Genomic DNA, 123,494 nt, shown 5'->3' on the forward strand with positions numbered 1-123,494 from the left:
GCTGAAAAGATGAGCTTGCTACAGGCCAATGGCAATGAACAATTAATCATAACATTACATATAACATTCACTGCTCAACTGTCTGGAAGGTGTTGCCATGGTTCCTGAATGAAACAGTGTATGCTTCTGTGTCTACACACATTTCAAGAGAAATAGATAATAAAGTGGAACATTAAAGGATCGTTTTGGAGTTTGACACATCTACAGACTTCTGCCGCTTTGTTTTCATGGATCACGCTAACATGCCCCTCAGTGTAAGCAGACTATTGTGAGGAGGAATAGATTTGATCCGGAGACACTGACAGACCCATGGAATTTACAGCCGTGGCGTCTCTCCCTCCAGAGTCTGATTTTCATTTCCATAACCGTCACAGTCTGGGAACCCTCAAACCATCAAAAGCATGATGTGTATGTGACCTTGAATCTGGTGGAGTTGAAGTGGACAGCTGCACTAAAATGATCAAGTACAGTACAATTACTTGAAAATTGCCCGGATACAGTAGTTTCATGTTAAGTACTGAGTGGCAATTGACAAGCCTCTAAATCTGAACTTTACACAACACCACAAGTACAGTATATGAAGACCAGCGTGTGTGCAATAATTGACGAATGACACAGAGAAATTATCTACTTTATGCTGATTGCGTTGAGAGTGAACTGAAGCCGTCTTCATAGCTGCTCAGCACACAGGCTCTGATGGCTTTCAACAGCGATAAATTCCAGATGAGCCTGAGATCCTGCAGAGTTTCCCATAAAGGGTCATTTTTCATATGTGGCAGGAGACAGGGCTCTGCTTCCTAGGCCTTATATGTTCCCTGTGATAGCCTCATGTGCGCTCTATGATTACGAAGAAGGTGAGATGCTGAGATGAGACTACAATGGAAAGTTGAAGTACCCTTTAAGTTTGAAGGCAAAAGAGCGAGGGCTGTTTCATAACTGGGCTTTTACGTCGGCGCGTCTCTGAGGGCTCTCACCACACCTTCTACTTAGCGGCACTGCAGAGGCATAAATCTTTGAAGAACTGCAACCTACGTCACACGTGCACATCCAGTGCTGTGGCTGTCCCACCCAGCTGGTGGGCAAGAAGAGATGGGCTAATCAGGGAGCGTCTGCTGAGAGCCAAGGACTGGAGGTCTGCGACTCTGTGTGTATATAAGTGTGAGGAGCAGGAAAGGGACTACAAAGGTTAATTCCCAGTACAGTCGCAGGCAATCTATCATGTCTCCCCTAACACACATCTGGACTGTGGCCATGAGAAGCAAAACTAATCTCAAGGCACGAGGCCAAGGTGACATTGCTCACAGGTCTATTTTGGTCGAAAGCAATGCTTGCTTTAAGATAAATCAAAGCAATAAACACATTAAATCATTTTTTCCAGCCTGAAAACCACATTGATGTGTATTAATGCTGTATTTAGGTTTGAACTGCACGTCATAGTCATACCCTATTACAAACATCTTGACTCTCGCCCGCTCTCAGGGATCATCAAGCATTTGTAACAAGCCACAGCTAAATCATTTTATCAGCCTGGATTATGTGAGACGTGAGAGTTCCTCCCCAAAATGGCTGCACATTATGTCGCATGAGCAGAGAGAAGAGGAACGAGGCAAAAGAGAAACCAAGAGACACACACTGTCAACACACACCCTATCTATAACAAATTTAAAATAGGTTACACTTTCTACCATTTATTTTATTAGACAGTTGATAACTTTGTGATTAAAGCCAATGTAATATTTGTTTTGAATGGATAACGGACATAAATATGTGTGAAGAGACTTGATCGACTTGATTGATAAGTTCTGGGCCTTGCCTCTGTAGTTATATTTCTTTCAACAAAAATCTACTTCCAACTCATCACATTCTGCCAAACAACGCTGAAGGGATTTCTCCCCCCCATTCATTTCATTCGATTGTTCATCTTGTACAACTCACAGACCTTTGTGTATCCCTGGATATTGTCAATTGTAATCACTTTGCTCAAATGAATGCAGTTCAATTCTATTCCTCAGACGCACATATTTACAGCGTTTGCTCTCTTCCTCATGTTGTGGGCTCACTACTTATCAGTCAACCCTTGTAGGAGCTGTTGAATGGATTTGTCCAAAAAGTCCTGTTCTCTAATATAACACTATGGTTGTTGTAAGCTTTACACAAACAAACGAAAGAAAATTTTAAAGTAAATTACCAGTTTAAATCACATTTATAGCACAAATGGCATAAATCAACTACACACAAAGTGGAGCACAATAAATAAACAGAGTGAGCCTTGATGTGTCGAGTCTTTATTGGTATGGTGTCATACAGCAATACATACATACATAGTAATAAGAGTAAGGAGAATAGTATGTCAACTACATTCGATCCCTATACTTTAGTTATCATGTTAGCGCTAATTAACACTAATCAAGAGATAAGAATGACAAAGCACTGCATTAACAGAACCATACACATCACACCTATGGCCAGAACAAAGCTGCTGGTGTTTTAAGGCATTTAACATCGTATAATATGTGTGCAGTGGGGAATCGGGGGTTGTTGATTTTGGATTTGTACAGTGCTTTGTGGGTTTTTAATGGCTGTTTCTATATATGATGTGATCTTGTATGTGCACCTGAACCAGTAAACGTTTGGCAGTGTAGAAGGGTTTTTTTTCTGCGTCAGACGTGTGTATTTATGCTATGGAGACGTCCTCTTTGGGTTGTAAAAGGCTTGGCTTGACACAGGCAAAAATGAACAGTACTTTAACTTGCCATTCAACTACTCAAGAAGCTCAGGAACGCAATCATTTCTGGATTTATTTTCCCTCATTCATTTCCAGTTGTGATAGGCCACTGTGTATACTTACAAACACACTAACTACACCACTAAGATACTTTTCAAACACATCAAGTCAAATTTATCGAAGCCCAATTTCATTCTTCACATACAATCTGCATGTTTGCCTTTTTAATATTGCGTGAGCTTGTCAGGGCACAAGGGCCACGACGTGACATGATACCATAGCTGTGTTTAAACTGGCAGTGCACAAGCGGAAAAACAAGCTACAAGTCTCCCATACTGAATGATAGTTAGTGATGAGGTCATACTACAACAGACATTTTATCCAGTCATGGCCACAGTTAAAGTCAGAGGTTCAGGTTGTTGCAAACACGTTGTGGTCTGGCAGGTTCAGACTGAACTCGTCTACTAGGATTTTTGTTGTTGTGGTCATCTTAAGGCTGGGTGACTGAAGAGTATAGATTTGGGGTTCATATGTGCTTCAGGCATCCCCAGTGACATTACACTGTGGGGAAGGATGATTTATATGCATGCAATTCATCGCACCCCAACGACTGATTCAGAATCTCATGCCTGTGTGCTAAAACATCATTTACAATTCAGCCTCTAGCAGACTGGGATGGTTCTCTCTTAGCCTCTCCTAGTGTCTCAGCTGTTTTGTTGTGTTTGCCTTCACTGTGTTCCCTGTATCTTTTTCAGAGCATATTGTGCAAATTGTTAATCACTAACCAATCAGGTTTGGATTCGTACATAAGCGCCTATAGTGATCGCAGCATCAGCAGCAGAGATGTGTTGCATATCTAAGTCACATTATAAGAACAATAACAGTTGACTCTAACAAGCGCCTGTCTATTTAGGTCAATAATTGGGATGCTCAACATGGTCAGTGGAGAAATAGAAGGCACGGGCCTTTTGAATTAACAATGGGCGGATGGATTCCATGCAAGCATGAGATACATATACTCCATGCAAATGATGCTTGATTAATACATTTATTTTTATTTGCTCCAAGTCCAAATGGAAAAAAAGCTATAGTGATCAGGCAACTTTTGATAGTGAAACTTCATCGGGAAGCCCAGAGATTGGTACTTATTTAAGGACATTAAACCCTTTCATATTTTATCATGCTTGGGTACAGTCGAACAACTATAGCTCAGAGAAGACAGATGGATTTAAGCAACACCATCAGGATTATGACAAATGGCTCAGTGAGTTTTACAAAATCTAGGCTGTGTGCTCTTTAGTGAACTGTTGTTATTATATCAAGAAATGTTCATGTGGTGTTAAGTGAAGCTGTCTGATATGTCTCTATTCATTTGTCCTTTACATACATGATAAAGTTTGCACACACACACACACACACCCTTTGTATGGAATGTGTTGAATTCATCTCAGGTAGTGACCAGAGTTTATTATCCACTGTGATATGTTATAACATAGAGGATTAACACCGACTGAAACTGTGCAAGATCTGTGGAATATAGTACTTTTAAAGACCACACGTCTATAAGAAATGCTAAAGAAGTGCTTGCCATTAACTCTGAGTGTGTGAAGAGAGAGAGAGCGAGTAGACAAACTGGGGTTTAGAATGGAGTGATGGAAGAGTTAATGTATGGATTGACTGTTGGGACAAAGGGGACAAATACAGTGAAGCAACAAAAAGCAAACCTCTAATCCCTGCACTCTACTCACTTGTGGACATCCAACACACATTTCACACGTTACCAATCATGACAATCTTACTATGCTTGTAATAAGTTAAAGCTGAGCTACTATCATAGATCCCTACTAATGCTTAAAGAGTAAAGACTTTGGGGTTGTTTAAGATGGGAAATGAAGACAATCGGGAGTTTGGAGGATGCTGTGGTGCTTTAGGGGGCTAAAGTGGGCTCACAGTAGGTTGTTAATTTTTCTGATTGGTGGCAGCATCGCTGGGCTCTGGCTGCTTCTCTATCTTCTTGGTGGAGACCACTGCCTCCTCATAAACCTCACGTTGGATGGTCTTGCTCGCAGTCTTGCTCTGCTGCTGGTCCTCATCCTTCTTGGAGCTCTTGCCAGAGCTGGTGTAAATGCGGGTCTGATAGTTGTAGCTCTGCCCACCAACAGAGCTCATAGTGGGGCTAGAGTAGCTGATGCCTGAACCAATGCGGGTTTCCTCCCCCTCTAGCAGTTTCCTGGAGAGATAAAGATGGGTTATTAAGCAAAAGAAGACGATGAAGTGGAAAAGAGGAAGAGGAGATAATAAAGGAGATTTTAAAGGGGGAGACTAAAAGAGATAAATTTCACCTGTAAGCTGCAATTTCAATATCCAGTGCCATCTTTACGTTCAGCAGATCCTGGTACTCCCTCAGGTGACGAGCCATCTCGTTCTTAGTGGTCCTCAGCTCATTCTCCAGCTCTGCCATGCCGTCCTGTACGACAGGCATACAACAATACAATCAAAGTTGGATCTGACTAAAATTAAAATACACACTTATCAGATTTTAAGAATATATTTCAAAATTAATTGATGCGTACTAAACAAAGGGAGGTCCTTCAGTCCAGCCTACTCAGCGAGGAGTCATTTCATAACAGTCACAAAGAGGATACTGCTGATCCCATTGTTAGGCTGTGCCCCATGTGGACGCACGTTCTCGTCATGGTCAAAAATGGATCAAATTTTGACACTCCCAGTTAAATAAACAAACAAAAACCAAACCCATACATGTAAAAATGTATTGTTATATGATATTATGTACTTAAGGGCCGTACTTATATACATAATACAGTCCTATAGTAAGTGGGCGTTGTCAGCTGCTGGCTGCTGTCCCAGAGGAATGAGCTTCAGCACCATGGACAGAGTCCGATGGAACAATACAAACAAAAGCAGCTTCCTCCTGTCTTTATCTCTGATCTGAAACCTTTTACATGCTTGGAAATCAGCGGTGTTTTTACTTTCCCAACTTTTAATTCTGACAATGAGGTTAAGAAGTCGTTAACAATAACACATAACACTTACCTGGTAGCTTCCGATCTCGCCATTGTGCCTGTCCTCCATCTCTTGCATTTGCCTTTCCAAAGACTCGTTGGTACCCCTCAGACTTTCTATCTCGATGGTCTTGGACTGCAGTTGCCTCCTGAACTCGTTCACCTCCTCCCTGCTGCTGCGGACGGCGTCGTTAGTCCGGGTAGCCTGATCGGACAGGTCGGCGAACTTGGTCTTGTACCATTCCTCGGCGGACTGCATGTTCTTGGACGCCATGGATTCGTACTGCCCGCGGATCTCCTTGAGGGCGGAGGTCAGATCCGGCTTGGACACCTCCATCTCTACGGACACCTGGGCAGCATGGATCATGTCGGTCAGCTCGGCCACCTCCTCGTCGTGGACCTTCCTCAGGAAGTTGATCTCATCTAGCAGAGATTCCACCTTCTTCTCGAGGTCCAGGCGCACCATGGTGGCATCATCCACGTCTTTCTTAAACGCTTTGAGGAGGGCCTCCGCCTCTTCCCTGGCGCGGAACTCATCTTCGAATTTCCCCCTGACTTTCTGCAGGTCGTCGTCAGTATTGTCCCGCTCGATCATCAGTTGGGACTTCTCCCCGTTCAGTTCTTCAAGCTGGGAGCGGAGTTCGCGGATCTCCTGCTGGTAGAGCTCAGCCAGACGGGACGGCTCGGTTTGGCGCTGACGCAGAGCCACCAGCTCCGTCTCCAACACTTTGTTCTGCTGTTCCAAGGTGCGCACTTTATCGATGAAATTTGCAAAGCGATCGTTGAGCCCCTGCATTTGTTCCTTCTCATTAATGCGGATGATTTTGTATTCATTGTTGACAGCGGTGCTTTGAGACAGGTCGAAGTTATCCAGCGGCATTGACGAGTGGGTGCGCCCGGTCTTCCTGTTGTACGAACCCAGAGCCGAGGCGCTGCTCCGGGATACGGAGGAGGACCGGTAAGCCCCTCGTGAAGATCCGGTCATCATGGGCCGGGATGGAGAGGAAGAATAACGAGGAGATTCCCCGAAAACCCTTCGGTAGGAGGAAGAGGAGAAGACATCAGATCCGTAGCTCATCTTGGCTTGAATGTAGACAGAGGAGAGCAGTGGGCGCGTCTCCTTTTTATAGCGGGACCACCCCAATCACTAATGAATGCCCCCTGGTAAGATCCGCACTGAGTCGCTCCAGAGGCGTCAGGTAGATCCGTGTTTTACTGACTCCGTGTCAAATTTTGTCAAATCTTATACTGTGGACGATTTTCTGTTAGTTCGTGCTGGAAGCTTAAGAGGTGCGCAGTTGGTGACCCGCTGCTCTTTGTGTGCAGCTCGTGACGCTTAGATGGAACTGTCCATTTTGGTGCAGTGGTGATGCGTCAGTAAAAGTCGTTAATCGCATGTTGCACAGTTCCACAGCAGAGAATGAAGAGTGAAGTTCATCTCTGTCACACACACACTCGTTTTACAGCGTTCCACGGTCAACTCCAGTGTATCTGGATATTGAGAGGTGACGCTTGAGTAAGAGTTAGAGATCAAATCAAATTAAACTCTCACTCCCAAATTCGCATTTCTAGTCAAAAAGTGATGTTGAGACTCTGTTGTTGTTCACTTCTTCACTTTTTCTGCAACTGGTTGTTGTGTATTTCCCAAATCGCTGCCTTTGCCTCATTGACGTCCGTTCAGATTAGACGTGTGGTTTAAAGAATGGTTACAAGAAAATCATCATTAGAAGCTTTATGCATAAGAAGGCAAAGTGGAGGAGTGATAACCGCTTATAGAGTTCACTTGACTAAACTCACCAGAATACTGAGGATGATTGTAAAAATTGATATGTTTATGCAGGGGTAAGATGCAATTTAAGTATAGAAACTATAATGAGAAACTTTTATGAATAAATTTGTATTAATGGATTTAAACCCATGAACAGAGAATGGCTCTAAAAATCTTGGATTAGATTTAAAGTCATTCTGAGTTCTGTTAGACAAAGAACCATTATGGTAGACCTGTGCTGCCCTCTGTTGTCTTTGCAGTACACTGCAAGCGAATATGAGCCTTTGAAACAGACTTTAGGTTATATAAACTTCTTTATACTGATGATATGTGTACTTGTATTGAGCTTGTGCATATTTGGGTGAATGTGGGAATATGCTCCTGTATTTACATCGATTTATAGATGACTGGACGAAAGCAGGATTCAAATGTAAAGAATAAGAGACAAACAACTGACCATTGTTACTTATGTAAAGTCTAAAGTTAAATGGTTTTTGTAACCACTCTGAATAACGTTGTATGCCATATTTGTTCTATGCATAGAAGACTTAATAGGCAGAAGTGAGGTGTGGAGATGAGCCAGGTGAAGCAGGAGCACAGGGATCTGGGTGGTTGATGCTGTAGGAGGAGTTCAGTCCAATATGAGGAACGGTGATATGCTATGCAACTTTCTTCTTCTTTCCGGTAAACAAATGAGTCTGACTTGTATTCATAGGTTGAAGGAGTTTTTATTGTTTTCTATAACATAAATGTGGAAAATGAAACTGTACAGACAATAAATTATACAACAAACAATAAACTCCACAGGCCATACAGCCATTATCTATTATAATGACTCTTCTTGTGCATTGCAGCCACATAAATCCTTCCTTATTGCATTGTAAAACCTCACAAACACCAAAGCTAGACATTATCACGTCTATCAGGGGATCCATGGCTCTACTACCCATTCTCTTATACACTTGTACATGTTTCAGATAGATTGGTCTTCCTATTGCCTCTATTGCCTATTGCCTTGTTTTCTGACTTCACTCATCATTCCTGCATCATCACTGTAGTTCCGTTTTTGTTCACAGGGTCTCCCTCTAGGTTTACAATCATGTTGAACCTTTATCTGTATCTTCCCCACATGCCTTCTCTTTGACTTTTACACTTTTGTCACTCAAAATCGATGCCAAGAAAAAGTTTGTTTACATTCTTTCATGACTCTTATTTTATCAGTGACTGTCTCCTTCATAACCTTCTGTGTCGCAAGTCATCAAACCATATTAACATGATCACTTTCTCATTTTGTGTTTCCCTTGTGTAAACACAATGATGAGCTGGATTTAATGACTTTTCATCTTGTAACCCTTTGGTTGCATGTAGGGAGGAAGTTTTGACATCATGTTTTTCTGCATTCCTTTTCTGCATCAACACTCTGAAACAGGTCAGGTTAGCAGTAGGAAAACATCTCCACACCCATCTTAACATTTGTCAGATCCATCAACATTTTCTCAGTTGCCCCCCACTGCAATTGCATTTCTTCATCCATCCCATTAACCCATTCCTTTGAGTAGGGCGTTGTTACAGCTTTCCTGAATGTTAGGGGTACATTACACATTAATCTGTATCAATGGTCCATGCCTATTGTCCGACCTGATTTGGTAATCTATCGTTATGGGCCTGTATGAGAAAGCACACAAACCTATAACCACTTCTGGACTCTAGGTCTATCAGCAGCACTATGGACTGTACTTATATAGCTTACCCAAACCTCACATTCATCCATTCATACACTGATGGCAGAGGCAAACCATACAAAGGGCCAACCTGCAACAGGTAGGAGTTCAGTGTCTTGCTTGACAACACTTCAACAGGCTCTCTAAGAGGAGCCCGGAGTAGAACCAGGACCCTTCTAATCCCTAGATGATCGTAAGAACCTTGTGCCATGTTTGCATATCTTCACACCCCTTACATTGGTCATCATCATTTACAGTGTGTAAATACTAAAGTCTGTCACACTCATGAATATGGAATGTTGAACCATCTCTGTGTTGTGAGACGTCTTTCCCATGCTTTCAGTTCATTGTTGCTCTGCTGGAACTTGCTGCCTTTAAAGAAAAGATGACCTGCGGATAAGAAGGACAAAGAGCAAAGCACCCTTTGGGCCATTCAAATAAATTCCCCTAGTTTTGCCCCCTGAAAAAAACAGTGTATGCTTGTGCTTCTACACACATTTCAAGGAAATAAACATTAAAATGGAGCATTAAAGGATCAGTTTGGGGTGCAAGTGATCTACAAACTACCTCTGCCCCTTTGTTTTCATGGATCCTGTAAGATCCCAAAGGAGAACAAAGAAAAATTAAGTGAGCATGCATGTGTGCAGGGAGGATTTTAATGATGTAATTAATAAATGATAATTTTGAGCTGGTTTAATCCACAGCAAAAACAAGCTGGAGAAGGAAGAACAAAATGAGGAGCAGCAGGAAGGAGGGGAAAGACTGAGGATGCACATTTCCCCTTCTTTTTCTAACATGATGACATAACAAAGAGAATGTGGTTATAGAACATTAGTGAGATTGTTTTTGATACATGGAAATAGAGGGGTCATTCAGGTGATGACTGCACCCTCTCTGCTAGTTTTGCTTCCTGGTTTGTTTCCTCGTATGTAAGAGATGAGTCAGCAGAGTGGTGGTGGTCGTTGCCTTGAGGAAAAAACTAACCAAGTATCCATGGGGAAGTAAAGAGTGAGAGAGAGAGTCTGTGTCGGAGCAGACCAGCTGAAATAGTCTCCCATTCAAATCAAGCCCCTTGGTGATCCTCCTCTAGGCAAACCTAGTGAAGAAGTCCCATCCTCATTCTTTCACTTCATTCCTTCACCTTTATCAGTTTACCACCATCAAGTTGCTGTAGTTTTCCACAGTGGCTCTCTAAAGAGGATGTCCCCTGTCTGGGCAATCAATGCAACTCTTAATGTGTTCTGTCATCAATTATTTTGCTGATATTTGCATGGGAGCCAATTTTCCCATTAGGGTGTGTTACCAATGCTTTGACAGGGTGAGGAGCTCAGAGATCTGGAGCTCAGAGTGGCACACTCATGCTGATTGTGGATTATTGTTCTGACAATTTGTCCAACACTCAAGAGTCCACGCTCTCTCTCTCTCTCTTTCTCTCTCTCTCTCTCTCTCTCTCTCTCTCTCTCACACACACACACACACACACACACGCACACACACACACACACACACACACACACACACTCACACACTCACACACATTCAGATAGATGATGTGGGGGCTGGACTGATTCAGACAGGTTTCTCTACTATCATGCTCGCAGGAGGAAACAAGAACTAACAAGGAAACAAAACCAAGGGGAATTTGCATGCTCAGATTTGATGTTGTTTCCTGCTCCTCACACTTACATACACAATGTCTTCCTTCTTCTGTGTGTTTTGTTCGATTAAAGCAGCTCAAAAATAATGTCCACATTGTGTTTGACATCATAAAAATCCCCCCTGCACACATGCATGCCCCACTGATTTTCCCTTGTTCTCTTTTGGGATCCTGCAGGATGAAGCAGACTGTTTGCCTGGTGTTGAGTGTCTGTGTGGGACTGTGACCGTGTGGAAATGAAAATCAGGCTGTGGAGGGAGAGAGGACACGGCTGTAAATTCCATAGGTCTGTCAGTGTCTCGGGATCAAATCTATTCCTCCTCACAATAGTCTGCTGACACTGAGGGCCATGTTAGCGTGATCCATGAAAACAAAGCGGCAGAAGTCTGTAGATGCTTTGAACTCGACAAAGATCCTTTGATGCTCTACTTTATTGTTTATTTCCTTGAAATGTGGGTGGAAGCATTCAGACACCATGACAACACATTCCAGAGGGTTGGCATGTCTGTTGTACAGTTGACTGCACCTGCACACAGTAATGTTGCATATCAACATTACTAATTCCCTGCCCTCAAAAGCAATGTTTACTTTAACGATAAACCGAAGAAATAAACACATTAAAAACATCATGACTCTCACCAGCTCTCAAGGATCATCAAGCAATTGTGAAAAGCGATGGTTAAATCATTTTATCAGCCTGGATTACGTGAGATTAAGTTCCTCCCCAAAACAGTTAGATATGTTGCATGAGCAGAGAGAAGAGGAACGAGGCAAAAGGGAAACCAAGAGGCACACACTGTCAACACACACACTCTCCATAACAACCTAAAAATAGGTTACACTTTTACCTTTTCAGTTCTTCAATAGTTCATAACTTTGTAATTCAAGCCATTGTAATAATTGTTTTTAATCAGCGGGGAGCTCCAGGTTGACCCCGATGGCATACATAAATATATTTGAAAAGATTTTGACTTGATTGATAAGTTCTGAGCCTTCTGTTAAAAAAAGGTGTTGCTGCAGTTATATGTTACCTTACAACTATGTACTGACAACTCATTACATTCGGTCAACAATTGTGTACCCATAGATCTTGTCGGTTGTGATCACTTTGCTCAAAGCAATGCAGTTCAATTCTATTCCTCAGACGCACATATTTACAGTGTTTGCTCTCTTCCTCATGTTGTGGGCTCAGAATTTATCAGTCGACCCTCGTAGGAGCTGTTGAATGGTTCTATCTTCAAATTTTTCAATATTTGTTCTCTTATAAAACACAATCTTAAGGCTTATGTTCTAAATTTAAATGACCTGTTTGAATAACACTTACAGCACAAATGGCAAAAATCTATTACACACAGAGTGGAGCACAGTAAATACACAGGGTGAGCCTTGATAAGTCAAGTCTTTATTGGTATGGTGTCATACAGCAATACACACAAACATAGGAATAAGAGTAAGGAGAATAGTATGTGAACTACATTCAATCACACGCATCTTTAAAATGAACTGAAGCCCAATCCCAAAACATTCTGACAAACAATCTACATGTTTGTTTGTGTAAAATTTCCTGAGCTTGTCCGGACAGGAGAAGACATGATACACAAGTATATGACAGGATCGGATTATGACAAATGGCTGAGTGAGTTTTTGAAATCTAGGCTGTGTGGTCTTTAGTAAACTGTGGTGGAGACAGGAGGAGTAACTGATTCCAGCTGTCTGATATGTCTCTAGTCATTTGTCCTCATTTGTAAACTGAAAGATCTGTGGGGTGAGTTCTGTATGAAGTGATGGAAGAGTAAGTGTATGTATTTCCTGTGGGGACAAATGGAAAGAAATACAGTGAAGCAACAAAAAGCAAACGTGTAATCCCTGCGCTCTACTCACTTGTGGACATCCAACACACACTTCACACGTTACCAATTATGACAATCTTACTGAGTTTACTTAAACTTGGGGGTTGTTAAAGATAGGAAATGAAGACAATCAGGAGTTTGCAGGAGGTTGTTGTGCTTTGAATGGGTTCATCCAAGACCCCCAAACATCCTGCGTCACAGTAATCCACTTAAAGAAACCCCTTCCCTGACGGACCTCTTCGGTGGTTTCGTTTGCAGTATAGCCAATGCGGGTCTCCTCCGCCTCCAGTAGATTCCTGGAGAGATGAAGACGGGTTAAGTAAGAAAAGACAATGACATGGAAGAAGAGGAAGATGAGATTACGAACAACAATTCTTTCAAAGGCAAAGAATAAAAGAGAAAAGCAAGCACCTGTAAGCTTCAATCTCAAGATCCAGGGTCATCTTTACGTTCAGCAGATCCTTGTAATCACTCAGGTGACGAACCATTTCATCGTTAGCCTTCCTCAGCTCATCGTCCAGCTTTGTCTTGCTGTTCTATACGTCAATATTCAACAATACAATCAAGGAATGAGAGGAATGAGCTTCAGCACCATGGACAGGGTCCGATGGAACAATATAAACAAAAGTATGTCAGCTCTGTCTCTGATCTCAAACCTTTTACATGCGGTTAAGAAGTCGTTATAACACTTACCTTGAAGCATTCGATCTCGGACTTCATCTCTCGGATTTGCGTTTCCAAAGACTCATAGGTCATCTTCAGACTTTCTATATCGGTGGTCTTGGAGTACAGCTGGCTCTTCATTTCTTCCACTTCCTCCTGGCTGATGCGGATGGCCTCTTTACCTCTGGCCTCCGGCTTGTTCTTGTACCAGTCATCGTACTGGTCGCGGATCTCTCTGAGGGCTTTGTTGAGATCCGTCTGGGGCGAATCTACCGCCACGGGCACTGTGGAAGAACTGATCCTGGCCATCAGCGTGATTATCTTCTCTGTCTGTGTCGTCTTCAAGACTTCCAACTCACTCGCTAGTACTCTCACTCCCTCCTCCCTTTTCAGTTTCTCCGTGTCGGCATTGTTCTTAAAATCTTTGAGTTTGGCCTCCACCTCCACCCTAGCACGGCACTCATAATCGTATTTACTCGTGATTTCCCGCAGTTCGTCTTGAATTTCTTCCTGTTCGATGAACATCATGAACTTCTCCTCGTTAAGGGCATCCAGCTGTGACTTAAGTTCACTGAACCTTTCCCTGTAGATTTCATCCGAACGGGATATCTCGGTTGTGTGCTGTTGTATATCAATCGACTTCGTCTCCAACACTTTGTTATGCTGTTCCAAGTTGCGCACTCTCTTGATGAACGTTGCAAAGCGCTCATTGAGTTTCTGCATTTCTTTCTTCTCATAGATGCGGGGTTTTTTGCTATCATCGAAGTCAGCGGTGTTCGGCTTGATGCCTGCATTCTCCATTTTTGAGGTTGAATCGCAAGAAGGTTCCTCTCAAAGTCTTGTGGGGGAGGAAGACGGAATGACTTTAGATCCGTCGCTCTTCTTGGTTTGAATGGAGACAGAAGAGATCAGTAGGCGCGTCTCCTTTTATAGACTGCGGCCAAGCCCGCCGTCATTTGAATCTCTGTGTTCCAATTAGCCGCACCTACATTTCAATGCGTTGAAAACCGAACTTAGTAAAAAAAAGGAGGAGATCAAATCAAACTCTCACTCTTTATCTTCTTTTCCAGATGAAACTCACCCAACACCAAATTCGTATTTCTGGTCAAAAAGGGATATTGCGACTCACTGCTGATCTTCACTTCTTCACCTTTTCTGTAACTGGTTGTCGTGTATTTCCCAAATCGGTTTTCTCTACATGTTATTGGGCTTCCTATGGCCTCTCTGTGTTTTCTGACGTCACTCATCATTCCTGCATCACCAGTCTAGTTCCGTTTTTGTTCACAGGGTGTCACTCTAGGTTTAGAATCTTGCAGGGGTTCAGTGTCTTGCTAGATAACGCTTCAACAGGCTCTCCAGGAGAAGCCCGGAGTCGAACCAGGACCCTTCTAATCCCTAGATGATCGTAAGGACCTTGTGCCATGTTTGCATATCTTCACACCCCTTACATTAGTCATCATCATTTACAGTGTGTAAATACTAAAGTCTGTCACACTCATGAACATGAAATGTTGAACCATCTCTGTGTTGTGAGACGTCTTTCCCATGCTTTCAGTTCATTGTTGCTGCGCTGGAACTTGCTGCCTTTAAAGAAAAGATGACCTGCGGATAAGAAGGACAAAGAGCAAAGCACCCTTTGGGCCATTCAAATAAATTCCCCTAGTTTTGCCCCCTGAAAAAAACAGTGTATGCTTGTGCTTCTACACACATTTCAAGGAAATAAACATTAAAATGGAGCATTAAAGGATCAGTTTGGGGTGCAAGTGATCTACAATCTACCTCTGCCCCTTTGTTTTCATGGATCCTGCAAGATCCCAAAGGAGAACAAAGAAAAATTAAGTGAGCATGCATGTGTGCAGGGAGGATTTTAATGATGTAATTAATAAATGATAATTTTGAGCTGGTTTAATCCACAGCAAAAACAAGCTGGAGAAGGAAGAACAAAATGAGGAGCAGCAGGAAGGAGGGGAAAGACTGAGGATGCACATTTCCCCTTCTTTTTCTAACATGATGACATAACAAAGAGAATGTGGTTATAGAACATTAGTGAGATTGTTTTTGATACATGGAAATAGAGGGGTCATTCAGGTGATGACTGCACCCTCTCTGCTAGTTTTGCTTCCTGGTTTGTTTCCTCGTATGTAAGAGATGAGTCAGCAGAGTGGTGGTGGTCGTTGCCTTGAGGAAAAAACTAACCAAGTATCCATGGGGAAGTAAAGAGTGAGAGAGAGAGTCTGTGTCGGAGCAGACCAGCTGAAATAGTCTCCCATTCAAATCAAGCCCCTTGGTGATCCTCCTCTAGGCAAACCTAGTGAAGAAGTCCCATCCTCATTCTTTCACTTCATTCCTTCACCTTTATCAGTTTACCACCATCAAGTTGCTGTAGTTTTCCACAGTGGCTCTCTAAAGAGGATGTCCCCTGTCTGGGCAATCAATGCAACTCTTAATGTGTTCTGTCATCAATTATTTTGCTGATATTTGCATGGGAGCCAATTTTCCCATTAGGGTGTGTTACCAATGCTATGACAGGGTGAGGAGCTCAGAGATCTGGAGCTCAGAGTGGCACACTCATGCTGATTGTGGATTATTGTTCTGACAATTTGTCCAACACTCAAGAGTCCACGCTCTCTCTCTCTCTCTTTCTCTCTCTCTCTCTCTCTCTCTCTCTCTCTCTCTCTCACACACACACACACACACACGCACACACACACACACACACACACACACACACACACACACACACACTCACACACATTCAGATAGATGATGTGGGGGCTGGACTGATTCAGACAGGTTTCTCTACTATCATGCTCGCAGGAGTAAACAAGAACTAACAAGGAAACAAAACCAAGGGGAATTTGCATGCTCAGATTTGATGTTGTTTCCTGCTCCTCACACTTACATACACAATGTCTTCCTTCTTCTGTGTGTTTTGTTCGATTAAAGCAGCTCAAAAATAATGTCCACATTGTGTTTGACATCATAAAAATCCCCCCTGCACACATGCATGCCCCACTGATTTTCCCTTGTTCTCTTTTGGGATCCTGCAGGATGAAGCAGACTGTTTGCCTGGTGTTGAGTGTCTGTGTGGGACTGTGACCGTGTGGAAATGAAAATCAGGCTGTGGAGGGAGAGAGGACACGGCTGTAAATTCCATAGGTCTGTCAGTGTCTCGGGATCAAATCTATTCCTCCTCACAATAGTCTGCTGACACTGAGGGCCATGTTAGCGTGATCCATGAAAACAAAGCGGCAGAAGTCTGTAGATGCTTTGAACTCGACAAAGATCCTTTGATGCTCTACTTTATTGTTTATTTCCTTGAAATGTGGGTGGAAGCATTCAGACACCATGACAACACATTCCAGAGGGTTGGCATGTCTGTTGTACAGTTGACTGCACCTGCACACAGTAATGTTGCATATCAACATTACTAATTCCCTGCCCTCAAAAGCAATGTTTACTTTAACGATAAACCGAAGAAATAAACACATTAAAAACATCATGACTCTCACCAGCTCTCAAGGATCATCAAGCAATTGTGAAAAGCGATGGTTAAATCATTTTATCAGCCTGGATTACGTGAGATTAAGTTCCTCCCCAAAACAGTTAGATATGTTGCATGAGCAGAGAGAAGAGGAACGAGGCAAAAGGGAAACCAAGAGGCACACACTGTCAACACACACACTCTCCATAACAACCTAAAAATAGGTTACACTTTTACCTTTTCAGTTCTTCAATAGTTCATAACTTTGTAATTCAAGCCATTGTAATAATTGTTTTTAATCAGCGGGGAGCTCCAGGTTGACCCCGATGGCATACATAAATATATTTGAAAAGATTTTGACTTGATTGATAAGTTCTGAGCCTTCTGTTAAAAAAAGGTGTTGCTGCAGTTATATGTTACCTTACAACTATGTACTGACAACTCATTACATTCGGTCAACAATTGTGTACCCATAGATCTTGTCGGTTGTGATCACTTTGCTCAAAGCAATGCAGTTCAATTCTATTCCTCAGACGCACATATTTACAGTGTTTGCTCTCTTCCTCATGTTGTGGGCTCAGAATTTATCAGTCGACCCTCGTAGGAGCTGTTGAATGGTTCTATCTTCAAATTTTTCAATATTTGTTCTCTTATAAAACACAATCTTAAGGCTTATGTTCTAAATTTAAATGACCTGTTTGAATAACACTTACAGCACAAATGGCAAAAATCTATTACACACAGAGTGGAGCACAGTAAATACACAGGGTGAGCCTTGATAAGTCAAGTCTTTATTGGTATGGTGTCATACAGCAATACACACAAACATAGGAATAAGAGTAAGGAGAATAGTATGTGAACTACATTCAATCACACGCATCTTTAAAATGAACTGAAGCCCAATCCCAAAACATTCTGACAAACAATCTACATGTTTGTTTGTGTAAAATTTCCTGAGCTTGTCCGGACAGGAGAAGACATGATACACAAGTATATGACAGGATCGGATTATGACAAATGGCTGAGTGAGTTTTTGAAATCTAGGCTGTGTGGTCTTTAGTAAACTGTGGTGGAGACAGGAGGAGTAACTGATTCCAGCTGTCTGATATGTCTCTAGTCATTTGTCCTCATTTGTAAACTGAAAGATCTGTGGGGTGAGTTCTGTATGAAGTGATGGAAGAGTAAGTGTATGTATTTCCTGTGGGGACAAATGGAAAGAAATACAGTGAAGCAACAAAAAGCAAACGTGTAATCCCTGCGCTCTACTCACTTGTGGACATCCAACACACACTTCACACGTTACCAATTATGACAATCTTACTTAGCTTACTTAGATTTGGGGGTTGTTAAAGATTGGAAATGAAGACAATCAGGAGTTTGCAGGATGTTGTTGTGCTTTGAGTGGCTTCATCCATCTCCAAGCATTGCGGGCGAACTCTGACTGTATCTCAATACTCCGCAGAAAGAAACCCCTTTCCTGACGGACCTTGTCGGTGGTCTCGTTCGCAGTATAGCCAATGCGGGTCTCCTCCCCCTCCAGTAGATTCCTGGTGAGATGAAGACGGGTTAAGCAAGAAAAGACAATGACATGGAAGAAGAGAAGATTATGAACAACATTTTTTGAACAGCAAAGAATAAAAGAGAAAGGCAAGCACCTGTAAGCTTCAATTTCAAGATCCAGTTCCATCTTTACGTTCAGCAGATCCTTGTAATCGCTCAGGTGACGAACCACTTCATCGTTAGCCTTCCTCAGCTCATCGTCCAGCTGTGTCGTGCTGTTCTATACAGCAAGATTCAACAATACAAGGAATGAGAGGAATGAGCTTCAGCACCATGGACAGGGTCCGATGGAACAATGTAAATAAAGGCATGTCAGCAGCAGCTTCCTCCTGTTCTTATCTCTGGTCTCAAACCTTTTACATGCGGTTAAGAAGTCGTTATAACACTTACCTTGAAGCTTTCGATCTCGGACTTCATCTCTCGGATTTGCGTTTCCAAAGACTCATTGGTCATCTTCAGACTTTTTATATCGGTGGTCTTGGAGTACAGCTGGCTCTTCATTTCTTCCACTTCCTCCTGGCTGATGCGGATGGCCTCTTTTCCTCGGGCCTCCAGCTTGTTCTTGTACCAGTCTTCGTACTGGTCGCGGATCTCTTTGAGGGCATTGTTGAGATCCGCCTCAGGCGAATCCACCTCCACGGTCACCGTGGTAGAACTGATCCTGGTCGTCAGCGTGGTTATTTCCTCTGTGTATGTCTTCCTCACGAATTCCATCTCACTCATCAGTTGTGTCACTTCCATCTCCCTTTTCAGTTTCTCGATGTTGAAATTTTTCTTAAAATCTTTGAGTTCGGCCTCCGCCTCCACCCTAGCACGGCACTCATAATCATATTTACTCCTGACTTCCTTCAGTTTGACTTGAATTTCTTGCTGCTCGATCAACCTCTTGGACTTCTCCTCGCTAAGGGCATCCAGCTGTGACTTAAGTTCACTGAACCTTTCCCTGTACATTTCATCCAAACGGGATATCTCGGTAGTGCGCTGTTGAAAATAAATCGACTTCGTCTCCAACACTTTGTTATGCTGTTCCAAGTTGCGCACTCTCTTTATGAACGTTGCAAAGCGCTCATTGAGTTTCTGCATTTCTTTCTTCTCATAGATGCGGGATTTTTTGCACTCATCAATGACAGCGGTGTCCGGCTTGATGTCTTCATTCTCCATTTTTGAAGTTGAATTCCAAGAAGGTTCCTCTCGAGGTCTTGCGGGGGAGGAGGAGGGAATGACTTAAGATCCGTCGCTCTTCTTGGCTTGAACGGAGACAGAAGAGATCAGTAGGCGCGTCTCCTTTTATAAGACTGCGCTCAAGCCCTCCGTCATTTGAATCTCTGTGTCCCAATTAGCCGCACCTACATTTCAATGCGTTGAAAACCGAATTTAGATACCTAAATAGTGATTTAATTTAATATTTGAAAGGCTATGAAACAATATTTCCTCATAGTTCGTGACAATGAATGGCATGGTTGTGTTCAGGGCAACTTATACTGCCTACGATTTTCTGTTAGTGCTGGAAGCTTGAGAGGGGCGCAGTTGGTGACCCGCTGCTCTTTGTGTGCAGCTGGTGACGCTTAGATGGATCTGTCCATTTTGGTGCAGTGGTGATGCGTCAGGAAAAGTCGTTAATCGCATGAGTGAAGTTCATATCTATCACCTACACGCTCATTTTACAGCGTTCCACGGTCAACTTCAGTGTATCTGGATATTGAGAAGCGACGCTTGAGTAAAAGTAAGAGATCAAAATGTGATGTTGAGCCCCCCACACCTTTTCACCTTTTCTTGAACTGGTTGTCGTGTATTTCCCAAATCGTTTTACTAAACTTACATGTTATTGGGCTTCCTATTGCCTCTCCGTGTTTTCTGACGTCACTCGTCATTCACGCATCATCAGTGTAGTTCCGATTTTGTTCACAGGGTGTCACTCTAGGTTTACAATCTTGCATGTAGAACCTTTATCTGTAACTTCTCCACATGCCTGCTCTGTGACTTTTACACCTTTGTCACTCTCGTCAAAATCTTCACTCCTTCACAACTTTCAGTACATTTTCATCACTGGAAAATGATCAAGGACTTTTCTAGCTTATACACCAAGTTGTTTCATGTAAATCTTGCAATCCGTTAGTGCATGTAGGGAGGCACTTCAGGCATCAGGTTTTCATGCATTGATTTTTGAAACAGGTTAGGTTAACAGTAGGAGAAAAAGTCCACACACATCTTTTACTTTGGCTACATTTGTCAGATCTATCAACATTGTTATGTTTGCCTATTTTACCTTTGATTGTCATACCATCAGTAGGCAATTAGAGGTTCAGTGTCTTGCTCAATAAAACTTCCACAGGGTCTCTAGGAGGAGCCCGGAATAGAACCAGGAACCTTCCGATCCCTAGACAACCGCCCTACCATCCTGAGGCATGGCTCAGGATCTCATGCAATGTCTGCATATCATAACAACCCTTACATTGCCATCACATTCATCATCGTGTGTAAGTATGTATAGTTTGTCATACTCTCTGTGCTGTAGGACGCCATTCACTTTCTTAAAGTTTACATTGCTCCTTTGGCAGTAGCTGTCGTTACAGAAAAGATGTCCTGCTGATATTAGAGGACTATGTCAAAGCACCCTTTAGGCCATTTGGTTGCTTTCCCTTAGTTTCACCCGTGTTACCCCAGCCCTACCCATCACCTCTACTGATCTACGACGTGTTCACAAAGTAGTGTGTGTCAACTGTGACATCATTCACAGGTCAGTCCCATCAGTTTTGTCCATACAAGGACACTGGAAGCACAATGTTCACCTATATCAACTGTATTCTCAGTTGTTGAGCATTCATACTGGGTTCATTCAATGTCAATATATCACAGGGCCAATGAATGCATATTTGTGTGTCTGTTCATCATCTGTTTTCAGAGTCAACTCTTCTTTGTTTGGAACGGGACATGTCTCTGTGTGGTTCTCTTTTCACGCCTGCTTTTGTTTTTCCTGTCTGAGCTGAGGGACTCACACAATTGATCAAGGAGCAGCAGTGGAAGGACCCGAGCAGCTGTACTGAGCTGTCCTATCAGGGCCTGTCCAAAAATCTCACCAAACTATCACTATCACTAATATTTTAATAGAAGGTTTGGGTTCTGGATAAAAGAATTTTGCGGATTTGAACCACAGTCCACCTGACCCCTTCTCTATATGCATGTTCTCATGAAAGTTTCTGAGCAATAACATTATGATACTTAACATTAACCTTGTACGTTACCTTGTATTTTACCACACGCGGTACATCATCTGCCAGCTTGCTTGGGTTAGCTGCTTGTGATCTGTCAGGCGAGGATCAGGGGAGTGCTGGATGGGAGGGGCCTCGCCATCACCACTAACACGCACACACACACACAGCTATCAAGCAGGAACTCGTGAAAAGTTTTCAACCCCTGACTATCCAAGGAAAGTTGATTTTAGGAAACTGTACTTGCTAGTAAAGACTGTCTGAACTGAAAAAGCCTTTTGGATGAGAGGTCTACATTGATATTGATATTAATATTAATATTAATATTAATATTAATATTAATATTAATATTAATAATATAGCAATACTACTACTACTACTACAACTAAGTTTCTGTAAAGGGTTACATTTTGGAAATAACCCTCCTTCCCATAAGGGGTAGTAGTTAAACGTGACGCTCTGTCATGTGATCCGCAGGTTGGTATCAAACTTCATGTGTTCACAAAGAGTTAACAACACAAAAGTGCTTGAGCCAATCAGAACATGGGTCTGCAGGACCATGGGTAGGCCAGATGTTAGTCACACACTGCGCTGACCCCTCTGTAATGCATGTGTGTGTGTGTTGTGTGATATGTTAGAGGGGCACACAAGACATATTTCAGATGACGTGTTTGCATGTGATTTGACCCAATGAAGTTTCTTCTTCTTCTTCACTGGGTGACACTGTAGGGAGAGAACCTGTTGCTGAATGGTAAAGGTGAGACTCATTATATTGTGACAAACACAATATAATGTTGAGAACCTCTATAAGGGTGCACCCAGTCAGACGGAAAATAATTGACAATCAATATGAGGTTTATAATCAACCAAAGTAATAATTTATTGCTATATTAAAAATGTATACTGAACCTATGTCTTTCATTTGATTTCAGAAACAGCTGAGTCTTGAACGTTCAACCCTTCATACTCATATGTCTGTCTGACTCTCTTCACCCCCAACACACTCTTGACATACTTTTCTATCAGGATTACTCTTGAGGTAAATTATACGATGGAAAATTGTATTGCTGAGCCCTCTTGCTCTGCCGGGTCATCCCCCTGTCTGCTGGTTAAGAAGCTTGATTCCACATGTAAGCCTTGCTCTGACTTTCACATGCTGTTACAAAGCCAGATGCATATCCTCTTCCCAGAATGGAGGATTGTGTTGATCAGGTGGGGGCAGCAAAGTTTGTTTATAAGTTTGACCTTCTGAAAGGGTATTGGCAGGTTCCTCTTTCTATTTCGTTCTATTATTATTCCTTCAGGCCTGTATTCATATACTGTCATGCCATGTGGTCTTCAAAATGCATTAGCCACATTTCAGAGATTAATGATTACAGTTGTGGTGAAGTGGTGGGGCAAGGACAGGTGCAGCCTTTTGAAGCCAAGGTTGCAACTATTCAGGTTTATCCAGTGCCTTCTTTTAAAGCAGAGAGGTTCCACAGTCTAATTTCTCTTCAGGAGTTGCACCATTGATACCCTTGCTCAAGGCTGAGGTAGAAGTACTTCTCCCACAGGCGAGAACTTCAAGTTCCGCTGCAACAGTCTATCTTCTGGACAGGCAACACCCCAGTGCTTCGATACACCAATAATACAACTGTTTGTTTCAAAACCTTTGCTGTGAACACAATCACACTGATCCGGAAGGCTGTCAAACCAACTCAATGGAGGTATGTTAAAGCAACAGAATGTCCTGCAGCTCAATCATGCCAAGAAGGCTGAAGGCCAAGAAATTGGTGCAACGTGGAACAAGGACAATGAATGTGATTTGCCGAAACAAACCTATTCGAATGAGAGGCTCATGGAGTCTTTGAAATGTTGCCAGCATAGAAGAGGGATGAAGAAGATTTCAGAATAAAACAAATGAAAGCATGAAGGAGGATTTGGAAAAAAAAAGAAGAATCGCAGGAACAAGTTTAATAGTTCATGGATGTTAAAAGCAGTAGGTAATGTAAGAGCCATAGATTAACAAGATTAAGCGATGTATAAGTGTGACATCATTGATGTAACTTTGTTAGTTTGGTTGACATCAATATTGTGGCTTTGCTACTTTGATGACATCGCATTTGTTTATTTAAGTAGCTTTAGAGTCTTAGACTGTTCTAAGCAACACAGGAAGCAACACAGTTTTTTGACCGTACGTTTCACTTTGCAATTTTGTGTTTTCTACTTAAACACTTAAGTTACTTAATCTCACCCCCAAGAAGTGACACATTTAGCTAAAGGGAAAGCAGGACAAAGTGTCACTGCAAGTACATTGTGGTACTTATCTTAGTTCTTGTATTGTCTAATACATTATCAACAAGACATTAACTACAATTTAGCTAAGACACTCAATTAATACAACATATAAAAGTGGTCCCCTCTCCCTGGAATTTTGCATTTATTTATTTTAATGTTTATTTTTACAGGGATAGCACACAATTAATTAAGTTACTTCCAGATTTAGCAACCAGCTATTTTGCTTTTGTTTTGCCTAGGCAGATAGACAAGAGACAATTGCAAAAAAATTAAAGGACAACAAAAAAAGAACCTGTTCAATCCCTAAAGTCTAACAGTATAAAATATGACTGAAGAGTTAACAGAAGGGAGTAATTGGTGGTCAGACAGTGGACGGAGATTTGAGGCTGGTTTTAGACATTGCCAAAATTGGGGGTATGAGGGTATGTATGGGGGTCCAGACTGTCCAAACGCTGTCTTTCTGAATGGTATTGCCCAGTCACTTCTGCCTGATGCTCCAGACCTCGGCCACTGCCAGGACAGGTCAAGCATCCTTAAAGAGGAGGGGGTGCAAGGTTGTTAAAGGTTAGGTTAAAATATGAAGTTATCATATTTTCATTTGAAATTTTGCAATAATAGTTCAAAATGTTACATCCATTGTGATTTTCCTGCCAGTGACCAGATTATTATGCATTTTTTTTTTCAAATTAAACTTAACTAGCTTTTTTTTTTTCCTTTTTTGCGAGATTTCACTTTTAGACACTTTTTTAATGTCTATCGAAGACATGATTCTTTGAGGAGCAAAATACATTATGCATTTCTATGGCAAGACTTCTGAGAATAGTTACAGTACAGACCAATATAAGTTGTAGTGTGATAGAAAAGGTTTTGTAAATCTCTTAGCATATGAAGTGACCTGTGTTTGGTATGTGGGCTTATCAGAGGCGTACCAGAAAGCCCCGCCCACTTATGATGGTACAGGATCAAACTCCGCCCACTGGATGTCTCATAACAACAGCTGGCTGCAAAGAAAGAAGAGAGAGACAACAGTCAGAGTGAGCACACACACACACTCACTTATACACACTCTCAGACACACTCACACACTGAGCCGCTCGAGCGCATTACACACCGCTGCCTGTACACATCACTGTTCCGATTTTGTCCCACTTTGATCACGCTCAGTGCGCATGCTCAGAATAACTGACGGTGCAGTTGTTTTCACAGAGGAACTCGGAGGTGAGTACAGAAATGTCAGCCTGAGTCGACGCAGGGTAAAGCTGCCTGACACTGGCTTTTGTTTCTTCGCTGCGGAGTGAAGCTTACGGGTTTAACTGCCGTTGTCCGCTCCCTGTTGTTGTGAACAAACGAAAGCAGGACAGTCTTCTTCTCAGCTGAGCGTTAGCTAGGTTAGCTTTGCACGCAAGGAAACAACAGGATGGTAGCCTGGATGGTAGTTGGGTTTCTCCTTTTGCCGTTGAAGCTAGTAAAGATCACTGCTACTTTGATTACTCACTATCCTCTCATGTTTACGTTTTCCAAGACAATAGCTGTATATCACCGACATTCCAAACACGGGTGATACGTTAGTGTGGTGTTGTTGCAACGACCCTCTCTGTCTCCGAGGAGAAAGCAGCCTGTTCGAACTTCGGTTCGGCTGTTTAAGTTGCAGTTGGTCGTCACTGCAGTGCAGGTGTGTTGTCTTTTGACTCTTCCTCAGCCAGAGAACCCTTCGGACCCCACTGGACCAACTTGCAGCAAAAATGAATAGACTCTTAAGCAACCAAAACACTTTTTTTCTCTCTTTCTTTGGGCCTTGCTTGCAGCTTTGATGGCACTGAAAAAAAGAAAGCTGACCTCTGGCTTTCCTTCCTGGAGTTCAGCCTCTCACAGAGACGATAGATTGTTAGGAGTAGAGTTCCACAATATCTCCAGACATTAACATGACAAGGGGACACATTCCACATAAGCAGATAATTGTGATTCCCCGACCCCATCTTGGACAGATGTCTGCATCCCCTTTTCTTATGTGTTTGCCTGTTCTGGGGCCTGATTTGACTAGATCTGTTTCGTTAAGCAAACAAGGAGCCTCCTTGTATCTATTTCTTTTGTAATTAAAGCAAACAGACATGACCAAGTTTAAATGTCTTCACAGGCACATGATTACTTTATCTTGTGGTTTTGTCTTTGGACTTTGACTTGTGATTAGCTGTTTTTTTGCATGCCGCTAAACAAGCGTAACACTTGATTAGACAGCCTGGATTAGATCACTTTAAGGCCTGACTTCTGAAGAATCCCCTGTTTTCCATCGTCTGCTTACAGGATAAAACACAGCTTAGACATCATTCAGCTCTTACAGGTTGTGTGGATCAGTGCACGTGTTTCTCTGTGTTGAGCCGATCCGTGTGTACATTTAATGTAACTCACATTGAGCGTCAACAACACCTGTATGGGTCTAGTACAATACAACAGCTCTCTGTCTCTGATCTGTTGTATTCATGTGTGTGTTCTGGTATTGGCCTTCCTTTTTGTGTAAATTGTGTTTTTCAAACCCTTCTTCTCCACGTCTGCTCTTTCCTGCTTATCCAGAACGGTTTTAAAAATGACTACTTCATGGAGCGACAGACTGCAGAACTATGCAGACATGCCTGCCAACATGGACGGCCTGACAATGAAAAAGTACAGGAGAGAGGCATACCACAGGTAAGAATCACACAACAGCCACTTTGTACGACAGGAACCTTATGAGAAAAGCAGGAACTTTGACTGTGTTTGCACCAAAGAATCAGGAACCATCATGGATCAGGAGCTAGTTCCTGAAACATTTTAATCTTTGAATGCTCAGCAACTTATGTGTGGTGCTTATAAAAACAAACGGAAAGCAATCTCTTTACCAAGTATGGAAGTCAGAATTACAACACACAAAGCTAGGGTTAGGGTGAGAAAACCAGCGATGATTGCCATGGTAATCAATATACATATGCAACACAGTCTCTGTAAAGCCTTCATCAAGGTGGACTATCTGCTTTAAAGACTTAGACACGAAGCTAAGACACAAAACAGAAGTAGAAAGGTACTTGGAGAGACGGAGACATTTTTTCATGCTTTCAAATATCCATGTAGTCCATCAGTCCATTGCATCTGCTGCCAGCTGTTCATAGTCCTAACCCTCTCACTGGGATCGTTAGTTTTAAATCAATGATCTTTTTATTAATATGTCAATAATGTGACTATAACCAGGCTTTAGATATGGACACCAACAAAAAAGACACTCAGTGAAATGACTGAGAATTATCACTTGTAACTGTAATGTAATGACCACGGAAAGACATTTTGATTGAATCATTTTTAAACATACAATCTTTGATCTGAATGTAAACAAGAGTCACCACACCTCAAAACATGAAGTCGCAAGGTTTTTTGACAATAGCAAGTAACATTAGAGAACATCTATGTTGAAGTTGTTGATGATGAGATAGGTTTTTTTTTTTGCCACTATGCAAGTAAAACTTATATTATATTGTATTGTACACGTCCACAATTTAAGGAGATTCCAACGTTTTGTCTTTAGGGTGTTTTATCCTCCATCCAAAATGGGAGAATAGGAGTCCAATAGAAAGTTTGTTGTCTCTACATGATGTTGGGAGTCGCCCTGCGGTCAAAGTTCCTAAACAGCAGGACAACAAGGAATTAGTGGATGTGGAGGTGATAGAACGTGTGATGTTGCTCAATGTATAACGGAGACATGTAGGCGTGCTGCACGTGTCCACTGGGAACGACCGTTTCTCCATACCGTTATGTAACAGGCACTGTATGTTAACAAGGCTATGAAGCTGTCACTCATCTCTTGACTTTGTCATTGTGCTGAAACCTAAGAGGGCATCAAAGGTGACCTTTAGTTTATCTCGGAGATACCGTTCCTTCAAGCCCAACTCAAACAATTCACCCGAATAGTAAGAGCTGCGTGTCGCATACCAGAGCATTGGTGGCTCTGCCCAGCCCTGATAAACACTGTGTCACAGGGACTCCAATGGCTGTCTACGTAAGATTAGAGACCAGCGGAAAAAACCTGCCAGATTGCTTTACAGCTGCTCGCAGACAGAGTTGTTAAGGGATTCTCTCACAGGCGTGGTCCGCCCTTTGTGGGCTATTTGAGGCAGTACTGTTGTCAGCGTGGCCAAAGTCAAAGCTGACTCTGGAGATTAAGCCACCCACCCTCAACCTTTGTCAGTGCTGATGAATCTGGGAGAGGTGGGAGCTTACTTGAGTAACATTTATGGCTGCCCTCTTATCATAGCTGCCTCCATGCACAGAACAGAGAGGTGAAGTCTGGAATATGAACAGCACAACAAAACAGAAGAGGCTCTTTTGTTTAGAAATGTTGACATTTATTTGTAAGAAGTGATAGATTTGTTTTCATCAGTCAGGATTAGAATTATTGTGTAATTTTGTACAATTCATACAGCTACTTCATGTGTAATGAATGAGAAAATCAGATGTCCAAAATTCTCCTCAGAGAAAGAAGTAATGTTCTAGTTGGCGTGCCTGTTTTAACAATTCTTAGTAAGATAACCGGCTGTGGCGTCGGGACAATCGGCTCGTTTGATTCTATCTGACTTGTGATTGTTCTGGATGTCTTTGGGAGCCCACAAACATCATGCTGCACAACAACACAACAACAACCCTGACTGACGGCACGCAACAACAGAGAACGGCGCAGAATGGCCACAATCGTTTTTGCAACAAGTCAGAAAAATTTTGAATGGCAAGAAAGCAAAGAGAGAGAGGGGGTGTGTGTATTGTTTTGGGGCTAGAGTTGCCGAGCACCAGTCCCAACGGCAAATCAAACGGAGGTTTGATTTTGTACAGAATGCATCGCCGGTCCTCAGCTGGACAAAGATCTAAATGGCAACTTGTTCACTATGGATCTGCAGCAAGGTATGTTAGCACTGATACAGAGATTATCACAGATTAATGATCAGATTACTCACCCTGGAGAAGCACAGACATTTTAGAAAGGGACTCTTGTAGCGTCTTGTGTCTCTTGGATTGTAAAGCTGGTAAATGATGGAACTTTTTTTTAAATTCTGCGTGACATTTGTATTTGTTTTTACCTGATGTATGTCGTAATCCTAATCCACCAAATATTGATTTATGTGCAAATATTCTCGGGTACAGTTAAGAGTTTTTCTTTCCTTAATCACGCGTACTGAAGACACGTACTGTTGGTCTTCTATACTAAGACAGCCGTACGTGTGTGTGTGTGTGTGTGTGTGTGTGTGTGTGTGTGTGTGTGTGTGTGTCGTGTCAGGCAGACTATGTAAACACCATCTATCACTGTGGCCATTCTGACCCTCCAGCCTCCTGACTGATTCATGAGGCAGGACAGTTGAGCTGTTTCCTGGAACACTGTCAAACTCAGGCTTAGTCTAGGACACCCTGCCTGTACTATAAGCTGCCTTGGGTAAGGTTTTGTTTTTAAACGTCGTATCGCTTTACCAACCACCAGGCTGAAGACATGTTTGAATTGATCAGAGTCTCATTACGGCCACTAACTGATCACCCAGTATTATTAACAGTCAGTCAGTTGATGATGTAAGTGGATGACGATGAAACATTCTATTTGTTTGGTGTATTGGTGCAACCTAACAATTTAATGCAATTCAAAACTGCTTTGTGCTACAGGCAACAGTGCTAAACTCTGTGACAAAGAGCCCAAACTGCAGGAGTGAATATATAACTTAACTGCCTTATTTGACATAAGAAACAGATTTAAAAATGTATCTTTATAGGTCTATAATAGAATAAATGGCAGAATAAAACAGAGATTGCAAGTCTTAGAAATGTAAGTCAGTCATTTTGACCTAAATCTAATTGCTTCTTGCTCCGGCATGCCCCAAACGTCAACGCCTGCAGCCTCCAGCCTCAAGCAACATTCACACCCAAAGTTATTTCATTACGATTCCACCCAATGATGATGCCAAGATCGTTAAACTGGCCGATCCTGTTTAAACTGCAATGGTGCCTCTCTCCATCCAAATCAGACATGTTTGCAGGAAGTTTAGCACATGGAATGAAATGGCAGATTTGGTGTTCTAGTCCCGTTTTAGAATGTGGGTAAGTATAGTGTATAGTACATCACATTAGCTATTTGAAAACAAGACAACCGCATGTAGACACATCAAGGAAACAACAGTTCCTTCCTTGTGTTTGTCAAAGTAAATGACGACCCTGCTCTGACTAGAATATTTACTCAAACCTCAAATTCTTTGTCTTCTTTTTCTGTCTTTTCGTTAGAGTGTTTGTCAACCGGAGCTTGGCAATGGAGAAGATTAAGTGCTTTGGCTTTGATATGGATTACACTTTAGCAGGTAAGTCAAATGCACATTACCCCCAGATCCTAATTTGATTAAATGTTGTTATTGAGTAACTGTTGTTTAACAGACAGTTGGTCATTGACAGTTGTGTTAGCCTGAACTTTTAATCATTTATGATGGAAAAGATACTAAATATTTGCTGGTTACACTTTCTACCGTGAAGACTTGCTTGACTGTAGTGTTTCTTATCGTTGTTATTCGTATAGTTACTGCGGAAAGTCTTCGTGGTTATTAAGAAGAAGAGTGTGATGGAAATCCCTTTTGCGGTGGAATTCAAGACGCTCCTCTTTCTTCATCACATCAAAACAAGTGCCTAAGTCCTCCATCAAACTATTCAGTGAGGCTCGCTTGTGTTGTAGTCAGCTGAGCCTGATTTGTTTACGGCATGTGACTGCGAGGCCGTGTCTGATTGGCGCTCGCATTCAAACCTTTTCGTGGGGGGGCGGAGGAATGTATTTATATTTTCTTACGTCTCGATAATTCAGACTCGGTGTGAACAGGCCTGAGTCATCCCCGTTCAGGTTGCAGGCCAAGTTGCCGAGAGGTTTAGCATAGCAGCTCCTCGGCCTTTTAGCTTTGGTTAATAATGCAGAACACTCAAGGTCTGACTTCACGCTGACTTGACTGTTTATTCTCTGACCTCATGTGTATGCATGGAACAATATCTATACCATCCATACTCCATGTCCCCAAAAATGACTCAGTAAATTCAGTCGAACAGGCCGTACTTGGAGAGGAAAGGCAAATGCAACGTTCCCCTTCCTACTGAGCACTACCGCGACTAAAATTAAACTATTTTCATGTTACTTTTTCCCTCTTGTGTGTCCCTCTGCGACTCAGCTTCAGTTTATGTCCCCGTCTCTAAAAATACAGCCTCCCTGACTTTGAGAAGCGGGTCATGTTTGTTTGTTGAGCTGGGCGCTGATGTGCTCCCTGGAGAAAGGCGATCACTCGTAGTCCCTCTCCCGACTCCGCCGCCGTCCATGTGCAGAGAGCGGGAGATATTACGGACACTCAGCTGTTGACATGACTCTCTTTATGGCCGCTCATAACCAAGTGTTAATGTTTGCTAGGAGTGTGGCTATCGTATATCTTTGCAGCGTGTCCGGTTTTCGATAACGGCAACTACCCAGTGAGCTGGCAGCTTCACAGAATGACCACGATGCCGCAGGATTTAGTTGTAGGCCTCAGTGGGTGTTAAAAGATGTGAGTTACTTGTTAATGTTTGTATTTAGACTACGGCTTAAGGTTACTTTCCATACAGAACCTTTTGTCATTAGAGAATGTGGACAGGTTAGGAAGCTTTGAAATGCGTTTGGAAACAGGATCGTCAAGCTTCAACCAATCTCATCTGATCCCAGGTTATCGGTTAAATCAACATTTTTTTCATTCCAAGTTCACCTAAATAGGTTTAGTTGAAGTGGAACATCCTGTGCAAATTCTCGGTCAGTGCAGATAAGTTTGGTAGAGCAGTGCTCAACGGCACGCACCTTTGACTGGAATTGATTTCCGTTTATACTCTTTATGATTACAGTGTGGACATAACCCGGAGTTGTGTTCTCAGGCTTATTAACTACTCTCATAACTGACTAGAGGTTGTGTGTGTTTCACTAGATTAGGTGCTTCTGCTCTTTTTCGCGACACTTAGAATGTCTGCGTCGACGGAGCTTACACGACGACAACAAAACAACAAATGAGTACGGTTTATTAACGACAAGACACTCAACCCTGTTTAAGTGGAAGGTTAGGCCCCTAAAGTCGGTGTGTGTAGAGCTCACAGCTGTGTAACCATTACCACTGTATGAGGAAATGTTGCTTCATCTGTTTCTTGTTCTCTGGAAGGGAGCACATAATAGCCTGCAGAAAGTGTTGCTCAAACATGTATTTAGTTCCAGGTTGCAGTGAGCGATACACACACACACACACACACACACACACACACACACACACACACACACACACACACACACACACACACACACACACACACACACACACACACAGTGTTGCCCTAGTTTTCCAGCTCATTTTTGGTTAGAACGTCGGCCCCTCAGGCTGTTCTTCATTTTCTTTCCGAACTCTCCTTAATATGCTTGATAGTTCCGTGCAAATCTGTGACAAAGGCCCATATTTGCGCATTGGAAGCTACAGATAAATGAAGATAATTAAGACCATTACGCCTTTTGGCTTTTTATAGTGACATGGTTTCGATACATTGAATGTGGGACGCCTCATTTGGTTTGGATGTGGTTGTCCATTAGTAGGTTAGGTTGTTTACCTGGTGTCAGGGGGGTGTACATTACATTTAGGACCGAGGTGACCCAGGCTGTGAAGTCTCGTCTAACTTTCAGTCACCACACACCACAGCAATTGGGCCAGTGGGAGTATAATCATCTGGCAACAAACTCATCAGTCAAAAGCAAAGGAGGTAACAGATCCTTGAAGCTAAAACGACTTTTCCGGTCTTTCCGCTCAAAGGTGTGCATGTGTGTGTGTGTGTGTGTGTGTGTGAGAGAGAGAGACAGAAATGTGAGATGGGCCTCCTGGTAGGGTACCAAGGACCCCCATAAGACAGGCACAAGACGGTCAAGGACATCAAATCAACACTAACCTAACTTCCGTTCCACATAAACACTGTACACTGAGGTTTTTAGCAATGTAATGCCAGCTTTGTCTTAAATTCCTCATTTTGCTTCCTCCTCCGTCATTGTGGCTTTAGTGTTAAGACAGACATCTGGAAACTGTTCCAAACACTACCAAGGAGTCCTAACAGCTGAAGCATGTACGAAGGGAGTGTGTAGTATTACTTCTGAAGACACCGGCCATGTGTTGTCTTTGATAGTTTTTTTATTCTTTTTAGGACAGGTTGACCAATAGAGCCCCAAGAAGAAATAGGCTGTGTGTGTGTGTGTGTGTGTGTGTGTGTGTGTGTGTGTGTGTGTGTGTGTGTGTGTGTGTGTGTGTGTGTGTGTGTGTGTGTGTGTGTGTGTGTGTGTGTGTGTGTGTGTGTGTGTGTGTGTGTGTGTGTGTGTGTGTGTGTGTGTGTGAGACGGGATACCACACTCCCACAGTAATTGATTACACACACATTAAAACCTTTGAGATCCAGATCAAACTTGGCTTAAACCATTTTGGCTTGTGATTGGTGTAATCGTCAAACCGAATCTTGTGAAATCCTTTGCCTTAATTGAAAAGAGCAGGAGATCAGAGTAAAGGGCTGGCTGACTCAAGGTGAGACTTAAAGGAGATGCTCCCAGTCAACTAAAGGAAGGAGAGAGTGATGATAGGAAAGATGCCAAAGGGGAAACAACTCTTAAAATAGCTTCCTTTGCAGTGCCTTGGAGCTTTGGGAGGAGCTTGACAAAGAGGAAGATGTAAGAGTGGGTACATGGAGGAATTTGGTCAGTGCATGCTAGTGCTCTGGGCAAAGGGCCCCCACCCTCTGTTTGCTGAGCGGCCATGGCAAGGGGGCTGAACTGCAAGAAGCTACGTGATTATAATGCAGAAACTGGCTCCGGCTAAGAGAGGCTTACAGAGCAGAGGAGGACATGTCAACAGCAAGACAGAGCTCCAACGGATCCTAGATATCTGTGGAGTCCAGTACATACTCATTATGCATCTGTGTAGAACCTAACATTAGGCATAAATGCATATTCACACATCAAGCACCACTCGAAACAGAGAAGGACGCAGATGTTTTCCTGTTTACCCCACAGTGCTGCTCGCCCCATCCACTGTCCTCCATCCATGAATCATCACCCAATATCTCTTCCCCCCCAGGGGCCTCCCAACGGTGTCAAACAGACAACACAACCAGTACATTCTCCATCTCATATTAATAACATCTGACGTTCTTCTCCCAGTGGCAGATAGCATTTTAATCCTCTGCCAGCCATCCTGAGCTTTGCATCAGCCTCTATTTTTATTTTCAGAGGGGCTTGGTTTTGGCCTCGGGTGGAATATCTGGCTTCAGACGTGATAACGTACTGAGTTTTTGTTAGTGAAGTGAAGTTAAGTGTCATTGCTCTCAGCTGGGTTCATTAGAACTGCTGCTCAAAGTTGACTGATGTCTCTTCTTCACGCCTGATCCAGTTTCTCTCGATTGCTCACTAAACATCCAGGCTCTTGTTGCCACCAAGGGCGCCTTGGCTGACGAAGGCAAAGGGTAATGGGTGTGTGAGCGTGGTGTTATCAAAATACTGAGACACCATTACAATCTCAAGTGGATGAGGTAGCGGTGGAAACGTCATACGTATATGTGTTGTGTAGCTTCGTTAGAACAAAGTCTTTGGTCTGCATGTTACTGGTAACAAACCTTTGTTTGCTGTGTAAGCTTACACCCACAGGTCATGTGGCTGGAAGGACTCTCAAACAGGCGCACGGGTCTGACAGTGCAGTTAACGTGTCAGGGCTGTCTTGTATGCATATGCATTAAAGGGAGGATCACGCAAATCACAAGCAGAGATATTATATGTGCAATTAATTGAGTATTCTGTTGAATTTACTTAAGTGTCACAATTTGCAGGGGGCAATTCTGTGTGAAGACAGAGAGCAGGTGCAAAGTGAAGGTGTTTTAAAGCCGCTGGTACATCACAGTCTGCATTTTGTTACGCTGTCCCTGCCGCTGAACACACTGTTATGGCGCACAACCATATGCATCTGTATTCAATGCACTAAATCAGGGATTTTAGTGACATTTCCCAAAGTTATTGCAGCCGTAGACTGTACTCATGTACCGCTTCCGTCAGCAAACTTGACGGAAGTGATGATGAAGTATTGATGATGATTGATGATGAAGTATTATGGATCACTGAATTTAGATTTTCCGTTATTTCCGATGTTGAGGGCTCCATGTTGGACAGATCCCACTGTTTAGCTGTAGCTTTTAAACTTTAATTTACATACTAAATGCACTTATTAGGCGGGCACATTCGCTGATTGCGTATTTAGCTACAATCTTACAAAATTAGACGTTCAATTCACGCTCACTGCAAACACACAATCCGGCCAAATAAGTGCCGAAGATAGATTTTCATCGACAAAATGAAAAAATTTTCCCAAATGTTTGGTCTTACCTTGATAAATGACATCAGTGCTTAATTACTTAACTCTGAACAAACGGATCTTTGTTCTATCAGGACAAGATAGAGACAAAGAAAAAAGATGATTTCAAACCTTGCCCATGAATTTCCACAGTTGTTGTAAATGCTGACATTCCTGTGTTTTGTGTTTCAGTGTACAAGTCACCGGAGTATGAATCGTTAGGCTTTGAGCTCACTGTGGAACGCCTGGTTTCCATTGGTTACCCTCAGGAGCTGCTCAGCTTTGTCTACGACCCGACCTTTCCTACCAGGTCAGAACCTGTCAATGTCAACTCATTTTTTTTTATCAATCATTAAAATGTAGAACAGAGCAAAACGTGACCAAATGTTCCTGTTTTGCTTCATCTCTTATCATTTAACCCCTTTGACCTTTCAGCTCTCTGTGCATATAGCCACGACATTTAGCACGGCCAAAGGTCTCTACATGAACACAAACCGCTGTGCATATCCTGCACGGCCGCCGTGATATCCTAGTAGATAGCAGCTTAACTCTCAAACATTCAGATCAAGATGAAGATGTATTAGTCAAGGTAATGAGATGATGCCTAAAATGTCTCTCCTTTTACTTTCAGGGGCCTTGTGTTTGATACTATGTATGGAAACCTTTTGAAGGTTGACGCGTACGGTAATATCCTGGTCTGCGTACACGGATTCAACTTCCTCCGGGGGTGAATATTTTCAACATTGATCATCATATCACTTCTGTGTGTCAACGTAGGCGTTAACAAAATAAGCTCTCTGGTAGAAGCTCACGTGTTATTGCGCATCAAAACAACCAGATGATAATTATGTTCTGGTTTCTCTCTTCCAAGGCCTGAGATTCGTGAGCGATATCCAAACAAGTTCATCCAGCGAGACGACACAGAGCGCTTTTATATCCTCAATACTCTCTTCAACCTGCCAGGTGAAATGACGTGAAACCTTTCCCTTTTGTGGAAGAAAAGCATGAGACGACACAGTGTTGTTGATGGCACGATTCCGTTTATCTTCTATCTCCAGAGACCTACCTATTTGCCTGCCTAGTGGATTTCTTCTCCAACTGTGACAGATATACAAGGTAGGGAAATGTTTTTGACAATAGTTGTCATGGAATACATTTTTTTGGACAAAGCATGGTGACTGAAAAACGCGACAATTCAAGCCCAACAGGGTCAAGAACAACCCTACAGCATGGGAGGGTCCAGCTGTCTCAACTGCTAATCACAGCTAATTATCCTGAAAATGAAACCAAATGTCATTTCAGTTCTATAACGGTGGTTAATTAAACTCTTTTACTAATTGTTGGAAAGCATGGATTCTTATCAGAATATGATCGGAATACACATACGTTTCACTAACTATTTTCAGAGAATTAACCCTAATATACGGATTACAGAATTTACCAAAAAAAAGAAAAAAAAGAATCAAAGCGATATAAGAGCCTGTAAATTTGTTGAGAATGTAATCTGGAATGGCTGCATGTCCTTTGTCCTCTGAAACCTGGTTGTTGGTCTTTTAGGGGGAGAATGCTTTCCTGTTTGGCTGGGGACCCCTCCAACAAGGGAAGGCTATCCCATTTAAAAGCAAACAAAAAACAAATGTCATGTTTTGAAAATGGTTAACGTTCTGTAAAGATGCGGCCTGTTCGACGGCTTTGTACGTGTGTGTCTGTCCTCCTGTCCCTCAGCTGTGAAAGTGGCTTCAAGAATGGCGACCTCTTCATGTCCTATAAGAGCATGTTCCAGGATGTCCGCGATGCTGTGGATTGGGTCCACTTCAAGGTAGAACGCTGTGATTGCGTAAATGTGTTATTAACATTTGAAGAAGTATCTCTGCTGGCACAATGATGGTTAAATATGTTGCATAATTGTGAGGTCTATGTCCAGTACTAAGCTAGCAGGGCACTCATCCAAGGTCCAACTGTAATTAACTAGAGTAAACATCATCATTTTCAGGATCTACTATTTACACGCTACAGAATCGGCATCATTTCAACTACACTCGAGTGATTGTTGCACGTCTCTGCCCTATTTGTTACTGAACAGTAATCCCATTAATGTGCACCCTGTCCAAGTAGATGTGTTAGTTGAGTTGTTGACCGGACCTCATCCAGATCTGGATTAAATTGTACCTATTGATAGCACCAATTAGTTCATAGTTATTCTAACACGCAAATAAACTATCCGGCAAACTAGCCAACAGAGACGGAAGAAAACACAACGCCTGATGGAAAACCAATCCTAGTTTTATTCTAGTCTTGAGATGACCTCATCTACATTTACAGTATTAAGAGCATATAATGAATCCAGGTCTTGTCTATGTTTCATATTTCAGGGCACTTTGAAGGTGAAGACAGTTGAGAACCTGGAGAAGTATGTAGTAAGAGATGTAAGTATTTGCATTTATTTAGGGTTCTATAAGGGTCCTGCTGTGTGTCTTTGAGTGTCTGACTCCAATGATTCTTCTGTCGTATCCCCACAGGGAAAGCTCCCTCTTCTCCTCAGCCGAATGAATGAAGTCGCCAAGGTTTTCTTGGCTACCAACAGTGACTACAAATACACAGATGTGAGTGTTAAGTACACTCGGTACAGTGTGTGTAGTAAACAGGAGAAGATTCAACGCTTTGGGATTTAGGCTTGCAAGAGAATTTTGACTAAGCTTTAGCAGCACAGTTGTATTTGATTTGACCGTTGGTCTCTGTGTTGATTTTTCACAGAAAATCATGAACTACTTGTTTGACTTCCCCCACGGCCCCAAGGTAAGATACACCATTGCTTTTCTCCCCCCTCCACACAGTTTTCTATTTTAAAACGTTTTGAATTTGTCAGTGTAAGCAGCCTTTGTGTTTGTTAACACCTGTGTGTGTTTCTGTCGATCACAGCCTGGAACCTCCCACCGGCCATGGCAGTCCTACTTTGATCTGATTTTGGTGGATGCCAGGAAGCCTCTGTTCTTTGGTGAGGGTACGGTGCTCAGACAGGTCGACACGGTGAGCAGACAAATTACACTCCTCTTCTTCCCCTTCTTCACAATACTCACATTTACTTTGAGGTAGAAAAAAAGGAGCCAATTGTTCTTCCATGGTTTTGTTCCATGGTTTCCCACTTCACTAACATCCTGCGTCTCCTCCTCATTTCAGACAACAGGGCGTCTGAAGATAGGAACCTACACAGGACCTCTGCAGCACGGCATCGTCTACTCTGGAGGTCTGCCGATTTTCCTTAAGTCCTACTTTCTTTGAGCCGATGTTTAGTTGTCCATAGATTTACACATTATAGTCAAACAGTACATAGGGGCAAAGGAGGGGGAGAGAGAGAGAGAGCCTGGAGACTGGTTTAGATGGAGACAGATACATTTAAAACAAAACAAAAATAGGTAGACATGAAGTATGAAGGTGTTTGCAAAAGAACAGGTTCTCTTGTTTTCTAAAGACAGAGAGGGCCTCGGGATCGAATGGAGTTTAGTAGCTCATTCCACTACCTTGGGACTACAAAGAAGAAGAGTCTGGCTAGAGATTTAGGGCCTCGTTGTTGTGGCGCCAGCTGCAGATCACTGGTAGAGCAGATATAGCGTGAGGGTCTGATATTCATTGATGTTGTACAGAGCAAATCTGCAAGCAACGTGTTCTACTTAGGTTAGTTCTTTATCAATCGTAACACCAAAGTTCCTGGCAGACTTGTGGGATAGACTTGAGAGGGGTCAAGCTTAATTACACCAAGTGAGTTTGTGTTTATTGAAAAGAGAAGGAATCTAAGCAATGAACCTTGAGGTACCCCACTGGGAACTCTGAGAAGGAGGAGTCAAACCAGCATAGAGCAGATCCTCAGAGGCCAACCTCAGACAGTGAGGAGAGGAGGATTTGATGGTTGACTGACCAGAGCTTGTTCTGATTTGAGCCCAATCCAGTCTCTCTTTATAGAGTCTTAGTAAAAAATGCTGCCGTTTTCGGATCTCCACAACAAAGAAAGAGATAAGACGCTGTGACCCGCATCACATGACCCAACTATGGAAATATAGAAACCAGCAAGTGCTCAGCTCAACCAAAACAAGTAGATCAACTGTCTTGTCCTGTATGTCTTTGTCCCTCAGGTTCTTCAGACATTGTGTGTGATCTGTTGGGAGCCAAGGGGAAGGACATAGTTTACATCGGAGACCACATCTTTGGAGACATCCTCAAGTCCAAGAAACGACAAGGCTGGCGGACCTTCCTGGTTATACCAGAACTGGCTCAGGAGCTGCACGTCTGGACGGACAAGAGCTGTGAGGCTGGAGACCGACACACACACACACACACACACACACACACACACACACACACACACACACACACACACACACACACATACAGAGACACACCACAGCCTCACTTTTACGACTCCACCAAGGGGTTTCTTTTTATTGCACTAGTGTTTGGTCATCAGTAAGGAATGCTGTATTTAAAAGAGAGGATGTAAGATAGCGTATTGATTTAACATTTTCGCTCTCTGCACAGTTCTCCTATCTTTGTCTCGCAAATTCAGAAACATGGAGGATTGTGCAGCTTTGTTCGAGACAAATAAGTCTGAAAGTCTTTGTGTATACGTGTGTATAGTATATGTACACACCCAAGCATAGAATCATAATGTATCCCAATGGTGGTAAAGCTGAATCACTACAGCCCAGCAGCAGCAGCTTGCTCATGGGCTGAGAGAAGAAAGACATCCATCATCTCCTGCTTTTGTTTTCCAGCGTTATTCGAGGAACTGCAGGGCCTGGACATTTTCTTGGCGGAGCTTTACAAGTAAGGATTGTGTGACCTTTGGCCTCTTGTTTCCTCCTCCCTCCTCCCTCCTAATCCTCCTAGGTCCTCCTGCTCTTTGCTCTCTGTAGTAACGCCATCTGGCCCTGTGTTTGCCTGCATGTGAGCGCATGTTTGAGAGACAACAGCAGGGTCAACAGTGTAAAGTCTAAAGGGTCCTCTCCTGCACGCTGCCAGATAAACGGCACCACACACTGTATTTATAGCCCGGCAGAAGTCCATGTTGCACCACCTCCGACACTTGTTGATACATTAGCTTTCAGCAGTCTGATATCAATCTCCTCCCTCTCCTCCCCTCCCTCCCCTCCCCTCCCCCGTTCCCTCCTCCTCCCATTCTCACCATTTTTTCCTCTTGTCCTTCCCCAGACATCTGGACAGCAGCAGTAACGAGAGGCCAGACATCAGCACTATACAGAGAAGAGTCAAGGTACGGCCATAGTCGCCTCTGCTGCTGACGAGCGTTAACACAGTACAATACATTTCACTTTCAGACTTGGAGAGGTTCTGAAATCTGATACCATTGTCAATAAATACCGAGGGTGAGGTGTGACTGCATCATATTATGTTCTTTTCCCGGCTCAGATTAGTTTCTTTCTTCTTAATGAAAAATTAAAGAAACCCCCCCACCCGCGCCCCGTCGTTTCATCAGCATTCAGCAGGCTTACGGGTGTCCTCTCTTCTTGCCCATCAGAAAGTGACACACGACATGGACATGTGCTACGGCATGATGGGAAGCCTTTTCCGCAGCGGCTCCAGACAGACTCTGTTTGCCTCCCAAGTGATGCGTTACGCCGACTTGTATGCAGCCTCCTTCATCAACCTGCTCTACTACCCCTTCAGCTACCTGTTCAGAGCGGCACATGTACTGGTGAGTGTGTGTGTGTGTGTGTGTGTGTGTGTGTGTGTGTGTGTGTGTGTGTGTGTGTGTGTGTGTGTGTGTGTGTGTGTGTGTGTGTGTGTGTGTGTGTGTGTGTGTGTGTGTGTGTGTGTGTGTGTGTGTGTGTGTGTGTGTGTGTGTGTGTGTGTGTGTGTGTTACACGTTGTGAAAAGAATAATTGCTCTTATCTGCCATAGTCACAATCTTCCTTCTTCTGATATCTCACCAATCTCTCCCGCCCTTCTTCCACTACTCTCTTCTCCTCAGATGCCCCATGAGTCAACGGTGGAACACGCCCATGTGGACATTGACACAGAGTCGCCGTTGGCCACGCGCAACCGCACCCACTGCAGCGACTGCAAGGACCGGGAGTGCAAACGCAGCCAGCTGACGCGCTCCTTCAGCGAGATCAAACCTCCCAATCTGTTTCCCCAAACTCCACAGGAGATCACTCATTGCCACGATGAAGATGATGACGAGGAGGAGGAGGAAGAGGAGGAGGAGGAGGAGTAGAAAGGTGAACATGGAATGGAGAATCATGCCTTCTTAGGTCTCACAGTGAAGTTGAGGCCATTTCCAGTGTGCATGAGTGTATATTCTGAATATATCCGCGCACACGCACATAAACACACACACTCACACACACACACACACACACACACACACACACACACACACACACACACACACACACACAGGAGATTTGTGAAGCGGGGAATAAAGGACCAGTAGCTAAAGAGATCATATGCCTCTCATCAGACTGAATGCATGCTTGGTCCTCTCAGCTCCATGTATCCATATTTAAAAATTTAAAAAGTGTTTTTTAATCAAGTTTTGAGGAGGAATTTTAGTGGACCCTACAAAGAAAGGTGAGAAGGAATATTGTCCTAGATTGACACGATTTATCCCGTCAGATAGACAGACCACACACACACACACACAGTTAAATATGACGCCCTGTCTTTCATTTCCTTTCATAAGCTGAATTCTCCATAGTAAACATTTCCACTGTAAGCCGTCAGACGTTCACTCTGTTGCATTTTTCTGATTAATTAGGAAGTAGATTAGCCTCGCCAAGACAGAACGCACACGTAGACGATACTGTTGCTGTCGATGAGGCACACTTCAGGTGTGGTGCCAAAAAAATGTGCAATTATATTTTTATGCAACCCGGGAACAACAGTCCAGCGTTTGGTTCATTCGTTAAGTTTGAGTTTATTATGTCTCTTTGTTTAGTTTTTACATGCAGGAGTGACAATGTGCAGGTGTGTAAGAGTGTGTGTTTCTGTGTGTCATTAGGATGAGGACTCATTGTACTAACTGAAGCACAGGATGTTGTGTACTGTTGGGTCACACAAAGCACAAGTGTGATGATGGATGTGAGTGTAAACAGATGACGTGTTGTGGTACATGAGCGGCTGTTAAAGTGGTATTTTGAAATGTGAGTGTTACCGAGCAACTACTAGGATTGAGAACTGTAACAATTTTGTATGCCCATAGTCTCCATGACAACCCCCGATCTTCAGCAGCGCTACTGTAAATAGCATCACAGGCCGTCTGCTCAATGCTTTTTGTTTTTGTTTGCGGTGTTTACCCGACATGTTCTTACCCACAAAGGTTCAAACTTCAGTATTGCATCCGACGAAATTCGAAGGGTTTTTGTTTTTTAGAAGATAATTAGCCGAGGCTAAAGCAGTGTGAGGTGGTTTTTGTCCGTACGAGTGTGTGTTTGCGGCAGTAAGTGGCAATTTTAAGAGAGGAAGTGGCTTTTTAATTAAAGATCTAACATCTTAAAGACTCTTTAGGCTTCACATGTAACCGTGCTGGACTTCTTTTAGATTATCTCAACCTCTCCAAAGGGGATAAAGAGCCCTGAGTTTGATTTTTGAAAAGACAGGATGCAAGTATCTTTGCTTTAACGCGCGCGGGTCGGAATAAGTCGGTGCACAACATTCTAAGTAGGACATTCACATTTTAGTTTAACTTGCAAAAAACATGACGGAACTGACAACCAAAACGTAACACACAGTTGTATCGATGTTGTATTGTAATTCCTCCCACGGAAGAATGTGAAATTTGACTGAGGATATCCGTACTGGTCCCCCTTGTGGTGAGTGGTGGTATTTCCTGGGCCCAGCAGGTTGATCAGTAGGAGGAGCTACAGAGAGAGATTATTCACGTAGCACTCGATTCATAGAGTCCAGTTTAGAAAAGAAAACCACAACTTCCAAAAATCAACAAAAGAGCATATTTATGTGTTCTTGTAAGTGAACTCGTTGCGTTTCCTGCTTTCAGCGTCTCGTAGGTCAACTTAGCTCGGCTGATGTTTAGCCGGTTAGACGTCGTTTTAGTTTTGTTTGTGTTGTTTTGGTGGTTGTTTGCTTTTTCTTTTTTTCTGTGTGTGTGTGTGTGCATCATTTAGGTTTGGCTGGGTGGGAAATGGACAAAGGTGCTCCAGCCACGTCACCAATCACCTCACTGACCCGTTTGAGTGTGAGAAACATTTTAGAGCTGTACACTCACGTTTTTGTTTTGTTTTTTACACAAATGGAAGAAATATTTGTATCATGGATTTTGACTTTGTGAGAATAACTGGAGGCTGCTTCATTACTCATAAACATACTTGGCTGTCTTTTCTTCCTGCATATTTTGCATACGCATATGAGTTTAGGAGTAACGGTGATCAATTATGCTAAGGTGGTGGTTCTGGTTCAGGTTCTGATTCTGTTTGTTCTGTATCTTCACTTTTTTTTCTATTTTTTGCAAAATCTTTTTGACATTGTAGTTTACATAAAAAAAGATGTTAACCTGTAAAAAAAAACACATAAAAATGAAGGGAAAAGCATGTTAAATACTGTAACTAAGAAATGTTACTTGTAATTAACACCATGGGGTTTTTTTTTCATTTTTTAATCTAATGTTTTAAATGGTCTTGGTTTACCTGATTGTAAATAGGCCTTTCCTTTCCTTTCTTTTCCTTACGTTGCTTTTTTTTCCAATTTTGTTATTTGACAAATTTTAAATTTTTTACCACAGAAGTTGTAATGCTTTCAAAGATTTGTATCCATTTTTTGTGATGTGCAGAATGCGTCCACATCATCAAACCGGTTTCCATTCATTTGTTTTTGAGTAATCTTTGCTTCTGTGCATGTCGATTCATGAAGAAGTTTTGTTTCTTTATTTCCACAATTATCCCACAAACTGTACATTTAGGTAAATTACATAAAAAAATGTAGAATAAAGATAGTTTTTCATACTTTGTGTGTGTGTGTGTTTGTTAATTTCATGCTGGTGTTGAATAAACGACCTTCAGGAACTTTGGCGATGTGCTGACCGCATGTAGACTCCACAGAAACAGGGTTAGAGGCACTGAGTTCGTCTGCGGGGAGAAGGTGATGTTTGCTTTGTCCCGAGGCTTATGTAACGTCTAATGACAGAACACATGGTTGTCACATGCAGCGATCAACAACGCTGATGAGTAAACACAACAACTTGACAGACGCTACCCCATATGACACATTGTGGTGGTACATGGCAACAGAACCATATGAGTGAGCTTGTGTGTGTGTGTTTGTGTCAGATTGATACATTATGAGAGAACCCCTATCACCATGAAGCAGAGGGATTCACATTTGAAACTAGTCTGTTATATTTGTCAGAATGTGTAAAATAAATTCATGTCTGGCTGAAACCTTCCATGTAGAAGAGGCAGGACTCAGGAGTAGAAACTCTAAAGCTCTCGTTCAGCAGCAGGCCGAGTGCATTCAGCCTCCCACACCTCTGTTAATCATTTGCTTTTTTTAAATATTGTAGGTGTGTGTGTGTGTGTGTGCGTGCGCGCGTGGTGTCCGCAGGTAGGTGCATTATGGACAGTAGGAGCACTGCAGGAAGAACGGATGACGGAGGAAATACATGAAACACAGCAGATCCCAAGAGAGCAATACAACATTCATAGAGAGAACGGGGTGTGTGTGTGTGTGTGTGTGAATGCGTGTGCGTGTGTTTGTTTAACGAGGAGCTACTATTTAGATGCTTTGCCACGTAGTTTCTAACTGTGCACAGGATTTATTAAACTGTTGGGTGTCACCTAGGGAAACAGCGACATCTAGCGGTAACAGATTGCAGTCGAATTTGAACAACGCCACAGCTTCATCTTGATGCCAGTGATTGTTTACCTTTAAATGACATGGGTCTGTGAAGTTAGATCCATTGGGAAAACAGAACATGCAGTCTCTAAAATCTGGGTATTGAATATTTGGAAGGAAACTAGAAAGGCACAGAGAGAAATGACTGGAATAGACACCATATTTCCCTAATTGTTTGCTGTACTTCATTCCATTAATGTGCTCCATGCTTATCCTCATCTGTTCCACCGTACTTATGTCTGATATTTCAAAACCCAATCTCAGTGTAAACTCAACACAAACTAAACACACACACACACGTAAACTACATGAAAAACAATAGAAGCGTCTCTCTTTAATGGCGATCTGTGCAGGCGGTGACCCTGTGTCACTACTCACACTCACACAAGCACTGAAACCAAGACACGTACACACACAAACGGCTGGTGAGCGTTGCTGCGTATCATTCATGGACATGTTTAATGTCGAGGTTGCTTTTTGTGAAGTTGATGATGCTCAACATGTTAGATGAGGTCATTAATACTGTGCAATCAAGTTTGATTATGTGTAAAATTGGCAAAAAAAAAAATATATATATAAGACACATTTCCTTCACGTGCATAGGTGCCACGTCAGCACATTCATTTCCTACATCCCCGACCCCCGACCCCCCGCCCCCCGCCCAACCATCAGCCCCCCCCACCCCAAAAACAAAAACACCAAAACGATTCTACGTTGCGTTCAGGTGTCATGACTCCCACAGGAATGTGTAATCGAATGTTTGAGGTCAAATGATGTAATGATACATAAAACTGAGAGAGAGAGAGACAGACAGTGTGTGTGTGTGAGAGAGAGGGAGAGGGAGAGAGACACAGACAGACAGAGAATGTGTGTGAGAGAGAGAGAGAGAGAGAGAGAGAGGGAGAGACAGACACAGAAAGAGAAATGGTGAGAGGGAGAGAGAGATAGAAAGTGAGAGAAAACGACAGACAGTGTGTGAGAGAGGGAGAGTGTGAGAGAGAGACAGAGAGAGAGAGAGGGAGAGATAGAAAGTGAGAGAAAGTGAGAGGAAATGGCAGAGTGTGTGAGAGAGAGGAACAGAGAGAGAGAGAGAGACTTTTGCTTGTGAATGGCTGCAGTTTAGCACTTTTTTCCAAAAACAAATATACATATACATACATACAGTACATACATACAAATATATCTGTCAATTTATAATACAGTGATTTCTTTTTTATTCATAATCATCTCTTAAATAAACTGTGGTTCATTGCACTTTTGTTAAAATAATTAATTATATGATTTATCTTAAAGGCAATAGTGTGATTTTTTTTTTTAAAGGTGAAAAAGATACTGTTCCATAAGCCTGATTTAGAATAATAGTAAAAATAACAAGATCTGGAATATACATACTGTATCTGTAAAACACCCTCACCTACTCATATACATATTCATCCGTGTATGTTTCTCTCTAGATATGTAGCGTGTCCGTTAGATATGACAACACGCAAGCCTCTGTCTACATGCTCATGCAAACTCGGATGCCGGTTTTATGTCATATCCGTTCCCCACGCATACATATGTACATACAATATTATAAAATAAATAAATACAGGAAAACATTCTTGGTTCATGGTTTGATGGTTTCAAAGCGGTATTTGGTTACAGTCTTTGACCAACCACTGCTCTGTCTGCGTGTCCGGGTGCCTGGTTTGAGTCCTCGCCAATGGGGATCAACAGTCAACTGAGCCTCCCTGAAGAATGCACAGGTGGGAAGTTGCGTGTGTGTGTGTGTGTGTTTGTGTGTGTGTTTTGTGGAATAATGTGCCTGTGTTGTGTTTGCTTGACTGCGTGTGTGCAAATGCAGTCTGTGCCCAGCGTAATGAGGAGGAGGAGGAGGAGGAGGAGGGGGGACCAAAGTCTTTGGTCTGAGGAGAAAGTACAGTGACCTACATCGTGTGTTACTGTGTGTGTGTGTGTGTGTGTGTGTGAGACATGGATGGGGTCTGCATGCACTGTTCTCCACTCCACCACCTCACCTTGATGAATCGATCAGATTGTCCCGAAGAAGAAGCTCAGTCAGATTTGTCCAAGCGTAATCGCACAGGAGGAGTTCAGACAATGTCCAGGTGGGGGCGCTGGGGTGGGGTTGTGGGCTTGGAGTACCCGTCTTCCCCACGGCTTCTCCATGAAAGGGTCTCAATGACTTGTGGGGGGCTTTCCGGTTGACCCCACCCTCTGCATCCCGGCTTTCCCTCGTCTCCATCGACCGCGCCCCTCCATGTTTGTCCTGGAGGGAGGGGTGGAGGCTCTGGGCGGCGGGTGTGGGGGTGGGGGTGGGGGTGGGGGGGGTGGGGGTGGGTGGGTGTGGGTTGTGAGGCTAGAGGTCATAGCTACCGGCCCCTCCGTCCTCCAGTCCGCCCTGTCTCCACCGTCTAGGCAGGGGGGCTAGATGGGACCCTCGTTGTGGGCGCTGTGGTTGCTCCGGCTCAGGCCCACACAGTTCTGCTGCTGGTTCAGCAGGTGGGACGTCTCGTTGGACACCGCCACCGTTACCGCCACCGCGGCCGAGCTGGAGCCGGTGCCGGTGCCTGTGCCGGTGGTGGTGATGGTGGGGGTGGGGGTGGCGGCCACGGCGGGTGTCTCCACGCTGTCGTGGATCTCTGTCAGCGTCAGCTCGATCTTGGTGAACTCGCTGTCTGTGGATTGGGGCGTCTTGTCCATGCGCGACGCCATCAGCGCGTTCTGATACTGCTGGCGTGTTACCTGAGGACCAGACGGGGTCAGAGTGTCAGGGAGCGACATAGTTTCATTAAGTAATAACGCAAAATCAATTACCAAAGTCATCCATCAGTCCATCAACAACAAATAGATTACAGTACAAAGTTATTCATTGAAGCAGTGGCTGTTAGTAGAGGCCGTTTGTTGACTGCCAACAGTTATAGGCATGGACCTTTGTGTGGCTGTTACCATAGCTACAGCTACACTGGAACTGTGGAAGACTCCTGTGAAATGAGATGAAGAGCATTTATGCACACTTTCACAGTGTTTGCATTGCAGCTGGACGCTCAGAAAGAGTCGAGGAACACGAACCGAGTGTAAACATTATTTAAAAAAAAAGAATATGTATCTCCTCCTACAAATTGGAGTCGGTTGTAACAGGATTGCTTATGTGAAATCTCTGCAGTTTAGTTTCGCTCTAAATGGCTGACAAAGTTGTGTGGGCGTGGCTTATTCTTCTATATCTCATGAAAGAATGAATCTACTGTAACTAAACTTGGCGTACACGTGCGCTCACTACTTCACTTCACCACATCAATCGAAACTGATGGTGGCGCTATAACAACAAGTTGAGTATCTGTTGTGGTTTGCGTCTTCACCTTGATGAACTGCAGGTCTGAGCGCGCTCGGACAGAGTAGTCTGGGACGTAGATCTGCAGGAAAGAGTTGAGCTGGTTGTTGCTGCTGCCCAGCGTGGGAGTGATGGCGTCTATACGGTCGCCCCTGTTCACAGAGTCTGAGTGGTTGAGTCCAAACGGCCGCGGAGGAGATTTATTCTCTGGAAGGAGGTGAAACAGAAGAAGAAGGAGAAGAAGGAGAAGAAGAAGAAGGAGGGAAAAACAAGAACGAGTTACGCCAAATTAGTTATGCAAGGATTTGAAAGCAGTCACTCACATTTCCTGTAAACTGTTCTCAGTTCTCAGAATGTGTGTGTGTGTGTGTGTGTGTGTGTGAGAATGTGTGTGTGTGTGTGTGTGTGTGTGTGTGTGCTGGTGACATTTCTCATAGTCTTGGATATTAAACACGGGTGCTTGCTGTGATGTATGGAAATCTCATTTCTATAAGTCTTTAGGTGAGGGGCGTTTCATGCAGCAGCTCCTGAGTCGGTGGTCTCCAGTGATGCTGCTGCTGCTGCTGCCACACACACAAGACGTGTTTTTACAAATTTAATTAAAGGCAGATTATGTTTTCCACTTCTTAAAGAAGCCTAGAGAAAATCACACACAACAAAGTGGAAAAGGCTTGGCCACACTAATGCTACTACGCTGACTGGAATGTATGTAATCCCATGTTGGAATATGTGTGTGTGTGTGTACGTGTGCGTGAGAGGGTAAGAGAGTGTGTGTGTGTGTGTATGTGTGTGTGTGTGGACCAGGCACAGTAGGCCAAAGACCTGGCATGTGAACTCTTGAGGATTAGTACTCTACTTTCTAGGGGATGCAGAGGCCAGGTCAGTAAAAAAAAATGTGTGTGTGGATGTGTGTGGAGAATACACACGTAATGCATTTTTGTACACACAGACACACACTCAAACATGTGCACAAACTGGGTCAAAAACACAACAAGAAGAGCACTGGAGGTCAATGTTGAAGAGAACGAGGGAGACAGAGGGAGTATTTGTTCAAGTGTGTCACTGCATTTCCGGCCACGTGTGTGTGTGGGTTTCCATAGTTATGTGTGTGTGTTCTATATACATGTGTGTATCCATTGGCGTGACTATGGACATAAGTGAATGTGTGTGTCTTTGTATGTGCGCGCAGTGCTGGCCAGCAGGGGGCTGTAACTGTAGGTCTTGTTTATGTAGTCGGGAGGTTAAAGGTTAAAGGGGGCGGAGCCTGGGTCCATTCTGGGGCCTCCAGTACTCCAACGCCATTCACCCACTTGACTAATGGCCCCAGGACCGAGTGTGTTAAGTCTAAACCTGTGCTTTTCTCTCACGCTCTCTCTTTCTTGCACACACCAATACTGTTACGTGTGTGTATGTTGCATTCAAGGACCAGGCCAGTGATTTTACAAGATTACTACAGATCTTGTGTACAAAAAAAGGTAATTACAGGTAAACCACTGGATTTGGACTTTTGGGGGGTTTATATTTTATATTCTATCCCCCGTTGATCTCCTCCATTGCTGTCCAATGATGAAATTAGGAAAGGGAATTATCCTATCTTATCTTATCTTAACAAAGCCAATACAGCTTCCATCCATCAATCACAGCTTCAACAAACAAAAACAACAAAACAAAATACATTAATATGCAGTTCTACATGTTCCCACATAAGCATGCAGGTTAAACTGAGGTGAGATGATGTTAGTGTGAGATTAAAGGTCAAAATGAAAATGGATGTGGAGAAGGAGAGACGAGCGTTTTGGGAGTCAAAGTAAAGAGATTACTGTACCTGGAGATCCTGCTAATGACTCAGCCCGACTGACCACGAACGTACGAGACAGGGACAGAGGGACTGAGGGGGGAGTGGGGGGGAAGAGAAAGAAAGGGAGGGAGGGAGGGCAGAAGGAGGAGAAAAGGCTGTGATCAAACACGTGAATTGTTCAAGACAGACGCAGTTCTACCTGACATTTCAACTCTACGGGATCAATTCAGTTTTGCAGACAAACTCCCCTTGACTTAAGTGCGTCATTAAATCAGAACACACACACACACACACACACACACACACACACACAGCTCCTCATGTCATCATGTTCCAGCTTCAATATCAATCATAAACACTCTTTTCTGACAGTTCACACCCCGTCATAGACAGTCGGCAAAGCAGAGGCTATTCTAAGGTTTCACCAGTAGGGGGCTCTCAGCTCCTACAGCCAGTCACAATCAGCTGAGAGAGGCAGAGGGAGTAGTTTATGAATGAGCTGAATGGACTGAGTGGACACTAGGTGACACTTGATCTTGATGTCCAGGTCACTAAAGGGCAGGCGTCACTCTTCCTTTATCAAAATATCAGTCTGGACAACTTTCACACTGATCCAGTTCAGTCAGCGTTCAATGATGACAGTGGACATGTTTGATAGCAGAGTTGGTATTGATGTTGATGTTTTTTGACTTTTACGCCCATGTGTGTAACTAGGTCTTCCGCCATTTTGAATCATTGAAAAGTAACTCCTACAAGTTTAATCTTAGTTTTTTTTAATATTCCTTACTGTTTTGATATAATTGGCTGCCAAATGTAAATGGGTGTGGCCCATTCTTCCAAAAGTGCTTTATCTCATGAATGAATTTGTTTACCGAGACCAAAATTAACAGAGAACAATCGGTTTGCTACTGTTGCTATAACAACAGTTTAAATTTGGCAAAGACTTTGGTACTGGTAGAATCAAACCAAGCATGATTGTGGCTTTAAGGAGTTAAACTCATCCGATGGGAACATTTGCATGAAAACAGTTTTATGTGGAACCTGTTTTGCCTCCTCTGGTTATGACATAGCAGCCAAGAAAATGTCCTCAACGAATCTGAGATCAAACTCTCAGAGGAAGAGGAAGGTTACATTGTAAAATAAAAAGCGCAACATCTCTGATTTTATTCTTTCTATGTTAGGCCATAACATATTAATCAATCCTTTCATTTGTGGTTGAAAGGTGGACCTCACCAGTGTTACACACCAAATTTATTTAATTGCTGTAGGGGGTTGCTATTCAGCATGTGAAAAACCTGTCTGACAGCTTTTGTGACTGTAGAGGGCGCTGTGCTAAGTCATGGAATACAACCTGAAAATGAAGTCACTTCTTGAACCTGTCAGCACATTCAACCCCCAACTTCCAGATGTGGCTTTAGTTTTTTCTTCTTCTGGGTTAATAACGTGTGTGAGGTCATTAGGGTCAGTTTGAGACTTTGAGTCGCAACCTTACAGCCTCACACGGGTGCTTTCACACTACGACCAATAAAGTGGATTTGACTTGTGAGGTTGGTGGAGTCCTCCTTTAATGAAATGAATATGATGGGATTTATCTGACTTAAAAATTATCAAGAGTGTAAACAGCTTAGAACCTACAACCTGCAAATGTACAAGCTGGGAAACAATGCTTTGATCTAACACTGGGTCTATGATGGTCAAGATAAGGGCCAAGCTTGGAAACACTTTGACACTCTCACTGTGTGTGTGTGTGTGTGTGTGTATGTGTGTGTGTGTGTGTGTGTGTGTGTGTGTGTGTGTGTGTGTGTGTGTGTGTGTGTTATCAGAGCTCTTACCTGGCGAGGCCGTCAGAGCCATCATCCCATAGAAGGAAAACGGTCCCGCTTCAAATTTCATCCCTTCTTTTCCTGCTTCCACTTCCACTTTTCCCTGTGAAGATAAAGAGTGAAAATCAATCAATCATCATCAACTCCTACAGCAGATACATGTTTGTACAAAGAATATTAAAAATGGCATCAAATGAATATTTTACAATCTATTTGGTGTGTGTTCAAATTTAAAACTGTCAATTATGTTCTGTAGGATGACCTATGATGTTGTTTGTTATAAGTCAGTTAAAAGGTCCAAGTTTACTTTGAAGATTTGTGACTTTTTATTCCAGAAAGCCTCAGTGATGGTGATTCTTTTAGGTGGTAGTGTGGGTTGCTTTGTAGAGCCTTGCAGTACAATCATACCATGCATACCTCTTTAGTATGCATGGCCCCTGTGGGAAACAAACCCCTAAACCCTGCAGTGCAACTCCCTTGGATAAAAGATCCAAACTGCAAATACGTAAGGACAGATTAACTTGATTAACTGCTTTGATGACAGAATTAGAATATACTCTGAAACTCAGCGTGAGTATAACTCTTACATTTATGCAAATAAAGTAAAAATCCTACTTTTTCCTAATTGATATTAGCTTTTTTAGTAACTACTATCTATATGAAGAGCTTTAGTCGTGATATCCCACATCTCCTTTTCAAGAAAAAAGGAAAGAAACTCCAGATGTATCAGTAATTGGTTTGTACTTTCTCAATTACTGATCTATAGTATTGGTTATTTTTTTAATAAATCTGATGATCTTATTTCATTCAGAAGTCCATTTTGAACAGTTTGCGATGCTTTGGCATGCAAAAAAACCCAACCTCACTTCTGTCTGTTCTGACTGCAGCGGTACTGTGCACAGTGAGTGAAAACTGACTGACTTTGCCCCCACTGAAAAAGCCTTTTGACTGGTTTGCTGTGTCAGGCCTCAGCTGACAACACACACAGACTGTGAGAAACGTGTGCCGACAAAGCGCTTGCTCACTGACCTCTTACTTCGTCTAGCCGGGTCAATTTAAAGCGGTTTGTTGTTAACGCAAACATGTTACTGAAGAAACGGAGTCATTACAAACTAAAGCTTTCTCTGCAGTTTTCATTTCTATAGGCTGAACGTGAAGATTTACAGTTTTGACAATGTTCAGCAGAAAAGTCTATGACACCTCCTGTCACTACAGAAAAGCCTTATTTGGATGTAGTCGGCTCAGTAGTTGGAGCAGGAGTTTTGATGAGAAATGGAAAACTAAATCTTGTGTTTGTTGAGATTATTTTGAGTCTGTGTATATTTCATTTAGCCCTGGCAGAGGATGAACCTGGTGGTCTGAAATAATCATCAGAATAAACATAAAAACCAATGACAACATTCGCTGATGCTCACTAATGAACAGTGAATCAGTGTCTCAACCAGGCCATCACACACTCGCCCAAGTGACACAATGAAGGCGTCACATCTCCCATGAATGGCTTTTGTGTGCATAGAGCCGCTCTGGAGGTTATTTCATATCACTTAATCCACCCAACCAGTGTCAATTTAGCAAGTGGACTTCTGAGGTTTGCATTAGAGTTCCCTTTCTGTCACTCCTGACGTCTCATTCATGTTTACACCCCAGCCTGTCAAACACAAACCTGGAGGATGAGGATGAAATAGTCCACGGGCTTGTTCCTGTGGAAGAGGTAGTGCTCTGTGGCTCGCTTGTTCTTGTCGTCATATTTCAGCTCCTGGATGACGTTTGGGTGCTTCAGCAAGCGAAGGAGAATCTTCTCTGACATCTGTACCGGCGCGAAGGGCTCCACCTCTGCAGAGATGAGAGGAGGATGGAAGGGAAGGAGACTGTGAGCAGGCCAAAGTGTATGAAATTATAAATCAACAACAGCGTCACTCTAAGTTGACCAAAACTTCTACTCTAACTTTTGATTTGACTGGGGTTTTTTTTATTACGCTTGTTGTTGGCTCCAGAATCTAAACTCCTTAAAAGCCTTAATCAAAGCTTAGTAGCGAGGTCAAAGTTCTAAAGCAAATCCAACTGCAACAAACACAGTCAACTGCCCCCTCTGTAGTAGTACTTGGACATTCTGCTGCCTGCTTTGGAAATCCATTTCCCCAGGGAAAGCGGGGTGAAATATTTCACATTTTACACCAAGTATGCCGACTTCTGTGAGAACCGCCATCATAGGCCAAAAATGCTGGAAGTGATGTCATTGAGGAAGGAGTGTAAGCAAACAGGGTGGTGTTTTTAAAGCTGTGAGCTAAGATCACAACATGTAACCCTTAGTTCATGACACGCAAGCAAATAGACGCCTGTGCTTTCTGGATCTGCATGCAGTCGGCACAGACATCCCGTGCCGCGCTCCCGAGAGCCCCGCACCTCTTCACACACACGCGCACGCATACTGTATACACACACACACACGCATACCAACACGCTTAGTTGTGAGCCCTCACACACTCTCAGATACACATACTATTCTACACACATACTCGCTCCTCCCCGCACCCGGACGCCCCCCACCCCCTAAACACAAAGTACATACAAGCACATACACACAAACAGATGGTACACAAAAAACAAAAACAGCTCTCTCACACACACACACACTCACACAAACACGCACTCTTTCCCCACAGTGAGGGGCTGAGGGCACACTGGGGGAAGTCAAGCAGCAATGCAGCCCACTTGCCTGTTGCTAGGAAACGCAGGGTAGCCAGCAGAAGCTGAGGTGATATTTTAACCTTCATTTCATTGTCGGTAGGCTTGAAGGCAGAGAAATCCTGCTTCCTTTCCCGATGGGTGATTTTCTTCTTGGTCTTGTTGTCAGCTGAGGAGGGAAAATGAAATTCTGTTGTGAGACAGAACACAAAACTTTTTTTCACCCCCACCCCTAACAGAAGAAGGTGGATCGAATCCCCTCCACACACACACACACACACACACACGCTGAGGTGGTAGTCTGGGGTTACGGGGTGACTAAACTGAAGTTACCCCAAGATGACGGCTGTTTCCGGAAACGTAACCCCGGTGTCTTTCTCAGAACTACGTAAAAGAGAGCGAGGGGGCTACATTGTTAGCTTTCCGCATTCTTAGCATGACTTCAAGCTATACGTTTTATAGCAATAAAGACTGTCGCTAGTGTGTGTGTGTCTGTAGGCTGTACCGACACTGGAACACTTCTTTAAATGGCCACAAGTTTAAAGTAAGTGCTCACAGTGATATTTAAGTGATGGCGCCCACATTATGTCTTTTAAGTGTCAATTTGCTGCTTGTTTTCCCGCCTGAATTTCATGCGCTGTTTCGCTAACTAGCTAAGCTACAGTATAAAAGGGTTGCCAGCGCTACTCTCTAACACGGCGGATTCTGCTGCATTTGGTGCAACTTTGACCCTACTAGACCTTCAGTAAGAGGTTGATGATAATGAAGACTAGTGTTCCAGTCTATTGTTTCCGTTTAACCAGAACGTTTGGAACAGGAAAGAGCCCCAGGGAAGTGTGTGCTGTAGAGTTGGTCCAAGAAGCATCTGTGAACAGTTTTAGCTTTAAAGTGAGCCGAAAATGGACTCCACCGTAAAATAGATGAATAAAGCGTCATGCTGAGGATGAAAGTTTAAAAATGTGGAAAACCTACTGTACAAATCGGTCTCATCCAGGATCTCTGACTTGATGATTTCTTCGATAACATCCTCCAGGGTGACGATCCCCAGCACCTCATAGAAAGGGTCACCCTCACCCTCATTGTTCACCCTCTGAACTATGGCCAAGTGGGATTTTCCTAACAAAACACACACACAGACACAGAAATACACAAACACACAGGGTATAACGTTAGAGTAATTTGAGGATCTACCTCAGTGTTTTTGAGATAGAGGTCGACCAGTATTACAACAACATTCAGGGGATGACAACTGTCTCCTGTGAAAGAAGGACGATGAATCAACGGCGTGTTATGACTCATGACAGTGTTGTGACTTGTCACAGGTCTGACAGGAAGAAGGTGTCAGTGCAGATCTCACATACAGCAGATGTGACAAAGTGATCACACGGTGATATTGTTTTTTATTTATATTCTCTGTATCAAATTGAGAGCCGAGGATGCAGAGTCCAGTGTTAGCAAATAGAGAGCCTGGAGGACATGGAGACAGTAAAACATTTCTTCTCCTCAATTTCATCATCCCACCCCCGGCATCTTTGTTCCCAGGACCCTCCTATGCGCTGCGCCATCTAAAAACCAAAAAGAAGCAAACCGCTGTGTATGCAGAGAATACTGTCGGGCAAAATGCTAAACAAATTCTTTGCCTTTTCTCAGCTTGTGATCATTTAAAAGGAATTTTCCAGAGGCCCAGGCTAATATTAGCCCCTGCAAAATGAAGTTTCCATTCCACCCCAGCGATATTCTCACCAAGCGAAGGAGCAGACCGGCCGAAACCTCCGCTGTGTGATCAGATTGTCTTGGAATGGGTCGTTTGCATGCAGATCGACCTGGGTGTAAATAATGGAGTGCATCAGTGTGTTTGCGTGCATGCACGTGGGCGCAGGTGCACGGGAACACGGCCGGGCGAGCACGTGTGTGTTTATGTGAGGAGAGCACAGGTGTATTGCTCTTCAGCTGCTGTTTCAGCCAACGTGGAGTGACTGGACGTGTGTCCGGCACTCAGAGGCTAAGTATGAGTGTGAATGTGCAAATGTGTCTGTGCTACAGATACAAATAGGCCGGTAGAGTAAGCGATTAATAATGCAAACAGCAGAAATCCCACAGATACTTACAGTCTGTTGCCTGACTGGACAGACATTTTCCCTGTAAGTGTCCGAAAACAGCAAAGGCCCCCTATTTTTGTGAAGATGTCAACGATATTTATAGCATGTTGCTTATTACTGCAGGCTGGTTTTAACCAGGATAAAGATAAATCCAGCTTCGGTTGGTTGGTGCAATCAGGCTTCAGAAGTCCTTGAGCAAGCAATTACTGTAAACTGCTGGTGTGTGTGTGTGTGTGTGTGTGTGTGTGTGTGTGTGTGTGTGTGTGTGTGTGTGTGTGTGTGTGTGTGTGTGTGTGTGTGTGTGTGTGTGTGTGCGCAAATGGAGCACAGCATAGTGAAACAGATCAATGCTTGTGAAAGTAGGTCCAGTCTCTCAGCCTCCCTCCACCTAAAGACGTCCACTCACATCAGGACCGTTAGTCCAGTTTTCAACAAAGCCTCATTGATGCTGCAGGAAGATGGTTTCATTTGCTTTTCTATGTAAATCAATTTATTTTGAGAATGATACTTAAAGATGTGGCCTTTATCTAAATCCATCCTTTTCGTGTGTAAGGAAAACGAGCTGTTAATAGGAAACAATGGTCAATTTTTTTTCACGTGGAAGCAGTTCTTTCGACAAGCTTGTGAACTGACTCATGAAGACAAATGAGTTTGGGTTATTTCCCGCGTTTTACTTGGAATTAAAAGGAATTAAAACTAAATGAATTTGTGTCACTTTTCTCACTGTAGTGCTGCTTCATCATCCAGTGAATTGGAACGGCCCGGGCTTGATGAGGTTTATCAGTGAAAGAGCTACAACCAATCAGAAAGTGTGTCAACACCACCTCACCTTCCTGACACACAACTAGGCCTGACCTCTGACCTCTGTGTAAACTGACTGATAAGAAGTGGAGGACAGCATGAAGATCACACAGCTCTGCTTGGCTCTTCAAGCACGAGCGTGGGTGTGTGTGTGCATATACAGATAAACCCTCAGAAGTAACAGCACAGGTCACCGGTTCGACAAGTTAAACTAATCCGGTCCGGATGCTCGTCTACATCCAGAACCCTTTTCCCTCGCCTTCTCTTCCTCAAGGGGTTGACTGGGGGTTAAACATTAGAGATGACCCCTCCTTAGAGTTTGAGAGGGGTTCAGAGGAAATGAATGTGAGGTTATTTTGTAGGAATGATCAGGAAAAACATGTTTACGCTGGGCTTAATATTGTTGACTGCAGTCTGTCCCATGGGACACCATGTATGAGTACAAGTATGACAAATTCCAATGCGAAAGGAAAAAGGAGAGTCATGCAAACATCATCTCCCTTTAAACTAGTCTGCATGTTTTCTGTGAAAATCATTACACTGCATGTTGGACTTGGCACATTTTGGGCCAATATCAGCTAATATTTCATTTCAGAATTCCTTTTATGTGTTTATGTTTAGGTTCCTCTAATTGTTTTTAGCATGCTGGGAACTAGTTGAACTGGGAACAAGGACATACTAGTGTGTAGAAACTAGATATGTAGCTGATTGTACCCAGGTAACCTCCCTCTACCTTATCAGCTTGTGATGTTTTTAGCCTACAGTCTATTTCTGTCACTTTTTTATTACACACACACACACACACACACACACACACACACACACACACACAAACGCGCGCACACACACACACTGTCTCTCGGTCTCTTTCACACAGTAGCGCCACTCCACATCTCTTTGTCTCTCCGTCTCAGCAGATGAGTACATACTTTCCACTTTCCCACAAACAGAAAAAAAATTAGCTTCTGTCCTCCATAAATACACGACGAGACGCGGCGGCGTGTTTATTCATAGCTCCTTGGCTGCCATCATAGCAGTGATGGGGGACTGGAGGTAGTAACCCTATGAACTGCTGAAGCCTGGAACTTGGCAACGGGCCTCGTGGAAAGCGTGTCCCCTTGAAGACCAGTCGTCTGGGGTCCTATAAGCCACGACTGCTGCCTGACATCTGGGTCTGAATGCATGCTGGGTCGTCCAGCACATAGAGACATAGCAAACATCAGGGTCAGGGGTCAATTCACTTTCAATTTCACTATTTAGAAAGTGTGCGTTTGTCAGTCAGGCACAAGTATCACTTTCAGTTTGCGCGCAAGGGGGGATCATTTAGTTGCCATTGACAACAAATCACAGGAGGATGCAAAAGGTGGGAGAAATCTCAGAGACTGTCTTTCATTTTATGTGAATTTATACACTGGTTGCGTATACGCACACCAAACCACCTGCCAGTGTGACAGAACAGTGTGATGGAGCGAGGAGGAATGAAAGCAGGAGTGATAAGATCGAAAGATAGAGTGTAATACAGATTTACAGAATACTCCTGCTGGAAAAAAGGAACAAGGGATGACAAATTGAACGAGCTACAATATCTGTCACGGCACAGATGAAACTATTCAGCGGCAGACACGGGAATTTAAGAAGCACTACATCAGCTCTAAATCTAACTGCAATGTACCGATACACCAACCATCTATCTATCATCTCTCCATCCATCCATCCATCCATGCCCCCAAGGCCAAGCCTGAGAACCTCTGCAGGCCTTCAGAGACTAAGCCGTGTGCTCTTTTCCACCATTCCCAGCTTATTTATGGAATGCAGCTTTGTCATAATTTTCCATAGCGCAATTTTCCCCTATAAATAGGCACGTAAGGCTCAGAGAGTTGGGTGTGGGAGTATGAGGGTCAGTATCTGTTGGGGACACTCATCATAGCCCCCCCCCCCCCCACCCCCCACCGTCCTGCTCTCCCCCGTTTTTCCAAATATTTGAGCACTGACAAATATAGGGCAATCTCAGGGTGATGGGAACCCATTGAATGCTCTTTCTTCTACATGTACCTCCAATGAAAGAGGAGGAGTTTCCTCCCCGTGTCAAGCCATTCTGACCCATTTTTCCGTTTACACAGCCCAGCAAATTACTGTGTTAACTATTTTGAGCATCTCTACTCGCAAAGATGAGCACACACACTCACATACACACACACACCAGAGGCACGTGCACAGAAGGCATTCTAAATTGAGAAATGAGGGGAAAATGGATGGATGGATGGATGGATGGATGGATGGATGGATGGATGGATGGATGGATGGATGGATGGATGGATGGATGGATGGATGGATGGATGGATGGATGGATGGATGGATAGATGGTGACAGGAGGCAGGCAGACGTTGTTGGACACAAACCTTCATGCCTGGACACAGATTGACATTTCTATCATGACTTCTGTTCATTTTGTCCGAAAAACAAGGAAACAAAGTCGTGTGAAAGCGCTTCTATGACTGATGACCACGCTGGGTGCAAGGATGCAGCATGGAAACGGAAAATCCTGTCTGACTCTTGTTTACTGTGCTGCGTGAATTATGCCGCACATTGTCATGTTTCACAGGAATCTGGCTGGAACGCTTCCCGCCGTACAACACAGATCACTCCCAAAAACATCAGTTTGACGTCTTCCTACGTGATGCTCACACCTCCGGTTTTCTGGTGATGTTCGTGTTTTTACTCTGATGCTTCAGTCTTTGTGTTTTGGTCATTCGAGGCCAAGCAATAGTTAGTATGACGTGGACTAATTGGGGTAATGCAGAGAAGTTAAGTCTGCTCACAGCTCCTAACCATCATTAAGGGGCCTTGGTCACAAGATCACTCTGCTGCTACTAGCCAGTGGTGTTTCACTACACACACACACACACACACATGCAAAGGCTAACCCACACACACACACACATACACACACACGCATGCTGCTGGAATGACATTGTTGTTCATTCAGAGAAGCAGCTTGCTGTCGTAGCTGGCTGCGTTTGTTGTTGAAAGGTCCCCTGGGTGGAGATTCCTTTGAGCCTCAGTCATAAGGAGAGGCATCAATGGGAAACCAGTGGGGATAGATGAATGGGCCCGCGGTCAGGTGCTGCTCTGCTATGTGAGTGCTGCAACCGCTGAATCACAGGAGGATGACAGCAAGCCCGAGTGTTTTAAAGAGGCAAAACACATGAAAGGAGAATTGTCACCAATCTTCTTTGTGGGGCTTTGGCTTTGGTCCAGCAGCATTATGAAAACAGAGGTATTCAGCCATGTTCAATGAAAAGTACAGTGGACAAGCCTCCACACAAAGCCAGTGACTCATCTGAGCTCTAAATGTGATTTATGCCGCTTTCATATGGTTCACTTGAGAGGTTCTCAGTTGACAGTACAGTAACAGATTGGCTGCAGAATGGCCCTCATGCGTACTACACATAGCAGGCTACGTTAGAAAGACTGAAGCTACAGACGGAGGAGAGGTTTTCCAGAGTTTTATTTCCTGTTAAATGTAGAATACTTTCTCTTTTTGGGGTGATATTGTAAAAATTGGCATGAGCTGTATTGTAAACCTGGATGGAAACATAGACAGAGCCTTGTATCGGACCTTGACTAGGCCGGGTCATTCACGATAATACGACAACAATTTGGGGAATTTTTTGGTATTGGCGATATTGACTGATGACTCGTTGGAGCATTTTCATAGCACCATGCAAGGAGAAGAGCCAAAAAGCCGATTCGTGGCCCAGAAACAAGCAGGCGAGTGACGCTGACTCAGCAACTGCTCCAGCATCCTCGCAGCTCTACATGGTGAAGTCATGACTTTGCGCCTCGCCCCAACATAACAACATTCCAACAAAGATCTATTTTCAAACACGATAAACGATAGAAAATGAATGATGAATGGCAAATGTTGGAAAAATAACATATTTCATACAATACTGTGATGAAATACTATTATTATCATGAAAGTACACGCATTTTTCCTCACACTGTTGGCTGCCTTCAAAGCCGAATAGCCAATGAGGTTCTGTTCTATCAATCTTCATTTTGTACTGTATGTCGCCAAGTTTTTAAAACTTCTTTGGAATTTATATCAGCAACTTACTTTGGCTGAACATCTATTTAAATGCATTTCTTCAAACTACAATATTATTGTTTTATGAGGTGTAAAGTGAAAAGACTTTGAACTTTGTCTCTTTGCAGTCAAATACACAGTATTGTGTTCATCACAGTTATCAGTCAGTGAATCCTTCTTAAACACATTTTCGGCTTTATAAATGTTGATTAGTATATTAATAATAATGGCAGTAATATCAGGCGATACTTCTCAATCTAAGATGAACCTTTACAGGCACATTCACATCCTTATGTACAAAGACCCAATCATATCCCTGTTTTAACATCATATAAAACTATAAAACTTACTTTTTACTTCATTCTGATTGTTTTCTTGTGAAGTACTGGACACTTTTATGTTTAGGTGACACATTTAGGTACATCTCTGCTTGGTTGAAGTTCTCCTCCACTCAAACTCAAATGCAGCCTGTGACAAATGGTCGGCAAGCTCAAAGTGTTTCACTGTGGTGAGGCGCGACTCGCACCATCGTCAGGATGTGTGTAGGACAGGAGCCACCGCAGAGAGGGAAAGGTGCAACTACATGACCTTACAGCTTCTATTGTGTGAAATGAGACTGAATCCATAATCTGGGTTCATATCTGATCCGTCACACAGGCCTGTGACAGGCCTTAAAGTCTGTCGTGGGTCACATGATGTAAACACAGTCTATCTGACCTGAGCGGGTACAGTTACAGTTATTGTTTATATTTTTGAGAGTTCTTATATTTCTTTTTGTATTATACTTGTGTTCTATATTTATTTGTATATTTTCAGTAGTCAGTTAGCAGTATTATTGCTTGAATCCTATTCCTGTGTTATGTTTTACATTCTATAATCATAACTCATGTTTTTTCATATTTTCCGCTTTATATCGATAAAACTTTGCTCTCTTTCTGAAGTTTTTGCTTTAATTGATGTGTTGTATGTGACCTACGGTACCAAAAATCATCCGTCCATTAATCATTTATTTTCTTTGCTGTAATTTATTAATTTATTTATTGTTTATATGAAAAATAGCTAAAGGAAAAGTAGTGTTGTGAGCTCTTTGGGCTCTGTTAAGGCAAAGCTACTCAATTTTCAAGATTCCTTTTTAGGTTGGAATTTCCCTTCCTTAATGATCTTTAATTATAATTGTACTTTCATACTGTGTACGTGTATAAAATAGTACATATGCCCACTTGAGAATGACACTTCAGGGCCCATTGGCCTTTTCTTGCGAGTCTTTACGGGTGGCTGGTGCCAAATTCTCTGAGAGAAAAACAGCGGCGTGAGATTTTTCCAAAAGGGAAGCTTGATTAGTGCTTCGCAAAGAAGCATGTAAGAGTACAGACAATATCTCAATCCTTTACCAAGTTTACTTTATGTTGTTCATTATCGACGCGTCTTCCACTGCCGACCGAAATGAAACACAAACACTGCCGAGCTCTCTGAGAATTCTCGGAGAGTAGGTTCCATCAGCTGATTGTAAAAAAGCGCTGGTGTCTTTCGGGCCTGTGAAGGGCCTGTCTTGGGCTTTTCCTCCTGCCAGTAAATGGAGAGACGGACAGTGTGCCCGGTGTTATCAATGAAGCCAGCCTCTTGGCTCTCCAAAAAGTGCAGCTTGGAAGGCGTCCATGGCAGGGCATTAGGCCTGGAGGTTTGTGTCGTTTGTAATTTATAACACTGAGGGAAATGGGCAAGAGGACAATATGGAGAGAAGAGGGAGAGAGAGAATGTGGAAGGAGGGGGATGGGACTTACTGCACAAGCAAGTGGCTCTGCTTCCCTGAGTGTGCTGCACAGAGCCTGGTTACTAGGCTGACCAAGCTGGAGAGGTTTCTGTCCCTCTCCAAGGCCCAGCCTGAATGGGCCTTATTTTTCTTCTCGCTTCACTCAAAGTTAGACACAAACTAGATAAAGATAAAGTTGTGTATATAAACAGAAGGTTTAAGAGCAAATGCAGAGAAAACTAACAGGAGAAAAAAGATTGTTAGGTTTAAATAATGAGCTACATCACTGTACAGAGCTAGATTTGGTGTGTGTGTGTGAACATGTCAAGAAATATGAGTAAGGTCAAGGTTTCAAAACATCAAAGATAAGAATCTCCATTGGGGCAAAGTTCACAACATCCTACACTTGGTGCTGCTATTTCAATAACTCTACCACTCAGACAAACAGATCCTGTCTGATGTGTGATGGGCTCATCACCTCTGCAGGCTTTACTGTCACTTTCATAATGAGACCAAATGTCATCACATCATGATGATCAACAGCCTCCTCCTCCTCCAAATCATCATACAGCAGCTCTAATCGCAGCAATTTCCTTTCATTTCATGAGTATGACATAATGCACAACACCCACATTACAACGATCATATCTTAAAAACATAATCACATTCAAAACAAACATGTCTGTGACTGTGATTTCCTCCAGCCCGAGACTAAATGAACGTGGCGTTTCTAGGGCTCATTATGACGTTCAACTGAGATGTTTAAGACCTGAATTATCAATCATGATCTTATTTATGTTCCCTACAGACAGGTTAGCTCTGGCATTAACAGCAAAAGGAGCAAACCCAGCAAACCGTGACGACATCACAGATCAGGTTCTTGATTTTGTGTTCACTTTCCTCACTTAAAGAGAAAACAATGTTTAAAAGTAAACAACACACAAAAGAAAGAAGACTAATACAAAGTAAGAAATGGAAAAAGGTTTACAAAAAAAACCTAAACTGAATACTTTTCAGTCCTAATTGTGAGCATGTTATTCTCAGTCCCCTCTCCCATCTTGTCAGACTACATAACCTGCCAATCCTTTGGCCGCAGTCCAGTACGATTGCTGTTTTGGGAGAATGTTAATTAAATAGAGAGTGGGGGCTGGTTGCATTCTGGATTGCATAATAGAAATTTCCCTCAGTAGTACATGGAAACAGATCCTAGGCAACTTGGGCTGGAAGCAGACTCAGCTCCTTACCAACATCCACAACACAAAGCCACCAAAGCCATTAGTCACCAATGAACCTCAGATAATTATTAAGAAGCAAATGCATAACTGAAACAAACTTTAAAGAAACAGATACGGTCACATTTTCAGACAATATACTTCACTGAGTGTCGCGCTCTTGACAAAACTTGAGATTTCAAACGATTGCTACTCTGTTCTGTTTTCCATGGAGGAAGAAATCAGGCTTTACCTTTCTGAGCACACTGACTAAAGCTTGTTGTGAAGTTGTGAAACCCTGGTATGAAGTAGTATTAGATGATACCACTAAAGGGCTCATGCTGGGATTTATATCAAAACAAGTATTTAGTAATACAGTAACGCCACTATCCCTGCCTCAGACTTTTATCCTACTCACTCCCGTGGGACAATATGGGACTTCATAAAACATTCATAATAGCCCCTTGTCACTCCACAATAAGCACCCTTTATGTATAAATCAAGCCCGCACACACGCATCTGTGCAGGGGAGAGGAGGCAGGTCGCAGAGGTTTACATCAAAAGACACACACACACACACACACCATGTCAAATCTGGCAGAATACGTCATCCTCAGAGCAGCAGGGCCCGAGTTGTGACTGGCACGTCCCATTCTTCTATTGCACCTTTCTTGGCTGCGAACAGGTTTACTAAGTGGGGTAAATTTAGAGGCTAATGCATTTTCCGACCATCGCTAAATGCAGCAGGCTGGCACACACACACACAGTTGTATGTACGGCTGGAGGTATTGGGCATCTTTTGACTTAACGGATGGCACGGTTGCATAAAGAGCAGCTGAACACGGTTACATGGGTGGGAGAAAAATGTAAATGTAAAGAAAAGTCATAATGCCAGATCAGACAGGCTTTGCTGCTGCTCCGTGCCCAGATTCACACTCCACAATTGTGGTACTAATCGGGTCTTAAAAGCCAACTCCATGTTGTACCAGAATTTGAAGAATGTAGGCCAATTCAAAAGCTACTCTTCTAACACAACAAACACGGTCAAGGAGGACCAAGAGTTCAACCTACACAATATCAGAATCACCGCAAAATGTGTTGATTTTGTGAGGGTGAGGCTTTGAAATTGTGATTATTCACAAAATGAATGAATTCCATGAGGAAAGAGTCTTACGGTGGTGAAATCCAACTGCTGTTATACAGTATGTGTACCATAAATATACAGCTGTGTCTTCACTCGTAGGCACAAAGCAAACTCTGCGTTAATATGGTTCCAGTTCTGTAGCAGTGGACTTCATATATGACCTCATTACCTCAAAAGTCTGGCACACTTAACACTGCTGCTACATATTCCCTGACACATAGCACAAGTATTAGATTGGTTCTCCACCCTGGAGGCAAACCGTCCACCAAAATCAACCTGGAATGAGTTTGACCCATTTATACACAGTGAACATTTAGTTTGACTTCATAAAAATTAAAAAATAATAAATAAATATATAGAAATAAGTTTGATGAAGACGTTAGAATGACTTTCGACGAACCACGGTCGGGTTCTGTCTCTGCCTGCTGTCCTATGAAACTGAAATCACAGCATCTATAGGAATCGCCAGACAAGCTTGGACTCTAGGTAAGGACGTGTTGCCGAGCTTAAGGGACTGTCCCTCATCAGGAAACATTAAGTGTTCTTACCAACACGATGCCATTCAATCCCAACACTTATTCCAGCGTTAGCACCAAGGGTTACCAGGCAAACACTCTAGTGTGCTCCTTAGACATTTGCTATGATACACTCCTAACAAACGCCCACAACGAAGAAAAGCATTGGGGGCGAACCACAAAAAGTGCTGTCGTTAACTTGAACAAGGCCAATATGGGACAAAAAGAGTTTCATTCAAGACAAAGTATTTAACGAGGAGACTGTGAAGGCTGCCGTTGCTTCTGAATTAAGCATAGATTGGCCTATATTGCCGCAAAGGGGGAAGTAGTTCAAGACGGGCAAAGGCCTCCACTGGGGACCTCGCTCTCAAAATGTGGAGCCTCTCTTAGTAGGGTAGGAAACAACATGTCAGACCCGCAAACTCAAGGTATGAAGAACATGATAGTGCTGTGTGTTCTGGGGCATTCCGAGAGGGGAATACGCCGAAAACACATGTTCACGCAATTCAGTCACCATGCCAACTTATACCTTCATGTCCTTTCTATGAAAATTCATTACAGTTATAGACAACAGACTATGGAATTCCAGGAACAACCGTTCTTCCCAATCACACCGGCGGCAACTAAAACTACAAAACTTTACGTCACTTTCTTTTGCCATGGATACCTAGATACTCACAGTGAAACACACACTCTAGTTCGGCTACTCCAACAGTGGTGATGTGAAGCTAACAGTAATGTGATCACACTATTGCGTTCTCAGATATTCGTGGACATTTGACAGTTCTTGGAGAAGCAACTGGAGAACGCAATTTTGGCCTATTTAATTTTCACAACAATGAAACAATGAAATTCGCCGAACGGGGAAACGTTTGTTGGTATGCTATGTATATCACAAATGCAGCAAATCGATTAATACACACACCAAATGCAAAGATTCAGGTAAAGAAAACTGCAGGCCAACCACATGCATCAGTCTGTGTGTTGGTGGAAAGTGAGGCAGGGCATCGGGGGGGGGAAGTTTCCTTTCGCTTCTACTGGGTCAGTCCCACTTCTTTGTATTCAAGTTAAGCAAATGGCCAGCCAGCCCTCCCTCGGGACAGAGAGCAGTGAGCGGTGGGGAGGAAGATCCGTGTATAACCTGATTTAAGCAGTAGCCTCTCTCCACTCTGTCTGATCCGCACGGCAGATCCCTGCTTCCTGTCCTAACACTACACCTGCATTATACAGGGGATGACTTTCATTTCCCTGAGACTTCCCTGAGATCGTTGGAAAAAGCTTGATACGAATAGAAAACTCCTCCAGAAGGCATCTCCACACCTTGTCTCTTTTATTGTAGAGAGCAGATGTGAGAACAATTAGTTAATTAGTTCTTTGGATGTTTACAAATAAGACAATTTACGTTGAGTCCTATTTAAGTCTTAATTCGCTTAACACTAATGGAAAGTGCTCAAAGGTGGAACAAAGTACAGTCAAGCTGTGACCTAATATTATTTTCTACACTGGCCACTGACTACAACCTCTTTAGCCCAAACTTACCGGCCTGTGGGCACCTTCAAACGCTGGAATTGGATATTGCCGTGACTGTTTCTGCGACTCCAAAACACAAAAATATTTCTATGATGTTTGGTGTCATAGCTACCACGTCTGAATGTCAGTGTGTCCTGCTGTGTTAGGGCCTCAAACAGCACAGAAACCACTCACTCAAGGGTTAAACTCGCAGATTAACAAGCAGCCCCAGGATGACATACAGAGAACGACAGAGTCAGAAGTTTCCGGTGGGGTGTCTGTCCCAATTAAAGGCTCCTAAATGAATTTGGCTGATTTGACCTTTTAGGCAGAGCCCTAAGTCCTTATAGATCTTATATGTAGAGTTCTTATGACTTTGTGATCACCTTGCTGTAATATTCTGAAACATTGACATCACCCAGATTCCTCCCAGCCACTTTTGATATTTGATCATCTAGCTTTGTCATATTAAACTAGTTTTATTTCTTACATTATACATTTAATTTGTTCAGTCTTACTGGGTAAAGGAATGAGTCAAATAAAGAAAACTAAGTGTCAAAGTGTCCTCTCACGCTGCCCGGAGCAATAACCTTGGCAGAAAGTTCAGATCCAGAGCAAAGCAATGCTGTAAGCAACCCAGCTGCTCCCACACTAAGTCGCACATGAACATGACGTGGGGCTTTTTTTTTTTACCAGACTTCAGACGACTATGCAGCTCCACAAGCGGCATCAAATTAATTAACAATGACTTACAATACAAAGCACTTTGAACCGAGTGTGTGCTGTGAACAGAGCCAGATTGACAGGAAACCTGGGCCCGTCAGCACCTCCCTACAACTGTTGCTTATGACTTCCATGAGAGGCTGACGGCGAATTCCCTCTGGCTTTGGGCCAGAGGCAGGAACCCGGAGACCGCAGTGACACCCCATTCACAACTCACACAGGGCCTCGGCCACTCCACGTCACAACTGGAACTGTATAACAAAGCACACTGGCTAGATTCACTGGTTAAAGTGTGGTGGTGTAGGACGGTGCAGTGCAGCCACACCACTAACACCAGCCTCAGGATCGTAGCACATTTCTGAAACAGCGCCAACAAAAATGAGCACTAAAAGCCGCACAAATGTGTGGATTACTCCAGAGATTAGGTTTGACTGAACAAGTGTACCTAATAAACCAGCAATGGTGTTCACAAAGTCTCCATTTATTGTCTTAACACACATTTGAAACTGTTTCTAAGATAGTTGCTGTGATTGAACTCTAAAAACTAACAAGCTTTGTTTAGAAATGCTCACTCCAATCGAGAAATGACTGTTACGATGACATCATCCTGTTCAGTGTCCCAAATCAAAGTCTGCACGGCATGAAGTTATAGTTACAGAGAATATAGTTGTTGAATTTGCCTCTCGTTTCATTTAGCGATTAACATTTATTATCATTATTCATTTAGAATTGTGTGTCCCAATAGCAAGGTGTCAGGACTAGAAACAAGAGCAAGTGTTGCTCTTTAAGGCCAAAAACAAATAAAGCAGGTGAGGTGGGTCATGGCTGCTTATGGAGTCTGCAGCAGGTGAATGTTCTGTGCCGACTGGAGCTTCTCCTCGCATCAGCTCAACATACGAGTTGCATGTTTTGATGGTGCTTCCTAAGATTGCTCCAGCTCAAACTCTTGGACGAACACTCTGCTTTCCCTTTACTGTTTGGATCCACTTCAGTGCACACACACACACACACACACACACACAGATGGGCACAAGAGAGAGAGAGCGAGAGATGCAGGCAAGCAGTTTAGAGAATGTCTCAACACAAAACACACATAGTCACACTCAACTTTGACAAAAACAGGTTCAACAGTACCAAGTAAAGTGGGGTAGGTGAGACACGCCGGTGGGTGATGTGGTAATGTGTGTGTGTGTGTGTGTGTGTGTGTGTGTGTGTGGGTCACTGCAATCATGTGGCAGCACATGAGGGAAAGCTACACACCTGTGGCTCATCTGTTGCACCTGTTGCTCATCCATCATTCCAAAAAGAAAAGCTCAAAAGAAATTGAAGTTTATTTCCTGCAAATGCTTTAAAATCTGTATATAGTGACTGTAAAACGCCCCCAACTACTCCATTACGTAATCCTTCTTTGGCATACAAGCTAGATCCAACTTCTGGTAAAGGGGGGGATGTGTCATTTGTTTCTAATCCACCAGGGTTATAGTAAATAGTGTAACGAACACAGAATGTATTAATCATTTCAGATTTCCAGTATTACTTAAGCGGTTACTGAACAAATGTGGCTCCTCGCTGCTTATTTCAGCAAAACACTGCGATACGTCCAACAAAGCTGCAAACACTGCCAGTAACAACTTAGTCAGAGTGTGTGTGTGGGCGTGTATGTGGAGGGGGTAGCTATGCAAAACATCAGGTAAACAGTGGGTGAGGTAAACATCTTTATCAAATGCCATGCGCATACACACACACACACACACACACACACAGCACATGGGGGGCTTGAGGGTGTTAGAGGTTGTTATTCATTATCCACACGACTGCATTCCAGGGGCTGGACAAAAGGAGTTATCGCCACCATCACTCAGAGACAAGCACAAGAGAGGTAAAGAGGGATTTAAGCAGGTTCTCAAACAAGATGCCCCCACCTGATAACCTTAGCACCGCCGTTGCACCATTCCCACATGTCCTGATGCATTTACAAATCAGAGAGAGGGAGAGAGAGAGAGAGAGGGAGAGAGAGATGGAGGGAGAGAGGGGGAAGAATAAAAAAGTTGAATGGAGCGAGAGAAAGAACCGTGTGAACATTAACACTGAATGGAAGTGATGGAGAGAGAGATAACGACGCCTCCTCCTCCTCCTCCTCCCCCCGCTGCCCCCTGTTACAGGAAGTGACCAGGTGACCAGAGAGGTAAGTGCCCGTCACTACTGATGTGGCTGCTTCAGTGATTAGTGAGGAAGGCCAGATAAGAATACCTAGGGACAGAACAACTCCTCCTCCTCCTCCTCCTCTGTTTTTTCCTTCTCTACCTGAAATCTGGGCGAGACTTCTCCTCCTTTTGTTCATTACTGGAAATCTGGTTTTAAATCGCTCTGATGTCACTTACAATGTGACAGTTGGTTGGTCAGCAGAAGCTTTGACAAAGAGCTTCAGCATTGTTTCCATGTTCAGGACCAGTGACCCCTGCAGGTCCGTGAACTGCTGTTTGGAAACTACTATTATACACTTATAAACATAAATAGTCTCTATGGAACTCTTCTAAACTTTGTCACTTAGTTTATATTGTGTATTTTATTGTGTCTTGTGAGGTTCTGGTAGACATTTATAATCAGCAAGTGTCAAGTTGGTGTCAGAGGTCAATTTGAGTGCGGTAATCAAACAAGAGGCCTGAGCTCCTACAGGTTAGAGACGCCTTCACGGTCCATTCATTGTAACCGGCAGCCACGCGGTCACTCACGCGTGGGTACAGCTGACTGTGAACAAACTCACCTTTCTTAAACTCCTCCAGCATCGCGTCAAGCTTGGTGTCATTGAACACAAAATGCAGCGGGTGGCTGTAGAATTTTGTAATCGTTTTAAGCGGAGTGCAATCATCCGGGTCCACGAAGGCCAGATCCTTGACGAAGAGCAGATCCACTATGTTGGACCTTTCGCCCTCGAACACCGGGATCCGCGTGTAGCCACTCTTCATGAGATCAGACATGGTGTTGAAATCAAGGGTGGCATCTCCGGGGATCATGAAACAATCTCTGAGCGGCGTCATCACGTCCTCCACGGTCTTAGTCCTGAGCTCCAGCGCGCCCTGGATGATGTTCAGCTCCTCTTTCACCAGGTCGTTGTACGGGTCCGTCACTCGCAGCATCTCCAGAAGTTTCTCCCGGTTGTACACGGTTCCGATTTCCTGCCCCAAAAGGTAATCGAGCAGCTTGCTCACGGGGTAGGAAGCGGGGAAGGTGAGCAGCATGAAGAACTTAGTGAGGAAGATGGTGTTCGCGCCCACAGCGAGGCCGTGTCTGGAGCAGATGGCCTGAGGGACGATTTCTCCAAAAATAACTATTCCAATGGTGGACATCACCACCGCGATCAAGCCCGACCCTGCGATATCATCCAGGAGGATAGTGAGCGTGGTGTTGACCAACACGTTCCCCAGCAGAAGCGAACAAAGTAAGTAATTCCCTTGACTCCTGACGGGCTCGATCTTTTTCGCGTAGTTCTTCTCCCTCTCCGTGCCGCAGTTCTGGACTATCTGCAGCTCCATAGGGTCCAGAGCCATGAGTCCCAGGTTCAACCCGCTGAACATACCCGACAGACACAACAACATGGAGATGAAGATGACCTGGAGCCAGAACGGCAGCAGAAACTTTTTCTCCTCCACCACAATCACTTTGGTGTCATCCCCGTCGTGGTAGATCCAGGTGTTCTCCGTCCACGGGTCGTGCATCCCGACCACGGCCGGACTCGAGGTGGCGATGCAAAGGTAATAAGATTTACTCCTCTCCGTCTTCCGCAGAGGTTTGACTTCAATCTCAACTATTCCTGACGTCTTTCGGCTCAGGATGATGTTGGGCAATATAATTATATCCGAAGTCCTGATACCGCAGGGATGCAAGCCGGAGGAGTCCTCCTGGCTCTGGTTATCCCCCGAGGAGCTGTCAAGGCTGCCTATCGCCCGGGTCCGTTCGTGTTCCGTAAAAGAAATTTTGGACCAGGTCTCGTTGTTGATGTTCTGCCCGTACACTCTTAATTTCACCCGAGACCGTTCACTCACCCGCAGGAAGCCCTTATCCATGAAGGAAATGTCGTCCGTGTCCTCCAGTCGGAGCCCGATGATGACGGTCTCCTCGGACCCTTCCTTGCCACTTGTCGGTGTGACACAACAACCAGTGACAGTTAAGAAAATGATCGCCAAAGCTCGGACCCGGCTAAGTGACGCCATTTTTGCAGCGGTGGGTGCTAGTGATAACGCCTCTGCCATATTGATAACCACTGGCAACCGACCTCCTGAATGAAAAAGGCTTTTAAAAATCAGAGCCAGTCGGAGTCCGCCGTCATCTCCGCCGAGGGTTGCCGTGACTTGTGCATCGGGACCTGCTCGTTCTCACTACGTGTCCGACACTGAGGAGTCCCAAGCGCAGGCTTACGGGCCAACTCGTGCCTTCACTGATGTCCCCGAGACAGGCGACGGCGGCGGCCAATCAGGGGCGGCTGCTGGTGAATGGGCGGGGCGATCGCAGCCTCCTTGGCGAATCAAATTCCAAAACAATGGTACCTCATGTTAAGAGGCAGACAGGACTCTACTCGTGACTTTTCAAAGATATTGTAATACTACAGGAGAATATCAGAGTACATCATAATAACTGATTTGAATCTGATACGTACACGGGGTCGGACACAGTAATATGAGCCCTAAGCATATAATTATATTGTGCTTAGTGCAATGAAATAAATATAGCTAGTTTTGTCAAATTTAGTTGAAATTGTACTATTGTAGCATAAAGCACCACAGTTAGTGTCTCATCATTGCTGCTTAGTTCTGTAGGTTTATTAAATTGCTAAAAGTATTTGATGCAATTGAAGTTATCCATAAAAAATTTGTAATTCATTGGCAAAATGTATTTACCTGTCAGATCAATTCACACTTCAAATAAGTATTTCTAAAATATGCTCATACTATACAGAAGTCATGGTATTACAATAGAAATACAATTTTGCCCAAGATGGTGAATGATGGAGTAATATAACTATTCAACCACTTTACAGTTTCATATATTGTTGGGGATTATTTAGACATTTGGAAACTGCACAATACAACGGAATTTGGAACTTGCATTATTATAAAGTTGTCATTTTATTTCTACCACATACAGTGATTTTTTTTTCTTCCTGTTTCTCAATTGAATCTGATTTACTAGGAAGTATACGCAACAAACAATATGACATATTTATCTATGCATAACCATACAGAAGCCTTCATATTTACTCATTATGAACTCACATTTGAATGGCTATTATTTTGCCTACACAGCATGGTACTTAATATCTCTGCTCTCATCTCAATTATCATTTGCAGCAGGAGGCAGACTGTGTGCTGCAGCACCCCCCAGTGGCCGGAGCTGGACTTTTTGCTCCCATCTTTAGGACCAGCTCAAAGGGATCCACAATGAGTGCCTGTATGAACAATCAAACATTGATATTATTTTGGGCCCACGACCCAAACCCAGATTCACAAAATGATTTAATGATGACTATTACACCCTAAACCAATCACAGATGCAGTAAAGAGATTTTAAATGGAATTAATATTTCTAAGAATCCCAGATGTGCTCTCTTTCTTCTTTTTCAGTGCTGACCGTCGTGTGTAACATTTTATCATATAACAGATTTGCCTTAAGCCTTTGAACTTATGTCTTCCCATGGTGTATGCCTCTTTTATCAGACTTTGGTTCTTCATTATCAGTATTTCACAGTAGCTTGTACACGAAGGACCAAAGGCTTTTTATAGCTGTTTTCACCAGTTAGCTGTGTAGATGAAGTTGATTAGATTAGAAACTTGATTTCACCTCAAAGTCCAACAGTTAAAGCGTGAGAGATTTGGAAAAATCCCTAATAACTGTGATTTACTTCTGCGCAATAATAAATTTAAATGGAAATCCCTAAACAGCAGAATTAAAATAATTGTTAATGATTAAAGGATCAGGGTTCAGGTTGAAGATGTAGTGTGTTTGTGAACGTGTGTCTGTGTACATAGAATGACCATGAGCACTGATAAGATGGCATTGCATTAGCTGAAAGAACATTCCTTCCTGTTCAAGGTTCCCCAGCATGAGTCCACAGTCTGGTTATGACTTCAAGACAGCTGCTTGACCTTGTGAATGTGAATGTGTGTGCATGTATGTTTGAGTGTGTGTGTGTGTGTGTGTGTGAACATGCAGTATTCATCATAGTGGACTCACGCAGAGTGGACGCAAGCATGTGTGGCTACATGCACAATATGGACATTTGGGATCTTTGTGTCTCCTTCACTCCTCACAGCATTTAACTGAAGATGACGCTATACTGCACATACTGTGTTTGACATACTGACATCTAGTGCTTAAAGAAAAGTAAGGGAGACATTTTAACATCTGGGAAATTGAAGTTGTGAGGATTGTTGTGCACTGACCTTAGGTTTGACTCCACAGGGCTTAGAGGAACCACTTGTTGGCTGGAAAGTGAACTCGTCAGCAAATCTGGAATGGGTCAGGATGTTGGCCATCTCTCCATCCACCTCCACCACTTCATTGATCTGGATAATACACCAACATCGTTTACTTCAAGTGCATTTGAAAAAGACATTTGACAGCTTGAGCAGCCAGTGTTGAAGACCTTAAAAGTGTACTGAGAGTCAAACTGGAAGCTGTCCTCTGCTCCTGTAATGTTCCCATTGTATATGATCTGACAGGACTCTGTGTTGCGTTTAGGAACCTTGAACATTCGGTATGTGGCAGACACGAACTTGAGGTCTCCTACATCACAAAAACAGGCAAGACAGAATTAATAAATAATTCACAATCAACCTGCAATACTATATGAATTATTCTCTGTAATACCTCAGTGATACATTTACAAAACAATGAACCACAGGACTGAAGACAGGTGGCGTGTTTAGTAAGTCAAACACATACAACACATTTCAGGTCAAAACTTTAGATGAGTTCAAGGATTGGGTGTTTGAAGTTTTAGCAAACACACAGTAAACTTAAGATCTTTTCCAGGAGAGAAGAATGAAAGAATATTAAACCCAGAATGTCCTGAAGTTCGGTGTTCTGGACAGTGATGATATTGGCCGTGACCAAACGTGGGAGGCTGAAGCCGACTTCCTCAGCCAATCGCAGCAGATCCTCCCACCAGAGCGCTCCGCCCAGACACTCACCTGCCAAGATCAACAGCATTCTGATTAGCTCATATACTGTTATTGTTACTGTTATTGTGTACTCTGGCAGGCTTTACTGGCCTTTTATCATGATTATTATGGTTAAATATCAATCTGACATACCCCACAGGACTTTGTGTTTTTTGATTTCCTCTGATATTCTTCCATTGCTGTAGACATCACTGAAGTACAGCTCACCACCATCCTAATCATCACCAGCGGGACAGTGTGAGTAAACCACACACAGCTTAGTCTACCCTTTTGTCAAAGCATTTCATAATCGTCATTTTGATCAGAAATAATGGATAATGGTAAGACATCATAGTGTACCTTGAGCACTTTGTACGCTTCCTTCAGTACTTGCTTCTTGTCTGGTGAGAGATTTACCACACAGTTGGAACTAAGTGAATGGAAAAAAAAAAATCCATTCATAGATAGATCGATAGGTCGATAGATAGATGCATCTAAGTCTGTTCTGATCATCTTACATGATGGTATCAAATGAGTCCTGTTCAAGCCCCGCCTCTGTTAAGGCCTCAATGTAGCCCTGAACAAAGCTGACGTTGGGCTTCTTGTAGCCAAACTCTTGCATGTGATAGTCCAAATACATCCTGGCCACATCGAGCTGGAATAGAACAAAGAATTGAGTGAAGCCTCTCTACTGACTTATAATTAATAATTAACTTTGTGGCTTCAATCTGGTGCAGCGGCTTGTTCAGCTTTGTTTACTGACAAATACATAAATAAAATAAAATAATTTCATCTTTGACAATGACTGATTGTTATTACCTATGAGTCACAATCTTGGTAACAAAACCATACACTCTTGGTTTTTCATTGAGTCCATTACGTAATGAGAGGGACTTATTGATCAGCCCTCTGATGTACAGCACCTGGTCCTCAGTCATGTCAATGCCAGTGACATGGCCTCCCTCAGACACCAGCTGACTCAGCATGTAGCAGTCCCTCCCACTTCCACTGCCCAGGTCGAGTATCCTGCATCCCTCCAAGCACTCTGGCACCACCAGACCACAGCCATAGTACCTGAGGGGGAAGAAGTGCATTACAAACGTGTTGTCTGGAAGGCTTTAGTAGGGCTCTGGCATTTATAGGAGATGCAGCTCTGTTTATTTTTGGCAAAAAAAAACAAATTAAGAAACATAAACCATCCAAGTTAAGTGACCACCAATACCTCTCCCAAAGGGGAACACAGTAAAAAAAAAAAAAAAAAGGAGATAAACTAATTCAAGCATATTACATAACACCCACATAAAAAAAACAGCAAAACCAAACCTTAAACCATGAAAAAACGTAAAAAATACAAAGAAACATAAACCTTCCACGTAAAGTGACCAATAAAACAAAATAAAGTCAAATTAATGTGGCTAATCATACAGCCATGCCAGGCACTGAGTCGCACAAAATCAGCCTTTATGATATGTCATTACTCATAAATGAACTTACAACAAGGCATGGCCATGCAATAGAAAATTACACATTGAAAAATTGTGCACCTTGGCCATTTAGAAATGCAACATGAAAAAAGATCTGAAAGAATAATTCATAGATTCATAGATATTTTACCCACTTCTCCCACAGGGCAACTCGGGGCAAAGGTCAGGCAGGACCAGAAGCAAACAAGACCCAAAAACAAAATGTTGCAGGGTGTGGAGCTTCAACACAACACTATAGGAAGTGTGTGTAGTGTGTAAAGTATGCATATATGCACAGTAATGACTTGGTTACACGTGTTTCAGTGCATGTTTTACAGGTGAAACATTAATCAGACAGTCACCTGGCTGTGACTTCTGGGTGTACTTTCTTCAGAGCCTGGCGTATGAAGCCAGGGATTGGCTGTGCTGGAGCCACACAGGCATTGGTCTTCAGGTCTGAGGTTTTCTTTAGCACCTTGCCATAGTAATCCTGCATGCGCACAGAAACATTGGGCAATAATATCACCTCATCATACACCAGACTGTCACAAATACGACACACAGCGATGAGATTAGAGATTATTAGGAGAACACACATAAATTATAGTAGCAAAGGGTCCTGACCCGCTAGGTTAAAAACCACTGCTTGTGCATAAATCAAGAATCGTCTCCCTAACACTTGTTACTTTTTAAACAGTGGTTTGTGCATGTAAATAAATGTATAATTTTCATAAAAAAGTCGACGAATCAGATCAGTTATTCACAAAATAGTCGTCAGTGACACACGCAAATTTACCTTGACGTCCACATGAACGTCACTGTCCATGAAGGCATCTGTAAATGCGCACAGAAGTCATTATTACATTTAATGACAGTTCACAGCCATTAACGTGTGCTACAGCTTCTTATATAGCGTCATGTTTGTATTTAATAAATACACACCTAAGTAGCAAATGTTAGCTCTTAGACGCTAGCGACAATAGTTGACGGTTCAAAATTATCGACTCTGGTGACTTACAATGAAAATGATTATATAAGTCTATGTCGGCTCACCCTTGTTTTCACTCATTGCTGCTGGTATCGCTGGCGTCCAAACTCTGTACAAACAGTTACAGTACCTGAAAACCCGCGTTATGTTATTTCCCACCCGAGATTCGACAACAGGGCAGGCACTTCTGTGGTCGACGGCCAATACGGAAGTAGTTGTAGTAAGCGGAAGTGAACGCATTTCACAAACGTTCAAAGGTTGCGGTGTTCGAAACTCGGGTGGGTAACAAAAGTAACGTTGTAGAAATCATAAACGTACGAGACTGTACTTTTACTTCCGGCTGCGTAGCGCCCCCTGTCTCTCACTGCCGGACAGCACAGCTCTCCCCTGCAACCGTTGCTATAAACTTGTCTGTATTTTCTTATTTAACCTTTTCACACTGGAATCGAGCAAATTTCGAGCGGCTTTACAGAAACACACGAATAACTAAACCATATATGAACTCTGTGCCAGGGCCCGAAGGCAGTTTTGACCTGGAATACGTATATATTCTATATAAATTGTATTGAAATAAGTTCTACATGCTCACTTTACTATATTGCCCAATTTCTCTGTATGACACTGAAATCTCACATGCATTTCTTAACTTGTATTTATTTATCTCCAAATTAAAGTGTATAAAACGTATCCACCTTAAAAACGAGCAGAAAGACTCAAATCCCCTGTAAACAGTATTGTGGATGTGACCTGTGTACTTAATAAAGCAACACCAGTCAGGTTGGTTTTAAAAGTGTATGTTTATTGGACATACATTCACCTTGGCTGCTGTTATAAATGGCTTATTATGTGAACATTCATATGTGTGCAAACCCACTGTACACACCTTGGTGAAGAAATAAAAGTGTCTTTGGCAGGATGCCCCTGATCAAGTTGCCTGTATGTCAAATGCATCATTCATGTACCCTTCAAACACTGAACTTCAGTCTTTTAACATTTCAAATAACCACAATGATTAAACCGCCTTTGAACTGATATTCAAAGGCTAATGATTCCACGTTTGATATGTTAATACAATTCAAAGCTATTTGTTTCACAAACACGTCACAGAATAATGTACACAATTTGAAAATATAAAGTGGTTTCAATGTTTCTACAGTCCGGATGATTTTAAAGGATTTAGCTGATATGAAAAAATAGTTCATCTTTGTATCACCCTATTATTTTCTACCTCAGAAATCTATAAAGCACTTGAGAGTGTGGGCAGGCTTTGATGGCAAAACTCAACATAAATGTTTCTAGTTAAGCTTCAAATTGTGCATGGAAGTTTCTATTTTTATATCGTGGGTCGGCATGATTAATATTTGCCCTTGGCTGAAATATATGTGCTTTCTATACATTGTAATGTGTGCAGGTTACAAAATATGCTTCTAATATGACATTGGCATGACGCAATGACACATGTAGCATCTTTGTCAGTCTAGATCCAGTTCATTTCAGCCAAACAATCGAAGCATTATAAGTTTTTGCAATGACCCAAAGGTGCAGTAACTCACCGCTCAGTCATTGCATGTTCCATTGGTTCAGTCATTACCAATTAAACTTGATTACCAAGTCCTCTAATACTTGTAATATTAATAACAATATGACTATAGCTTCCTTCCTGCAGTGGATAGATGTTCCAACATTCACCCTGTCTGCCAGACGGCAAAGCTCTGTTAAGATGCAGATGCATTAACACAACTGTTTCACTTTCATTATGTCAACGCTTTCAGTCCTGCAGTCTCAATGTGGTTTCTACTTGCAGTTCAGTATTCTACATACAGCTTGTTAACTTGTACTTTGTCCTAAAAAATGGTTTGTCTATGTTAAAAAAGTACACAATCTGCACTTTGTACCCCACCTACAAATTAAGACTTCATTTGAGTTGTTTGATTTAGTTTTTCTCTGTAATCTCCTTCAGTTATTTTGGTTTATTTAAATCTTAACTTAATTCAATCTTTTCTCAACCCTCTATTCCCTGTGAGGTATGTTTACTCTCCTGAGGTTGCACTGTTAGTTGCATTTTTAAAATAACTTGCCCTCTTGAATAACATACCAGTCATCTTAAAACAATTTGTCCACAAACTCTGGACAATTGCAACACAATCAAGATCACTATATGCTTAAACACTAATTGTTAACTCTCTCTGTCATTTTACTTTTCATTGAATTAAATCTTTGATTTTTCCACCAAAAATCTGCACTCTAAAAAAATACTTCCCCAAACAAATCTTTGCTTGTGAAAATTCTATCAAACACGTCCACTACACATTGTAGGCCACAAAAGCTGATCGACATGTAAGACATGTATATAAAAACATCCTTTAAGAGGAGAGTTTAGCTCTTATGACTGATCCGCATTAATGCAGAAGACTGGTGGTGTCATCCTTAGTTAAAATGTTAACAAAGCTTTATGTTAACAGTGGACAATAATGTAATCAGTATATAGATACAGGAGAACCACCAGGAAGCTGCTCTGAATGAAGGTCAAGTGTGCTACTATGAAGGTCCTGTACAAAGAGCACTACTGCTACTGCTTGGAGAAGTGGTTTTAATACTAAACAGCTGGTGAAGGCAATGAGGTTCCCCCATTACTTTGGGGCTCAGATCATCTGAACCATGAGATCTTTTTTCTTGGTCTCTTCTCTTTACCTGTATTCAGTTCCACTGATGCCCGTCGTTGTTGAAATGCATTTTTGCATGGGCGCATACATTACAATCATTCATTCATTCATTAAAGAGAACAGAATATACACAGCAACTCAAATCTATCTGACTCACAGATGTGCTGTCACATGTATCAAAAGAGAAGAAGAAAAATAACCCTAAAGGCAAACCATGTTCTGAGAACTAAGACCAAACTCCTCCATCTCTGGAACAAAGCAAATTTCTATTTAGATTTTTCTTAAAGCTGATTTTTTTTAAAACATAAATACATTTTGTGCAAAACATGAATTTCTCACACAGATCTGTTAATGCACTTTTAGGCCTCGATCGCTAGTTACACAAAAATGGACACAAGGCAGAGCGGCTTTCAATCACTACACAACACTTGAGAAGCACGAGTGTAATGGGACGTGTCACACACTCTTATTCTGGTGTCCCCGCACAGTATCAGTTTGCATAAACACACACTCTGGTTCAGTCCACGTTGTGCTTATACAAAATGTTCCTGTAGCATTATTTCACTCTGTGGTTTCCTGCCTACAGAGAAGAGAGCTGCCCGACTGAGTGCTGCTGCATACAGGGCATCCTAGGCAGTGAACATTCTGTCCTCGCCACAGCTTCACCTCTGGCAAGTCTGACACTCCGCCGAGTGTGTGCAGTGCGAGAAGTGACGTCCCATCTTTCGACGGCTGTCTAAGGAGTTTGAAATGCCGAAATATAACCCCGAACGCATACAGTAGGTTAAGGCCACTGATCCAGAATTGGGAGGGGCTTCCTCAACATCATCATTAGTTGAGACTGGACTCCCTCCTCCCATCATCCACACGTACTGTAGCTATGATGCACACATTCACAAAAGTTGCCTCTGAGAGAACATTTAGCCATGAAACAGATCCTGAAAAAACACAAGCACAAGGTTCTCGACTCAACCTTCAGATCTTTCTCAAGCGCGCGCTCGCTCTCTCTCTCTCTCTCTCTCTCTCCTTGCCCCAGGTGGGGTTTCAGCCCTGGGGCTCAGTGCTGGTGCTGTGGTGTGGTCCCTCGTGCTCGCTGATGGTGTGGAGGAGGAGGCACACTGGAGGGTGGAGCGACACGCTGCCTGTCTGCTGAGCTGGTTGCGGGGCACCTGGTGACCCGTGTGTGGCCCGCCTCTCCGCCCCCCCCAGCGCCTGCTCATCCTCCGCGCTGAACGAGGCGGGATGACTGCAGCTGTCACAGAAGTCACCGGTGTCGTCGTCGTCCCCCTCATCTTCCTCGCCGTCCAGCAGACTCTGTAGCTCTCTCAGCTCCTTGCCTTCCTGGCCCGTCCCTCCTGCTCCGCTACAAACAGTGCTCGCACGCGTGCCACACACACACACTTCAATCCCAGAGTCACCTGTGAACCGCCTCCTCCTTCCCTTGGGGAGTCGATCTTTTTCCTCAGTGCATCCGTCTGACAGCCCGAGGTCCTTCAGCAGGGGGTCCTTGCAGGAGTCCTCTTCCTCTTCGCACCCTTTCTCCTGACTGCTGAGCCCGTCCATAGCGGGTCCATCCTGGAGTATATCAGACATAAGTATCATGGTGGAATCTTGTGCTGTCTGCGCAGGCTTATTGTCCGGCTCCTCCAAACTGGGTCTGGAGCACAGACTCTCAGAGGCAGGGGGCACTGGAGTGGGCTGGATGGTGGGACAGTGCCCCTCCTGCTGCTCAGGGGCCAGTGGACTGGAGGCCACCGAGGACGGGTCAGTATGTAAGGCACTGTAAGGAGGAGGGGGCGTCGGTGGCCTGTTCACCACCTCTTCATAATCAGGCAGGAGGTAGTTTGGCAGAAACCCTGGAATGGAAAGAGGAGAGAGAGAGAAAACCAGCAGAGATTACTGTGTATGCGTCTACAACACGACACCGCCACAATCCGCACATTTCACAAGCAACCAATAGGGAACATGAGGCAGCGGTTAGATATTACAACAAGCTCATTTCTAGGTCAGTCGTTTGCCGCGGGCTGGAGCAGCACTATGAGAGATGGTGTCGCAACGCTGGCAAGTCACCAAAGAGGCAATGCTGTCCGTTTCCTGAAAACTGGGGCATGTAAACACTAAACAGGGAACGTTCTGCTGCTCAGTCCAAAGCAGGGGCGTCACTCAGCACATCTGAGTCACTTTCAACCGCTTTGCATTGTTATTTGATTTTGAGATTGTTTTCTAAGAGGCCGCAAAGTTTTCTGCTCAAGACACACTGCAACTGCTTAGGGTTTGAAATGCGTTGAAAGGTTCATTTCTTTGGTTGGGTAAAGAATAAAGGGTCAGAGGTCACAATTATCATCACTATTATCATGTTCTTCTTTCATTTGAATGATGATGACGTGGGGCTTTCAAACGAACATGCAAACCTCCCTCCAAAGCTCATCAAAGGCACACAACAGTGGACAGGTGTCACGGTGACATTAAGGGTGTGACGCGGTCATGGCGTAGGCTTACTGAAGTAGAAGGGCACAGAGGGGTAGTTGTGCGCCTCACGGTACGCGATGAGGTTGATCTCATGCTGGCGTTGTTGCTGCTGCAGTCGGTGTTTGGTGCGGCGATGGTGACACACACAGCAGCAGCTCAAAATAAAGATGATGGCCCACACCAGCCAGAACCCTGAAACAAACAGGATAAAACAGAACAAATGATGATTGATGTGATTACTAAGTGAAAATCCTAATTATAGATCTCACTTACACAGTAGTCTGCACTTCACTTTATTATGCTCTACAATATCCATAATATTTTCAGTAATAGCTTGCGGTGATGTAATATAAAGTCTTGTGATGACAAAAACATACTGTGTTATGCCTTTCCAACTACAGAATCCTTCTACAGAATCCTTCTACAGAATCCTTCTACAGAATCCTTCTACAGAATCTTTCTACAGAATCCTTCTACAGAATCCTTCTACAGAATCTTTCTACAGAATCTTTCTACAGAATCCTTCTACAGAATCCTTCTACAGAATCCTTCTACAGAATCTTTCTACAGAATCCTTCTATAGAATCCTTCTACAGAATCCTTCTACAGAATCTTTCTACAGAATCCTTCTACAGAATCTTTCTACAGAATCCTTCTACAGAATCCTTCTACAGAATCCTTCTACAGAATCCTTCTACAGAATCCTTCTACAGAATCCTTCTTACAGCACCTTGATGCGCAGAGCATCAAGGTGCTTCAGAGATTCCGTCTCTGAAGCCGCAGCTGTATCAAGTCTCGCCTCTCTGGTTTCTCGTATTTAAAGCTTATGGTAGATGTGGGTGATGTTTGTTGTCCTTTGGCACGCGCAGTATTATGGTTAGTCGGGAATGTGCTGTGCTGACTCCATACGGGATGCTGTCATACTTATCCACAGAGGAATTATTTGTGGAAATGTGCTATCTCACCTCCAGTCTAAACAGCGGACAGGGAACAAAACTTTGTGAGCCTTCGAAAAACTAATAACAAAACCAAAAAAAAGAAAGAGGCAACTCTGTGACCCAGTTTGTGTTAGCGGGACCGCGGCTACATCAGCACAAAGAAATGCAGAGAACACGGAGGAGTTCGGGCTGAGGGAGGAGGCTGTGTTTCTGACTCTGGCCACCTGTGTTTCACTCTCAACTTCATGTCTTACGCGCCTCATTGATAGTTCCCCTTTCATACGTGCTGTAAATCAACGGTGCTCAGCAGAGGCCAGCTTAAGTCAGAGTGTGACTGATGCTGGGGAGAGAGTGCGCAGATATGAAATAAAAAATGGAGACGCACACACCTAGTTAATGTTACCTGCCGGCCATGTTTGCATTCTATGGATGAATTCACTTAAATGTCAGAGCGTTCCTTGCTTTGTTTCAGCTGTGATCTGTCAACTGAATTCAAAGAACAGTTTTTATCCGCATACATAAACTAAAAACAACTAAAAAAAACCTGGCCTGACCTGGAATGCAGAATAATAACATGACTTTACAGCAATTTGTCTGCTTTCCTAATATGGGTTAACAAGCCCCATATTTGGTCGATGGAGGCGATAACATTTGAGTGCCTCAGAGGGGGGAGAGAGTCTTTTAAAAACACCATAATGGATCATTCTGACACGATGAGAGTAACAGAGAAAACACATGAGAACAACACTTACACCAGAGTTCGTAATAGTAGCTGCAGCACTGGGACTCTCCGCAGCAGTGTCCGGACTCACAGAAGTAGCTCTGATTGTTAACGCCTTCACAGTGCAGGAGGCTCTGGGAGATCAAGAGCAAAGAGACGTTGTCGGGTTAAAAAAGGAACAACTCAACTCCACATTCGGATCACATTGCAAAGGTGCATTTCGGTGCTGTTCAAATTAGAATAAGGACAACGGCGGGTGTGAATGGAGAGACCAAATAAAGGACGTACAATCCGATCCACAGAGCCGTCTGCTTAATCCTCCCAACGGCGGCGATGCTTACAAAACACACATCAGTATGCAGACCATGCAAGTTGTCGGGTTATCTCTTCTACTTGCATTTGAAATCCCCCCCCCCCCCCCCCCCCCGAAAACAAACAATGCCAAGTTGCACACGCACTCAAAGAGTTTTTCACACAGAACAGATTTCAGCTTTGTCTTGGCTCACACTGGCACTTGGAACATGTCAGAAGGTGTTCAGCACAACATGTCTCCACTTTCATGCAGAATCAACAAGGCATCACTCCGCACTGTTAATAGAGTAAATATCAGTTTTGCCTGCTCAAAGGTTAATCTTACTTCATATCCATCACACCCAAACCTCTGACACACGACGGGACAGTTTGGATGTGCTGGATTTACCCCGCAGATGTTTTCTTCCAGATTATCTTGACTGATTACATGGTGACAGGTCTACGTTAGCGTAGCTTTCTCTCTTTCGATTACCAGTGCAGGTCCCAGATTCAGAGGCATGATGACCAAAGGGTCCAAAACTCCCTGACGAGTCCTTCCACCCCGTAGCTCTTCATCTCACTGAAGAAAACCGTCTAACAACTCTCTAATCTACTCTTACTTTCTCTCCCTGCCTCCCTCTCTCTTTCTGACCATCCCACTCTCTCTCTCTCCCTCTCGCTCTCTCTCGCCACTCCAGCTCTGGCCCCAGCGGTGGACGAGGATTGCCCTACGGAAATTTCCAAGCAGTGGTGTGGAGTGAGCTCTTAGCTGCAGCTCTGTGTGATAACAGGGCATGCAGAAACGGCGGGGATGTGTGTGAGGCGGGGAGAGAACGAGGGAAACGCAGGCATGATGACCCCTCACACACACAGACACACACAGACACACCGCATCAGCAAGAAACCGAACTGCTGACATTAAAAACAAAAAGTATCCACAACCACAAAAGCGGACAGATGAAACAAGCCTTCGCGAGTCAAATTGATTTCAACAACTCAGCCCTTTTCTGGCTCATCACAGACGGAGTCAACAGCGTTAAGAAACACATAACACTCTGCTCTCCAGAGCTGTTTTCGCCGACTCTGCAAGCAATCTCCACTGTCCACTCGGCGGCCTAGACCCTTTTAGAAGTTCATCACCGATTACCATCTTGTTTGTGGAGGTCTTCATTGCATATTGACATGACTTGAGGGCAAACGGCACTCGTGGAGACGGGACGCCTCGGATCTAACAACCTGTACGTTTCTTCACTCTTCTTCACCTGTCCCAGAAGACGCAGACGGCGACCCAGCACCGAACGGGGGGACAGACTAGATTCCTCTGTCTCCCCGTCGAACAGGGCAACACCGAGACAATCCACCTCTGTCATGCTGCGCTGCCAGATTAGAGGCAGATTTGGTTACAGCGCCGCATCTGAAAACAATCACCCCCCCTGAATAATGAGAAGCTGCTGACATGATCGGACAGGGAGAGCGGTCCAGAACCCCCAGGTGACTATCCAATACTGGTCCTTCCAGATAAACGGCCGCAATGTTTATTTCTGAGTGCACGATCATAGCTGAACGGCTCAGCAGGGGTCAGCGGGACTTGGCAGGTTAGCCGATCTACAGAAAGACCTCACTGACCCCTAATTCATTACGCCGTCCTGTCACAGACATGAAATGTGCTCCTTCACAGGAATCAAGGTTACGCGGAACAAAAACACTGCTGACTCATCTGTAGCGACCATTTTAATACTGCGCATTCCACCAAAAGACGCGTTCCAGCCCAGGCAGACAGTTAGTTATGTCAAAATCGCGAGTTGATTCATTTAGATCCCCACGTTAGAACTTACAGTACGTGTGCCAGGTGCTGCAGCGTCACTTTCAGATACAAGATTTAGAGCAACACCAGCTGTTATGATGCAGCCTTCATACAGAACATCTTGTGATGCATAACTTCACACGCAGTTCTTTTACACACACACTGTACCCTGATCTTATCTGTACCACGATTACAGCAAAAAAATGTGGAGGGAAAGGTGTAAATGGGTGAAATGAACAAGATTTCACACAACTCGCTTCTTAATCAGCTTGAGGAAATTGACTATGTGACTTATTACCGATTATAATGTAATTACGAGCAATTATGGTGTTACTGTTGTGTTTGAAACACACTGATTTGCAGGCATGATAATGGATTCACTGTGCCTGTCAGAGCTCTACAGGGCCTGGCATGACTGACATTATGTAACTTTTACATATTTCACCCTGCTTTTCTGCATTTGTGCAATGTTATCTTTCAGCATGTTGATGTGCTAAGCATGCTGCGTTCCTCGTCTATGTTTAAAACCACAGACCAGTGCTGTGTATCATTACAGAGGTGCAAACATGAAAACACGGAAATAGCTGGAGATAAACGCAACCCCCAAAAAGGGCCACAGGGCAGCTTTAAGTGACCCCATGATGTTAGGAGACCAGTGTTTGCTTTCCTTCACTGGCCCTTCACCCAGTCAGCATTCTGCTCTTCCCATGACTGTAGGGTTACAGTAACTCATCTTTATGCCCTTAAAAGGTCTTTAACTTAAATCTAAAGAGGGCATACACACACTAATGTCTAAAGTAGATGTTGATTTCCCTCCTAAGCAACATATATAAGGAATCAATCTGGGTGTTTTTAAGGCGCGTAGTTGATGTAGCCTGGACCAATGGGACGTAAACACTACCTCCATTAGTAGGGTAGTAACTACTAAGAGACAAGATGAACTAGCTTCATCTATGAACTCAGACAGACAAGTAGATGGACTCCTGTCCTCCTCATAATGAACTAGCAGATTTCTTTCAATTTCAGCTTGATGTTGTGGCCTGTTAAAGGTATTTTCCGACACTTAATCTAGGAAAAACATGATACAGGCAAACACCAACTATGTCTGGCTGATATGGGCGAACTGTACCAGCAAGAACACTGATAGTTGGCTCACTGCAGCGGCCACACGCCAGCCTGTGAACCCTGCGTCTGATCCGTCTTGTTTTCTAAAAGAGCACTGGGGATGTCACAGACGAGTGCGAGTGAAAACTGTTCAGAGGATCTTTGGGATTCATTCGAGTCTTTCCTGTGAAACGCCACAAAGAGCGAGGGCCTTTGTTGCATTCAAAGCTGAGTCAGAATTGTTTGATCCTACATAAAGCCACGAGTGCTGCACTTCCACACGCAGTGATTAATCATTCTCTTTGTTCCCGTGAGTTTGCAGCTCTGTGGTTGTGACCATGTCGTGCACTCTGGGTGATTCAGTCATTTAATTTTTGCTGCATGTGCTTCTAACATTGAGCACCATCAGCCCAGCATCCCATGGTCACCTGCTTTTCCAGGAGGTTTCTCTCTCTCTTCCTTCTTATCCCAAAAAGTGTCCATTGAGTGTATAGTAACAAAACATCTATAATTAGAACTACAGAAATCATACATAACCAGTACATCTAACACTGTGATGTCATAAGAGTACAATAACTTTACCAATATTAAAAATATATCAAACAACAAATCATCTTAAGGATCCCACGGGTTAATAAGTCATAACAACTGTAGCTGGGTGAACTTAAAAAGTAATTCTTTATGACTATATATAGCCCATGGATGCAAATAGATAATAGAGTGAAATTGTACCCTGATCTCTGAATATGACAGTAGATGATACAGCTCTATGATTATGCAGCTGTGAACAGATCAATAACGATTAAAGGATGAAGGAAAAACACTTGACCCCATTGGTTCTATTAATACCAAAATGTCAGATGGATATTAGTTTGTCACTTTCGATATGACAATACCATCCCAAAAAAGTCTACCTGTGATCCGTTAGTTGTACCTGTCTGACAGCTTGTGTTCACTCCTAAGCGACGTAAATGTCACATAAACAAAGCCGTGAGCGGGCCGGGCCTCTGCTACAGGGATTTAGCTTCAGCTAGCAGCAGAACTTAGCACGCATCTTCATTTACAGCACCGTACAAGCGAAGGGAGCCCGGTTGTCAGAGCTAGCATAACAAGCTACTCAGCATTCGCGGCCGGGGTTCCAGCTCGACGAGGCGGCAGCAGAACACGAGCCGGCCAGTGTGGTGGTTTAGCAGGAGAACTAGCCGGCAGGCACAGAGAATATCCAGCCTTTCCCCCAAACTTACCCTGTCCTCTACGGACTCTGTGGGGGTGACAGAGCCGACGGCGTGCAAGAACAACCCCATTTTCAGAGCCGAGCGCGCGGCTCCTTGTTCCTCCCGAGTAATGGCTTCACTTACGGCGAAAACATACGCACGCAAACGCCGCTTGTTGCCCAAAACTTGTGTCCGGTATCCTACAGCGTTTGTCGGCCCCCGTAACGCTGAAAGGCCGCTGCTTGCACCCCCTTTTGCGCGTAAGTGGACATGTCAGGGCAACGGCGCTGCCACTGGCGCAACCCGGTCGCTATCGGTGCCACTGGCCGATGCAGCTGTTACACAAGCTGTTCCTCGACGCGCGCGGGGGAGCCTGCTGCTTCGGTCTGCTGGGTGTGGCGTGGTCACCTCAACCCGATCCATGTGCGCAACGTGATGGGTGTTGTGTACCTACTGGTTTTGCGGACTGAGTCCTGATTGGACCGCGCAGGACAGCTGGGACGCGGTTGTCCAATCAGCGATCGGTGCGTCTCTCGCGTCAAACCCTGTTATCTTTAGGAGCGATTTCACTCCTGGCCAGAGTTCTCTGAGAACACAATGCACTCACATGTTCGGTCACCATCACGGCCTTATCTTTACTCATGGCCGCATTTAAATGACTTATCACCTTATTTGTGTGATGACTGAGTAGAAGAGATGGGATTATAACTATTTACGTCAATAAACTACACTGTTAACATTATATGAACCTGACCAGAAGTAGATTTACAAAGAAGGCAAGGAATATCACCAACACCTTTTTCTGTTTTATTAGCAATTCCCATTTTCTTAAAATATATCAAGCACCTTTCTCCTACATAAAAACATTTTTCCTCAGCAAGATAAAATGATGATTCAAGTGAAATAGGCTTCTTACATGATCCGACTAGTAGTGAAACATTCTTTAAGTTTGATATGCAAGCGAAATAGCAGTTTCCATTGACATCATTCGTGATTGCTTTAATGTAAAACATACAGGGAGGGGGGCTGTGAAAGTGACGACATCATCACCAGTCTCTTTCACGGGGCTCCCTGTATGGAACGCCTAACTGAGTAAAAACATCCCTCTCTGTCTTTGTAGGAGTAGGAATGCCGCCGTACACCTTCAAGCTGCCCTGCCGCAGGACGTCTTTGTTCAGCGAGTGCTCTGATAAACTCATCCGTTTGGTCTTTGCCAGGGCTCTCAGCGAGCGGTTGAAGTGCGCCGACCCGGTGAAATACATAAGAGCGCAAGCGAACTCGGCGTACGGCACCACAATGATGTCCAGTCTGCGATGGCGGCGGCCGGCTCCTGGCAAGTGACAGACACCCATGTATTTCTTCTGCTCTCCGTTCTCCTCGTGGCTCACCAGGTCTTCGGTCAAAAACCCTGTAAAGAGAATTTTAGCCTTCAGATGATTCGGTTTCTTAAAATACAGAAATGCATTGATACCACCTTGCGTGTGATAGGACGTACCGCTCTGATGAAGGCTGTGGAGCAGCTTGCTGAAAATGCCCTTGTGGGACTCGCCGTCTGGGTGTGTTATGAGTACATCCACGTCTCCACATGTTGCTTTTTCCCGACGATAGGAGCCACATGCTACAGCTAATAGGCCTGGGTCAATGGTCAGAGCAGCATCCCTTACCTGCACACACACAAAATAAGAGTAAACACAAGATTTATTTGACAAATCAGAGCTTGAGACATTCATCTAGAACTCTATGGCACTGTTGCCTTTCTACGCTCTCCTGATTTGAGCGTGTGTGTGCGATTTTACCTGCTCCGGGCCCAAATACAGGGGCTGGTCTCAGTAAAGCATCACACATGATTATGAGAAACCGGAGGGAGAACACATGCTTTACTCATCCATCTCGTGTGCACTTTCTATCTGGCAGCTTTGGAGGGGAAAAAGTAAATCCGAGTAATCCTATCTGACAACAACTAGCGCTGTACACGACACTCTGGAGTCAACAGGTATCTGGCTAAGGTATGTTATTGTGGTAAGTTGCAAGAAAGTGTTTCTTCCTCCCGCCCTCCCCCCGCTGGGATGCTTGACTTTGCAAGAATACAATCTGCATTTGCCATTACCAAGCATTCAAAGAGAGCTGACACAAACTGATTTTCCGACCTCAAGCCTCTTGCTTCTGGAGTTCTTAGGATTAGAGGGCGGATGTGTTTCTGAGATATTGCACACGGAGGTACAATCGGTGTAAAAGAAGATGCCAAAGAAGCAAAAGCACATTCTTGACGATAGACAAGAGACCAAAAAGAGAATGCATTACCACTTTCTCGATGTCCCCCGCTTCTTCTCTGGGCATTCGGTCGAGAAAGTCGTCGTAGTGTTTCAGTCCTATTTTCTGTGCGTTGCTCAGTTTGGCTTTTGCGCGGATGTCATCTAAAGTGCGAAAGCCCTAAAAAGACAAAATGAAATTCCAAAGAAAACCTTTAGAGAACACGTCTAGGATATTACACATATGCATCCTCTTTCATTCTTTCCTCATTATTACAGAGCTTTGAGTTAACACATAGCCATTAACTAATAGACTGTTCTTGCACTCAGTTTTGATCTATAAACGTACGTTAAAGCCATAAATAGAACCTCTGATGAAGATCGCACACTTCCTGATGGAGCTCCTTTTTTGTACAATACTTATTTCCATCATTACATCATAGGTTCAGGATTATTGGACATTGACACAAGTTTTTCCAAGATTGTTTTACTATCATCCGAACTTTCTTTGAAATTATCAAAAAACCTGAATTTTGACGTAATGCAATTGCGTTTGTGTGTATGTGTGTGCGTGTGCGTGTGCGTGTGCATGTGTGTGTGTGTGTGTGTGTGTGTGTGTGTGTGTGTGTGTGTGTGTGTGTGTGTCTCTCTCTCTCTCTCACACCTGTTGGTACCACAGCGTTGCAGTCTTGGCTCCAGCGCCCCAGATGTTGGAGAACAGTTCCAGTACTGGCACAGCCTCACCGATGTGATCGATCTTCCGTAAATGACCGCTCTCCATGATCTCGTCAATTTTATCAGCCATGCGTTTTCCAATTCCGGGGATCAGACAAGCTTCCTGAAACACATTCCAGTTCAAACCGCAGTGTGTTTAAACTTAAAATTCATTGTCCTTGTGCATGTTACTGATGCCTGTGGTAGCATTATAAACCTGTCCCTTAACTTACCTGATACGATGAAATGGGCTTGTGGTAGCTCTTGAGTGCGTTGACAGCCTTGGAGTAGCTCAGCGCCCTCCACTTGTCCCCCTGGTGTGTGTAGGCCTTAGCCAAAACTTCTAGCTTGTCTGTTATGTGCTTGTTGAAGTTGTTGCTTTTGGACTGAGAGGATTGGGCACAAACCCACTTCCCTGGGATCACCCTCGGAGGAGCAGAGTCCAGGCCAGGGTCCACACTGGGGCCAGGTGTCTCCTCTTTGGGGTGCTGACCAGTCATCAGAGCTTCCAGGTCACTCTGTGAAACTCCATCTTCTTCTCTCACTTCATCTTTGGAGTCTGAAACCGTCTGTATAGAGAAGAAAAGTGATAATAACTACAACGTAATTGTATATAAATCTATATTGACAGAATTGGTATTGTTGTGTGTTACTGTCTGTAAAATTTGTTTTTCTATACACTACCTGGCTCTTGATTAACACTGTGGTGTCCTCTTGCTTGGTTTGTTGAGACACTGGCTCTTTACTGATCTCTTTCGCAGAGTTGAGAGCTGGCAAATCTTCGGTGACAGCTTCACATTGTGTTTGTGATTCCCTTCATGGATAGAATGCCAAAAGTATTGATACGGTTAAAACCACCTTCAATACTCTAATACAGAAATGTGCTATATATGTGAGATCAGGCTATAATTAACAACATTGTATTTCTTATTAACCTTTTGGGGTGAAGAAGGCTGTAGTTGGTTTCGTCCACGAGTTGCTTCTCACTGATACACATGCTTAACCATGTGCACTTCACCAGTTGGACTCCAGAGGGCATGCAATCCACTTTCAGGAGGCGCAGAGCTCTGTCACTGTCCATGTTGTCATCTACAACCACATGAGTGACACCAGGACTCAGCCAACTCTCTGTCTGTCCTCCGTTCTGCCGAATTTGTGTCTTGAAAATCTGGCATCTGGCATTTCCGATCCCGGCCGGTAGAATGTAGACTGTGACACTGTTAAAGATACCCCCTAGGAAAAGAATACAGGTTGTGATCATCATTTGTTATTCCTAATTTTCATGAAACATTTGTATGCATGTATGCAACCCTATCTTCCATTTTGAATCATTCACACAGACACACACAGACATAGGATATAATCTATTTTTATGGGGCGATTTAATAGTATAGGTCAATTCATCGTTCTCATTCAACTCTTGTTCACACATACTGAACATACTTTTACGAGTTCATTCATGACAGATTATTACATCATTCAGATAAACAGGGGGGCATTCCCCCCCCCCTTGTTTGAGTTTTTGGGCGTTTCTTCCTTTACCTGTACCATTTTCGACACACACACATACAAAATACCAACCTGTGACACCGGCCTCGTCAGGTTTCTTCTTCAGTGGAGGTGCATCCTTTCCCTGTAGCACTTTGGCTCTTTTGACTTTTGGGAAAGCTTTCATAATCCCGTGACGTCGCTCCATCTTGTCTGTTGAAGAGGGAGCCAAAGGCCGGTCTGACCAAAACACAATGCAGGATTATGAAACTTGCACTGATTAAAAGAGTTGCCTCACTTATGCATTTTCACACGTAGATATAAAATAAAAGCAGGTCAACGAATGAGAACTTCAGCTTAAAAACCCCAATACACATGGAGAGATTTTAGGTTCATTCAGTTTTATCAGATGCTTATAATTTTGCTGCAAAATCTGTGATCATACAGAGCTAACCAGCTTTAGCTCGAGCTAACGTTAGAACAGCGGAAATACAGCACTGTACCGTTTTGATTATCCTATTTCATCACAATATTTAAACTACATGTTACTTTACTTCATGCTCTCCCCAATATAAAAGCGCCTTTGTAGATTAATGTTGTTTGAAGGTAATATTAAATTCTTACGTTTGCTCAGAAGAAGCCATACACAACAACATTCGAATCAAATGTTTCACTTCCGGGTCAAGCATGTTACCAACAACTGGGTCATTTAAAAAACAAAAACAAATCAACGTTTATCTTTATTTGGCTTTTGAGTTTGACAACAATAAAATGTGTGGATTAGAAAATTTGGTTAGGACATTTTAAAATGTTGATTGACCTTGGTTGCCGTGGTTACGTTGTGAGTCCGGAAGTAGTGCTGTAGGAGCGAAACGCGAAACATGGCTGTGCAAAGCTGGGTTGATTTGCTGAAATCATCGAAGAAAACAGCTTTAATACACGATGGTGAGTGCAACGGGTGGAAGCGTATCCTCACCATTACTACAAACATTACTTCTACTTTGTTTATGGTGTTTGCCTTTACAAGTTGTTCACTCAGATCACAGTTTAGCTTGTAGCTTTCCAGCTAACGTCAGCTAACGTCAGCTAACGTTACCAAGCAACAAGCAGGTGGTCGGTTTTACCACTTTTGAGCGTTTATTTTGTAGTTTACTCTTTTTCACGCTCATATCCGTCCGAGGGAGACTCATTGCGTATAGTAAGACAACAGTTGAGTAGTTGACTACAATGTTTTCCCTGTTAATTCAAAATGTTTATCTATGTTACTGTGTGCAATTCTTTTATTTAGCGTCCCAGTGAGTGCATGTCATAATAGCTCAGTTCAAGGAATCACAAGTCGTTAATTCTCCTCCTCTTTCATTCTTAATGTTAATTATCTCTAATTCTCTGGCAACATTGCAGTTTACAGGAATTAAAACGAATTTGACATTTATGGGATTATAATTCCTAAACGCCACCGACTCCTCCCAATTCCTACAGCCCTTTCCCAGTACCATGAATATGTAATGATAACTATTTCTGTCCCATTTCCAGGAAAACGGAAGGTTCACTACCTCTTCAGAGATGGAAAAGAAATGGCAGAAGAGTATGACTTGAAAACAGATGAGCTCATTTGTAAGTTGTTAAAGATGACATGGCAGCCTGTTACTGCTCTTTTCTAAACATCAACACACAGGAAAGGTTCATGTATCTTACTGTAACGGTTGGTTTGATACCTTTCAGTCCGAAGATGGCGTTCTAAGAACCCACTTGGAGCCCAGGGCCAATGGGAAGTAGAGGTTGGAGAGCCGCTCGCAGCTGCTCTTGCTTCTTCGGATTCAGACGGAATCAAGGAGAACTGCTCCAACGTGGGTTTTCTTCTTCTTCTTCTTCTTCTTCTTCTTCTTCTTCTAAGTTCACTCACCACATTTCCTCATACGCACGTCTGAATAATTTGATGATATTTCCACAGCCTGTGTTTATACGTAAAGACACAACAAGTACTTTTCAGTGGAGAGTCCGAAACCTTCCGTACCCAAAAGATGTGTTCAGTGTTACAGTGGAGCCCTCTGAGAGATGCTGCATCATCAGAACATCCAACAAGAAGTAAGAATGACTACATACAAAGTGTGAATACATGTTATATTCTTGGTAATACTTGGTACTGCCACGGTTCAGATTTTGCATGTAATACTAGTGTCCTCCCTATAGATGGCACTGTTTACAATAGATTGGTCTGTAACCTTCTGCCTTCCAGGTATTACAAGAAATTCAGTATTCCTGACTTAGATCGCAGCGAGCTGCCTCTGCACGACTCCGCCCTCAGCTCTACTCACGCCAATAACACTTTAATCATCAGTGTAAGTCCAAGACAACAATAAGAAAATATTTCACCTTTTCCTTTGTTACGTTTCATACGTTTCATGTATTATGAAAGAACTAGCAAAGTTTTTCATAAGTAGCTTGTGGCTTCGAGCACATTCATTATATTCCGGCCTAATATGTTGGATTCATGTATTGAAATATGCAATGTGTTTGAGTACCGGCAAGAATATTTTTTACAGTTTTAAAGAAATAACTTGCATTACGTAATCTGCCTCTCTAAACATGATAACACTTAAAGGATGTGAGGGAGATGAGCAGCGTGTGGCGGGACTGATGCATGTTTCTTCTCCTCTCTCTTGTCCAGTATAAGAAACCCAAAGAGATCTTAAGCCTCGAGCAGGAGCTGCTGAAGGAGCTGAAGAAGCTCAAAGGGAGCGGTGAAGGAGATGTGGACTGCAAAACCCAGTGAGTGACAGTGGGAGTCAGAGAGTAAAGCTGCCAATGGCACCGTGTGGTTTTCCAGTCAAATGTCCACTTAGATTTGACCAATAAGAACACATTTCCTCAGTGCCTTTGGTTCTCATTGTGTTGACTGACTGCTATCTATTTATTTGAGTTGTTGAATAAATGCGGACTGAAGAACTGAAACCTCTCCTGACATGTAAGTTTAAAAAGAAATTCTATTGTCTTTGTTATGTCGTCTCTCAAATATTTAGGAATTAACAACGTTGTTGCACACGGGAGTGAGCTGAAGGTGAAAATGTTTTCACACTGAATCCCTTTATTACTACTTTCCTGCTCCATATGAGCTTTGTACCAAACCTAGCAGGCAGCCCTTGTGGTGGGAGTCACATAACCTACCAACCTCCTTTCATTGATGTCCTTGTAAAACACTCAAAACACACAATGCCTTGTCCTGGTACGTTCCGGGCTCGCTGTTACGAGCACATCCCATTTGTGTTAACTGAATGGCCTCATGTTCCTTGCATGTCGTGGGCCACCCTGAAAGCCATTACTGAAACTTAAGTAAGGGAGCGAGCTAGTCTTACTCTGTGCGTTTACACGGACTTCAATACCACCAGGTATTTGTCCTTACTGCTGTTAAAGGCGTAAATGTGATTAAGACGTATTCATGTACAGGATCAAACCATTATCCTCTTAATTGCGGTATAATGGATGTTTTTAAAGTGCATGTAAACATACTGACCTCTTACACCAAAGGGGGGTCACCCTGGCTCTCAGGCCTTCAGTTTATGTTCCACAGACTCATTCACACAGAGCTTTATTTCTGTACATTTGCCTGGAAATTTGGGGACTGCGGTGTGTGTGAATGACTCAGTTTGATTCCGAAATCAGAACATTGCCAGTATATCAATGCGTGGAACATGACAGTATGAGAATGAAAGCACAAGGTGGTTGGTGGTGAAATCTGAAGTCTACTCACCGCTGTCTTGATTTCGTCTGATGAGTGGGATTTGGGTAAAGGAAGAGTTGTTTACATTTTGAGGCAGATCTATGTCTGAATGCAGATTGACTTGCCAGCTTGAACATTCTCTCAAACACTACAACAACAATCTTAATGAAAGCTTCACTCATGTGCTTTAGTGATGGACTATCAACTAACCCACAGCCAGATATTGATCCGGATCTGGCAGATGAAGTGATACGATGAGACACGTGTTGCGTTAACAAATAAACTAGAAACTATTCAGTCGACTATAAGTCTCAATAGTCACGGATAAATAAATAAATGGATCTGCTCGCTCTCATTCAAGTTCTTTAGAGAGGACGTTGTTACTTGCTTGCACCTGGAAACTCCGACAGTGACAGCCCACACAAAAAGTTAAGATATGTTGAAAAATGGATAAAGATCTTCCACAGAGTGAAGAGGAAGGGCGGACTTAAGTAGCATAACAGCCTGCCTAGTGAATTTGGCAGTTTTAACAGTTTTACTTCGTCGAGAAGGAACAGAAATGTGAGATTATTAAAAGAAACACCGTCCAGTTAGAAATGCTTAGACAGTGGATGACAAAAGAGCGACGCTGTTGTTTAAATGAAACAATGGTTTTTAAGTATAGATGATTTAAACCCCTGTGATTCCTTGCATTTTTCGCCGCTTGTCCAAACCCAGAGAGCAAGTGCAAAAGGCAGACAAAACCACAGCTCTCTCTCTCTCTCTCTCTCTCTCTCTCTCTCTCTCTCTCTCTCTCTCTCTCTCTCTCTCTCTCTCTCTCTCTCTCTCTCTCTCTCTCTCTCTCTCTCTCTCTCTCTCTCTCTCTCTCTCTCTCTCTCTCTCTCTCTCTCTCACACCATTGTGCTTTGTGTGCTTCCAGATGGAAAGAACAGGAATACAAGAGAACATTTTGAATCCCGTCGGTTGATTCCATGTTTGACGTGGTGAATATATAGGTTTATTCATTTGCAGGTTGGGCATCATTTTTCCTGTTTCCGTGCGGTGTTATTGCTAAATGAGTATAACATGCTGTGTAGAAAGTATCTGCTGTGAATTCCAAGCGTTCTTTTCAAGGTCTTCGTTTTAGTAATTTATTGCTTTACAGTCTTTAGAGCTCGGGCTTCTGTCCAAACAAATTCCTGCTGCTGAGGTCTCCAACTGCAGCAAACAACAACTAACAAATTGGACGTCCAGCTTGTGCGCTGTGAGAGCAGCCGGGTCCTTGTGTTCGGGGGTCTTCTTCCTCCCCTGTCGTTTGGCCTCTGATGGTCATGCTCAACTGCTTCTGGGAAGAGAGTTTCTTTTCTGCCTCCCTTTCATTGCCGAATGCCTCTTCCCAGCCATTCCCCCTCTTTCAGTCGATGCCACATTTTGCCACACAGACCCTGATGCTTTTGCTGCAGCCCCTCAGCTCCCTCTCTCAGCAACCCCCCGCTCCCCCCTCTCCAGCCCGTCACCCCTCCCTGTGTGACTGGCTTCTTTTTGATAACTGACCCCTCCTCGTGTTATTATTCGAACCCACTATTGTATAACATGCCCTTTTATATGAGGTTTCACAAAGAGCCCATTTGATCAGAGGGTTACGGTGCGCGATCGTGAGAAATGCAACTACATGGTGGTAACCTTTGTTTAGTCCAAAATGGTGGGCTGACCTCATCGCTTTTAATGCATAGCTCAGGCCATTCAGGCCCGAGTCTCACTTGCTGAGCACATTGAATTCAGAAGCCTGTCACAGATATTGCCCCTCAGTTATCTGGGTCTCCAGCTTGAAGAGGAAGAAGAAGAGAAAAACAACAGTTTTTTGGGGGGCACCAACAATGTCTGCTGGCTTTCCATCCCACAAACCACCACACAAGAGAAAAGCCAAGCGGCTTGTGGACTGATTCTTTAGTGGTTTTAATATACACTCTACAATAAATATTTCCATCATTTGAAGTAATTTACATTTTTACAGTAAAAATATATTCATATATGTAGAAAAACAGGTTAACATTCTCCAAAATGACCTAAAGGCAAGCTAGAGACGTAGATGCTGCAAACACTGGGTGATCCACAGATAGCTGCCGTGCCTATACCTTCACTGCATTCACTCCTCTCTCAAACATGCTTTCTTTTCTGGGCTGGCTCATTTCTAACCCAAAGTTTCACACACACACACACACACACACACACGCGTGTACATTTTTTTTCACCTCTGCTCCCAGATTTAATGAGAAAAAAAATCCTAAAGACTTCTGCCTGAATTGGAAATAACTAGGAGATTAGATAGTTTACATACAATCCAGTACAAAGCATTACATAGTGAATCCACACAACGGAGCAGGGATGTAGCCGTGGGCACTCCATGGTAAAAAAAAAGTACATTATTTTTTAGGAGCGCTTCTTCTCTCCTGTAGTGGTTCTTCCATGTTAGTTTGTCCCGCTCGTGGCTTGTGGCTTCAGTTCTCAACGCCCCCCCGAGCGTTGGTGATGGGAATGTTTAGTCCTCTTGCTGTAAGGGTGGACGGGGACAGGGAGAGCGTCAAACGGTCTTCTCTCGCTCAGTAAGTGGCCCCTGGGTAGACGCTTCATGAAGTGGGCCTCCCTCTGGTGCTGCTTGGTCTTGGAGGCCTTTCTCGGACGGCCCTTGCGCGTGAAAGCCATGTACCAGCCCTCGTACTTTGCGTTTTGGAGTGCTGTGTAGTTGTTTTCCAGAACGATCTCGGTGAAGATGCAGTCTTTGCCTCGTCCTTTCCTCTGGGGAGGAAAAAGGACGGAGGAGTTAGTTGAAACAATCCAGAAAGCTGTGATAATCTCCTCATTTCCACACAGTTCATTACAAAGTGAAACATTAAGAGCAGATAGTTGTAGTAATAATAATAAGCTGTAGTTCTTGACTATATGAATTCCACATTACCTTGCCGATCAGCTTTCCCCTCTTGTTCATACAGATGTAGTATCCTGTCTTCACCCCTTTAATGCGAACTCGACTTCCAAAAGAATCTGTCTCCACCTCCAGGTTAGCTGCACGGAGAAACAAAACGCAACAAATCAAATAACACAGCCCTAGAATCCAGACTCACGTACTGCAGTACACATTTGAAGTACTGCAGTACGTGAGCTTGCACACTACTGTGCTTGAGTATCCTTATTTGTGTTGGGGTATATTTTCATGTCGCTGTTAATTTGAAGAAGGAATTCTTTTACTTTTCACTCGACTGAGATTTGTTTTCTCTGCAGATTCAGATGCGACACAACAGACGTTCATAATGTATTGCATATATACAATACATCAATACTTAAAAAAACATCAGTATTTCTTCTCTGCTTCCCTTCTTTTCTGTCTTTTCTTTTATCTCCCTGTTTCTTTCCTTCCGTCTTTATCTCTCCCGTTTGTTTTCTTTCTTTCCTTTCCTTCTTCACATGATCTGAAAGCATTTAAATCCCCCCCACATAATGTAAATTCAAGGATTTGATGTGACAGCAAAAACTCTTTCTCATCATGTGCACTTTGCCTTTTCATACTTGAGTATATTTTTTTTATTGCCAACACTTAAAATTTAGTATTTTTCCATGTGATTTTTCTAGTTTAGCAAATGACTTCAGCATTCCACCGCTGCTGGGACGGTGCACAGCTTGTAATGTCACAGCACACATTTCTGCATCTCTTTGAAGTAGAATCATTTTGTGTGTGTACAGTAGCAGCACCAGCACACTGTGAGAAAGTCATAAACTGGGATTACATCATGTCATCATCAAGAACCATTAAGTTATTACGTGAGCGATCATAACCACAGACCAAGAATCACCAAGATGAAAGATTCCCTCCCTCCTTTATTCCCCTCTTAACCCCCATTATGACTCAGCAATGAACTTCTCACAAAGCTCTGAAGTAGAATGAAATGATAGTGATTCTGCACAGGACGAATGGTGTCCAACCACTTGCAAACGTCGTGCTTGCGATGCAGTGGAGAGGATAAAGGAGAGGGAGAACACTGCGGTCAGGGACACAGCCACAAGAGCAGAGCAGCGGTCAGATTTGGGCCGGTTACAAGAGTGACACCCACTTTAGATGTGTGCTGTGTGTGTGCGAGTATGCGTAGACGAATTGAAAACACAAAAGAGAGAAAGAGCGAGCAGAGGTAAAGGTATGAAGTGAAGACTTCAACGCTGCTTATAAATTGAGTCATACATTGAGTTGTAAAGCAGTGAAAATTCCTCGTAAAACAAAAAAGGACGGAGGCACGACGGTGGAAAGATGGCGAGTCACACCAGAATGCTTTTGGGTGACAAGAATTTGCTCCCTTTATGTTTAAGACGTTGAAGTTTTCCCTAGCAGTGTGTAAGTGGAAACGCCCTTGGTGGACTCCATTCTAACAGGTGTCAGGCCCTCGCACACTAAAGAGACTGAAGACATCACTTCTCCCCATAAGGCCGTAAAACATGGCAACACTACAACATGCAGCCAAATAAAAACATTCATTATTATTATTATTATTGTCTTTTGCTGCTTTTCAACACCGTCCCACAAATTGAATTTAAACAATTATAAATATATCTTTTTTTGATTGTTTTTTTACAATCCCCTCAGAAATTACATGGCTTTGACTAATCCTTCAAAATAAAAGTCGCTTCATCATTTCAGAGTCAAAAGTGGATTTCGTTTAAAAGTGTGAGGATGGCTTGTTATTGATGATTAATGATTTTAGAGCTTGTTATTAACGGCATGAAATGATTAAACTACAAGAGCACAGGCGCGTCTTCCGTGATATTCTGCGTAATTTTGATTGTAACTTCCTGACGCTTCAACTCCGTAGCGTGTGAGTGGAGATAATAACTTTAAATGTAATTATTTATTTTTTGTAAGGTTATAGTTAGTGACTCACCGTGCACTGCTCCGTCGTCTCCGTTGGCGTTGACCCTCTTGTTGCCCAGGACCTGGACGTGCTTGCCGCTGGTCCGGCTGTAGAGCTGGTAGGTTCTGGTCAACCTGCGGCTCATGCGGTCCGACAGCCGGCTCTGCTCCGTGACATGGTGCTTGAAGTTGGGAGGAGACTGCACGGAGTTCTGCCAGGAGGGGAACCAGAGAAGAAAACGCGTGATTTGGGGTGGAAATGTGTTAACTTTAATAAGTATGGCAGTCAAACTAGCCCGGATGTTTAATAGATCAGATATGTTTCTTCATTAATGCGGGATTCTGTGCTTTATTTATCGAGTGTGTGTTTGGGGAGATGCTTCCTTCCCTCACATCTTCTTTTTTCTTTCTCTCTCTCTCCCTCTTTTTTTTTTTTTTTTTTTTTTACCACCGATGATCTTTCACCTCTCTGTCTCTCCGGACTATTTCCTTTGGACTTTTTTCATTTCAGCTCCACTCCATCCACATGTGTTATAACTATTACTTTAAGCCGGGGCCTTACCTCTTTTCAAGATGTTTGAATTGTTGCCAATCGCCAAAGCACTCATAGTAAAATGTTTTCATTGTTATTGCACCCTGTTGCAGATGGAGACGCGGCGCACTAAGCCGCTAAGCGTGTATAGACTTTAGAGCTGTTACAGGTTACAGTTTTTTACAAAGTTGATTAAGGAATCGTGAAATATTAATGTGAAAATGTGACTTTACCTGTGCGTAAAAGCAAAGCGCCGTGAATTGAAGTAACCTGAGGCGAGGGGGGAGAAAAGAAAAGAATACATTTTAAAAGGTCTGTGTTTAATACAAATGTAATCTGTGATCGTGACACATGCAGCGTCTTTACTTACAGATAACCTAACCTCGATGTTCTCAGCCTCATCTTGTAATAAGTCAAATATTGCTTCATGAATACTCCGCTGATCCAGTGCTGGAACCTGTCGGAAATAAAAGCTCCTCCTGGTGGGAATCTTAGCTCACTTTATCTCCCCCTTGTTACACATGGAACGCGATCGTGGCAGCGATTGAGAGATCCAGAGCTGTCAGGGTCCGAGCGCAGGTAGAGGATCCACACACACACACACACACACGCACACGTCCGGAAGATTTAAAGACGCCGCGGAGCCAATCCAAACACAGTCCGGAGGAAGTATTGCGCTCATCAAACGTCGCTGTCCATCAAATCCCCCTCAGGTCAGTCGCTCTCTCAGCAGCGGAGGTCTTTATTAAGCGCAAATAAATCCAGTTTGGAGTTGTTGCGGTGGCGGCTGGTTTGGTTTTTACGCACGCGTCTTTACGCTTCAGCGGCGGAGAGACGCGCCCGGAACATTTAGGAAACATGAATGATGAGAGTAGAACATCGCTCAGTGACATCTATCAGTGCCAACGCGGATTCATGAGCGCTTCCGTGTGTGTGTATGTGTGTGTGTGCCTGTGTGTGTGTGTGAGAGAGAGAGAGAGAAGGAGAGAGAGAGATGTGCCCGGGCAGATCTGCAACCTTCCTCCCACACGTGTGAGCCTCTGCTGGTTGCCTCCTCTCCTCTCCAGCATCCGTCTCCCTCAACATTTAAATACTTTAACTTGCGGGAAAGTCAATATCCTCGGCGAGAGCAGGCGGAGCGATCAGGCTGGAGCCAGTTTGAAACTTAATACTTCACAGTTTGCCTATACACTTATTTTAGAAATAGAAATCCATTTACACTGCAGTCTATTAAGAAGATGTGCTGGAGGAATGAAATGATCACATTTGGACAGGAAATTACACCCAATTACTTGCAATATCTTCCAAATTTTATTTTTAAATTCTCCCCATGAATGCTGTTACATTTCTATATCCTCATGTATGTAAAATCACAGTGCGTTTGGTTTTATAAGCAGAAATGTCCACATGGAAAAATTCCCTGGCATGTACTTAAGAAAATCTACAGTTACATTAACTTATTCCCTTCCTGCGGGTTAGAGGTTGTTTGGTGGTCCCATAGGACAGACCTTGATGTACTTTTTCATCCTACATATGTAAGTAATATGTATTCCATGTGAACACATGACACAGAATGGTTTTCACATAACATCTAAGCCATTTGCCTCGGATACAAATGGTCTCTCACTCACAATCATTCTTCCATTACCTTTCACAATATTGGTTTGATTTTTACAGAAGTGTGTCCAGGGTCTTTCCTGTTGGTTTCACAGCAAGGTTTCATTCCATGGATTATGCTATGTTATTTTTCCTCTGTGACAACAAAGGAGCAGTGTTTCTTTACAGGGAACTGAACTGTCACACACTTAACAGGGAAGAAAGGGAACGGTGCAGAGGATGGATGTCACGTTTTCAGCTCTGCCTGGCCAACAAAACCTGTGATCCACTTTCAGTACGGAGTGTGAGGAAAGATGCTTTGAATAAAATGGGGATTAGGACGTGTGTCAGTTTTATTTTACACATAATGAGGCTGTAGCTCTACACACACACACACCACATGGATTTGTTGAACTGTCGCATACTAACAACTGATTTTAGGGCCTCTGACATAGTTTGCTTAAAGTGAATAAGTGGAGATGAACCCATGTTACATCATCTCCCACATACCTTCACTACTCATATACTGTGAGTGAGAAAGCAGTGTGATCCTCTCTCTACCTGTGAGGTTTGATACATGCAGGCTCATATTCTCTGTGTGAACACATGGGGACATTTTGCAGCCTTCACAATGAGCAGCTGTACACGTATAAAAAAGTATAATTATGTGGGTTTAGTCAGTGGCTTAGCTGTAAATCAGTCATTTGGGCCGATGTGAGGGATTTAGAGGGTGAAAATGTACCTGCCTTATTAGTTCCAGTGGGACATTGTAACAAGTGATTTTGCCACCTGGAACAATTCAGCACTATGCTCGGGAATATCTGGACACCTATGAAGCCACGGCTTGACCCACACATATTGGGTGTCACTCCAATAAAGAGATATTTATCAAACATACTTGCTTGACCATATGAGCCCATAGTTATTTTGGGTTAAGTTATTTTCTCTTACTTGAGTCCTCCTCTATTCAAAGCAAAGAATACTGCACCTTGACAATTTATAACAACACTTCCTATTTGATATCATATAAATAATTGTAGGCATTTCTTATTTCAGAGGAGTAAAAGTTTGAAAAGGAATGAAGGATCATAAGCAGAACCTATAACTTTATCACATGTTTCTCACAAAACTAAGGAATTTAATAGGAAAGTGTGATTCTGACATGAAAACCTGCATCAGTGTTTCCTTCATCAGCCACATTAAAGTCTTATAAGTGTAAAATTCCTCTCACAAATGTTTATAGTGCTTTGGAAAAACACAACTTGTAGATCTTGTCCAGTGCAGCAGCGTCATCTCTTTGACTTCAGCCCTCACAACAATCTGTAACAGCTACTTACACTTCAGACACAATTTCCTCTCTAAGGGCAACATTGAATGAAATGACATTTGGTGAAGGTGACCTGTCAGACAGGTTTGGCTAAAGCTCTCCAGACTGTACTTGAAAGCTTCCTCGGTTCCTCTGAAACTCCATCAAAAGCTGTCATTTTTTTATTCCACCTAGCTGCCTGTTGCCTCGCTCCTCAAAAGCCCCTGAGCGACCTGCTTTTCTGGCCTCTTAATGAGCGCGAGAAGAGTCTGAAGAGTTGACGTTGCTCCAAATGTTACTACAGGTCGCAGCTCCTTTGCCTTTTTCCCTTTCTCTGGTTGCTGCTTTTCTCATTTAGACCGTAACATAAGTTGTACGAAGTCCCCGGTATCAGTGAGCGAGGTACAAAGACAGCAATCACTAGAGGTTGTGAAGAGAGAAAAAAAAAATCGGAGAGACAAACTCTTTGGCAAAGATGAACACCGGTTATTCTTAGAAGAGGAGTGACTGAATGTCTGAAAAGGCCCCAGAGCAGACTTACCATCCAGCAAGAGAGGTATTATTCCCTCTAAGCTAATGCGAGACATAAAAACACTCACACACTCGCCCAAAGCAGAGCCAATGGAAAGGTAGACACCATAGAGGAAGAGAAAAAACAGAACCAGAGAGAAAGACAGACAGAGAGAGAGAGAGAGACAGAGAGAGAGAGAGAGAGAGAGAGAGAGGGGGGGGGGGGGGGGGGGACTCTGAGGGTGTTAAAGGGGAGAGAGAGAATGTTTTTGGGGGGATTCTTGGTGTCATCTGCAAAGCTGCGTCGCTCTCCGCCCGAAAAAACGCAGCGGCTTTTCTGGAAACGCAGAGTGAAGAAAAATCTTTCAGCCACCTGGAGATGTGTTGTAATTATGGGCTGTAGCTTTGTTGTGACATCGCCGACCACATAATGCGACGAGAGTGTCCTGGCTCGCAACTGCAATATCACTGAAAGTTACAATTTGTTCCTGGTGCGGCTGTAAGATAACACGGGTGAGACATAAGCAGGCGTAAAGCAAATGAAATTGAAGGAGCTTTTGTCAAAATTTTGATGATTTTTGTGGAATTTATGCATTAGTTGATAGAGACCGGTGGAGTGATAGACTAGAAAAGGCAGGAAATGTTCCACCAAAGCATATATTGGGTTGTTTATTGGCTTATTCATGTGAAAACTGTCTCTTGTTTAGTCAGAAATGACTCTTCTTTTGACTCAGGCTCGTAGACATGCAGCCATATTAACATTTTTCAGGTTTGAACCAACTGGAAAATTCTTCTATACACCCTGTTAGAAGGGTCAAGAGGGGAACAGGTCACCGTGTCCAGTTCACCTCATGTGTAGGAGGAGTGAAGCCACCCGGGATCTGATTGATTTTCAGTTACATAATGTTACTTGGAGCATACTCGCATTATGGTGTTGACATGACTTATCAAAGCGGTGTTGTTGTGTTGTGAATCATTACGTAATTTAACAGTGCACAGTTATAGGTGAGAAATGGTGTAGAACAGAACCTAAGTAACTTTAGGCCTATTATCAGCTTGTGATGTGGCCTAATTCACACAAATACGTTTTCGAGAGAGAGAGAGGGAGAGACAGAGAGAGAGGGAGAGGGAGAGAGAGGGAGAGGGAGAGAGAGAGAGAGAGAGAGAGAGAGAAAGAGAGTCATCGTCATAGTTCCACGGTTACAAGTGTGTGTGTGTGTGTGTGTGTGTGTGGGTGTGGGAGTGTGTGTGTGTGTGTGTGTGTGTGTGTGTGTGGGTGTGTGGGTGTGTGTGTGTGTGTGCGTGTGTGTGTGTGTGTGTGTGTGCGGCTGGGTGTGTTGGTGTGTGTGTGGGTGTGTGCGGTTGTGTCACAAATCCAGTGGCTGAGAAAATTTGGAAAATTAAGTGCAAGTTCTCACCGCTGAATAAGGGTGAACGCTGCCACAGCCAAAGCACTTATTCATGTTTGAGTGGCTGAATGAGTTTCTAACTGGCTGAAACGACTGTCTGGGAATGACCCCAGTGTGTAGAAGTGATTAAGGGCACCCAATTTCACCATCATCCAAATGTGTTTGCATAATGACCCTGAGTGATTTTCTGAGTGATATTAAAGCTGCAGCGACTCTCTGCTAAAGCTTTTAGGGACACTTGCTTCCAGAACAGGAGTGTAGCGGTTTGGTCTCTCTAACTAACTACCCTGACAACACTACGTAGTATTACTTATTTAGAGATTACAAAGAGAAATGAATCTGCTCTCTTCATTGAATAAAAGTACATGTAAGCCGATTAACATATACCTTAAATACAGAAGTGTTTAGTGCGGCTGTCAGGTGAAATCCTTGTATCTCCAGTTTCAAGGGTTTTAATGTTCTGTTTTCAGATCAAGTTGAGAAAGGAGAGAAGGAATGAAAGGAAAAAGAAGGAGCGGGGGGAAGAAGAGGAATGATGGGATGAATCATGTTTATGAGCCTCGGTGAAGTACGCGGAGCTTATAGTGATGTTTGTATGATGAGGCAACACCACCACAGCAGGAAGGAAGGAAGGAAGGAAGGAAGGAAGGAAGGAAGGAAGGAAGGAAGGAAGGAAGGAAGGAAAGAAGGGAATAGAAAGGAAAGATAGCAACAGTGAGAGGTATAGGGAAGTAAAGAAAAGCAAAGACAGAAGGTGCTGCGGCGAGGTAAAACGCTAAAAAACGGTCATGCGTCCTTGGCCTGAGTGGAAACCCTCTTCCTCTCTTCTGACCCTGTGACTTGGATGACCTACCCCCCCCCCACACACACACACGCCTTGCCCCAGTGCCCCCCCACGCCGTGCGGCCTGTGATTTACTGTCTTGTAAACACGTAGGAAGTAGCATTGAAAATGGTTTAACAAAGTCAATAAAAGCAGACATCATTCCTGGTATGGGGGGGGGGGGGGAGGTGAGGGCAGCTTTCCTCATCTTCTTCACTTTTCCATCTCTGCCCTTCTTCTCCTTGTCTGTCATCTGTGTCCTCTGCACCCCTCCTCTCTCTCTCTCTCTCTCTCTCTCTCTCTCTCTCTCTCTCTCTCTCTCTCTCTCTCTCTCTCTCTCCTCTCTCTCCCTCTGTGTGTGCTGCGCGGTGGACGGCCCGGGAGCAGAAATGGCTTTAGCAGACCTACCTGCAGGCCTGCTCGGGGCGGCTCTTTCATCTGGGCTCTGGAGAGCGAAGCCCCCGGCCCTGAAACAGCTGTGCCGACCCGAGCGAGAGGACCATGAAAAACACAGAGAAGAAAGGGAGGAAATTCAGTGGCCCTCTGGGAAACGTACCTCTCTGTGCTTCTCTCTCTCTCTCCTTTGCTCTCGTCCTTGCTCGCTCATTATCTGGCGAAGTTTTCCGCACAGTTGCATTTTGATCGTTCCTCTCCCTCCGTCCATCCTGCAAGTTGTCTTTACATCCCTCCCCAACCTCTCGAAGTGTGTTATCTCTCTCAGCCCAAACACACTCAGGTTACACGACATTGAGCAAGACGATTCAATTTAAAAATATATATGTATATATGTCTTAATATTATCTTAATCTTGACAATGTGTGCAGAAATCTGTCACAATCTATTCAATGTTAATGTATTGCATCACATATTCTATATATTGCCAACACACACTATACAGTAGTCTCTTAAGTGTTGTTATGTAACACATACTGTATATGTAAGTGTACTGATATATATGAATACAATGTGTCATACTGTATATGTCATTTACATATATGTATGTAAGACATTTTCATTAAAGTCTGGTTTTGATTTAATGAATTTCCCCCCTCGGTGTTGTGACATCTCATAAGTATTGGGTTGACTGTGTCTCTGCATGATTTCCATCTACAGACGTAAACGCTGGTGATGACCACAGGTTCATCAATCAAACTCGGAAGATCTTAGAGTTTGCGATGGAGTAATTTGCCAACGAACATCGGTGCTCCATTAAGTGCGGCCATCTGTAAAGCTTTACCTAAATATTGTGCAGCAATGTTCGGGCCTCATTTTCTGTGTGATTCCAGAACCTGGTTCAGGGCTCCCAAATTCCTCAGGCCAGCACGGTCAATTAATCACGAACCCAGCTGAGTCATACAGCAAAGCGCGAATAAAAGAGTGACTCCGGTTCTGCCTCCACAACTCCACAACTCCACCCACCCGGGGACATGAGGCGTCCTGCCATAATCTGAGTTGTTTGTTTGAGTTTGAGGTGTTGTTTGCTTCTCTGTCTCCTCCCTCACAGCTCGGATCGGCTTCAAACTTGGTCTGCAGACGTGTTTTACCTGGGGAGAGGCCTGGCTGCCTGTTGCATCCCGGCCACCGTTGCTGTTACGGTCTCACACAAACCTCAATCTTTTAGGGGCTTCGTTTTTTTTTTCCTAAATCAAATTCTGCCAGTAGGAGGCGCAATAGAGACATGATATCTTTCACTAAATTTGTGGATTCCTAACAGGATCTAATGAGGATTTTCTAGCAAATTCTTCAAAAAAAGTGATTTTAAGTTTTACACATACATTATCCAAAATTCTTTAAGTTGAGACTTATTAATGGCAACTTTAGTCTTGCTGCTTTGGAATTCCTGGTTGCTGCAATAACCAATCAGCTTTATTTAAGTTTAATCCATAATACATTGACTCACTATTCTCAGAATGTACATGTAGGACATTTAACTTCATTGCTGTAATAAACATTCTGTGCGATAGCTCAGTGTCACTTGGGGATTTAAGAACTATGTTTAGTTGAATAATTTAAATAATCACATTTGTGGTAAGACGTTGATTTAGTGCTAATTATGATTTGCTCTGCTGCGTACTTTAAAACATGACACAAAGTCTAATAGACTCATTTCTCATTCTGAGCAATATTGTATGTGCACTTTCAGTTTCAGCTTCTGAAAAATGAGAAAGAGGATCTGGAGTTTTGCAGTTGAACGTAATGTCCCTCATGCATCATCACCATCTCTGTGGTGAGATCACCGTCCTGGTTTTAAAATTCCTCACACTCATCCAAGAGGTGGGATACAATAAAAAAAATGAGCCATTGGTGCGAATCTGCACCGTCCCCATGGGCAAGGCTCAGCTTCTCTGTGTTACAACCGCTGTCTTGGAGGCTTCTTTAATTCTATTGTTTCCCCTCTATGTTACCATTACGTCGTGCACCGCCTGTATTAGTTGATTTGTTTGTGTTGGACAGTGTAATGCTTGCTGGGCTGCATCAGTGCTTTCATGATTGCCTTAGATTGCCATAAGTGTGTAGTTATGGCAATCTAAGTTTTAGGATATGGATGTGTTGCCAGTATGTGTGCGTGTGTGTGTGTGTGTGTGTGTGTGTGTGTGTGTGTGTGTGTGTGTGTGTGTGTGTGTGTGAGTAGGGCGGGAGAAACAGCATCAAGTACACTGAATTCACGGTAATTGACTTTCCTTGGCGCATTGACCCTGTGTGCTAACAAGTGCCATGTGTTTTTTCACCTCTGCTGTGGTCACATGTCTGATTGACATTTAATCCAGTCGATATGTTGTGAGTCACTGCAGAGCCAAGCTGTGTTTTCCTTTCATGCACAGTTTTTTTCTATGTAGTGGATCTGTTTTGTTACAGTACAAACAGGTGGCGAAACAAAAGCCAGATTGTCATCATTTCTTAATTGCTTGTCTCCAATGGAAACACACAGGTTCAGTGTAATAGCCCTGAAATAAATGCACCCATTTACAGCATTTGCCTTAATGTGACCCCACAGGGACTCTAGATGGCGATGTTTCTGCTGTGCCACTCCATAAGTCCCAACAGCAGCAATATCAAGATGCACTGGAAGCAGATTTATCTTACCATTCTGTCTTGGATCAGTTCTTCAGCCTTTCTGCTTTGGCATTGTATCGTGCAAGCGTCGTTATCAAACTTTACAAAAAGGCCTCCGTTTTTACCAAAACACAGCCTCAGTGAGCTTACAGTACAAGCTTGTGTGTAAATGTCATCCATCTCATTTTTAGCCCAGGTTGAGGTCCTTCCACCCACAGTCGCTTCATGATTAATGCCGCTGACATACTTGCTTGTGTGCTGTATCCACCAGGAGGCAGCATTCCAAACACCTTCTAGCTAACCACAAGCTATTCGTGTAAACAGGGACGCAAGTAGAAATGTCGGAGACAGAAGCTCCTCCCACGCTGCAGGTTTCGTGAGTTTATTGTGGCAGGTTCAGAGTTTATTGACATTTTATAATCAAATTTTCTTGACGGCACCACCATCAGGTCGAATGATTTCTTTTTTTAAGTTGCGTAAGACGTGAGCGCAAATGGGAAAAAAACGTGGTTACAGTAGATTCCTGCATTCACAAGACACAGCCACACCCACTCAACTTTGGCAGTAAAATGTAACAAAACAGTAAGGAATACCAAAAAAACCATTAAAAAAAACCCATAAAACTTTTATTCGACTTGGATCTCTTGTGACAATTGAGGTAAAATTGAAGGAAGAGATGTGAGAAAAATATTGAAATGGCTGAAAGTCATGCAGTAAATAGCGATGGTCTATATAGATGGATGTGGATTGACCCAATAAATCCAGGGAGTAAATAAAATTGATTCTATGACTTACAGGTGAAAGGTTATAATCCATATGTTATTATATAAGTATTTATGCTCAGTCAGTTTCTCATTTAGCTGTTTTCCACTGTCGCTGCAGGCGACAAGAGTTGACATTACTGCCCTCACAACACTTTTTCTTCTTCTGCATCTTGCACAACCAACAATCCAAACCAGTGCAGGATAAACATGGCAGCCATCTTGCACACATACATCCATAGTCTATGTTGTTTGTGGAGGAATTTTACTCTGATTGGCTGATTCTGCTTTTTCATGAGTAAGCATCTTCAGCAATATAGTCTTCACCCCCAAACCCACACGAGCAGTATTTTGTTAAAACAATGCCATTTGGAGGGCTATTCAGCTTTTATATGGCATTCAACCCTTGGAAACAAATACTTTGGGTGCTTTCATGTGCAGTTTGGAGTCCTCTGGTCACACGATGTCTACACTCTGCTGTGAAAAGAGGAACCACCAGGAGCAAGAGTACCTCGAAGAATCACATCACAAGCTTTCCATTCTCTTATTTTTATGTGTTCTAAAGGCCACTTAACAGAGGGAACTTTAATAGTGCCATAACTGTTATGGATTACTGGGTAAGTACTCCAACAGTACTGCTTCCCCAACAGTTCAGAGCCAGAATTAGTCGATGTGAAAAACTTGCCTTGTGAATCACCTGGGCCTCTGTCTCTGTCACTCCACCCTCACATCCCCGAGAGAGTCTGTACAAAGAGAGGTCACAAGATGTGCAATGAAAAGGGAAGATGAAGGGATGAGGAATATGGGAGGGGAGGCTGGTTAACACTCGGGGCTGTGTGAGGCATGAGGCAGATAACAGAGTGAATAAACAGAGAAGGAAAGTCCACGTTATTGCAGAGAGAGACGAGGAGGAGAAGGGACGAGCCTGGTGTTGAGTGCTGTTTTGTTTGTTTAGACCCCTTCAAAGGCCGGCTTAATTATTTTACCATGCTGTGCCTGCAGAGACCGCAGGATTCACGGTCTGCTCTCCCTATCTCCACCAACTATGGGCTTAACCCTTTGCCTCTCTGAATTAAACTTAACCGTGGGGTTCACATAATTATACTAATAACCAGAGAGATAATGTTGATACTGCATAATAGCACTCTTGTTTTGTGTTTTTCATCTGTTGGTACCATTTAAAGCCCAAATTTGTCGTTCTTTTGAAATGTAAATTGGCCTGTAAATCCCTTTGAGACATTGTATGTGATGTTGGGCTATAGAAGTTGACTTGACTTCATTTGTAACAATGAAAGATAACTGTAAATTAGAATTAAAAAAGAAACATCTGCATTTTTGTGTCATCATAACAGAAAATAAAGCTGTTTTCCTGCTGTGTTTGTTGCTTTTACTGTAGATGTAGATCTCATATTACAGTTTACAGTTTTAAACAATTGTTACCTCTACAGATTCTATACTTTTACATGTGCATTAAATATTTGATTCTAATCTAATCAAAGGCAACAAGTAGTTTTTGTTGAAACACGTTCAAACACCATTATCAGATTGAAATCCGTGTGACCTATATTATGTGTTAATCGATTTACTCAAGCATATAAATTGAAGTACAGAGAGAAATCAGAACATAGTGCATGTAAACGTTGTGACTGAGGGCCAACTGATGGCTGCTTATAGCTCCACTGTAATATATAACCATAACATCACTGCATCTGCCTGCTTTTCATGGGCGGGAGAAAAACATTTCAACAGAAAAGCTTGGCTGCAGGAAACAAATACAACATTTATGAAATATTTCAGAGCCTCATCGTGGACACTGAGGGCCAACGATCACTCTGCAGAGCTGGAAAAACGGAGAAGTGAAAACAGACAGACCAGCTGATAAACTGAGGTCTAACTGTCCACTACAATTTGCTTCTGTGCGTTTACAGTCCTGTTGTATTGCTCGCCAGCCTGGTTGTGGTGTTGCTGTCATGATTTAGTTTGATGCCTCGATAGGTTTTGGCCCTATAAATGTATGAAGATATGGTTCAAAGCAACAAGTGTAGTTCCTGACATGAGAAGCTCTTTTAATTCACTGGATGTGGTAAAGGTTCATATTTACTAGATATTTGACACATTCATAACACATCTATGAAGGCAGCATTCAACATCTGTAATACATGCTCTTCAAATACATCTGGAGCATAATAGTTTATTCATGACATAACTTGAAGGCAGCTGTATTGTAACTTTGGCTGATGCTGCGCACATTACAGGAAAACAGCCCATTTTGCAGTTTCTAAGATAACAAATTGACAGACAGACAGGCTGTCAAAGGGAGGTTTGGACTGGGCGGATGGGACATCAGTGGATAAAAACAGGAGCTTTGTATGGTAGTGGATGCTTTTATGCTAATATAAAACATTACAAGTACTTTTATTTCATCTATTCATCTTTCATGTAAAAGATTCAGAACATTGTAGCTGAGCGGCTCCTTCATATAAAGTGTATAACAGTGATTCTTGTTCAGTCACGTCTGGCAGTCACACAGCAGATCGCTTTACATCAAATGGGAATGCCACTCACTTTAAGAATTCATACGTGTTATTGCTATGGTCTAGACAGTCTAGGACAGATGTCATGGAGATGTAAAATTGGAAAGAGAAATGATACTGAACTATGCAAGATGGTGAAGTGCAAGTAAATGTAGAACTTAAATAGTAAATTTACTCTTTCATTTTGCCATGAAATAGTACTTAACACTGTCACATCTCTTAAAATGTGTAAGAAACAGGAATTAATATTTTTGAACAAGCCAATACAAAGCAGGTGGTTCTTAGTGGAAAATAAGAAGCACTTGTTTAATGAAATCCTTCACATTTCATCAAAACGCTAAATATTTTGTGTTATCAAATGTGCTAGATAACCTCCACCCGTCCCCCAATTTTCTTTGTCTGATTTTTTGTACTAAAAAAATACTAATATTTGAAGAGTCCTAACCAGATTAAACGACTTGTAAGATTTCCTGCAGTGTGACAGCACCCAGGGTGATTTTTCTGGGAATACCATTTTCTGGTTCATAACTACCAATAATACTGACTAAAGCTCGATGGGATATAAAAAGAAAGAAATACTCTGTGGACTCACAAAGTCACTCCTTCATCCTGTGAACAGTTCCAGATTTTTTTTCCTCCTTGATGATGGCACCATGGCTCTGAGGCTTTCTTCTCTCGTTCCTGGATATAACATAGAGTCGTTTATTGCCACAGAGTGTGAATCAATCCATAATGTATATCCACAAATGAAAATTTAATTCATTTCTCAATATAATCTGTAAGGGCATGGCTTTAGAGAGATTTATGTGAAAATTCAACTGGTGGATGAAGTTCCCATATGATATATTTTAGGATTGAATTCATTGCCGTTTTTGCATTATCAGGGTTCTGCCGTTGCTCATTGAATGTTCTGTGAAGGCTTTTGTTGTTATCTGAGCCGTGCATTCATCTGTCTTTTGAATTATGAATCTGCTGGGGTATGATTTATGGTAGTGTACTTTCCTGAGATTTGATGATTTATTATGGTATGTTCTGTTTTTACATTGTATTCACTCTTACTCACTGAATCTGTCTTTGTTGTTAAATTAGTGGTTCTAAACACCATACCTTGCCTTCAACTTCTTTTATCTTTTACTGTTTTTTAAACCAATACAATACAGAACCAAGGTGGGTGTGCATTTTAAGTAAAAATTACTAATGTTATCAACTCTAATCTAATCTAATCTAATCTAATTTAAACTAATTTTACATAATGTTTGCGCTCATCATCTCATCATTAACCATTATCTTAACAAAATAATAAATAATAAGATCCAATGAAACTGAATAATATAATGTAACATGCTTTACATCATCCAACATAATATAATATAATCTAATGCAATCTTACCCGATATATCCCTAATCTAACATCATGTAATTTGATCTAATCTTCTAAATGTTTATAAAAGTTTTCAGCTAACAGGACAGTAATGTACTGCAGAGTGCAAACAGGTTTATTCTGGGAGGTACACCGGGCTCAGATGGAGGGCCTGGAAGTTTAATAAGCTTTTTTCTGTCATATTTCTGACATGACATGTTAGAACTTCACTCAGGAATAAGTGGAACCCCACAGATGTTCATGTGAAAGTGGAACCCATTCAAACTTTGACATAAATCCAAGTCCAATTAGACAAAATGGAGGTCTTACCCAACATCCAAGCCTGGTGACCTTTGCCCTGCCGAAGTGTAAGACACTGAAAGTCTCTCCAGCTCTGGGGACGGTGCTCTCTGACCTCCTTGTGGAGCTGAGAGAGTTACAAAAAAAAATTATAATTCATCCTTTGGGGTTTGACAGACTCACAAAGAACTCATCACTTCACCAAATTGACTGGACAGAATACAAGTCTCTCCTGGCGAGGGACCGTAAGGCGGTCAGAGGATTGACAAAACATGTCACGGTGAATACAAACGCAGATGTTTCTTAATACATGGATTTGATAGATGCATAATCCTGTGTGAGCTCAATGTAATTAATAGGAACGCCGCTCGTAATTTATTCACAGCGTATCACAAATATGCTATTATTTATGTCCACATCTTTCTGTTATTGGACATCCTCGCATTACTGAACACACATCTGTTTTACAAATTGGAAAGCAAAGCATTTTCTTCTGATATCAGCCTCTCTTACACACTATGGTATAATATCATCGCCCTCTAGTGAAGAACATGAACCTCTAAAAACATAATTTTCTTTATGGAAACAAGAGATTCAGCCTTTGAGCGTTTCAAAAGTGTTTGTGAGCCAAAACGAATAAAAGGTGTTCAGATAAACCTTTAACTGATATCGAAAATAAAGACAAATCACCAAACTTGGACCTATGGACAGTGACTTAGTCTATTTACAGATATTTCCAGGGAATGAGGCACCACGCATAAATAAGTAACCATTTCATTTTGTTGTATGATCAGTAAAAGCTGCCTTCCTGTCCCTCACTCCTCTCCTCCCTTCAGCCATATCCATCTCTGCTATAATATTCTGTCTCCGTCCCTCCCCCGCTTCCCTCTGTTCTCCCCCCGTGCCCTCCTACCTGTGTCTTCTTCTGTCTCTCTCTCCTCCTGTCATTTATCTGCCTCTCGCTTCCCGCTGCTCCTCTCCTCTTCCTCCCTTCCTTTCTACAAGACGAGATGTCCAAAGCTCATGTTTTAAGACGATCCCTTACTCAGTGGCACTCTGATCAATGGCGTGAGCTCAACAGATGTCACTTTCTCAAATGTTACTTTAGATAAATGGATGGATTTGCATATTTCAAGATTATTCATAAACACTTTACTAGATTACCACACAATCCACTTTGATGGATTCTGTAATGCACAATATTTTCGTAAACTGAGATGAACTTAAACACTACAAAACAACAATCATAAGCCATTTTTGCTCATATCTTTATACCTAAATCTTTTTAGACCTCCGATTCCTGTAGATTACAAAATATAAATACTTGTTTCCAATGGGGGATTCCTTTTCCTCGTTCCCCTGTAGTGTACAACCTGTGGAACCAATTAGGCCCTGTAAGCTGAAGGCCTGTTGCCCCTGTCGTGTGGTCGGCTTAACCTGCTGTTTCAAAGTACCTGACCTCATAGCACGACCATTACCTCGCCTGCCTTGGTGGGTGGGTTTGGGATGGGGGTGCAGTGGGGCATTCAGGGACCACCAAGTCTCTGCTGAACCCCCTGTCCTCCCTTAAAATGCAGCATTTTGGGGGTTGACTCGTTTTAAAGGAAGGAGTAAGGGACCACTGGACTGGAGTATGATAACAATGAGTTATGAGCTTTGTGAATCCTGTTAAATGTATCATCCCCTTTTATGTATCGTACATGCCTGATTATGTTTAAAGGCTGTAGGTTATGGGTATAAACAAATGGTTAAGTCCTCATTTAGCACCAGACACAACCGTCTCCTTTCACCCTCACCCCAACACCCAGGAATGCTTTTAACAATTCACTGTCGGATGCAGAGGAACACGGGACGCTGGGAGATTGTCGCATTCCAAAGGGGAGCGTTTTTTTGTCGCTCTTCACGTGTCAATCAGCAACACTATCTCCTTGTCACCCCTTTAAAGCCCTCTGAGACACACAAACACACACACACACACACACACACACAAACATACACTCGTCTGTGAACCTACAGCCCCCTTTGCTGCGTCTCGGTTTGAGGACAGAGTTGTCGATGTGTTAAGCGCAGAAGAATGCAGCCTCATGGCGGCTCTAAGACACACAAACACCGTTTTCTCAGACTTCAGACAAAAGTATCTTCCACCTCCAACATCTGTGATGTGGGTCAGTGAGAAGCTGCTGAAACACACAGAGAGCAGGTCTCTTTTAACAAGGAGCCTGAGACACTGAAAGAAATGGAAAGTGTTCGTTTCCAGTCCCACAACTCACACATACTTGTCCATTTTTCCCATTATTTGATGCTCTCTTGCAGGCCAAACTGTTAACTTTCTGACAAATCTGGCATTTTACACACCACAGAAATGATGTGTAATTGCCAAATTGTGACACTCCTCTAGAAGTAAATGATTTAGTCAACACACTGTATGTTTTCCATATGGATTTGGGCTCCAATTCTTTTAAGTCCATATTGTATTTAACATTACTTCATACTTTTCCTGGTTGACACCTCGGCACTAAAAGACCTTCACATGAATGTTTAACGCTCTGCAGGGGGTTGTGTTTCTCAATGCGTACTGTTACTCTTAATTATTTTATGTGATGTCTATGTGTGTCTATTGCATAAACTCCACTTGCCTTGATGTACATTTTACAGCTAAATACTTTTGGTTTGACTTACAGGACATTTGCTGTTCACTGTAACCTGCTTTTATCCATCACACCACAGCCAAACAGTCTTTTGAGGGTTGATCGGAAGTGATCATCAGTCCTGTAGATTTACAAATTGGGTCAGAGAGGACACACGCACACGTACACTCACACACAAACACACACACACACACACAGTATGGGCCAACTTTCAACAGCTATACTTCTGACACACGCATTGTTCCCCTTACAGTCGGGACAACGGTCATGGTGAAATTCCTTGGCACATTATCAGCGCGTTGAAAGCACCTGACTGGTATGTGACAGTGGCAGTTAGTGACACTTCTCCTTTAAAGTGGGGGGCTGGGAGGGGAGGGAGGGTGGCGATTGAGGGCGGGGGGTGAAGGCTTGATCCATTTGATACTGGTCCTGCTGGATACTTGACAGGAGCTGTCAGTAAAGTGAGGGCCGGGCGGTGCTTATCGATCAAACACCCTCCCTATCTGCCACGCTGCCCTTCAGATCCTGCGGGGGGCATACGGATGGAGAGATTGTAATAGGAGGTGTGTGTGTTTGTGTGTGTGTGTGTGTGTGTGTGTGTGTGTGTGTGTATGTGTGTGTGTGTGTGTGTGTGTGTTTACACGAGTGCGTCTCAACCTGTGCCACCCAAAGTTTTATCCCTATCACAAGATCTTAAAGTAAAAAAACAAGTAACTGACAACATTTCTAGTATTTAATGATACAAATGTAAAAGTATTTTCCTATTGAGCCACAGTAAACAACACATTCCGCCCTCATTTCCATCACTGGCCTGCTTTTTGCGTTATTATTGCTACTGGTACTACTCTTAGGTAAACACTCAAAGGTTTCCCTGTAAAGTGTCATTATGTCATTATGTCATTAATTCACCTGTAAAAGTCATTTTGATGTGTAAAATTCCTCCACCACTGTACAATACTTCAATTCTAATTCTTGAACCAGTAGCAGAAGAAGAGTGAGAGAAAAGTGTGACAGAAGAAGAAGCAGTCATCTTGTGGTGAACCATAACCCTGTGTTTAGCCCGGCCAGTCCGAGGCCAGCGGTCGTTACAGCACCATGCTCACCCAGCGGCGCTGTTGTCAAAGCGCTGTGCTTGGCGGCGACTGAGAGACAGAATGTATCTTTTAAAAAACTTGGCTGTGTCCATGTGGGAGCTTTGGTTCTATCACACTGGCGTTGCACCAGTTCTTCCACTTTTTGGCTGAATGTTGTAACCGTAACTCAAAATTCTAGCTATTTCACACAAGTCAAAACTGTATCTGTGACTGAGAAGCTCTTCAAGACGGTCTGGGTTAACATCTGGGCTCTGGTGTGTGGGTGATGGGCTCCCCCTACTGTCTCCTGTGTTCTGCACAAAGCTCCAGTGTGTCCTACATTCCATATGACACACAAGAGTAACAGACCTGACCTTACTCTGATTAACACTGGTATGTGTGTGTAGAGGAGGGAAATAAGTATAAGTTCTTTTGTATTCTATTTATTGTAACTACTGCATTGCATTCACACAGAGAAAGCTAAAATTCCCATATAGACTTTACTGGACTTATATCAGCCCACATCTGGTATCATTTCTGTTAGTGCATTTATTAATAGTGCCCTTGCTGCAGAATGGTGCACTGGGGAGGTGAGTGTATATCATAAATGATTAGATATTTATGTCGTATGTCGCATGGAACTGGGACTTCTCTTATGGTGCCTCTGTGGTATAATAATAAACACAGTTTGATCAACCAAATTACATTTGATGTTGGCGGTGTAATTATTTCCCGTCTCACCTGTATTTCTTCCTCATAAGCCACTTAGGCACACACACACACACACATCCTTTCTTTCTCCCTCTCCTCTCCTCTCCTTCCTCTCTGCTTCAGTCTGTCCTGATGTGATCTATAAATACTCTCTCATCAGCAGAGGTTGGCTGTGTGAGGCGTCGACCCCGGCCTCTCTCCGTCCAGCAGAGCAGTGATTTATGGGAGCTCAGGCCCGGCACTAACCTTGCACTTGGGCCCTGGCAGTATAAATGATGGCAGGTCACTGGCACCATGCACGGAGGGGAGAGAGACTCTTCCTCTCCTCTGTACCTCTGTAACTCTCTCTCTCTCTCTCTCTCTCTCTCTCTCTCTCTCTCTCTCTCTCTCTCTCTCTCTCTCTCTCTCTCTCTCTCTCTCTCTCTCCCGCTCTGTCTGTCCTGTTATCATCAGTGTGATAGGGACATCATCATCATCATCTCTGGGGAGTATAAATAGTGCTGGATCAGGTGACAGTGCTGGCCCTGCCCTTTGATGGGAGCTTTAATTTCATGCCTAATTTCTCTCGGCACAGAGAGGATCGATGCTGCCCTGTTCTTGCTCCCCATTCCTCTGTTCTCTGCTGCAGCAGTGACAGAAGGCGAAGAGGACAAATGTACTGCTGCTGAGTGATGTGCAGGCACCAAGACATTTAGCTTACCTGTAAACATGCATAAATATTTATATATATATATATATACAGTAGTATATATATTTATTTCATTGGATGTTGAACACGGACAAATGCAGGCAAACTGCAGATCACACACACACACACGCAGGCAGGCACACACGGCCAGGAGATTACTTCCATCCGTAGAGGAGTTAACCAATCAATACAGGCTGAACAGCTTTGAAAATAAGAGCAACAAGCAAACTATAACTACACAGCTAGCCACCTGTGTGTTGTGGGTTACACATTGCCATGGTGATAAATATAAGCCCTCTGTCTCTGCTCACAGCCCCAGGGATGCATTGAACTCTAGCCTCTCCATAATGACTTTGTCTACCTATCGATCCAGCCATGATCCATGTACTGTAATTCTTATATCATCAGCCCCAGACCCAGCAATAACTCCAAGTCATATTTCGGGCCTCCCGTCCACTTGACAGCTTAATGATGCAGGGGTCCTTGCCCAACGCAGCGCTCCGGTTTGGACTTTCCCCTCCTCCCTTTCCTTCTCCGTCCCCTGCAGGGCTCTAATTTCTCCTTGTTCTTTCAGAGTAATATCTGCTAAGGCACAGACAGGCTGTTCCCTCTGAGGACTTTCCCTTTTGAACCACATATCTTTTCCTTTTCACCTCTATGTGCTTGGAGTATAGTGCAGGTTAGCGTCTGGGACTGCTGTGCATCTGTCTCCGATTTGGAGCACAGCCCCTGCAGGCTCCCAGGGAGACTTAGCCGTCCCTCTTTAGACCCTGTTCTTTTTCTCCCTTTGAGTTGGGCTATATTTCATTGTCATTTCAACCCTCTCTTCCTAGCCTGGATGTAATAGCGGGAGATATATAGCCTCGCCGCTACAGTCTTCTGAGCTTCCTCTGCCTTTTATAAAGCACTGTCAGAGTGACAAAACAGCAGCCCTTGGGTATTCGGGCACAGATGCCCCCTCATCCCAAGGCAATTCCTCAATATCCTGCGCTGATCCTTTTAGCAAGAGATAACATCTGGGTCCTTGGACAGGATGAGTTGGAACAGTCACTCTGGACACAGTCGTAGCTCATCTGTATAGCTCTGCCTGCCTACGAGCCATGGGCTGTCTGTCACTTCTGTTTTTATAAGAGCTGATTTAGGGACCAGCCCTTGAATCCTGAGCCAATAGGAAACCACAGGAGCGTGCACCACAGCTTTTTTTTGTTCCCATCCAGTGCTGACACAACTGATAATCAAGGAGCTTCGGCTGAGCGGTAAAATCTTTCCAAGTGAGAATTTGCTCTGACGTTTCACATTCTGGGGATTTAACTGCTTGACAGGAACTGGAGAAAGATCAGTCAGTGAAGTGATGTAATTGTGGTGATGCTGCTTAATTCATTTAGACGACATCGCCCATGGTGACGCCCTAGTTTGACTAATTGAAGAAATCACCGTGAGTGACCGCACGTGTGTGGAAAACCCGGATATGTCTGAGAGAGAGAGAGAGAGAGAGAGAGAGAGAGAGAGAGCGAGAGGGAGAGAGCGAGAGAGAAATGTTCATTACAGCCACTGTAGAAACCCTCTAATGTTCCACCTGGCCGCAGAGACGCATAACAACCCCCTATACGGCTACGCTATGGCTCTGATTGAGACGTGAGGAGAAGAGGAAGAAGGGAGG

At 43.2% G+C, this 123,494-nt stretch overlaps 10 protein-coding genes across 14 annotated transcripts; 2 read left to right on the top strand and 8 right to left on the bottom strand.

The window, feature by feature from the left end:
* Positions 1-4,684: 4,684 nt before the first annotated feature.
* On the bottom strand, positions 4,685-6,826 carry LOC142994828 (alpha-internexin-like). The gene is made up of 3 exons (XM_076145702.1): positions 5,780-6,826; positions 5,068-5,192; positions 4,685-4,955 (listed from the first exon to the last, which is right to left on the bottom strand). The coding sequence occupies exons 1-3, from the start codon at positions 6,824-6,826 to the stop codon at positions 4,685-4,687; spliced, it is 1,443 nt and encodes a 480-aa protein (XP_076001817.1).
* A 5,448-nt stretch (positions 6,827-12,274) lies between these two features.
* Positions 12,275-14,319, bottom strand: LOC142994892 (neurofilament light polypeptide-like). Its single transcript, XM_076145779.1, has 3 exons — positions 13,438-14,319; positions 13,156-13,280; positions 12,275-13,040 (listed from the first exon to the last, which is right to left on the bottom strand). The coding sequence occupies exons 1-3, from the start codon at positions 14,206-14,208 to the stop codon at positions 12,875-12,877; spliced, it is 1,062 nt and encodes a 353-aa protein (XP_076001894.1). The 5' UTR covers positions 14,209-14,319; the 3' UTR covers positions 12,275-12,874.
* Positions 14,320-17,660: 3,341 nt separating this feature from the next.
* Positions 17,661-19,746, bottom strand: LOC142994891 (low molecular weight neuronal intermediate filament-like). The gene is made up of 3 exons (XM_076145778.1): positions 18,842-19,746; positions 18,547-18,671; positions 17,661-18,438 (listed from the first exon to the last, which is right to left on the bottom strand). Exons 1-3 carry the CDS (start codon positions 19,610-19,612, stop codon positions 18,261-18,263), a joined length of 1,074 nt encoding a protein of 357 aa, XP_076001893.1. The 5' UTR covers positions 19,613-19,746; the 3' UTR covers positions 17,661-18,260.
* Positions 19,747-24,895: 5,149 nt separating this feature from the next.
* Positions 24,896-42,182, top strand: nt5c2b (5'-nucleotidase, cytosolic IIb). Of its 3 annotated transcripts, none has more exons than XM_076145228.1 (18): positions 24,896-24,974; positions 26,509-26,622; positions 30,217-30,290; positions 35,532-35,649; positions 35,971-36,066; positions 36,211-36,302; positions 36,398-36,455; positions 37,065-37,158; positions 37,712-37,765; positions 37,859-37,942; positions 38,094-38,135; positions 38,259-38,366; positions 38,517-38,583; positions 39,467-39,637; positions 40,106-40,157; positions 40,542-40,602; positions 40,867-41,043; positions 41,320-42,182. In XM_076145228.1, the coding sequence occupies exons 2-18, from the start codon at positions 26,522-26,524 to the stop codon at positions 41,563-41,565; spliced, it is 1,695 nt and encodes a 564-aa protein (XP_076001343.1). In that variant the 5' UTR covers positions 24,896-24,974; positions 26,509-26,521; the 3' UTR covers positions 41,566-42,182. The 3 variants fall into 3 exon arrangements, with proteins under 3 accessions (XP_076001343.1, XP_076001344.1, XP_076001346.1); XM_076145229.1 differs by lacking the exon at positions 24,896-24,974 and adding an exon at positions 24,984-25,158; XM_076145231.1 differs by lacking the exons at positions 24,896-24,974; positions 26,509-26,622; positions 30,217-30,290; ... (1 more) ...; positions 35,971-36,066; positions 36,211-36,302 and having other exon boundaries at positions 36,897-37,158.
* A 5,356-nt stretch (positions 42,183-47,538) lies between these two features.
* On the bottom strand, positions 47,539-73,048 carry cnnm2b (cyclin and CBS domain divalent metal cation transport mediator 2b). Its single transcript, XM_076145232.1, has 8 exons — positions 71,441-73,048; positions 55,807-55,950; positions 54,866-55,003; positions 53,813-53,982; positions 52,159-52,252; positions 50,354-50,416; positions 48,557-48,735; positions 47,539-47,942 (listed from the first exon to the last, which is right to left on the bottom strand). Exons 1-8 carry the CDS (start codon positions 72,924-72,926, stop codon positions 47,625-47,627), a joined length of 2,592 nt encoding a protein of 863 aa, XP_076001347.1. The 5' UTR covers positions 72,927-73,048; the 3' UTR covers positions 47,539-47,624.
* Positions 73,049-73,522: 474 nt separating this feature from the next.
* Positions 73,523-78,517, bottom strand: as3mt (arsenite methyltransferase). 3 transcript variants are annotated; one of them, XR_012961414.1, is made up of 12 exons: positions 78,350-78,517; positions 78,093-78,130; positions 77,659-77,786; positions 76,757-76,907; positions 76,352-76,488; positions 76,194-76,263; positions 75,987-76,068; positions 75,732-75,863; positions 75,317-75,456; positions 75,114-75,236; positions 73,932-74,119; positions 73,523-73,774 (listed from the first exon to the last, which is right to left on the bottom strand). XR_012961414.1 is itself a non-coding variant. In XM_076145303.1 (11 exons), exons 1-11 carry the CDS (start codon positions 78,363-78,365, stop codon positions 74,012-74,014), a joined length of 1,125 nt encoding a protein of 374 aa, XP_076001418.1. In that variant the 5' UTR covers positions 78,366-78,517; the 3' UTR covers positions 73,523-74,011. The 3 variants fall into 3 exon arrangements, 2 of the variants coding, with proteins under 2 accessions (XP_076001418.1, XP_076001419.1); XM_076145303.1 differs by having other exon boundaries at positions 73,523-74,119; XM_076145304.1 differs by lacking the exon at positions 78,350-78,517 and adding an exon at positions 78,239-78,310 and having other exon boundaries at positions 73,523-74,119.
* A 545-nt stretch (positions 78,518-79,062) lies between these two features.
* wbp1lb (WW domain binding protein 1-like b) lies at positions 79,063-89,923 on the bottom strand. Its single transcript, XM_076145305.1, has 4 exons — positions 89,519-89,923; positions 85,107-85,209; positions 83,447-83,608; positions 79,063-82,803 (listed from the first exon to the last, which is right to left on the bottom strand). Exons 1-4 carry the CDS (start codon positions 89,576-89,578, stop codon positions 81,992-81,994), a joined length of 1,137 nt encoding a protein of 378 aa, XP_076001420.1. The 5' UTR covers positions 89,579-89,923; the 3' UTR covers positions 79,063-81,991.
* Positions 89,924-90,281: 358 nt separating this feature from the next.
* Positions 90,282-94,623, bottom strand: poll (polymerase (DNA directed), lambda). Its single transcript, XM_076145509.1, has 9 exons — positions 94,564-94,623; positions 94,033-94,179; positions 93,387-93,684; positions 93,136-93,265; positions 92,685-93,020; positions 92,402-92,575; positions 91,790-91,918; positions 90,984-91,152; positions 90,282-90,896 (listed from the first exon to the last, which is right to left on the bottom strand). Exons 2-9 carry the CDS (start codon positions 94,145-94,147, stop codon positions 90,535-90,537), a joined length of 1,713 nt encoding a protein of 570 aa, XP_076001624.1. The 5' UTR covers positions 94,148-94,179; positions 94,564-94,623; the 3' UTR covers positions 90,282-90,534.
* A 21-nt stretch (positions 94,624-94,644) lies between these two features.
* Positions 94,645-96,908, top strand: dpcd (deleted in primary ciliary dyskinesia homolog (mouse)). The gene is made up of 6 exons (XM_076145513.1): positions 94,645-94,884; positions 95,473-95,553; positions 95,662-95,786; positions 95,891-96,024; positions 96,176-96,278; positions 96,608-96,908. The coding sequence occupies exons 1-6, from the start codon at positions 94,821-94,823 to the stop codon at positions 96,710-96,712; spliced, it is 612 nt and encodes a 203-aa protein (XP_076001628.1). The 5' UTR covers positions 94,645-94,820; the 3' UTR covers positions 96,713-96,908.
* A 3,233-nt stretch (positions 96,909-100,141) lies between these two features.
* On the bottom strand, positions 100,142-103,491 carry fgf8b (fibroblast growth factor 8b). The gene is made up of 5 exons (XM_076145627.1): positions 103,433-103,491; positions 103,296-103,332; positions 102,562-102,742; positions 100,593-100,699; positions 100,142-100,432 (listed from the first exon to the last, which is right to left on the bottom strand). The coding sequence occupies exons 1-5, from the start codon at positions 103,489-103,491 to the stop codon at positions 100,142-100,144; spliced, it is 675 nt and encodes a 224-aa protein (XP_076001742.1).
* Between the last annotated feature and the right edge of the window lie 20,003 nt (positions 103,492-123,494).

This window comes from Genypterus blacodes, unplaced genomic scaffold (genome assembly GCF_046128005.1).
Source record: "Genypterus blacodes isolate CSIRO-AG114 ecotype Tasmania unplaced genomic scaffold, CSIRO-AGI_Gbla_v1 ptg000030l_1, whole genome shotgun sequence".
Classification (NCBI taxonomy): domain Eukaryota; kingdom Metazoa; phylum Chordata; class Actinopteri; order Ophidiiformes; family Ophidiidae; genus Genypterus; species Genypterus blacodes.

Excerpts from the sequence above, each read along its gene's own strand:
- LOC142994828 (XM_076145702.1), bottom strand. The coding sequence starts at position 6,826 with ATGAGCTACGGATCTGATGTCTTCTCCTCTTCCTCCTACCGAAGGGTT. Across the intron at positions 5,193-5,779 it reads GCGAGATCGGAAGCTACCAG|GACGGCATGGCAGAGCTGGA; the intron begins GTAAGTGTTATG and ends CCTGTCGTACAG. Across the intron at positions 4,956-5,067 it reads ATTGAAATTGCAGCTTACAG|GAAACTGCTAGAGGGGGAGG; the intron begins GTGAAATTTATC and ends TTATCTCTCCAG.
- LOC142994892 (XM_076145779.1), bottom strand. The coding sequence starts at position 14,208 with ATGGAGAATGCAGGCATCAAGCCGAACACCGCTGACTTCGATGATAGC. Across the intron at positions 13,281-13,437 it reads CCGAGATCGAATGCTTCAAG|AACAGCAAGACAAAGCTGGA; the intron begins GTAAGTGTTATA and ends ATTGACGTATAG. Across the intron at positions 13,041-13,155 it reads CTTGAGATTGAAGCTTACAG|GAATCTACTGGAGGCGGAGG; the intron begins GTGCTTGCTTTT and ends TCATCTCTCCAG.
- LOC142994891 (XM_076145778.1), bottom strand. The coding sequence starts at position 19,612 with ATGGAGAATGAAGACATCAAGCCGGACACCGCTGTCATTGATGAGTGC. Across the intron at positions 18,672-18,841 it reads CCGAGATCGAAAGCTTCAAG|AACAGCACGACACAGCTGGA; the intron begins GTAAGTGTTATA and ends CTTGCTGTATAG. Across the intron at positions 18,439-18,546 it reads CTTGAAATTGAAGCTTACAG|GAATCTACTGGAGGGGGAGG; the intron begins GTGCTTGCCTTT and ends TCATCTCACCAG.
- nt5c2b (XM_076145228.1), top strand. The coding sequence starts at position 26,522 with ATGACTACTTCATGGAGCGACAGACTGCAGAACTATGCAGACATGCCT. Across the intron at positions 30,291-35,531 it reads TATGGATTACACTTTAGCAG|TGTACAAGTCACCGGAGTAT; the intron begins GTAAGTCAAATG and ends TTTGTGTTTCAG. Across the intron at positions 38,367-38,516 it reads TGCTCAGACAGGTCGACACG|ACAACAGGGCGTCTGAAGAT; the intron begins GTGAGCAGACAA and ends TCCTCATTTCAG.
- cnnm2b (XM_076145232.1), bottom strand. The coding sequence starts at position 72,926 with ATGGCAGAGGCGTTATCACTAGCACCCACCGCTGCAAAAATGGCGTCA. Across the intron at positions 55,951-71,440 it reads GCTGGAGGAGTTTAAGAAAG|GAAAATCCCACTTGGCCATA; the intron begins GTGAGTTTGTTC and ends GTGTTTTGTTAG. Across the intron at positions 47,943-48,556 it reads CAGACCTGCAGTTCATCAAG|GTAACACGCCAGCAGTATCA; the intron begins GTGAAGACGCAA and ends TCTGGTCCTCAG.
- as3mt (XM_076145303.1), bottom strand. Across the intron at positions 76,069-76,193 it reads AAGCGTACAAAGTGCTCAAG|GATGGTGGTGAGCTGTACTT; the intron begins GTACACTATGAT and ends GGTGATGATTAG. Across the intron at positions 75,237-75,316 it reads ACTCTCAGTACACTTTTAAG|ATCAATGAAGTGGTGGAGGT; the intron begins GTCTTCAACACT and ends TGTATTATCCAG.
- wbp1lb (XM_076145305.1), bottom strand. The coding sequence starts at position 89,578 with ATGGGGTTGTTCTTGCACGCCGTCGGCTCTGTCACCCCCACAGAGTCC. Across the intron at positions 83,609-85,106 it reads CTACTATTACGAACTCTGGT|GGTTCTGGCTGGTGTGGGCC; the intron begins GTAAGTGTTGTT and ends TGTTTGTTTCAG. Across the intron at positions 82,804-83,446 it reads CTCTGTGCCCTTCTACTTCA|GGTTTCTGCCAAACTACCTC; the intron begins GTAAGCCTACGC and ends TTTCCATTCCAG.
- poll (XM_076145509.1), bottom strand. The coding sequence starts at position 94,147 with ATGGAGCGACGTCACGGGATTATGAAAGCTTTCCCAAAAGTCAAAAGA. Across the intron at positions 92,576-92,684 it reads AGCCCATTTCATCGTATCAG|GAAGCTTGTCTGATCCCCGG; the intron begins GTAAGTTAAGGG and ends AATGTGTTTCAG. Across the intron at positions 91,919-92,401 it reads CAACGCTGTGGTACCAACAG|GGCTTTCGCACTTTAGATGA; the intron begins GTGTGAGAGAGA and ends TTGTCTTTTTAG.
- dpcd (XM_076145513.1), top strand. The coding sequence starts at position 94,821 with ATGGCTGTGCAAAGCTGGGTTGATTTGCTGAAATCATCGAAGAAAACA. Across the intron at positions 95,787-95,890 it reads TCAAGGAGAACTGCTCCAAC|CCTGTGTTTATACGTAAAGA; the intron begins GTGGGTTTTCTT and ends ATATTTCCACAG. Across the intron at positions 96,279-96,607 it reads ATAACACTTTAATCATCAGT|TATAAGAAACCCAAAGAGAT; the intron begins GTAAGTCCAAGA and ends TCTCTTGTCCAG.
- fgf8b (XM_076145627.1), bottom strand. The coding sequence starts at position 103,491 with ATGAAGCAATATTTGACTTATTACAAGATGAGGCTGAGAACATCGAGG. Across the intron at positions 103,333-103,432 it reads ACATCGAGGTTAGGTTATCT|GTTACTTCAATTCACGGCGC; the intron begins GTAAGTAAAGAC and ends CCCTCGCCTCAG. Across the intron at positions 100,700-102,561 it reads AGACGACGGAGCAGTGCACG|CTAACCTGGAGGTGGAGACA; the intron begins GTGAGTCACTAA and ends TTCTCCGTGCAG.